Source organism: Uloborus diversus, chromosome 5 (assembly GCF_026930045.1).
Source record: "Uloborus diversus isolate 005 chromosome 5, Udiv.v.3.1, whole genome shotgun sequence".
NCBI lineage: Eukaryota > Metazoa > Arthropoda > Arachnida > Araneae > Uloboridae > Uloborus > Uloborus diversus.
The window spans coordinates 23,147,444-23,248,476 of NC_072735.1; the positions used below are offsets into that span (position 1 = coordinate 23,147,444).

Below are 101,033 nucleotides of genomic sequence, written 5' to 3' on the forward strand. Positions count from 1 at the left end.
AATACAACGTTGTGATAATTTGATCATCGCTCCCCTTTTGGTTGTACGTATTTTCAATGCAAATATAAATATCATTGAAAGTGTGGTTGAGTGACACGTGAAAAAACAGTAATTTTGCATGTGAAAAAACAGGTTGTGGCAAATACAGTCCTGCCCATGTGAGCATCTGACGGAAAAAAAAGAAACATTAAAGAGATATTTAGTGGCATGGATTCGAACTGGCGCCATTGTGATTAACAGTACGACGCTCCAACAAACCTAGCAACTGCGCCTTCTTTTTCGAATGCTATTCATTAAAGGAATGCGTAATAAAACACAGTAAAAAAGCTTTTTACCGAAAAAAATATAATAAGATCATGCGTCTATGTTTTGTCATTAGCCAGTATGATACGATTTAAAATTATCCGTAAACCATGGAATTTGATTAAAGAATGAGGAAGATCTCACGTAGCGATTGAAACTAACATTCTAGAGAAGTAATAAATTCGATTGAAAAAATAGGTGTTTTTATTTTTGAATATTCAACAATTTCCCATAGCAGGCTTCTTTAACCTGTACGGCTTAAATGCCCGCACTTGTTTTTCTTTTAATCGAACACTTAAGATTCAAAACCAAAACCAGTTGAACTGAGTCCGTTTTTTAAGCATAATTTTTCGAGCGTAGACGAAATGTTTTTTTTTTTTTTTTTTCAGCCCAAAGCAGAGGAGTAGAAAATGATTCCTTACTAATGAAGTTGATAATAATTTTAATGTTTTATATCGTATTCGAATAAATAATTAAAGATTTACTGGGTGAAACTCGTAGTTTTAATTTGGCATAGTATTTTTTCATTTGTACAAAAGTTCGAACACTGCTATTAGAAAAATCCACATTTCAGCATACAATGAAAATGTTTTTCTGCACAAAAAGGATTCCCTTGAGGTATATCTAATACTTTTTTTTATGCTTACATTATGCTCAGTGGTCTGGACGGAGTCAAAGCTTTAAAGAAAAGGGAAGAACACCCTTCGATTAGCAGTCAATTTATCTGACTGATAACTGTAGCCTGCATAAAAGGAGTCGAAACACCAAATAGCATTCCCACTGCATTTATTTTATTACGTGTGTTATCTGTTGTATGTTATGAGTACATGTAATGCGTAATAGTAATGTAGATTTGCTATTATGTCGGACAGCCCGAACTGGCCCGAAGTTCAGAGTTCAGACAGTTTATAGCCGAACGCTCTACCAAAAAAAAAAAAAAAGAAAAAAAAACCCCACAGGTTCATTTAAAATTTTTTTTTTCTTGCCGAGAAGTGTTTTTATTTTTGAAAATTTTTACAATTTGTTATCGCAGGCTGTTTGAACCGTTATGGCTTAGATGGCAGCACGTGATCATCATTTAACAGCACGGTTAAAATACAAAATAATTTGAACTAAGTTCTTTTTTAAGCGTAGCTTTACAAATATAGTAAAAATGTGATACGCTATTTGATTTTTTTCAAAAAGAAGAAAAATATATATATTACCCTTTAAATTGAGGTAGTAATTTTTTTATTTGTACAAAGAGTCAAAAACTCATTAGAAGAATCTATATTTCAACATACGATTTATTATATTTTACTGAGCAAAAAACAATTCCATTGTAGTCTGAAATCTTAAACCTGATACTTATATTTTCGCTTACATTATGCTTTAATTTTCTTACCGGAGCCAAAGCTTTAAAAGAAAAAAAAAAAAAAAAACCTTACAATTAAGTATTAATTTAGCTCCGTGTTGCATCAAGTTTTCATAACAGCTAGGAACGTTTCTATCTCATGTATTCCCTCATATTTGTTATTCATTGTTCATGTAATGCGCGATAGTTTTCTAATTTCTTGATGCAGATTGTCCGGACGTGGGCCAGAACACTCATTCTCCTGGTTACCAGTCAAACGCTCTGCCGATCAAGCTATTCAGCTCTGTCGGTAACAGTGCAAGTTACAGTTATAAATTTAACCGAAAACCTCATTGTGGTTCTTTAAAACAGGTTTTTTTTGCCCGAAAAAACAATGTTTATACCGTGGGTCTATTTTTCGTCAGTAGTCTTATTTTAAAGCTTATCGTGCAATAGCCTGCACGATAAGCTTTAAAATAAGGTGTAAATCAAAGAAATCGATCAAGAATTGAGGAAAAACTCGCGTAGAAACCAAAAACAGGCTACAGAAACAATATATAAGGATACTAATTCAATGCTATTCTTACTTAACTTTTAAGGGACTAATTTGACGTTTAAAGAGAATTTTTTTTAAAAAAATTTCTTGGTATCTCCCAGCAGTCTCCATTGGAGTCCTGGGGTTCCTCGTAAAACAATTAGGGAAATGTTGGTCTCTAAAGTGAAGAATAAGGGATTCGCTATTTGAAACTATGTATTTGTCACCATGTTTGGTCTACGTTTGAAAGAAATTACTTATTCCGCGATACTCCACATTAGGGGAGAGTGTTGTACCTTGGGACACTGCTAATTTCTAAGAATCTTTTTTTAGCAGCCATGTTTTTGTAATCTCTAATAGTAACCTTCATCGATAATATTGTTCCATAGTAAAAATCTAGCATCAAATGAGTAACATTGACGATTCTGTGAGATAAAGAGTAGTTCATGACTCTAAAGTAAATATTTTCTTCTTTTTTGTTTCATTTTCTGTCTTTATATTTGTAAAACTAATCAACTGAATTTTATTTTGCAATAAAAGAGCAGTACTTTAGATATTTTGGTTATAAGAAAATAATGATAGTGCATCTAGATTGACCACCGTTTTAATTTTTCTTAAACCACGTAATAATGGGGTCGTTTTCAAAATTTTAAAAGTATTTTTATCTGAAAGAGCATGCTTAAAAATATAGGATCTGGCCATTCTTTAAATGATTTGTTCAAGTTTAATATTTAAAAAAAAAATACTTAAATCGGTGCGCTTTCATTGCTTACGTTTCTGTCGTGTGACATCACAAATGATGAAATGCCATTCGGTGTTGCCATTCACGGAGAAAAATATTTGATTCGCATCTTTACTCACGTATATTGGCAACGATATGGTTGATAGCAAGCGTAGAGCGCAATATTTAATTCGCTTCTTGATTATCATAACGTGGAAACGTGGTAGAAAGATGCGCCAAATTCTATCATTTGTGACATTTATAAAGACCACGCCTTGTTTTCAAAATCAGACATTTTAAAAAATTAATTAAAAAATAGCTGTTGGGAAAATGAAAGTATTTTCTGGGTCCATGTTATTTTTTTACTCATTATATGAATTTCAGTGACTAAAAGTAGTACTTTTGACTGAAGGAAACAATCCCATTGTGCCTTGGGACAGCCAAACGTATTGTAAGTTAGAACACGTTCCAAGGAACAACGTATGCATGATTCTTAATAATTAAGATATATTTAGGAACATGGAACAATGTTCTTTTCTTATGTAATCTTTTAAACACATTTGATAGTGGATAATAATTACAATTCATTACTTGTAATTTAATTCATTACCATGAAAAATTTTGACTTTTGTTTTTAATTTTTGGTGCTAAATTGATTTAAGCATATGGCTGTTTCCTGAACCATGAAGACTTTCCCATAGTACAGCAGAATGTGTCCCAAGGTACAATACGATGTTGTACTTTGGGACAGCTAGGGACTCGAACTTTAAATGGCTGGCAATATTTTATTTTCAAAATGTCTGATTTTTAAAAAATATATTGCATAGAAATATGGTGGGGAATTTTAATGTGACGTTTAGATTTTAAATTTGATTCAAACATACGTTAAAAATCAAAACATGAAAAGTGTCCCTAGGTACAACACTCTCCCCTACACTCTTAAATGGATTCTAAAGATATTTTTTTCTCAATTGGTACAGTATTCTGAATCAATATATTTAGGGCTGGGACTAAGTTACATAACAGCAAATCTACTGTATGGATGACTTTTTGAAGAGATATTTTGCACTCCATATAAGATATTCCAGTTTTGGTCTGTTACTTAAAATTTTTCTTTATGTAACTTTATGTCTAATACTACTCCAGTGCAGCGGACGTCGGTTAATTGAATCAGTGGAAAATTGAATAAATCACTTTAATGTTTCAAATCGTCAAAAACAGAACAAAATCCAGCTTTATTGAATCAGCCGCTTTATGGAATCTTGTTTCTGTTTAGAGCAAAAACGATTCATATAAGCGAAGGCTAATAAGCGTATTTGCTATTTTTTGCACTCAACGATTTCAGTGAAACGCTTAATTTTAATTAGTGTTTTCCTGTCATCTTTTATGTGCTCTAAAATCTTCCTTTTCATTTCTGTGTGAAAAAAAAAGTATGGTTTTAAAACTTCCTTTTGCCCCGATTTCTGCCTCCTTCAATGCAGTCTTTAACAAAGGAAAGGCCATAGGCGTCGGAACCGGGGGAGCTGGGGGAGCTTGAGCTCCCCCTGGAATATTTCAAACCGGCTCAGCTCCCATGGAAAATTCTAGCACTGCAGCTTATTGCCGTACATTAATTTCCTCAAACATGATTTCAAAAATGTGATCTGCCTTTTCTAGGAATTTCGGAATTTCCACCCAATAAGCAACAAAAGCAGGGGACAGACGGAGTGGTCAGTGCATTTGAATTCACCTTCACCCTTTTTTTACTGTTAAAACATCTCTTGATTCCAGAAATGCGGAAAAGTGAGCTCTACTCCGCGACCTGCGAAAATCAGTACCCAGTACCAATATGGATTTGCTCCCCACCTTGAGATCGTATTTCGGCTTTCGAGAGCGGTATTGCAGTTCAGTTCATATTCTTATTAGTTTTGCATGCGGTTTTTTTGTCCAATGCGGTGGCGAATTCAGAATTTTGTTCTGGGGGCGGCTGAGGTAGTTAAAATTCTTGCTGAGGTCTCCTTGTCATTACCAAAGTTTATCGATGTAAACGAAAGTGTTCTGTATAATTATCTGCTATCTAGGGGTGTTAATGACTAATGAATCTTTCTGAGTTACATTGGAAATTATCTAAAATTTTGTATTCAGTGTTAAAATTCTAAATTTTAAATGTATATTCAAAGTTTTTTCATTCGCTTAGACATATTTGTTATGCAATTTGAAATCAAAATTTTCAATTCTTGTTAAGGATGCAAAACAATTACGCTGACAAGGTGATGTAAATGAAATAGAAGAAAGAAAAGCTGAAAGATGTTAAACAAATAGTGAAAAACAGCGAGAAAGAAGACAAAATTTTAAGAATTGATATTAAACACGAAAATTAAAGAGAGGGAAAGAAAGAAAAACAAGTAGCTATTATATCTACACTTTTTTCTCCTTTCCTTCTTTCAGTGAGTAAATGTATAAATATTTGGAACAGGTAGGGAAGAAGTTCAGAAATTTGAAGGGAAATTTCGGAAAACTAACACTTCTGTTACTATCGCAAATTTGTATATCAACCTTATGAAGAGCGAAAACAAATTAATTGATAAAGATAGAATGGATGTAGGAAATTATATATATATATATATATTTTTTTTTTATCATTAAAATGCATAGACAGAGGGTGAAAGAATTTATTTCTGGTATGGGGGTGGCTTCAGCCTCATATCCGTCCCCCCCCCTGGATTCGCCATTAGTCCAATGATCACAAAAAGAGATAATAATGAGCCAGTTTGGCATTTAAATATGAATAACATGGAAGGTGCTCCAGACATGACTGAAAAAAGGTTACTAAGGTTGTTTGTACTTGTTCAAATAATGTTGAACTTGTTCAAATAATTTCAACTTTCCAAAAACTTACAGTGGCTCCCAAAAGTATTCGTACACTTACGATTTTCAATGAAATACGCCATTATCGATTCGTTAAAATTAATATTTTGGAACGGATATTTAATTATAAGATCTATGATTTATTTTTTAACAAAACTACATGAAAATTGTTAATAACATAATAAAACTTGATTTTTAAAGAAATCAATAATCAAAAAGTGCCAGAAACTTAACCTCACAAAACTCTTCGTACACTTTGAAAAAATGTCAAAAAACTAGTAAATAATCTACCTTTTTACTAAGTTATTATTTAGTAGAATATCATGCAGTATCAGCAACAGCTTTTAAACGTCTGGGAATAGATTTCATTGATTTTTTTTTTTTTTTTGAGCAATTTCTGAGTAAGTGTTCAGCCGCACTTCGAGTCTTACTGTTTCTAATTCGTTTTCCGTTTCAATAGCGTATTTTCGTAATATATCCACCAGATATCTCCAAATATGTTCTATTAAGTTTAAATCTGGCGATTGAGGAGATATTTCTAAGCTTAATGACACTATTTGAGGCACCAAACGCAAACGTGTGCTTCTTATCGTTATCTTGATTTAAAAAAACGAAGTTGTTTCCGATTGCCAAATTTTGGGCTAATAATTTTAAAAAAAATTTAAAAATATTTCACTGAACAGCATGATTCATTGAAATATTTCAAACTTCCAAGTCCTGCACCCTCACACAAGAACACCTTCACCGTCCTGATTAACTGATCCCAACTAAGTTCTTAAGATTTAATTTCTCATTATTTTTCTATTTACAATTATGCAACAATTTAACCCAAATGTTGAATTTATTTTTATTTTTAAATAAGACGTTGTTCCAAAATCTTTTGAGCTTATTTATCATTGATTTTACGGCGGAAAACGTAAGCTTTCTGTTTTTCGCACGAACAAGAAAATTTCTGCAGGAAGAGGTCCCATTTAATCCAGGTAATCAGAGAACTTGGCGAATAATTTTAGGGGAAAATTAAACGAAAATGTTTCATTCAATTCTGCAGAAATTTTTTCATCACTCAAAGGTGTATTTTTCATTATTTTTTTAACTGTAAATCTCCAATCACGCTTTGTTAACTCAATTTACTGCTACTGAGAGAGAAAAAAGATCAAATTTAGAATAGTGTTTTTGGTTTATGCGCATAGCTGCCATTTTAAAATAATAATCAGAATATTAGGGCATAAATAAACAAAAAATTAAAGCCAAATTACTTTACAGTGTGTCATCACAATGTAAAAATAATAAAAAAAAAACAACTTATAATTTTAATCATGAATTTATTCGAAAATATTTCAGTGTGCGATGACTTTTGTGGCGTATTTTTTTCTCTGACCCTTCGTCTTTTGACAAATTTCAAAAATAAAATCTGGCAATATTTTGAAAAAAACTACTGGGTTTTATTCAGAATGGCATAGGAATGGTGTGAAAAAAAATGGGCTTCATATTCGAATTCAGTTTTGCGTTATTTTGATTTTACTACAAAATTTCAAGGTGTACGCACACTTTTGGGAGCCACTGTATCTCCTTTTAAGTTATCTGACCCCTCAGATTATACTTTACGAAGTTACAGTTATTCTTGTTTTTTGAGCAATCACGATTGCTTATTGCTTTCATTTGACTGTTTTGATGTGCTATCATTTTATTTTCCCGCCAGCCGCCAGCACCCTCTGCAGCACCATCGTCGACCGGCCTCACGATACTGCTTCTCTAACGAAAACCATCTCCAGGTAGCGTCAATATACTACACTTACACGCACATACACAAACACATACACACACACGCATACAAACGGACATAAACACAACACACAACTACCCACACACTCATGCCTGCGCACAGATACAAACACATATGCCTACACACACATACACATTCCCCCCCCCCCCTACCACAAACACTCATACACACAACTACCCACACACAGACACAACACATATTCCTACATTCCTACACACACATACAGATTCCCCCCCCCCTCTACCACACTCATACACACAACTACCCACACACTCATACCTGTACACAGACACACACGCCTACATACACACACACACTCGTGATTGCGAAAAACATAATTTGAATTCCAGATGTCAAAATTCAATTTTTTTTTTTTTTTTTTTTTTTTTTTTTTTGCTTTCTCAAAATTACGATTTTTTTCATCACTTAGAGATATATTTTTATGCCAAATTTGTTACCTTTCATCTATTATTGCAGAAAAAAAGCCAACAACATTTTATAGTTTCTATCAAAGACTCAAAGACTTTAAACTAAAAATTTATCTGAACAATATAATATATAGTGAACAATTCATTTTAACACATATCCAACGTTCTGTTTTTCCGCCCTCCTGTTTCATCTATTCCCCTTTTTCTAGTTCTCAGAAAATAAGAAAGTCTTCTAAATGCTACGCTGTCGAAGTCTCCCCTTTCCTCCAAAATTATTACAGAGCGCCTCAAATCAGTTCCCTGAAAATTTCTGGAAGAGAGTACTTTGAATGCCTTGCCTTCCAACAACATGGGAGATTATGTAATATTTCGTTTTTGGGACTTCAATTTCAAAAAAATTGCTGGACCCCTAACGCCAACAAATATCATCCACAGTCGTGTTTTTCAGCAACTACAATTTCGAAAAAAATAAGGAGAAGAAACCTCTGAACCTTTTCTGATTACATCATTGAAAAACGTTCTCTATTAGGACTTCAATTTTGAAAAATTTCCCAAGTAGAGCCCTAGTACAGCCTTTTCCCCTGCCATCATTGAAGGTTGTCTACAATTACGTTTTTAGGACTTCCAATTCGAAATATTGGGATGGAGATGTAAATCGCTCGAAAAATCGATCGAGGACAATCCTTCGAGTCATATTTTCACTGAAGGCAACAATATGGTATATAATCGCGTTTTAAGACATTAATTTCGAAAATTTTTCAGGGGGGTATTCGAACCTTTTCTCCCCTTAACATTATCAAAGATCACCTATAAGTTCGATTTTAGAACAAGAATTTCGAAAATTTTCCGGGAGAGACCCCGAAACACCTCTATTTCTACGTGCTCATCTTCGAGTACTAACCGACTCCTTTTCAAAACCAGAAGTTTAATCATCTCATTTTCTCCATAAACAATTGTATATATACAATATTCAATAAGAGATGGAAGCTTCGAAGCCAATTTTTTATGGGGAAAAACGTTTAAAAGCCTGCCCCCCTTACCCCCCCCCCCAAAAAAAATTATTTTCTGGTTGCGTCTCTGCTTCTGCCCCTTAGATTCCAGACACTTCTTATACTGTGTCCCAGCTCCCCCTAATTCTACAAAGTTCCTACGCCTCTGGGAAAGGCAATGGAACGTCTGAAAGCTGTGGTAGCGATGTCTGATAACATCCGTTTACTTTGCAACCTGCAGTTGAGAAATATCATTTTCAACTGTTCGCTTTTCTCCTTATAGAGTTGGTCGAAAATCACACCTGCAGTGATTTGCCTTTTATTTATAATTTTTCTTTATAGAGGCTTGAAAACAGTGCTATCTCCATTGCGTCAGCATGTCGCCAGATAGATCAGATTCTCAATAAAAATTTTCTATAAACATAATATATTTACACTCTCAATTATGAGAGTCGAAGATTCGTGAAAATTCATTGTATATAATAAATGTAAATTAGAAGAGCGATTATTATTCTTTGTGTAAAAAATGTTATTTGTTTCGTAGCCGCGCAACACGAATAATATTAGACCGTCCTTTGTTGGAATTTGCGCCCTCCCCCCTCCCCCGTATTTTCCCCCGTACACACAAACCAATTGATGTATTCAGTCGGCAAAACTAGTGATAATATACTGTAATTATGAAGCTGAAAACTCTGTTGATTTTTTAGGAGCAGTCTCAAAGGTCTTTGTGTTACATATACGAAGATGAATGATTATTAGTTGTTATGCTAGAATTAATATCAATTATAACGGAATCATTAACAAAATAAAAATTTATCACGCTTGGAAATTGACTAATTTTTGGCTGCCCTACTTTAGTAATCAAAATTAAAGAATATGCAGTCGAAAATATTGTTGTTTCGTAAATTTTTGATTTTGAAATGCGACTGTGGTATGACAATTTTACTTACCATTAGAATAAGCAGGAATAATTTCTTTATTTTCGCCACTTTGTCGAAATGGGAGAGAATGCCTCGTGAAAACAAATTATGACGCAATTATCTATTTACAGGAATAATATTTTTTAAAATGTGAATTCAGTCTGAAATCTCAAAGATGTACTGTAGCAAGAATGAATTTCAAACGCAAAAATGTTATTTGTTTGAATAAACTATTGTTGTGGTTGATTGCACTGAACGCTATTATTGGCACTGTTGGAAGTTTCATTGTTTGAAACAGAATTAACAATAGAATGTACAGGGAAAAACCCTTGTTAAACACTAATCGAAAATTACTTCAAAGTACATCCATGAGGTGAGGTGGCCAAACGATGCCTCTTTTTTTGGAAATAAAAAGCATTATTTAATTAAAAAGTAAACCAATGTTATAGTTTATTATAGCACAAATGGCAGAAAATTTGTCATGTCTTTATTTTGGTATAACAGAGAATATACTGTGGGCATAAATTGTGGGTTACAAAATTGGTTTAATAATTGATTTATTTTAGAGCAATTAAACAACAATGAGCAGCAGCGTTGAAAAGTCAAAACTATTTCTGTGTTGGGATTACTTTGCAACTAAGGGAAAATATAGGATTCCTTGTGATACCGAAGTTCATGCAGCACTGTTGTAAAGTTGTGCTTTGACAAAATTTTATTTTAACATTTATTGACAGTGAAGTTAGTATTTGAATTGTAATCAAATCAACAATAACCACGGATTGCCAATGAATCATAGCACCAGAAGTTGGCGACATATTTCAGCCTTTGTTCTACTTTCCTTGAGAGAAGGAAAGGAAATATTGTACGAACGACTTTTAATTAAATTTCAGCCTAAGTCCTCATTTTAGTCAACCTTGAACGAATATTAGCAATAGTCTCTTCAGTACATCCCCAAGCGCATATGCACGTACGTCGTAAGGGACAAGGGCCGTAGCCAGGAGGGGGGGGGGCGTCACAGAGATCCCAACAAATATCCAAACATTCAGCTCTAATATTAGTAAAGAACACAAAGAGATGAATAGTTCTTATGAATTGTAATCTGAATAGATTATTCTCAGTTTTTGTGCTTCCAAACATGTAATTGCACCATGAAATTCGCAAAAACCTATGGCTTTGGCGGTTCAAGAACAACAAAGGAAAATATGATTTCTTGAAGACTTCCGATGTTTTTCTAAGTTAAAATGAAGTTATGATTATCTTTTACATTTTATCATTCCATTCCCATTTCCTCATCTTTTAATGCACTATATTTAATGTTACTTAATTATTTTCAATGCATTAAATGTTATTTTACCCTCACATGTGCTTTATTATTATAACTATTTTTTTTCAAATCTTGTGGTTTATAATCGCTTTTATGTATTTTGTGTGCTACTTTGTGCCTAAACTTGTATTTAAGAGTACTGATATCGCTACCGCCCAGCAAGGAAAGTGACACAACTCAAACGAACAGCAATGGAGGAAATAAAGGTTTAACGCAATAATAGTGTAACGGATCCGGTGCGACTTCCACTTTCTTGAAAGGACGACACAGTTCTTGAGAGAAACACAGGAGATTTATTTTTATGTACAGGAAAGATCGTTGACAACTGCTAAATTAATCATCAGCAATTAAGCAAATAACAATCAAAACCGTAAACTCAACGGGTTACACACGTATTTATATCCAGATAAGCAAAAATACAGCTCAAAAGGCTTCACAAAACAGAGCAATACATGCTCTCCAGCGTACTGCTGCAACGATTCACAAGCAAAACTAACTTGAGACTGACTTTTTATCATGCGGCGGCTATTTATAAACATCGAAAAGTTTCCACAATATTCCAAATGCTTCTCGAAAATCGTAGACCGTTATCTTATTTCTTTCCATTCCCAATTTTTATCATTCAGAAATGAGGGGACCGTATACTTCAGCCGAATGTACGGGGGCTGTATATTCATTACAAGAAAATATTTACAGGCTACGTTACTACAGTAATTTTAGATGAAAGATGAGTTAATAAACGCCAAATTTATGTAGATTACGACAAATTAATCATAAAAACAATAACTATTTACAGAATTTATAACAATAGTTTTAAGCGAGTTAGTCTCGAATATGACAATACTCGCAAACAATTTATAATGAGATTTTACTAGATATTTTTTCGGTTTCTAAATTAATAAATGCATACTTTAAGTTCGATTTTTTTTTCTAAATTATGAAATTTAAATGATGTGTCACTATTGACGATATCGTTTTTATGCAGCACCAGTTTGGCACGAAAGAGGATTAGATTTAGATTTTAAATGAATAGCTAGTTCCAAATTTTGAGCGATGTCACTTTCTTTGCTGGGGTGCGATATGTTGGCATAATAGCCGTGGGTGCCCATCCGCCCCAAGAGCAAGGGGGTGCCCTCCTAAATACCACCAATAACCTCCTGATTCGGAAGATCCCCCCTCCCCCCAAAAAAGAGAAAGAAAAATCCTTATTCCCCCCTTCCCCGGGCACTTTGACATATCTGACTTTTGTGAGTACCCCACGTGGGGACAACTTGAGAGCCTTCCAAAAATCAATTTCTTTTAAAGAAATATAAGGGGAAAAAATACATTAACAGCTATAATCATGTTCTGCAAGTAAGATTTCTTCAAAACTAAAATTAAAGAAATTGTATAGCAAAAGAAAAGAAAACTCCCACGCTGTGTTCCGTTTCCCCCTACCTACATCTGAGGGACGTCACTTCACCAAGAAACAGGAGGGGGGGGGGGGCTTCGAATCTAATCTCTTCATTTTACTTCACGAAAGTAGCCTGAGTTTTTTAAACTTTGATTTAAAAAGAATTTCAGAGCGTTCCGATAATTTCAATTTCGAAAAATTGCTAACCCTCCGAACCCTCTCCACTTCCTTCCTCAGTGCCTTAGCATCACCAAAAATGGCTGAAAACTGCATTTAGAACTAAATTTCGAACTGAGAACGCAGAACGCCATACCCCCATTTAGAGTTGCGGATCTTCGGGCAATTTCTCGTCCCAATGAACTCCACGTTCCCATAATTCTTGGAAAAGTAATTTTACACGAACTGTGTAAGGGAAGATAAATCCGAGAGGATCAAAGATTCTGCAGCTCTAATTAACGTTCGTTTAGTGCTATCCGATTCCTTAATAAATTGTATCAAACTAGAAGTATCGAATTTAAAATTATCGTTTTGTGAATCCCATAAATGTCTTAACACCTTTAAGGAGACATCAGATTGTTCACAAGTACCCGTATCAAATCCTAAATTATTCCATTTACTTTCTAGGATTAATGAATTACTCTTCCACTTTCTCAATCTCATACCTGCATCTTCCATTATAAATTTCGATTCTGTAGAGCCTTTTCCACATTTGAAGCACCAGGGGCCGATCCTAGGATGTCGGCTGCGCGCGTGCAAAGACTAATTTGCCGCCCCTCAATAGCAATTTGCATATTTTGTTTAACGTCCATATTAATATTTTTTCACATTTCTGTATCAAATTTGAATTTAAAAAACAGAAGATAGACGAACTTATAAAAAGATTAAAAAAAATTTTTTTGGTAAAATCTCCTTCTGTACAATATATATCTTTAGGAAAGTAGTAGATACTAAAATTTACTAGTCGTAAAAATGCATAGCCTGTCTCCGGTGACATCAGAGGAAGCACGGGGGAAGGAGGGGGGGGGGGGGAATCGCTTCCAGAAAATTTTCGAAATTGGCGTACAAAAATATTTTGAGTTAATCATTGTCTGTGCTTGGCTGCATGGACAAAAGAGTCAGGTTATATTCAAGGTCCATGGAGACATTTTCGAAATTGAAGTCAAAAATCGCACTTTTAGGAACTTTTTCGTGACTATAGAGGAAAGAAATTCTTTCAAAATTGAAATCAATTTGAAGCTATTTTTTGTGACCTTAGCTTAGGAAGATTGGCGCTCTTCCCGAAACTGAAGTTTTACACACGCAATTTTGGGTTATCTTTGTTGACGTTGCTTGACGGTACGGGATTTGGCGCCGGTGTAATTTCTCGGCACTATTGTTTCAAAAACACATTTTGGCTACATTTGGAAACGATAAGAAAAATATGAAAATATTCAGAACCGAAATATTTCTCGGAACTAAAATCAATTTTAGGCAATTTTTGGGTAGGGAATGTTTTGAAGCTCCCAAGCGGATATTTCTAAAAGCGCAATTTTATACTATCTTTGGTGACGTTAAGGAAACTGGAAAGCTTCGGCGGATCTTTCTGGATATTTTTCGATAATAATATCTGAAAAATACAACAAATTTAGTGATTACGTTGGAGAAAAGGGGGATTCGGGGTTCTTCCCCGAAAGTTTTTCAAAAGTGATGTTTGAAATTCAATTTTAGTTTGTTTTTGAATACTTTAAGTGAGAGGGGGTGGGATTAGAGGCCTCTCTAAAGACGCTAATTCAGACTATCTTTGGTAGTAACGTTAGGGAATGAATTTCGGAGCCCTCCATTGCAAAAATTTCGAAAAGAAATCCGAAAAATGCCATTAAGCATTTTTTGATGACATTAAGGGCTGTTCCCAGACACATTTTGGAGTCATCATTTTTAGGCTATGTTTGATTAAAATAAGGTAGGAGGGGTGAATAAGAGACTTAGTTGGGTTTAAGATCGCTGGTTACACCAGCGTGTTAAAAAAAAAGTAAAAGGCACCTTTTCATGCTTCAGGAGGGGGCCATTTTTTCTTCATTGCCCCTCACTTGTATCCATACCTGATTACCGGTTCTGTAACAAATTTTGCAACCAAATGAATGTGTGTAAAGAAATGGATCAACGCAATGTGCTTTAACATTCTATTTTTCTGACCCTACATTGGTTTTATTCATCTCTTCTAATTCCTTTTTTCAACCCCTCCCCCCCATAAACTCGCAAGATTGTGTGTGTATAGAGGGAGGGAGTAGATTTACACCCAAACTTTTTAAGAGTCAGTTTGGTGGAATCACCTAGGCCGTTTTAGCGGCCCTGCTTGGCAGCATTGTGAGAATAGGCAGATCATAATCACACCTTTACAAATGCTGCCAGATTAGGTCTGCCTCAACTATAGACTATTTAATAGCCAAGTTGCTGCTAAAACTGAAAAAAAAAAAAAAAAAAAAAAAAAACCCCACAAGTTTTAATACAGATCACATTGTTTTTTTATGTATTATTAATTTCCAATCTGTTTATTTTGAAAAATGTAACTTACCTATTTAACTTTGCCCCACATCCCTGTACTAAGGCACTTCTTATCTTCTACGCTTTTAAGATGTTTAGCTACAGTTTTTTTACCATTAACGCGGGGTTTCAAAAAGGAAGGTAACAAGAGCTATGACGGGTGTGCAGATTCTCTGTGCGATGCATTTTACTGACACGGAAGTAGAATTTTTTCGTACCCAGAACTGTAGGTTCATTCGGGGAGGGTTCATTCTTCAACATGACCCCCCCATAAAAAGGCAGTCTGTATTCGCCTCTGGGATGGAGCTAGGTGTCCACTAGCAGGACTAAATGTCAGTTAGAAGTGGCTGCATTGATGCAAACATGTCCAGCCAAAGAAACAAGAAATGTGATAAAGTTTTTGCGTTGGGAGGTATTGGACCACAATGTTTACAGACCCGACATCGCAGCAAGTGATTTCCATCTCTTTGGACCTTAAAAGAATCACTTGGGAGGTTATCAGTTGAGAAGCGATGCTGCGATTCAGCAAGCCAGGATGGCTTGCTGAACTGCTCTTCACAAGGATCACCAAGATCATCTTCGTTAAATTCGTCATTTTTATTCTTACAGAAAATCTGTAACCCGTCAGAGCTCTTGCTACTTTACTTTTTAAAAACCCCTACGTACTAACACAAAAAAGCAAACTAATGATGTAGGGATTGAATGCTTAGTAATTTCTTAACTCCATCATGCCCCACTTAAAACTCATAGGTCATACGCGGCCTGTTAAGCAGACTCTGGAACTTCTCAAAACAACCATCATAGACAATCTGGCAGCCACCTCTGCACACAGAACCATTGTCAATCATATCACTTCTCTAAGTAACTACCACTGAAAATTTTCGCTCTCAGTTACTTGCAATTTGACAAAATGTTAAATTTTCTGCTAAATATTCAGAAATCGGTTTCTAGAAAACAGATACAAACTTCTCCTTAATAAAACAATCATCAAGTAATGATGACAGCAATCCATGTTATCTGAAGTACACCTAAAATTTTATATGTGTTCTGGCTCACAAGATTTATCTGAATACGAGGAGCGAGTGGCTCACACACACAAAAAAAAAAGGTAGGGCACCACTGTCCTAAGTTAATGATTCATATCACAGGCATAATGCTTGTGTGTTTCACAGGCCCAGCGACAAGATTCTCCGGCCCCTGGGCAATTTAGAAGACCGGGCCCCTAGCAGTACAAAAACTGAAAAAATTAGTTAATAAAAGTTATCAGTCAAATTAATCTTATAAAAACAACACAGAATTGTTCAAAACCAATCACACAGGAGTATAAAAACAATGAAATGCGAGCTTGAAAGAAACATAAGCTTAGTATCCTGTTATTCATTGTTCAGTCAGGTTTCAACCTGTAGTAAGGAAGGGGAAGGGATGGGTGTGAACAGGAGCAGATCTAGAGGGGGGTCATAGCCCCTCTTAAAACCTTGTATTGTCGGAATTTTTTTCAAGAAAAAAAAGAGAAAATATTATGAGAAGATAAAATTTAACACATGTGTTTTACTTTAAAAGAAATTTAGGTTTTAATTGGGAGAGAATTTATGTCCCTCGCCTCAAAACAGAACTGTTATTTCCAAAAATTTGCTCCATCGTTTACCTCTTTTCTTGATTCTATCTTTAGACACTTGGGTGATCTCTAAATACTGCTGTCCTAAGAGTACACCTATTGTTCACGAGACCAAAGAGAGCCTAAATTTGCGTTTTTATGGCATTAACTTCAAAACATTTTCTGGGGGGGGGGGGGAGGGGGGAGAGCTCCCTTTCACATGCTCCTCCACAAATACCATGAAAGGTAACCAAAAATGCATTAAAAGTACTTTATTTTGGAAAAATTTTTTGAGGGCTTCAATTGTAAACGATTTCCTGTAGGACCTTTACCCCCCCCCCCTCGGTTAATATTGTGATGATAGCTTTCAAAAGAGCTCTTTTTTTTTGGGGGGGGGGGGGGGGAGCTCACGCATGTTTCATTACTTTGTCTAATACATCAAAAAAAAAAAAAAAAAGAAGCTTAATATTGGATTTTAGAGCCTCAATGGCAAAGTATTTCCAGGAACGGGCAACTCCAAGCCCTCTCACTTTCCCTTTAATGTCGGTAAACATTGCCTAAAGGTGCCTTTTTAGGCTCCACAGCAGAAAAGTACTCACTTCCTCTTCTACTTTCTCAACACATAACAGAAGAATGTTTCAGTTTTTAAGCTTCACTACCAAAAAAGTATTTTAGAGTCAGCAAACGAACCTTGCCCTATCTTCTTAAAGAGACCAAAATAGCCTAAAATGTTTGTTCAAAAATTTCGGATGGTCCCTCCCAAAATGATCGGCTAGATCTGCCACTGGGTGAGAAGGGGTAGAGACGCTGCAGCAGCTCGTGTGTGGCACGGAGCCCGTAAGAGACCAGTCCCAAGCAGACACCACGGTTCTTAGAAAGTTCTCACAGCACCGCCACCACCCTCAGTGTTTACAATTGGTTTAGAATGAAGTGAAACTAATCATTATCTACACATTAAGTTGTCACATTAAATTATTTTGATAAAAAGAGCAGCTATGTAAAGCATTTGAACTAAATCTGTCATTCTAATTTTTAACAATGAGTGTATGTTCTAAGCGCTGGAATGTTTTTAATTTCGTCGGACTCTGAGCCCGGGTCCTTGTGCATTTGTCCCCCCCCCCTGCCCCCCTTGTCGCCGGCCCTGGTGTTTCAACAAGATAAATGCTTTTCCGCAGCCATTGGAGAAAGATATTGTTGCCCATTTCATTCTAAAAATCAATTTCTACCGAGTAATTGCTGTTTGGAATCTTATCTACTAAATTTTAGATATTTGTAGATGAGGAAAAAATTGAATTATCTTTTCTGCGAATAAATAACAGGTGTACAATGCACATGTGAACATGATTTTTATTTGCAAATTTTACCAAGCAGTAAAGAATTTCAACTTTAATTAATAATTATAATTAAAACATATCATTTTTGTCAAACAGGTCCCTAATGATAAGGTTTTCCCCCCCTGAAACATCGAGTTTTACGAAGTTTTTAATCATCATATGCACGGAGTACTTTGCCCATTACTTTTTATAGCTCAATTGTTGGTTGTTAGTAGGAAGTGTTGAACAGGAAACTATTTAAACGTGAGCTCATTTCAAATCTTGGATCATTTTTAAAAAGCATTGTATCTATTCCCAACTTTTAAAGCATAAACATTGATAAGTTTAGAGAGGTAAAAATTTTTTATTAAAAAAGAGACTGAAATAAAAATATATTTATTCTAAATCAACATTCAAAAACCAATACACTTTCTTTAAAAGTCAAAATTTTGTGTAAAAAAAGGAAGCTAATGTCATTACAGTTCCAATTATTGAAGCTATCAGAGGATGAGAAAATTATTTTCTTTTTAGTTTTTCATAATTATGATTAAAATAACTTACAAGATAAACAAAATTTTTAATGAAACTTTGAAATGAAGTGAAGTGATAAATGAGAAGCAACTTCTCACAACAGTCAACTTCGAAGCGTTCTTCTCTCCACACCAATCTTGCATAAAAGGGAATATTTTCTATAAAAAATGATTTGTTGCACTAATGAAGAATTGTTCGCCTGCTTCACCCATAGTCTTATTGATTAACAGTACTCTCATACAATTTTTGAAGACTTGTTTGATAGCTTATGCAGAACTAGAAACGGCAAGTTTTTTCAAATGATCCATAAAAACTTGAAGACTCACATCATCTGTTAGTACAGGAGCACCAGATCCATCCTAAAAATAAAATAATACGAAATTCTAACATGCTTGAAACATAAAACTGGTTAAAGCAACATAAAAATTAAAAGACTTTTTTTTTTATAAATAAGCACAATCGTAATGCTTGATGTTAGAAAAATAAGATTAAATATTTTAAAGGGTTAATATGTATAGGCACTTTGCACAGCAAATGAGAAAAATATCTTCTTCCATTAAAATATAAAAAAAAATAAATAAATAAAAATTAAATAACATAAAGCAAAAGTGCATCAAAAAATAATTCAGCTTAATTGGTATCAAACACAGGAAACAATAGAAGTCCTTTTGAACTCCAAACACTGAAAAATTTAGCAATAGATTGAGCTATAATAAGCAATTATCAATACCAAAAAAAATTGTTTATTTAAAGTTAAAAGCCAAAATTGTGAGATATTGATGATCATTTGAAGAAATAATTAGATCTGTTATCTATTTCACCAGATATTTTGCAAACCATAGCGAATTATTATGACCATGGTAAAAAATAACACATTGAACATTCATTGACTATGGTAAAAACTTAGCAAAAATCGAGAAATTCTTTTCCGAAAAAATACTGAAACAAAGCTAAATATTTTTTTTCCAGGAAAAAAGATTCAACAATGAATTTTTCATACTGAAACCTAAAACTTACAAACTTTTTTTCTACCGTTAACATTAGTTAACTAATATCAAATGTTAAGTTTCTTAAGATAAGTCCTATTCTTTACATTGGGCCTATGCTATTTAGTAGTTGAAATTATTCACTATATTTGTATTCAGTTCAAACAAAGATTCCTAATAAACTTACAGGAAGGACATACACATTCTATTTCATTAAAACAAATCCTAAGCACATAGCAGACAACTTATTAACAACTTCAAGTGTTCTATTAGATAATGATATATTTCATAAATGGACATATATATACACATGCTAATATTACGCAAAATTCTATGCATACATCAATTAATAGTAAACATCATTAAATAATAAATTAAATATTTGCTAAAAATAGGTATAAATATGTAATGTATGCAAATTTAAGGAAACAATATTAAAAGCAGCAATAAAACAAAGTAAACCACCACCAAAACCAAATAAAAAATGAAAAATACCGTTGCATTTGATGGCATCTGTAGGCAGGAGGGGATAATGGAAAAAGAAAGGCATAAAATTTAGTACACATGCTAAATACTAATAATTCAAAAATATTAAAAGCCATAATTAGAAAATTCATTATTAATAATTCATTGCTAAACAAACATGAGAAATAATTTTAAATGTTCTGATAAAATACATCAAATTAACAGAGATACATTCATTCTCACAAATGAAATTTTTACTTCTGTGTGACAAGTTGAAAACATTACTACCTTGAACAAAATTGCAAAATTAGCAATAAGAATTGCTATCATCCGTTTTGGGGTGTCTTTTTTTTTTCTCAATGCAAAAAAATGTGCTTATGAATGAAAAGACACATGACAAACATGGTTTTGTTGGATGAGATAAGACACCAAAGGACGTTTTTACTTTCTTTAAGCTCATATCTTTTTGGATGGAATAATCTTGAAAGGTGCGTATCAAAGTTTTTGCAAATATTTGCTTTTTGAACAGTTGTTTATTTTTTTGCTTTTTAAGATAAATGCATCTATTTAGTTCTTACTTAATCCTTTCAGAACTGTATAATAGTATTTTTCAAACATTTTTTTTTGAAATTATTTTAAAAAGAAAAGAAAACAAAAAGACATTTTTTTCATTCTCACATTAAAACACTGTAAACTACTTGCTTAACTGGACATTAACTGACTGATTTTCTCTAGTAGTATAATTTCTAATTATATTCAGTGGTGTTCCCATAGGGAATACTCCATATACGCTGTATACTTTCAGACATTTTTTAGACACATAACATATACCCTCAAGTTTCAAAAATTTTCATATAATGACATATTATGCATATGACCGCATAGACATATTGTGCTTAGTGGATTACTGGGAGTGCACCCTCAGAAAAATTGACGGGAACATCAGATTGTATGCTTATACATAATTTGTTATTCACCTAACTTGGAACTGTGATCAAGCATGTGACTTAACATGCATTGGTTACAAAAGGCTCAAAACAACTCTACCATAAATGAGAGAAAAGCTTTGAATATCCCGGTTGCTAAAACACAACTCAAATTTCTCACACTTCATTCTCTGAGATGTAATTTATAAAGGTTCCTATATTGTTTCAATATACTGCTTGAAGTACTTTTTTTTCAATGTGTCTACTTTTTTCAAATCTAAACAGCTAATCAGTATATATACATGAACTCCTTAAAACAGGTCCTAAATTTTAATGAAATAATTTGTAACACATTTTCTAATTAACAGAAGTGTACCTAATAATAATAGCTAAAATAAACTACTGTAGCGGTGCAACTGCCAGACTTATTTTAGAACAGTTTAGAAGGGGCAGGAAATTTTCAATTTGGAGCAAATCATCTTGGTTTTGGAACTGTAAAACTTCTATTTCAGAAGAAGAAATCATAGTTTGGAAAACAAATATTCTGTAGCCATAATTAATGGTTTATTTCAGAAAAAAATGTTGAAAAAGTAATGCATACAAGAAAATCAAGGAGTGAATGATTCAAATATGAGTGTCAGTTCTATCAATCTAGTAAATTATCTGATGATTTCATGGTTCAATCCAAGGGAAATTTTAACTAATGCCGAGATCAATAGAGGCGTGAAGGCCAGAAATTTTCAAAAACAAACATTTGAGTCAGTAAATATTTTAAAAAGGCAATGCCATGGCTGATTGCAAACCCAAGTAAACAACAGGTTTTCAGAAGCAGAAAATGAAGTTAAGTCTTGCCAGCAGAAACTGGAAATAAATAGGATGGGGAGATACAGGAAGTGAAGTACAGCAAGTTCTTTTTGATGAAATATTAAGCCAAATATTATAATTGTCTTGAAGGATGTTAGAAAAGAAGATCAACAGAATCTAAAATCGATGGGACTGGTACAAATTTAGCAAAAATTGCCCTCCCCCCTTTTTTTGTTGTAAGAAATGCATTTTAGCACTGGGTGGCATAATTGACATATCAGCTGCACCTTTGACTGCCTTTTCCTTATTGGATGTGATTTCAAACAGGAAACTTTCTAAATCAAGACCAGTGCATCAGTAAAAAATATTAGAAATAAAGAACTAAGCCCTGATGATTTTTCCACTTGAAAAACCTAAGCAAGAAGTTTTACATTTAAATAACTGATTAAACACCTTTCTCACACTAAATTTAATTTTTTAGTAAATTTCCGAGACAACATTTTACTTTTCACTCAGCTAAATAAGTTCCTCAACTAAATAAAAACATTTTTTAACGACAAAAATTTCAAAAAGGCATTGTAGTTTACTTTTCTCCCAAAATACCTCTTAGATACAAAATACACTGAATATTGCAGTAAAAATAACAGTAACAAGTTTGGTCTTTTCGGACCTTGTTTATGCCATGAAACAACAATGTTACTGTATTACACTAACAAGGAGAATTAAAATTTAATTATAAACCACTCTAGAGTAAGATAGATAGGAGAAACTGGAATTAAAACAACATTTACTGAAAGATTTCGCTTTTAATTAGTTTCAATGCCCTTAAGCTAATTAGTGTCTTTAAATAGTTTTAATTTTCAGTATTTGTTTTAGATGAGCATAGTAAATTGAGAAATATCACAATGCATGATTTGTTTATACACTGCTTAAAAAAATTAGTCGAGCAAGCAAAAAAGTGAAGAAACCATTGTACAATAGCCATACAGGGGCTCCATAAGTATTTGGGTAATTTTGTTAACACCATGTACTCATCTAAGTTTTTTAAGCAGAGTAGTTTGGACATAAACAAAAAATATGAAAACATTTCTTTGTATATAAGATAATGCATATAAACATTCAGTAACTTAAAAAATTTAAAAACACTGAAAATTAGAAATGGAAACATACCTGTCCCCAACTGTACATATTATTGTGGGTTATAGAAGGATTAACTTTTGAAAGCAAAAATCGAGCCTAAGGACAGAAAACAATAAATTAAGTAGAAAGTAAACATAGTGGCTGCTATATAATGTTAAATATTGAACAATTTTATTCAACAAATACAAAACTCTGAAAAATAAATACATTAGGATGACGAACATAACAAATGAAAGTTCATCTTAAATAACACGATTTGAATCAAAAGCAATCTTTAGCAATACACTAAAGAACATTTCTTTTCCACTGTCTGATTGCAACAAGCAATCAGGGCTGCTAAGAGCCAAGGCGGCCCTTTGTCAGTTTTAAAATGTATACCTGCAGATAGCTTATGAGCAAACAGCTTAAGTATTTTTCCATTTTGTACCCCAATCTTAAAAACATTAAACATTTTATTTGGAGCAAAAATTGGGTGCACTAATAGAAAGCTACAATAGACAAGGTTCAAATGTATTTAGTACTACAGGTATGGGTAATGTCACAGATGAGAATAAATAATAGGATATAGGCCTGAAACATAATGTGAAATAACCAGTTCTCGAGATTTGACCGTTTCAAGAATTTGATAATTTATTTTTTACGATTTTATAAAGAATTTATTTTAAAATTTCAGTGATAAATCTAAAACAATCTTTCATTGATACTAACCCTTAACAGGGGAGGTGCGGTCTCACAGACCACTCGAATGTTTACCCCACCACCCCTTAACTCATATTTGGTCAGATCGAATGGTTTCTCCCAATAGCTTATCGTTTTGTGACCTTGAACACCCTCCTAGCTTCTTTGTATTTTTTGGCACGTGCATCTGGTAGAAATTCCGCTACATTCTTCAGTAGCGGTCTGAGAGACCGCACCTCGCCAGCTGTGTAACTATTTTCAGCCCTACTACTCATGGCTCTCAAGTTAGGTCCGCAGAGATATATTCAAGAAAAGGAAAACATCATACTTATGTTTATCATGTAAATACCCTGTTTGCTTAGAATGCACACAAAAGCTTTATAATAATTGTTTAAGGGAAGATGAGGACTGAATCACTGTAGGAAACATGATGCAAAACTGTCCAAATTCAGGTACTGTCAAAATTTTTTTGTAATGTGCAATGTCGAAATTTCTGGTACTGAAATATTCTTTACATATTAAATAGCCAAGGTACATTCATTAATAAATACTATATTCGTTTCTATTACAAGTTTTAAATAATTTATTTCAACTTACCATTTTTTTCGAAAAATCTTAATGCTCCGGAAAAATTTCCTCAAAGAGCGTAAATTTATTTTTAAACGCAAAAATGATTTTTTCCCTTATCAGAAAATGGTTCAGTGAACATTTATGCCAAATTACACGAAATTAGTTCAATTACACGATTTTTAAAAAATTTAAAAGTAGCGCGGTCTGTGTGACCGCACCTCCCCTGTTATGTCCCATTTTTTCACCTCCCCTGTTACGGGTTAAATCCAATCAACATCCCTCACTCTAACAAAAAAAAAACTGTCAAAGTTTTAGATTTCAAACATTATTTGCCAAATTAAATTTAGGGGAGGGATTCCCAAAGTTGGTGTTGCGGGGGAGAGGCGAGGGGTGCCGCCAAATAACCTTGGTTATCAATATTTATATTAACACATATATACTGGAAATAGACTGTAGCGGCGTGAGAAAATTCTAATAGTTCAAAGGGTGTTGCGAGTCTGAAAAGTTTGAGAAACCCTGATTTAAGGAATTTAACTTTCTAATGATGCATTTTATCAAATTATGTTTTTGAGAAATTGAGGACCTTCCAAAGGTTTTTTTGGTTTTTATCAATTTGCTTTTAAAAAAAAAATTGCACACAAAAATTGCATTACCAACTGAAATCATTAAATATCTAGTGAAAAAAAAACACAAATAATATCCTAAATGCAATCCTAGTAGAATGTCCTGCATAACGAAACACTAACCTGTGAACCTCCTTGGTCACAGTCAATGTAGCGAGGCATTGGGAATCTAGTTTGAAGAATTTCTTGAGCATCATCTACTGGTGCCTGTAAGAGCTGCCTAAAGTTTTCATGCTCTGGTGAGTTCTGGAAACCAGCTTTCCTCCACTGCGCAATAGTCTAAAAAGTAAATGAGACAGCTTTTTATGTAAAAAAATAAATAAAATATTACATATAGACAACTGACACTTCATTCAGTGATACTGTAAAATGTTGATTACATAGTCCACAGGTTTGTCATTTAGAGGGTCATAAAATGGAATCTCTAAATGGACTAACAAATCCAGCAGCATAATGTTTTTCAGCTGTCTGATTAAAAATAAAAGAATAGTCTGCAAACCAACATTAAATTAATCAAATTAAAAAAATAGCACCGATAAACTATTAAAAGTAAAATGTTATTACATGTACATGCTATTGCGGATTATATTAGAGAAAATCTTCACCTAACTGTGACTTTCAGTAGTCTTCATTTAATGATTTCCTTTTCTTTAAACTAACCCCCCTCCCAGTCCGTCATTTGGGCGATTGTGGGAGGGGGGGGGGGGCATCCCCTGGACTTTAGAAGCATTATGAATTTTTTAAAAAGCATTTTGCTGTTTTTCCCTATAAAATGCATTGAATACAAGCCCTTGGCTACCCTCGCTCCTTGGGAAATTTTGAAATGATAGGCTTGCTCCTCTTCAACTAAGGAATAGTCTTCCGGCTTTCTCAAAAATTTACGGTTTATGCCGGCTTTTTCTGCTACCAGGCTAAGATCATTCAGTTTTTTTGCTTTAAATTTCTAACAGATGTAGGTTTTTACTACATATAGTAAACTGATGCCACAGGAATACATGAGAATACTTTTACAAGCAGCTTTTTTTATATGTTGTTGTTGTTACTTATGTCACTCAAGAACCCGAGCCCGAGCAGCGATGCTACTCGATTTTAAGGCAGAGGGTTTACGGCTTCCGTTTTAAATGAGTGCCTATTTCTAGGTGGAAGTTCGATTTGGCTCAGACAGCACAATAGATGGCAGCACTATCTACGGACAGTTCGATAATTTAGAACCAGACCAGAGGCCGAATAACTTTCTGGTCAAGTACCCCCAGAGGTATCGTTTCACTTGGAGTACATTGTGACTTCGAGCATATTTAACGTCGCCCAGTCACCATTAATGACGACGGTGGATCTTCGACCAGCGAGGATCAAACCCGAGACCCTCCGGTCACAAGTCTGATGCCTTACCGATCAAGCCACCACCTTTCTTATATACATACTAGAGTGTAGCACCGTTTATAGGTTTTTGAAGGGACTGTATGAAAAAAGCTTTTAAATGAAAAAACATAAGTTTATGTTGAATGCATTAGGCTCTGCAGGGACCGTAGATAAAAACGTATAAAAGAGAAACTTATAAATGGTGCTTCACTGTATTTATTTTAAAATCAGGTCAAAAGAACAGTATTCAATGGTATCACAAAAACTTATTTCTTTAACTTTGAAAAAGATAAAATGATTCCATTTTGAAAATCAACTCCATAGCATCTCTATATTTTTCTGTTTTTCACAAATTTGAAAAGTAAAAGCAGTTAATTTTAGTTACAGCGCCACTACATAAGCTGGGAAAAAATATAGAAAGTTTAAAGCAACATTTGTACTATACTTATGTTCTATTTCGAATTATGTGAGAATACAGTACAACTTTGATTTAACAATTCCCTCAATTTAATGATACATTTCACTGGTCCCGATTTGACAACATTGAATATCAATGCTCCTTGATTTAACAATAACTTTTTTAGTCCCTTTACAATCGTTAAATCGATGTTATAATTATAATGTTTCAGAAACCAGAAAGACATTCTTTAAAGTACTTAGATAATAAAGACTTACTTCACCATGAAATATCACGATATGGAAGAAAGTATCCATTAGAAGAATGCGATCAGATTGGATGCTACTTGTATCTAAGAGAACAGGCTACAAAAAAAAAAAAAAAAAGATGAGTCATCAACTTTTCTTAAAATATGTAACAGAACTAAAATGACCACTTTTTAAATTAGAACAAAAATACACAGCTTACCTCAGGAGGGCCATTAAAAGAATATGCATAAACGATGGGCTGAATCATAATTAAAGAATTTGTTAAATCTTCTCTATTTAACATATGCCTGAAAAATCATAACACGACATTAATAACAAAATAATTGCATAATATTTAGCTTACTATATACTAGATAATGAAAATAAAATTTACACAACAACAATCAGAGCAATCGCAACCTTGAAGCAATACCCTTTCTTCTTGATCCGGCTACTAGTCATGTAAATATCCCCCCCCCCCCAAACACTAGTAAAAAATTCTTCCAGTATCAGACAAATTACATAACCACGAATACATGTCAGTTTTATATTCTAGGGTTTTTCGTCATTCCCAGAATTTAATATTGTTTTCTGTTGCTCTTCACAATTAATATGAGAACAAGGTCACGAAAATGATTATGTGCTTGTTCTGTAGGCTCTTCATTATTTCATCTTAGAAAATTCTGTACCTCAGAGTCAGAAGAATGTAAATCAAATTATGATAATTTTACAGCAGAGTGGAAAAAACTTTTTCGTAGAGCATTCAAAGGATGGGACGCATGCTTTTTTTTTTAACCCAATTAAATTAGTGAAAAGATTTCTTTTTTAAGAATTATGTTCACATGGCTCGATGTGGAATTTGGGGGCACGGCAGTGCCCCCGCCAAGTCGAGCGTGAAGCAAACACTGTCGTACCATCCTTTACTGGAACCATTTCGCCGCATTTTCAGGCCCCTATTTGAGAACCTTCTGATGAGACTAGAACGCAGAAATTTTCGTCATCTAGTAAGCTATAATCACATACTTAAAATCCGAAATTTCAAGTCTGTAGGTCATTTAGTTCCGAAGTTAAGCGAAAGCAAAGTTTCGCATTTATGACACTCACTCACTCATGATCATCAAAATAGAACTAGTACTTCCCATAAACTCAGAGAGGTGAAATTTGGTACAGAGTTAGGATTTGATGGCTACATAAAGGGAAAACTATAAAACTAGGCTAATTGAAGATCTGGAGTGACCCTGATTAGAAAACACAAGAGCCCGACCAAACTATTAGAGATCGACATAACGCATTTACAAAAAAAATTCAACTTGGCGGGCCGCTTCATTTGATGTCAAAAATCGAAAGCTGAAGTATCTAATGAAGAACCCTCAGCTGTATTAGAGATATGGTAATGCCCCCTTCTACTATTGGTACATAAAAAAATCGACTGTCATTGCAAAAGTCCAGCGTATTGGGACACATCTTCTAATTTAATCCAGCCTAACTTTAGTCTACTCGAACATTACACAAATTAAATGTTTCTACAAAAAGAAGTGAAATCCCACCAAAAACATTCTGTAAAAAACTAGCCAAGTCTCGATGGAGCTGCTTGTTTATCTCTGAAAAGTAGTGAAATCTAGACAAAGTCATGACAAGTCTAAGGTTCCTTACTGCGATTTCTTTATTATTATAGTTAATGTTGTGTGACTTGACCGTTAAAGCGTACACAAGGGTACAAAACCAGGTGCTCCATGACACCAGTGCACCAATCTTTCGCCAGAACCGCTACCCATTGACGATGGAAAATTGCCACTTGGAAAACGTGTAAACAAAATTGACCTGTACCCACTAAGGTTAACGGCCAAGTCACACAACATTAACTATAATAATAAAGAAATCGCAGTAAGGAACCTTAGACTTGTCATGACTTTGTCTAGATTTCACTACTTTTCAGAGATAAACAAGCAGCTCCATCGAGACTTGGCTAGTTTTTTACAGAATGTTTTTGGTGGGATAGGCTTCTACATATAATGCACTAGTCAGTCTGGCTCTGAGGTACAGAATTATGGATTGCTCTATTTTGCACAGAGAGGGTGGTTACAGAATTTGAATCTGAGACTTTTCCCTGATCTGCAGAACACATTCAAAAAAAGTTCCCGATTATACACAACTAGAGCATTCTCCTGAAGATGTGACAAAGTCATTGGGGATATAATAGGCATCTAGAGGGACACAAAATCTGATGGAACATTGTGTCCAGAATCCCATCTACAAGATATTTTAATGAAGGGTGCGATGGTGATGACAAAAAAAAAAAAGCAAGATCATCAATAAGACAAGGGGAAAAAAAATCATAAGATCACCTTGATAACAGTATAATTACAGCTGGCAAATTTTCACTAGAAATTTCTTAAAGCCAGCTTACTCATTTTTTTACACAACTGACAAGTGGTATAGCAAATCAGCTGCGAACTATGAAACAGTCAGGAAAAAACTTGATGCTAACCATGAAGAGGGAAACAATGTTACAGTGTTGAGCATATGGACTTGAACGTCACCTTCGACAATTATGCATCAACTAGCTGCATTGCTTAGCTTTGCGCGGTATACCTCAAATATAAGTGTCAAGCGATGTTGACCAATCATGCTTCAATTATAGAAAAAAAAAAATAACATTTCCCGTCAAAATAATCATTTTCAAAGAAAGAAAACAGCAAATAAAAAAATTCCCAAATAAATTAAATGCAACCCTCTATAAATGCAACTAAAATCCTAAAAAAAAAAGAAAGATACATCTCCAAATAATAATCAAAAGGGGAAATTTTTACCTCAAAACAAAATTTTATTTAGTCACAGCTGAGAAAAAATGTGGCAACCTTCTGAAAGCTAATTTAAAATGAGATAACGCAAACGATAGTTTTCGGATATGAAAATAGAGTTCTATTAGGTTTATAAGTGCTTTTTAATTTTTTCCCGGTGATTTTACAGCCTTTTTTTTTGGAATTCATAGAAACTGAGGGAACTGTATCGGTATTTTTCACGGGTTTTCGAATGGCGCTAAATTTGAACTGGTCGGATAATTATTTCGGGTAGCAAGATTTTCGGGCCCTAACATTAAAATTTTAACGGTTCAGTACTTTTTTGGCATTTGAAAACCCCCCTACATTTTTTCTCAGGTGTCTAAGTACCTCCCTGCCAAATTTTATCGAGATCTGATGTAAACTGTGGATTTGTATAGGACACATACACACATTCTTTGTTTTATTTATATGGATTGAAGAAGAGTAGTGACATACAGCTGGACTAAGTTCAAGAAATGATCAGAAAACAGATGGTGACGAAGATGAAAAAGTCAGTGCAGAATGTCGAAGAACTTAAAGTTTGTCAAACATGAACTTAGATTTGCATGAATTAAGAGAGAAAATGTTACCCCACATTAGAAATGTGCTACAAAATGACAGTAAGAAAAACGATGTTACAAATGCAAATTCTCAACAACTTTCAGACATGTGTTTCAGCTTAAAAATCAAATGAAAGTCAAGGCAAAAAAAAAAAAAAAAAAAAAAAAATCAATGAGCTTCCAAGAAAATTAAAAAATGGTGTAAACGCACAATTATCAATGCAACATTTCAATAATGAACTATTTTTCATAATGCATAGAGAAGTTCTTTTCTGCTTATTAGAGGAAAGGGATACAAATAGGTTATGAATTAAAATTTAAATAAATACTACTGTGTAATAAAAAAATCTGATTACAATATTTTAAAAAATCATTTGGTAAAAAATAATTTAATTTGTGGGTATTTTACCTATAATAAGAAGTTTCATCAGGACTGTTGTTGAAGACTTGTAAAAATTGAGACCTCCTAAGATGAAACATAAATTGAGGATACAAGGAAAAGTTCTCAGAAAATCTAAATGAGGATGGGTCATCTTTATTGAATTCTCCAAACTTTTGGCACTGCAAGAAAAGTCCCACATAAATAACTAAATTGCAAAAATATTAGGGAACAATAAATTTTTTTTATTAAAACTGTAAAATTAAAATAATTACTTTCTTCTATTTAAGGAACACAAAAGAAACAAAAGTTTATTATTTTTAAATCAACTTATTTTTTTATTTATTTTAAGTAGTTGCCTCAGTTAAACACTGTTTGCCTCAGTTAAAGAAGCAATTTACTGAACTGAATATATTATAATATGATCATGTTATGCTGTGGGTGAAAAAGTATTTTATAAATTGAAATATGAACATTAATACACAGATTATCTACGTGAACTAAATTCAGAGCTATTTAAGCTACTATAATACAGTAAGTTGAGATGAATCAAATTTGGAACAGATTAATATCTTTTACAATTATTATTTTTAAAAAAATATTAGGAGTAGCAATTAGGCTTGTTGATCATTGATAGTAACAAACTTTGCTTCCTCAAACTATAACTGCAAACCCTAATTAAACAAAATTTCAATTCATATTTAAGCAATAATTTTTTTTAAATAAATCAATCATTTTACAGCTTGAATAAAATTAAAGATACATTTGCTTCTGAAATGAGTACGAACAAATACAACACATTGTATTTTAAAAATGATATGTGCCTGTGGCAGGCTTGACCTTACCATCATGATATCTTAGCTTTTAACTGTTGTGACAAGTTTTTATATTCACTACACTTTACTAAATTAGGTAAATCACATTTTATTACCAATCTTATCAAAGTTCTATCCAGCCATCTAAGAACATCTGCCCCATCATCTCCTTCTGCTCTAAAACAAGCAAGTCTCGCCATAAGAACTGCAGCAGCTTCTTGATCAAATCCAGCAGAAATATGATGAATATTAGAGGAGGCATCAGCCCAGCTAAAATGTTGAAAAAAAATTTCAGATTTAGGCATATAAAGGTGTAGATTCACATTTATCTTACAATTTTTTACCTTTCATGGAGGTAAATTAACTCACTTTCTTGCTATAGTAGTTACTCGTATTTTTCTTTGACCACTAGAATGTTGATATTGTGTTATAAGTTGTATGCATCCTCTTCCTCCTTGAGGGATTGGAGCGTTGTGCTAAAAAATAATAATAAACAAAATTAAAAAAAAATGATAGTAACAAAAAACATTAAAAGAAAGTTTCTAATAAAAAGATTACTTGTATTTTTAATATTCAGATCTGCCATTGCATTTTTTTTTCAACAAAGCCATGAGCAAATCTTGCTCTATTTTTTTACATAATAATGCCTACAACACTATTAGGGTATTAAAATCCAAGTTTCAGCCTGAAATCCTTTTTCATGAAACTACATGTTATACAATGCATCATTCATTTGCACATCTTGTTCAGAAAAGGTTTGCATACTTGAAAATTTTTTGATAAATCTTGCATACAATATTAAAGCATAAAATTTTAACAATTTAAAAGGATTTGAAATACAGATAATCTTATAAAAGAATGAAATACTAAAAACTTAATCATATCTCATTGATCAAGAAGCTATTCATAATTTTCAAACAACTGTAAGTTCAGTGTAAAAATATCTCTAAACTTTATTTTCTGCTTTAATACATAAAAATTAAGTAATTTTCAGTTTAGTAGTATTTATTTTGTTCATTTATAAGAGAAAATACATGATCATGTAGAAATAACTTTAACTCTAAATTCAATACACAGTTTATTTGCTATTCCACCCGTCGTAATATCAGTTACTAACGTGTTAATAAATTTTGTTAAGAAACTGCTTGGGATACAACAAGTATGTGTATGTGTAATAAAATTAATATGAACTTTTGGTTACATTATTTAATTTCATTCAAAGATGTGAAAATGATGAGCTGCACCTTGAAGATTTTTTTTCAGACTAAGCATTGTTTTCAAAAGAAAGATTACATATAACATAAATAGTTTTGTTATGTATTTATTTTTTGCATTTAGTAAAGATGTTTATCAGTTTTCTACCAGCTAACAGTCTTCAGAATTATCGGAAAGATCGGCTAAGTTTTCTTGCCTCTCTCTGAAGATGCCTATGAACAAAAGTGCTACACGTATCATTGCTGTTTACTTGAAGAAAAGGAGATATGATATTTAAAAATCCACTCACCTGATTAACAATTTCAAAAAAAATTCCAACCGTATTTCCAGGATTTAATCCACAAAATTTCCACTGACTAGTGCCACCAATTCCAACTTCAGTATCAGATACACTATTGCTTTTACTATTCAATGACACACAAGATCCTATTGCACCTGACACTTTTAACTCACGGGATGTCTAAAATAGAAAGAAAAAAAATGTGTATCAAATAATTTAAAAAAATGATTTTATTAGTTTAGAGTTAATACAAAACGCTAAGAGTATTATTATGCTGTTTCAAAATATAAATATGGAATCAATTACTAAAACACAGCTTACTTTTACTTCCAAAGAAGCTCCGAACGCCATCTTAAATTCTCCCTTTGGATCTTTAGAAAACACACGTTGAAAAGTTTGCTTAAAAAGTGATGAATTAAATGAATCCCCCATGACAATATGGCCTCTAAAAATGGATAAAAATGTGAAAAAGACATGAGAGTTTGACATTAAAAAGCAAAGTTATAAAAAGTAAAACATTTAACTTTTGAGAGGAAACAACAAACCAGAAATAAGGTAGTTAAAGCTTAAATTAGGAAATATGTTTTGAATTAGTGCTTGACTAATATTAATTTTTCAACTTTAAAGTATGGTTACGGCTTTTGAATTATACAGTGTAAAACTGTTTACACAGAGAAAAATAATGAAATTTTTTGCAACATATAAAATTTTAATCTCAGAAGCAAAAACAAAATCTGTAGTTAGACAATGTTAAAAAGATTAGTGATGTAACACTTATAATGATATATAATACTTTTGCAAATATTCTCTGAACCTATATAACTTAAAATGCATCTTCTTGGATTGAAAAGTACTGTTCTAATACATTGAGAACAAAAATAGTTGCAAGCATCGAAGATAAAACACCTAATACTTTTTTTTTTTAAATAATGCTTCTAAGCACAAATAAATATAACTAAAGGGACATTTTCAGCAAAAACATGATTTCTGATAAATCATGCAATACTTACCCAGTGAAATTAGGACAATATTTCATTTCATGAAGGCCAGTCTGATCAAGAGCACAAGAATAAATATCAACAATGTGACCATTAGCAGCAGCTCTTCCAGCTAAATTTTCATAATGCTGCAAAGTGAAAAACAGTTAAATTAAATGGTAAGCATTTTTAAAAGTTAATTACGCAACACCTTAACTAAAAAAAAAAAAACTATACAAAATGATAAGTTAACTACGTATTTTTGATCAGAATGTCAAGAATTTTTCTTCCATTTGTAAAACCCGTAAAAATTGCCAGCTAAAATTGTCTCTTATTCTTGTACTTAAAGTGTTTGAAAATAAAATTCATTGGTTAAAAATCTGAAATGATCAGAAACATATAAGAATTTGAAGAAAGAAAACTATTAAAAAAATATGTAACACCTTGATTGCTTTCTTCATATGCTTTGCATTATCTTTCTCGATGTCATGATGAGATCGAATAGTTGATTTTAATTCATCACCAACTACAGCTCCAGGCCCTTGAGTACAAGGTCCTCCAACAAAAAGCATGATGCGGGCTCCTGTTGTTGGATATGTACACTGCAAGGGAACAATATGAGTTGAATTTACAAAAAAAAAAAAATCTAAATTTAATTAAAAGAATATGTTTCTTAAAAGGAAAAATAAATACTTCTAGAAGTCCAACAGCGATTGAAAGAGCAACACCAGTGGATCTTAATGGTCTTTTCCCTTGCGATACTGGCCAAGGATCTCTTTGCAATTCCTCTAATAAATCAGTCAAACTCATATCACATTTGTGAACAGGTTGCAAAAATCTGGAAATTTTTTTTTTAAATTAAAACATTATGACATTTAATGATGGATTTTTTAAATGTATCCTATTTTAAAATACCCCCCCCCCCCCCCCGCCTTTGAGCAATCAAGATAGCTTATTGCTTCAACAGTATAGTTGACATTGACTAGAGACTAGGTACGCATGTTCCATTGTCAGTGCTTGAAACAGAAGGCTTTACTGCAGCTTCAGCAAATAATTTTTATCATTCAATGAAGGAAATTCAAGAAAGCTAAATTGTTGAGGGGGGAGAAATTCTGTCTGCATTCCTTTAAATAAATATTACATCTGCTTTTTCCATGTGTAAAAATACAGTTTATATTCAATATAAAGAGACTAATATAATTCAAAAAAAGAAACAATATTATTGTTTCTTTTTTGTAAAAGGAGAGAGTGATCTGTTTTGGATTTGGTATATATTTTTATCTATTGTTACTTAGTATTTATGGAACATTATTTAACTTTACACGCTCAGATACAGTGATTGTAAGTGAACTATTCCTTAACTCATATATAACTTAAGTATTTATCTCACCAAATATGTTTAAATGACTCAATTTAGAGTGTTTTTCATTAAAAAAAGTATTACAATTTTAAAACAGCATCTTGCTTTTAATATTACATTTGCACAAATTTCTTATTGCATAGATAATTCAGGGCCGTAACCAAAAAATCATTTCGGAGAGAGTTTAAAAACTTTCATGCGGAGCTTTGCGCTATTTGTGCTAATATTCAAGTCGTCGGGTTATTTATTATGAAAGCGTTTTATTTAATTTATATACATATGAAAGACATTTGAGTTCTGGAACAATATTTTTTGGAAATTTTTAAATATAAACAAACATTTCAATGTCAAACCGAACTTTTCAGGGGGGGGGGGGGCTCTTTGTATACAGCCCTGAGATAGTTCATTTTAAAACGACTGTATCATATACTGTGGCATAATTTTTTTAAACATTACAAATTATTACTTAACTTTTTGTATCATCTTCAGTATGAATTTAAAGTCTAATCAGATTGACTGAACTTTATACAATGCAGCAACTTTTAGAAACTCTGAGTTTGATATAATAATACACAAAAGTTGAAAAACAATAGGGAATAGAAATTATAAAAAAAAAGTAAAAATAAAATAAAACCTGGTTGAAATTTTTCAAAGCAAAAACCTTATTTACTAGGGGTTTTTTTCTTTCCAATTTTGAATTTAAAGAAAACAATTCTGCAACCACACCCATTTGAAATACATTAAAAAAAAAAAAAAACAGACACACACGAAAGTTTACATTTAAATCAAATAATGTTGATTTCAGAATTGTTAAAGTGAACAAAATTTTTTTACCTGTTGGCTGGAGGGACTGTTTGACCAGGAGGTCCTCGGGCTTGCTGAGGTACACCTGGCTGTTGCATTTGAGAGAATTTTCCAATTCCCAACATGTCCTAAACAATAATAAAACATCAAAATCAGTAATACATGACAAATAACTACATTGATGCAAATAAATATAAAAAATAAGGAAAGGGGCACAATATAGATCCTAGTTTTAGTCTTGCGAAACCTAAAATAAAATCAATAAAAAAATTTTTTTACAATTATGTTCAACTTTGGAGGGGAAAAAGCAACCCACACGAAGAAAAAAGTTCTAGAATAAACAAAGCAAGGCAATTTGCTTATGGACTGCATGATCATTGTCTCATTTTTTTTTTGCTAATAGTGTTTTGCAATTAATAAAAATGCACAATATACAAGATCTTTTAAACTTTTTTTTTTTTTTTTCATTTTTAAATTCTTGATCAGATGTTGTAATCTTCATTGACTATTCACCAGTAAATTGTGTATGGCTTTAAAATCAATTTCTTTTTACTTGATCATCGCTTGGTTTCATTGATAAAATTAATAATATAATGGTTTAAAAATAGACTTTCTTGGGTCAAACTTTAATTTCAATTAAAATTAATAACTCTTTGAAAGGCAAGAATTTTTAAATATTTGAGTAATTACATTTATCACCAGAAAGAATACTAGAAGAAATTAATTATATTTATAACTAGATGGCTTGTCATTTTCTGCAATTTGCTTTTTATGCTATTCACCTTTAGTGGCAGCACAAATAAATTTGGGCACAGTATAAAAATTATTTCAATCACTATATACATCTGTGTACATCTGTTTATATCAATCTATCCCTGTATCCATTTATCTCTATATTTATCAATCTATATCTTCTATTAATTATAAAAGAAACATTTTTATATCTATCAATCTATAATGAAAAAATAGCATGTTTTAGTTGCACCAGTAGATATATTAATTACATTAGATACACTGGAAAAATTTCCTTGTTACAGACTTAAAATTAAAAGGCAGATAAATTGAATTTCCCTATTTGAAATAATGCAGTGGAATCTCGATAACTCAAAGTTTATAACTCTCATATTTCTTTATCTTGAAGTTTTCATCGGGTCCCAAACTCTTGAGCCTGCTGCCATAACTCGAACTACCAATAACTAAAACATTTTAGCCTGTCCCTTGGGACTTCCGAGTTATTGAGAGTGAACTGTACATAAATACAGCAGGTTCAGGCTCTATTGAAAAAATAAAAAGTGCTAAGAATCCAAATAAAACATGAAACCCCCTTTTTTTTTTGTAACCAATTAATCAAATCAGGTTTCAGCAAAAACTACATTTGTATGCAAATTTCATGTTTTAGATCTTATTGATTTCCTGAGTGGTATGTGTATTACAAACATACCAGCGTCTTCATTTACGAAATTTATGAAGATTGTTTTAAGAAATAATTAATTTACAATTTCAACTGATAAGTGCAATATTATTTACGTTGCAAGTACTGACAACAGTTCATGATTTTTAATGTGTTAACCATTATAAATTGCTTCAAACAAACTGCATATTAAAAAGGTAATAACAAAAATTAAATTGCAAACAGCAGTAAGAATTGCAGACACATTTTCTTGGTTACAAGGAACGGCATATGCAATGCAAAAAAAAAAAGAGTTTAAGATGAAAAGACATAAATAGAAGTCTTTTTTTACTGTCTTTTCGATGTAAACTTTTTTTTCATTGAAAATTGGATTCCGAGTAACTTTGCAACAGGTGTTTGCAATTCTTATTGCTTTTTGTGCAATTTTAAGAATGATATTATGCTTTAAAATTATTACATAATTGTACACACCAGAGGTTCCCAACCGGTGGTTCGCGAACCCCCAGGGGTTCGCGAGGTGCAGGAAGGGGGTTCGCGAAAATTTCGGTGCAATGGCGGATTTTTCCTAGTTTGGTAAAAAATTATAAAATATTAAATTTGCGCACATAGTTACTAAATTTTTTTTTTTTAAATTTGAAAACGCGCTAGACTCTTGTATTAAGCTCAAAAAAAAAAAAAAAAATCTTTCAGCGGTTTTATAATCTTGGTTAAAAAGAAATTTTCTCATTTTTTTTTTCGATAGACAACAAAAAGAGATATCCTTCCTTCTTTATTGCGAGGCGCCATGCAGAAACGTTGTATTAAGCTGTGGCGGGGATCACGATGACCTTAAAAAGGCGCCATCGCGTGGAGTCAATCAAACAATATACATAATATACATATGTCGAAAAAAATAAAGAATTCTCAAACAATGCATCATAGGGGTATTGTTTCTAATCTGGTTTAAATATAACTCGGGAATTTCCGTCGAATTCAGTCATCAAATAGCAGACATGACAGCAAAAGCATGGGCGGATTTATGGGGGTGCAGAGGGGGGCAATGCCCCCCCAGTTTTGGGAGGACTTTATATAGTAACAATACATCTTCCAAAATCTTAAAACAAAAAATCATGACTTTTTCTTTTTTGAATAGTTCATTGAAAATGAAGAGAAAAGCGAATGTTCTTTTCTAATGGGAGAAAAAAAGGGGGGGGGGACGAACATTAAATACAAATAGTACAGTTGTCACTGGGGTGCTGAAAATGTGTCTAAATTCACTATTTTGGACTGAAAACCATTTGGGCAAGTATATGAATGAAAATATAGGCTAAACGAGCTATACATTAAGCTGCAACACTTATAATAATTGACGATTATTTTAGCAAATTAGAACCAAAAAACAAAGGGGAACCCTCCCCCCCCCCATTCACGCTAACAGAACGATCTACTAGTTATGATTTGTGTCCACATTTCAAGTACTTATTTGTGAATAATATTTATGTTCTTAATAGATTAGTTGGCCTTTTGAGAAATTCTAAAAAACATAGTTTTTTTTCCTTCTCTCTCTCTCTCTCTTAAAAAGAGAGAGAGAGAAAAAAAATAAATACTATCGCAAACTGAATAAATTTCAGTTATCTGAGTGTTCTGATTAAATGAATCTTTTTACTTAGAAGGAGAGTACAATTTTACTTACTTTATAAATACTGTTTAAAAAGTAAGTTAAGTCATAATCATCTAAGTCTAAGTGAGTCAGTCTTTGTCATTATTGAAATCTAAATAACTGAGTCATCAAAAGTAAATGTTTTGGAAAAATTTGCTGAAATTTTATAAAAGTCTATAAAAACCTAACAAAGATTCGTAAAATCGTAAAAATCCTTTAACCATAAAAACTGACGAATTTTCGTAAAAATTACAAAAAAAACAAAAAAAAAAAAAAAAAAACAAGCAAAAATTTGCAGGTAAGAGTGAATTACAAACAGGGCCGAATTTGCCTATAAGATAAACAAGCTATTGCTTAGGGCCCCTGCTTTGAAGTGGGTCCCTAACTCCCAAAAAAAAATCATGATTTGTTCCTTAAAATATGGAAGTTGCTTGAAAAACCTAATTTCATTTTTAAGTGCTTGAAAACCTTGAATAATTGGAAACGTGTGGCTACAAACCTTAAATTTTAAAATTTCTAACAAATGGTAGAGGGGGAGGAATGCCAAAATACATCAAATTCAGCTCCTTGCCACATCTTTTATTAAAAAGGTAAAACGTTTGTAACAAATTATTTGAAATAAGTTTTTGTGACTTACATGTTTCATATCTTGCTATTTATTCAATCCCGAATGCAGTATTTTGGAAAATCTTTTGTATTGATTGCTTTTATCTTACTTCTTCTGCATATTGTCTATCTGTTTAGCACGAAAAAAAATACACACTACTTCTATTTCTTTTCGTTTTCAGCCCCACTTGCAACTGAAGAAAAGTTGTGATCAGAAATCTATGGTTTCTTTTTTTTCTTAAATTTAAAATAGTTATTTCTCACAAAGTTAGAACAGAACTATAAAAGTTTACAATCAAGTACTAAAATATACAAGACTGGAAAGTGCAAATGAAGTGCGTTAAATAATTTTATTTATTCTAGAGTCCTTGAAAATAATTAGATAAGTCTTTGAAAATCCTAAGCAAAGTGGGCTCCAATTACTTCTACTGCATATTGTTAATCTGTTTAGCCAGGAGAAAAAAAATGATACACTACCTCTATTCCTTTTCGTTTTCTGCACTACTTATAATTAAAAAAAGGTTGTTGTAAGGAGAAATCTATAGTTTATTTTTCCTTTCAAATGACTGTTTCTTACAAAGTTTGAACAATACTGTACTATATCTCGTTATCAATTTCTATGTCTATCCAATTAACTTTTATAAGGCTTCAAAATGCAGAATTTTATCCGACTCCCTAAAATTGGAGATATTCTATTTCCCGCTTAAAAGGGAGCCCTCTGCGTCACTCTCTTGATACCAGCTCCTTCTCTTAAGGTCAATTAAAAAAGGACAGCATTAAAACACACATTAGTGAAAATGACGCACAAAAATAAAAGTATGGACTTAAGCATCACAAGAAACAGACAAAAAAATTGGGAGTGGGGGGGGGGTGGCAATAAAAATGTTGCTAAAAAAAATCCTGCCCCCCCCCCCCCAGGAACTCAGTCTTAAATCCGCCTATGAGCAAAAGACTCCAAACTTAAAATTTATTACTGGATTTTACCCATCTGTTCGTTTTCAAAAATATATAACATCAGCATGCTCATAGTTCTGGGGAAATAGTTGTTAACAGACGTATTTAGAGATACTTTAGAGATGCTTGAAAACAAGTGATTTTGTTTGCAATTGGTTTTGCTACGTGAACTTGCTACTCTGTTTGTGAAGTTATAATCGTGTTGGTAATTTTTATGATTTAATAGCTTTCTGCTGTTATGGATCGATGGTTGAAAACTGGTAGTTTGGTAGAGCGACAAATGGACAAGCAGTCAATCGATCAACCCTCAACATCAGCAGTAACTTTCGAATCAACACAGGATATTGAAATAGATAGCTGTAATGAACTGCCGCCTCCCCCGACTAAACAGAAAAGTGAACTAGGGGAGAAAAAAGGAAAAAAGCGAAAATATGACAGTGACTATTTACAAATGGGCTTTTATTTTACTGGAGAAGAGTCTGAACCTAGACCGCTTTGACTTCTCTGCAACGAAGTTCTAGCGAACAGCAGTTTGAAATCGTCACTTCTGAGAAGACACCTCGAAACAAAGCATCCGACACGCAAGGACAAACCTATCGAATATTTTAAAAGAAAATTGGAATATAATAAAAAGTGTAGCGTCTCTACGTTCCTGTTAGAATCCAACGAAGATAGTAAAATGGCCCTTGAAGCTTCATATCGAGTCAGTTATAGAATTGCAAGATCTGGATAGCCACATACAATTGCAGAAAATTTAATTGGACCGTGTGCTAAAGATATTGCTAAGTGTATGCTGGGAGAAAAGTCAGCAAAAAAAATTGACCTGGTTCCGCTATCAAACAACACAGTATCACGCAGAATTACTGATTTGGCAAGTAATGTGGAGAAAGAACTTGTGAATAGAATAAAAGAGAATAATTTTGCGATCCAGCTTGATGAGTCGACTGATGTAGCAAACGCTGCAATATTACTTGTCTATGTTAGGTATATTTTTAACGATACAATTAAAGAAGATGTACTATTTGCAAAACCTTTGAAAACCAACACAACTGGAGAAGCAATTTTCGAACTGGTCAACAGTTACTTTGAAGAAAATGGAATAGATTGGTCTTTGTGTGTGGGTGTGTGCACGGATGGTGCAAAATCAATGACAGGAAAATTTGTTGGCTTTGTGGTGCGAGTAAAGAAGATCAACGAGAAAATTGAATGGACTCATTGCTGCATTCATAGACAAGCATTAGCATGTAAGCGTATTCCCGCAGAATTATCCGCTACTTTGAATGATGCGGTAAAAATTGTAAATTTCATAAAATCACGTGCCACAAACTGCCGTCTATTTCACGCGCTTTGTGAGGAATTGAGAAGCCTTCATGTTACTTTACTTCTTCACACAGAAGTTAGATGGCTTTCCCGTGGCAAATTTTTGACACGCTTGTTTGAATTGAAGTCAGAAGTCCAAGCATTTTTTGTTGATCATCCATTTCACTTGTCCACTTGCATATTCGATCCTCTTTGGATGCAAAGGCTTGCATATTTAGCTGACTTCTCAAAAGCTCTTTTCAAAATTAAATGAATTAAATCTATCCTTGCAAGGTGCAGTTGTTAATATTTTCGTTGTATATGATAAAATTGAAGCTATGGTAAAAAAATTGAATTTCTGGATCCAATGCCTGGAAATGAGTGAGTTTTCTTGTTTCACTTCTCTTAGTAGTTTTTTATCAGAAAACTCAATGAAACTTGATGAAAGCGTTAAAAGAAATGTATGTGAACATCTGCAACATCTTGAACTAACTTTTGACGAGTATTTTCCTAATAGGCGCAACGTCCCTCTCTCAAACAACTGGATACGCAATCCTTTTGAAGGAAATCCATGCTTAGAGAACACCCTGACATTACCTGAAAAGGAAATGCTCATCGAGTTATCCTGTGATAATTCATTGAAAACTACCTTTAAAGAGCTCTCGTTAATTGACTTCTGGCTCAGTGTAAGAAATGACTATACCGTTTTGTCCAAAAAAGCAATTCGAATTTTATTACCATTTTGTACAACATATCTGTGCGAGAAAGGATTTTCCTCCTATACTTATCTCAAAGATAAATACCGAAGCAGATTGAATGCAGAGCCTGATTTAAGACTCAAACTGTCAGACATTGAACCAAACTTTCAGTTTCTTTGTTCCGTCAAACAGCCACAAATATCGCATTAAGGATTTTTTCCCCAATTTAAAGTATGCTTCAAAAAAATAGTTGGTTTATAAAACTTCTTGTTTATAATTTTTCTTGTAGATGTAGTTTTAACTTTTTATTAATGTTTGCACTTAATGATATTTTACAATTATATTTTTGTTTATTGCAATCAAATGCTGCAAAAAATGGAAAGCAAACATGCTGTTTTTTTATTGTTTCTTACATGTTACTAATTTCAACACCAGGGGGTTCGCGAACTTTTTTGCCTGTTCCAAGGGGTTCGCAAAGAGAAAAAGGTTGGGAACCGCTGGTATACACTATTAACTATTAAATATTCATATTTTTAGCTCAGTTTGATTTCTAAAATTATTAACTTAAGGAAGTATTAGTAATTTTAAAACATCTGAATTCGGTATATGACTAACTGCCATTATGAATACAAAATTACAATAATTAACCCATACAAAAATTGTATTTGCAGTAATCTTCCCACAAAACTAAAAATGAGTTTAATACAAGAATCGATTTTTGCTGAGCTAAGATGAAAAAGTTATCTTAATTTTTCCCGAAAAAGACAAAAAAAAAAAAAAAAAAAATGTTACCATAATTTTTAGATAAATACATGAAAGAAAAAGAATCTTCATCATTCAAAAAACGAAAAAAAAAATCATTTACCTGTATTTGCTTTCCACTCAAATCTTTGGTACCTCGGAAAACATAGCTTTTAGATATACCTTCACAACCCAGCTCATGAACTTGGACCATGCGTCCAAAAGTGATAAGGCCTATTAATGTATTAGGGGGCAGTAATGAAAGTGACATTTGTAAAGATTCCTAAAAAAATATTTAAAAACAAAAATAAATTATACAGAAATAATAAAGAAAAACACAATTAAAGTAGGAAAGGGCTCAAGAGTTGCAAACAGACATTTGATGCACGCACTCAATCAATCCTATTAAAAAGTAGTCTAAAAGTGTAAATTGCAATTAGATTTTTTATTTATTTATTTTTATTTCTGAAAAATATCTCCTTTACTGCTTTAAATTTTATGACTCATTAGCACATAAAAAAACTCTTCAAAAGAAAAAGGTTAGAAAATATTCTTTTATTTATTTATTTATTTTTCACTACATATAGAAAAACACACAAACAAGTAATTATTTACAAACCTTTAATTCAACTAATTCTTCCTCGTCAACACAAGTATCAACAACGTAAAGAAATATTGGTGGTAAACAAGGCTGTCTCTAAAAAGAAAATAAAGTAAAAACAACTATATTAAATGCATACCTTATAAACCAAAATAAAATCGTTAAACACATAACTAAAGCACACAATACTGAATTAAATAACAGATAGTGAAAATTATTCACTTACAGTAATAGTGTATTCTATGGTAGAAAACTGAGGTATGAGCTCTGCTGGCTGGTGATGTTCTGATATCGAAGCATACTGAGGTGGAAACTACAAGGACAAAAGCATTTTGTCATGAGCATAAGAATATACACGTGAAAGAGAAAGAAACATGAATTTGTAATAAGAAATAAATAAATATCTTTGTAATAAAATATAAAAGTTATGGTTAAAATGCTAATAAGCAAAAAAAAAAAAGCAACATATGTCTTGGAGTTGTACTAAATCCCTTTTTCAATGTTGTTAAAAAAATGTAAAAAAGTAGAGAGAGCTTGCTGCTGAAAAGATGTCCAACAATAGCAGTGAGGCGGAAAAATAATTTAAATAGTAAAAACAAGGATAATCCAAACAACCAATGAGAAAATTAAAAACCAATAAGCAATTCAAACAATGTTCTGAAGTTTTCTCATAGGTACAAAACTAAGCACAAAAGACTTAGATTGGTGGAAAGAAAACACCCAAAGCTAAAGCAGTTTCAGTAACCGTAAATGTATTAAATGAAGGAAAAACATCAGAAAATGAAGAACTCACAATTATTCAAAAAAAAAGAAACAGCAAAAAGAGATAAGAACAAAAAAGGTACCAGTTACACCACTAAAAACCTTACATGTTTAAAATAAAAGAACATAAAATACAAATAGGGAGTGAGAAGAAAGAAACATAAGGGGGGAAAAGGTAAAACTGAACTACTTATTAAAATCGAAGTCAAACAGGAGAAAAATATGGAATTGCTTTAATTTTGTCAACTAAGCTGAATAATTCCTCAGAGTATGAAAATATTCCTAAAAATCAAGACTTGATAAATAGGGCAGGAAAAGAGAACCATTTTTTTGTTGCTCAAGAATTGAATCTTAATCTTTACAATGCTTTTATACTGCTATTTTCATTGAGAAATAAATTGGTTTACAAAATCAACTAGTATGTTGTGGCCATCACGAAACTTTCTTCTATATTTTTATTTTTATTTTCTGATCCCTCCCCATGCTTGACGAGGAAGCAATATTCCCAACAAAAACAAAATTACACATGCAAAAACTTGACTACCATCCCAATGTCTGAATTATTTTAAAAGCAAAGCAAAGAGCGAAAATTGAAAGTTATTTTAAAAGCCTTGCTTGAATTAATTACAAATATTTTATTTGTTAACAAACATAAGATGGCAACAGTTAAAAATTTTAAATCATTGAGATAATATTTCCGATCATTTCCATTCAATTAAAATCACGAGAAATACGCAGACGACAATCTATTACGATTTATCTTTCTTATTGTTGCATTAATAAAGCTATTTTTATTCAAAAAAAAAATCAACACCTCTTGGAGCGATTGGCGTCAAAATTGAACCAATGCCTGTTTACATATGGATTCACATATATTCCAAATTTCAACCAGAACGCAGCATTACTTCTTGAGATAGGGCACTCACAATGGAAAAAAAGAACGGGCTATTGCGCTACCCCCTTTTTAGCTGTTGACACCAAAATAAAATCAGCTCTTATACCCACTAAGGACTACTTGCCGATAAATTTTTCTTTCATTCTGTTCATTATTTCTTGAGATACAGCAGTCACAATCGACGACAAAAAACGTTCTATAGCTCAACCCCCGTTTGAGTTATTGACACCAAAATTGAATCAGCACCTGTTCCTGTTAATGACAACATATGGACCAAATTTTGTCTGATTCCGCCAGTTACTTCCTGAGGAATAGCAAGCACGCGTAACTCAAAAAACGTCCCATTGCTCCACCCCCCTTGGAGGAATTCGCGCCAAAAACCAATGGGCACAAGTTCACATAGGGGCACATATGTGTACCAAATTTCGTTCGATTTCATGCGGTAGTTTTTGCTGTAGAGCGGCCACAAAAAACTGGTCACACACAGACGTGACACACACACATACACACACACATACATACACACATACATACACACACACATACACACACACAGACAGACAGACATTTTCCAAAAATAGTCGAAATGGACTCAGCACACCTCAAAACGTTCGAATCCGTCAAAATTCGAAATTCGAAAATTTGCACGAATCCAATACTTTCTTCTATGTATTAGATATAGAAGAAAGTAAAAATGCATATTGGCAAACTGAAAGAAAGGAGAATTCTGTAGGATTTGTATTCTACATTATGAATAATAGTTTGGGATCCCAATTTTGGCAATCCTAAAGACTCGAAGTCCAGTAATTTTTTTGCCTTACATTGATATATATATATATATATATATATATATATATATATATATATATATATATATATATATATATAAAATAAAGTCTTTAAAAATAAATAAATAAAATAAAAATTGCTTTAAAAACAAAAAATCACGTTTAAGCAAACAAAGCACAAGCCTAAAAAATAAAAAAATACATTGGTAACCTTTCTGACGCTGTGCTCAACTTCTGCCACATTTGCCTGTAAAACTGCTTATTAGTAAAGTAAGGAAAAACGTTAAAAAAGCACAAACGTTGTTTTTTCTTACTTTACTGTTCAGCACAAAGGTATTTATTTATCTTGTTTATTAGTATTTTGAGCAGATATTGGTGTGATTGAATAAGAGGGCGGCAAATGGCTTAGAGCAGAGATGTGTGCAGTACCTTAAATATGGGCCAGTTTTTTTTTTTTTTTTTAATTATCTCTCTTCAATACCACATGTCATGCATAATCTTAGCAAATTGCTGTAATTGTGAAGCAATCTTTTAACCAAAGGCGCCAATATGGGGGGGGGGGCAAGTGAGGGCTGAAGCTCCCCTTTTGAGATGTTTACTTCCTTGTTTTTAGTGCTTTTTTCTTTGCAAAAATGTAAAAATATTCCTTTTCTATCCATTAATGAATAAGTTATTAAAAATGTCAAATTTTAATATCTATATACTGAAATCGGTTTCATGGAGAAAATGTTCTGCTAAACCATTGGGAAAATTTCTGAGTCCCCCCCCCCCCTTTAGAATTTTGCATATGGGCGCCCATGCTTTTAACAACCGCATTTGGTGTCAGATACTTCTTTTTCTTTTCTCACTAATTCACAGTACTGAGCACATTGAGAGATAAAAAAAAGAAAAAACGAAGCTAGTTTTAAGTATAAATGAGATTTATGCACTGTATCAATTAGCCTATTATATGTATTTTGCATTTAATAAAAAATAGCATCTGAGGATCACATAGTATTTCCTTTTTTTTTGCATACCAAGTATGTTTTTATTAATATTGATTTTATTAAAGGGGGGGGGGGGGGTATTTAGCACAAAAGTTAGTAAAATTTTTGAAAACATGCTAAATATCACATAAGAGGAGTAGTTTTTGATATTTTTTGAGTCTGGGTTCAAAATCCAGAAAGGTCATGGTCCTGAGTGTTCTGAGTCTGAGGTCCCACACAATACATGAAAGGAGCAATAAGCCAAGTAGTTTCTTACAGCATACACTTTTGTGAAAAACACATTTTAAGAGATTTTAAGGGTTACAAAATATTCACAATTAAAATGTAACATATAAAATTATAAAAAACATTCATGATAGATTTATACATGCCTGATTTCGTTGGAAACAAAAATTGCAGACCCATAACTTTGCTCTGTAATCTACTTGGCTGAAAAATAAAATGAGTATTTTCACTTAAATAATCACATTAAAAACATTTGTTACACACAAAAACTTGCAAGAACACTAAATATCTAAACAAGTTAAGTGTGGGAGAGGAAAAGAATCATACGTAATCGCGCATAAAAATTCAACCGAATGATTTACGTATAATAGAGATGAACAATGAACTTTTTATGTTACCAACCATCAGGAACGTGCGACTTAGTTTAGTTAAAAAGGTAACTTAGTTTTAATCTAATAATATTGCACCATATTACTCGCATTAGCCCGCATGCCAGAAAAAAAGTGAGGTTAATCAGCAGACCAGAAAATTTGAGGTTCATCTTGCAACAAAGCAAAAGTGAATTTCCTTGCTCAGTTCCAATCACAAAGCAAACTATTGTTGGGGGGGGGGGGGGGGAGGGTAAACAATAAATCCCAAAAGTCATTTTTTCTTCAAAAACAAACCAATACATTTCAGGTCAATTAATGAATAAAATAACCACAGTTCTGAGAAACAGAAGTAAACCCTCTGTTTCAAGAATACACAAAAATTATGTGATTCATTGGCAGTATTTAATTGCAGTCAGATCGGCTACAGAATGACTTCCTGTTCTATTGAATTGTTCACATGTTTTCTATTTGTGCAAAGATCAACAATTTAGATTTTAAAGGAGAGAGAATTGGGAGAAAGATTTTACGGTTATACATTATTATGCAAAATGAGAATGACCAATATTGCTCACCCAAAAATTAACATAGCCAGAAAGGGGGAAAGATCATGAGTTTAATAAAAGCAAGTAAATTACTAACATATTAGTTCCATGGTCGTATTTAAGGGGTGGATTTTTAGAGTTTAAGCCCCATCCAAATTTTTTGAAAATTATCCCAAAACATGTTTTTAATACATGTTTTTTTTTCTGAAAAACTCATTATTGCCGTTTTATTTTTTCTTAATTTGTATTTTTTTTCCAAATTCATTTAAAAATGAAATTATTATTATTGATGAATTATACTAACTCAGTGCTTTCTCTGCAGTAGTAATTTTCATTGTATTATAGTTATTGTGAACAACATTTCTTACAAAACAGTACAGCGTTTTTCTTTAGATTTTGAATACAGCTACAAACACAGCAATCTTCTTTAAAATTGAAAAAGTGCCTAACTCTACATTTTATGTATTTTTAATATCAAAAGGCATGAAATTAAGAATATTACTTCAAATGGACACATACAAGTGCGCATATTTTTTTTTTTTTTTTAGTTTTTTAAAAAAAGATAACAGAGGTGAAGTAACATAATGATCACATCTTTTTTTACTTCCTTTTACAAAAAAGGAAGTATTGTATTCGCGAAAAAATTTTCACTCAAAAATCGGCCTTAATTTCCATTTTTCTCACCCTTGAATGAATGTTGAGTTTTTTTTCAACCCGACCACACGTGGATATATGCCTAGGAAACTACAGACACCCGAAATATCCATTTTGACGACCCCCGAATTAATTACAACGAATTTTCTCGTGATGTTCGTATGTACCTCGCATAACTCAAAAACAGTATGTCCTAGAAAGTCGAAATTTAGTACGTAGGCTCATGTGGGGCCTAGTTGTGCACCTTCCCTTTTGGTTGCATTCGGATGTTCCTAAGGGGGTCTTTTGCCCCTTTTTGGGGGGAAATCATTGTTAATTTCGATATAAATTGAAGTGGTGTTATGATTTGTCGGACACTTGGCGATATATCGGCAATCTTTTGGTCGCCAAATTTTGCCGCCACCTTGCTGACAAATTTGGCGATTTTTTTTTCTTTTTTTTAAAAAATGGTTTTAATTTGTCCACTGTTGGTGATATTTAGCAGAGTAAACAATTGAATCGCATTAAAATTGCCAATAATGGGGAAATGACAATAAATTGGAGTAAAAGGAAGTCATGTGATCAGGGTTCATACTCTATTTGGATAAAAAAAATTCCATGACTTTTCCAGGACTTTATCATGACTTCATGAAAATTTTCATGACCTTGTTACATGAAGAGAATAGTACTATTTAATATTAAACTTGCCCTTTTTTTTGGAGATGAGCATTAGCAAAACTTCTATGTGAATGCCACTACCTGATTGAAAAAATATCAGTGTACACCTAAAAAACTGAATAATTCTTACCTGTTTTCATCATATAAGTTTAAGTTAAGTAAAACTACAGTGAATGATGCTTAAATGTCGACTATTTTTTTTATAAACAGGCAGAATGATAATGATTGGGGAAAAAGGTTGAATGAAACATAGTTTTATTAAACTAAGGTTCAATAAATTTGCTTCAAAAGTTGCCTTTTAGTGTCAACTTGACAATTTTTTTTCTTTAAAATAAAGCCACATTCTTTAGTAAATTCATGTTTCTTAAGCAGATATTTATTTTTAAAAAAATATTAAAAAAAAAATTCATAGTAAATAAATCTTTTGATTTAAATGTACTTGTTTACTGATTTGTATATTTTAAAATGCATATAAATTAATAGGTTCAGAAATTCAAGAACATGTTTGAATAATGACACTGAACGTACCAGTGGGTTGCATGGATTAGTTTTCCGGGTCGTATTTTGGGCACTACTGTTTTTGAGCATTAGAATTTCCCTATTTCTATGTTTTATCGCATGACTAAAGATTGTCCAAAATCTTCAACAAATTGAGATAAACTCTGATAAATTTTAAAATAAAGATTTAGGAGTGATGGAAACGAACTGGAATGCAATGTTTTTTGAGATATTTCATTTTTCTAGTTTAAATAGCTTTCATGGTGCAATTAGTGATGTAAAATACCCGGGTATTTATTTTTAGGGGTAAAAACCCAAAATGGGTATTTATCCGGTTATTTATTTCAAAAATTTATATTTAACTAAAATACTTTTCTGTATGTATTCCACTATGTATATCTATATATATAAAAATCTCGTGTCACGATGTTTGTTCGGGGTAAACTCCGAAACTACTAAAGCGATTTTAATCAAATCTCACAACTATATGTAATTTGGCACAGCTTAAAAGATAGGCTACTTTTTATTATTTTTTATTGCAAATTAAATGCTAATTATGCAATTATCGTGTGTATTAATTGTTTAGTTGTATGAATTCTTAATAGATGGCGCTCTAGGTTAATTCATCCTCAAAACATTTTATTCTTAAGTTAATTAAAATGTACAAAAGATAATATGTTACGGATATCGATAGTTATCAATTGTATCGGCGTAGAAACGAGGAGGATGGTGGCCACACTTTCCAATGTAAATGTTAAATTCTGCAAATCAAGTTGAAATTGATAAGCGGCGGGTAGTTGCATTCTCACCACTGCTTTTAAAAACGTATTGGGCTTATATCAATGTCGAGTTTTGCAGCTCCGCGTAATCCGTCAAGGTCTTTTGCAACGGTTATGAAGGTCCTTATTAGGTCGCATTTGACGGACGAAAACGACGAAATAACACGATGAGGAGATATATAAGCAACAACGAAGCTATCTGGCAGAATTTAGTTTCTCCATATACGTAAAAGGCCCTTCTGGCCGGCGTCTTTCAGGTCGAAAACGATCAACGAGTATATTTTACGAAAGATATTTTGTACGAAGAACACTTAAACCACCAAAAACGACGTTTTTTTTTTTTTTTTTTTTTTTAACCGTGTGTTAAACCCTAATGTGTTCGGCCGATTCTCAGAAATAAAACTATTTACCAGTGTTCCACGCTTTTTTATATGCACTGTAAAAAAAAATCACACGAAATGTCAGTAATTTTTTCCTTTTGGGATCATAAAATGTCAGGATTGTATAGGTCCTTAACAATTTCCTTTGAAAATCAAGTATCTGCGTCAAAACGTTTCTTGAATTTCTACAAAAGTCATAAAGGCAGACTTATCACTGTTGCGTAAAATATATTTAATTCCCAGTTTAAAGACTAACTGAGTGTATTTATTAAGTGTATCGAATTCATTTTGGCTACGTTCAGCCTATATTAAGCTTCCAATGATAGTGAATGATCCTCTGAATTCCGTAGCATTGTTGGTTTTTGGACTCATGGTTCTTGACTGCAATTATGCTTGCAGTAATACTTTTGGAGCATTCTTGGAAAAGCAGGAATGTGTCAAGCTTTTGTATTACACATACCTAAGTTTTCTCTGAAGGTCCAGATACATAACTGGCTTTTAGCAAGGGAGATTAATGAATTCTTCAGGAAGATTTCTGGATAATTTCAAGAAGGTAAATGAATTTTAGCGATGAATTGACTTCACTGCCATCGTATTGGCCCCTCCAGATTGACGTAATTCAGTTTCACTTGCTTCCCAATGGGGGCAAGTGAATCTCAGGATTCCGTAACTTTCCAAAAGTAACAAGCAAGTAGAATTCTTTGTGCATGCTTTCAAGTCCTTCTTAGCAGTGGCTATACTTGCGATAATAATTTTGGCACTTTCTTGGTGAGTCGAAAAATGTGCCAAGCTATTACTTTTGATCTTACTTCGGTTCTCTCTCAAGGTTTCAGTGAAATGATTGTTTTGAATCAGAGAGGTTTCTGAATTCTTCAGTAAGACTTCAGGATAATTTTAGGAATGTGTCTGACTTTTAGTGGAAAACGTTCCTATTTTTTGCAAGATAAGTTACTGGCAGAAATTGTGCGTATTTGCTGCTCATTATTTTTCAGAACGTTTATTAATTTTTTTTGTGTAGTGTTGAATAAAATCAGAAAACCATGGAAGCCATGTAAACAAAGAACACAATATTATCTATCTCGAGCCAAATTAAAGTCAAGACATTTGTACCAAAACTTCAACTGTGCAACAAAATAAAACTGTGCATCCAAAACAAAGTGAATATGTTTTTTTGCTTTTGTTTTCGGAAAACATTCCTGTACAGACAGGAATATTGGCGGACCGTTAGTGGTCGAGAGTTTAATACATATCACGATGCATGTCGCGAATTGTAATTATTGGTGGCACACAACACACAATCATTGGAAGTTGATACTTTCTAATGCAGGTTTGAAATAACGAGAAACAGTATTCGTCAACTGTTTAAAATAATTTTGACGACAAACTTTTCCAACTCAATCATAATTTCTGTGGGGACACTATATAAATTTTACGCTTGAAGATGTACTCCATAGAGTTAAACAAGCACACCGATGTCCAAATCTAGATTTTACTCCAGAAATGTATAGTGAAGTCTTAGTATTGATTGAAGATTTATGCATCTCAATTTCAAATTCGTTATTTAGCCATTAAGGTGTGCTATCACCTGATCGATTGGTCACCGATTTAGTTAACACTGATATGCAACAAGAAAAAACAGTGCAATGACGCTGTCTTAGCTACAATTGTTGAGAATAATGAGCCATTGCTGACAGCTGAAAAAAATAATTCATAACCAGATTGTGCTGATCGTTGATGCTGAACAAGGCTACACAACAATGATAACAAAGCCGTAAACATTTCAATTGAATTTTTAAATTATCTGAATACACCAGGAATGCCACTACATGATTCCTAGTTGAAAACTGGTTCACCAATTATTCTTTTTAAACACACCTAGACTATGCAACGGTACACGTTTATTCATCAAAAGTGAACAATTTTGACAGGAAAGTTTAAAAGAAAAATTTTCGTGTTGCTAAGTAATCCATTAATACGTCATAATTTTCAAACACATTTGAAAGACTTCATTTTCCGATTCGTTTAGCTTTTGAAAAGACCATAAATAGATTTCAAGAACAAGCAATGTCTTCTTTCGGTTTGGACTAGAAACATAAATATTTCTCTTATGGGCAACCATATATCGCCTGCTCACACCTGGAAAGTTATCATACTTTTCGTATTAGCAAAAGACTGATTAAGCTAGAACATTGTGCACAACTTAGTGCTTAGACAGTTTTCAGTTTTCAAATAATAGAAACAATAGTTCGAAGTCAATGTTATCTACTTCATTGAAAAAATTTAATTTTTATATGTTTTTTATTTAGTTAGTGTATTTTGTAAAGAAGTTATTGATTACAAACTATAGAGAAAGCTGAGGTGAATAAAATGTAGTGCAGAATCTAAAAGTGTATGTTGGTTCATGCTTAATTTCTAAATTCCGATATTTTGCAAAAAGATTTAATATTTACTATCACTTTCAAATATTTTTTTTTAAAACCAATGTCATTCTTGCAAAATTTACTAAGCTTAAATATAGTGCATTTACAGTTGAGAATTTAGTTAGTACTTACTAAATTTAATATGTACTTACTTCAGCCTAACACGCCCATTATCAATCTCATATGTTTTAAAATCGGCTGCACTAGTTAAAGTTTTATTAAAAGTATTAATTTGATTCTATCAAAATAGTAAATAAACGATTATTTTAATTCAACTACTTTGCCACAGCAACGCGTGGCTGGGTCCGCTAGTATATATATATATATATATATATATATATATAACCAACCATAGACAAAACAATAAATTTTTGCCCAAAAATTGTATTTTGATCACATATTTAAAGAATTATTATGTAAAACAACTTAGCAATCTAATATGATATTCACATTAAATGTGTTGGATATGCTTAATCAATGTTGATAACCAAGTTTCAGATATAAAAAGCCATTCTACAAAAGGTAAAAGCTTAACTGGTTACAAAAAAAAAGCAAACATCAATTTTTTAAGGTCCTAGTCTTTTATAACCCAGTAAAATGTCCCTCCATGACATCAAAATGTAACAAAATGTCGCTATTTATTATTACTATTTATTTACGTATATCTTTTGCAGAAATTTCCTCCAAACCTAGTTCAAGTGTTCAGGCCTATTCTGCATCTCATATATATATATATATATAATTATTAAAACTTGAAGTATAATATTCTACATTTAGATAGCGTAAATGCAGCTTAAGTGTTAAATGTATACCACATACATTATACAATTTAATATCACACTCGTAAGTCGTAGGTAGCACCGTGGCAAGTGTACTAAACAACAACAAGAAACCTAAAAGAATATTAACAATGTAAATTGAAAACCATGTAAATAGGAAAAGTTGAACAGTATGAACATTAAAAAAAATTAATGGAATGGACAGTAACTGCTACGTTTTCAAAGAGCTGGAGCAGTTGGCATATTATAATAATTTGCAGGTTTCTATAGAGGTCGGTACCGCACAAGTCAACTAGTAATTACATTTTTATCAAATTCTCAAGAATTTGCTTGCTTATTTCGACTGCATGGTAATCTTTGTATTGGTCGACATTATACGAGTATATATTAGAAAAGGGGACAAGTTTTTTGATAATGCTGAGATGTACTATCCAACCCCCTGGGGGGCTGGATAATTTCTCAGTTTATTCTTCCAAACATCCCTAATGCTTCCTTTTTTTTTCACTTTGGATATGACTTACCAAGATTAAGATCTTGAAATCCTGAAATTAATCGATTTACTTATACTTCTCCAATTACGACATTGAAAAGAAAGATTCTTTGGTTTACACGAAATGCTTCTTTTATAATTTCATCAAGAAAATGAAAAATAATAAAAAAATTATAATATATACAGTAAAAAATATTATAAATTGTGTAATGCATATGTATATATCAGTTTTACCAATTATTTCATATTTAGATTTAGAAAAAAAAAAGTTATCATTCATTTTTTGCATTTTCTTGTAAAATACCCAGTTTTTGGGTATTTACCCAGGCCTTGGGTAAATACCCAAAAAATATTTACTTACCCGCTGGGTATTTACCCGATCCACATCACTAGGTGCAATACTAAATCACTCAAGATTTCTAATATTCTTTTTAGCTACTGTTACTTTTTTCCAGAACATTTTTCCATGACTGAAAATAAATTTCCATGACTTAGATTGAAAATTTCAATTTTCCATGACTTTTCCAGGTCTGAAATATGCTTATTTTCTTTCCATGACTTTCCAGGATTTCCATGACCCGTACGAACCCTGTGTGATGCACACATCAGCTCGTTTCTTTTCATTTAATAGATATGTCACTTTTTATATTTTCTCATATATTAATGTCCTTAAAGTAACATCCTCTCATTCAAACAACTTACTCTAATGAAAAGAAGTAGAATATACGTATAAAATAGAAATTTTATTGAGCATGTAGATTGCCCGATAATTGCGTTGGTAAAAACCTCTCCAAAACATAAGTCTGGTTATGCCCTGCTTAGTTTCTGAATCTTATTATGCAATAAAAATAACATAGGTAATATGGAAAGAAAATAAGCTGCATGAAATTATTTCAATTTCTTTAAACTAATTTATGCTTATTTCACACAAACAATTTTACAGCTGGCAACATTTAAAAACTGTATGGCAACAATCAGGCAATGATAGTATTTGCTGCCATGACTTCTATCTAAGCAATAGGGCTGGGCGATGTATGAATTTCTACATTGTGATGCATGGCGAACCTTACATCGGGATGTAGCTATGCATGACGATGTAAGGTTTTCTTAAAATATTCTTTTTTAACCTTGTTTTACAAAATGTATTTAAGGTATAAAAATTATATATCATGGCAGATACAAATTTAGATTTCAGCACCAGAAAGAAATTCATTATATCATAAAGCAGTGCTAAAAGCGTAAGTTAGTAAAAAATATGGAAGACAAGTTTTGAGATTACAATTAGCCTGTTTTTTCAATGCAAAAAAAAGTAAATGGATGCAAAGTCATGCATTCCATTCAAAAGCTCACACATTCTTGCTTAAAAAAAGGTTCCTAATCATCACTAGCGGGAGAGGAGGGCCGCACCGGATGACACACTCAAACAGGATTTCATAGTTTATAAAAAATATAAATACTTTAACTCTGAAAATGTCCACCAATATATCGTAAATTATATTTAACCTAACAGATTTAACAAAGTAGTGCAGGGGGAGGGGGGTAGTTACATATACATCATCTAGGACAAATTTTGCATAAAATGGATTCACAGTTTCTATTTGTCTTTAAAGCTTTTGTTGTGCCAAAAAAAAAAAAAAAAAGAGCTAGTTACTTCTAAAATTATGTAAAATTCATATTTGCACAAAAAATTCATGAACTTATTTTCGGTGGTGGGGGGTGGGAGGTGACACTACGAGTTACTAACTCGAGTGACATCTGTGCTAGGAACTCCACTTTTTGTAACACCAAAATACAAGTTGCATTTTTTGTTGCTATTTTGCTTTTTAGATTTTGCTTATTTACTTGGCAAGTGACTAGATGATAAACTTACTAGTTCATCAACATACATTTCGTCTATAATTAACACAGGGTTGTATACAGGGCAGGGGGGGGGGGGGGAGGTCTTAGGGTCTCCCCCTTGAAAAGTTTCTTGTGACATTTAAATGTTTGTTTTGTTTTTTTAATTTCCAAAAAATATTGTTCCAAAACTCAAATGTCTTTCATATGTATATTAATTGCATAAAATGCTTTCATAATAGATAACCCGATGTCTTGAACATTAGCACAAATAGCGCAAATCTCCGCAGGCAAGTTTTTAAACCCTCCCCGAAATTATTTTCTGGTTACAGCCCTGAACTAACAACACAAGTGCAATTCTTACATGCTTTGGATTGATACACTGTTAACCAACATTAGTGTGAAAAAATTAGAGATTAAAACGACAGCAACCCTGGACCAATGTCTGTACATCGGAGCAGTATTGGTGAATCGGTTTAGAGAAAAATTCTAAACCAGTTTAATGATGTAGGATGCACACCGATTTTTGGCAATGCATCGCTCAGCCCTACTAAGAAAGGGTAAAAGTAAACAAATTGCCAAGTGTCTCTAATCGAAAGTAGCGTTTTGAAATTGTTAAATCTAAAAAGCCAAAACTTAGCCAGTTTTATTATTAGCATAAGGACTTATAAGCTTTCACTTGTTTAAAACCATAATGACATAAGCAAAAACTATAGAACTATAAGAAAAAAAGTAAGTCTGTGTACAAACATGTGTGTTTGCAAGCAAATATTACAATATATCTTCCCTCTTTTTTTTTTTTTTTTTGCCCATATCAGTTAAAGTCACTTCTCTGATCTTTCACTTTAAGTCAGCCTCTAGTCACTTATAGATGTATGAGACATGATGACACAGATACAATTAACGATTACACAGATTTTACTTACCATAGAGGATTTAACACTGCACGGCAGGTTTGTCTACTGCAGACTACTGGTTCATACTGAATGAAAGGAAGATCTGGTCGTTCCTTCAGTGGAGTATATAAACAAGCTAATGGTACCACAAGCCTGGTAGCCTCTAATCTGCTAGAAGGCCACACGTTCCAAGTAAAACGAATGCCATCCCTATCTTCATTTTGCTGGATGAAATCTTGATATGTTTGATAAGTAGCCATCTGAAAAATGGCCTTCAATGAAGCAACTTTTTTTAAATAGTAACAAATGCAACAAATTAATGAGACTTATGAAAGTCAACCTATGTTCTTGACTACGAGAGAGAATAATCATTTTTTTAAATGCTAACAAGGATACTGCCGACGCACTATAGCGTGTAAAAAATGAGAGATGCGTAAAAAGAGCCGAGTTTTTGAACATAACGTGTTTCAAAGGACACGCTATTTTCCCTCCTGCTTTTTATTTTTTAAAATTCGCTCAAATCAATTGCCATTATTTGAGGGGGGGGGGGGGTAGGGAAACGCTTTTTAAACTACTTTTAAAGAATGATATTAAAATTAAACTATAAGTATTAGACATGAAAAGTTATTGCTTTAGTATTGATGTAATAATATTCTAATGCAGCGTTTCTCAAATTGTGTTCCGCGGAACCCCAGGGTTCCATGGAGCTCTGTCAGGGGTTCCATGAGATTTGTATATTTTCTTTTCACACATTTAAAATTTGTCCCATAAAAAATCGACAAAAGCAACGCCTTTACAAAAATACATTTACTCTCACTTTTAAACCTTCTTACTCATCTGGAATAGCAACTATGCAAACAATTTTTATTTCTCGCCTAAAACAACACGAATTTTCGACTATCAAAAATGGTGCCTTTAAGGTTTTAACTTCGAAATTTTTTCCAGATCAATCCCAAAATGCCTATTTCTCACCTAATGTCTCCAAAGATAACATTAAATTGGGTTTTAAAATCTTCAATTTTGAAAAAGTTTCGGAAGAAGCTATTGATTCCCTAATATCGCCAAAAATAGTTGAAAAATGTCTTCAATGTTGAACAAATTTCATGAAAGCACCCCCAATCCCTCTTCTACAACATTACCAAATACTGCCATAAATTGCGATTGTTGACTGTGGTGGCCTGATCGGTAAGGCATCAGTCTTGTGACCGGAGGACCCCAAGTTCGACCTAGCCGGTCGAAGATCCACCATCTTCATTAATAGTGACTGGGGGACATTAAATATGCTCGTGGTCTAAGTCCTCCAAGTGAAAAGATACCTCTGGGGGTGCTGAACCAGGGATTGCTCGGTTACTGGTCTCATTCCAAAAAATCAGAGCTGTCTTAAGGGTTCCGTTTAACTATTTAAGTCACAAATAGCAGCAGGTACGGGGGACTCTGGAGTGAAAAGTGAAAAATATCTTTGGCAGCACTTGAAAGGACAATTTAAGCATTTAATGAGTGATGACCAATTTAAGGAGCAGTACTGATCATGAGGGTCTAAATGGTTTAGTTCTGTCTAAGGCCCTTACACATACAGCGATTTTAGTTCTGTCTGAGGGAACACACAGTGACATCAAAAACTCTGATTTGTAAATAAAAAAATAAGAGATATTTTAAAGTTTTTAATTTTAAGGTTTAAAAACTTTTTTTACATAAATTTAAGTGAATTATTAACACTTTTGTAGGTAAATAAAATCAGTATTTCTTTTCCTAATTAAGAAGATATTTTAATCATATAACTCATGCATAAATTCTAAGGTTATTTATCCCTTTTAAAAATTCTGAGTACTTCACAGAATCACAAATAATAGTAGTGTACTGGTATTTTACAATAAGAAATAATAATTAGCAATCATCAATAATTAAAATAATCTATTATTATGTGTATTTAATTAGCGATTTAATGGTAAATAGTTGATGTAATAGCCTCTTTGAGGTTAGAATCTGGGTATTCTCCAAAACAGAATACTGGCTATGCCACTGCAAACTATTGAAACACCAGGGGTTCCACGAAAAAAGTGAGCATTCAAATTCAAAAGGGTTCCACTAATCAAAGAAATTAGGAAACGCTGTTCTAATGGCTCTAAAATTTATAAATGTTCCATTGAATTCTTCATATGCATGCAAATATTTATTAAGAGATTTACTTATTTGAGTAGACAGAGGTCGATCCAGGTTTTATTTTTTGGGTCCCCATTTTGTGAAAAGGCAAAATATTTTTGTGAAATTTCGTTATTTTTGTGAAAAAGCAAAATATTTTTGTGAATTTTCTTTATTTTTGTAAAAAGGACCTTCTCGTGATTTTTTCTTGGAAAAGATTATATTAAAGCATTTTTAGCTGTCGTATCGTTATGGAAAAGCCCTAGACAGGTTTCAGGGGTGATTGCAAGTTCTTGAAGAATACCTGAAAGCTGTCAAGAGAAAATGCGCTGGGGGAGGGGGGAAGTAAGACCCTTAACATTTTATTCGTAATTTGACACATACATTACATTTATTGCTTTTTACAAATATACATATGCAAGGCACACTTTCTTAAGGTGAAAGTCTCACAACAGATTTCCTGTTTGCCCCTCTCAAACACTTTAAGAGCAATGAAAATTGCACATGCTGCTGAACGTAATGATAACTCCTAATAAATACAATATGAACAGACTCAAAGACATCACATATTTCTTAACACAGAAGTGAAATACTCATTAAAGATTCCATGTATGTGTTTGAAAAACTTAAAAGTAATTAAAACCCAAAATACTGCACCAGCATTCAGCGTTTAATTTTTTGATTTTTGACGTTCTTACAGAGTAGGTATTTTGTTTAAAACTTTGCAATTTAATGATGTTAATAAATATATAAGAAATTTTATTTGTTTGCCTCTTAACAAGGTACACAGTAAACATCAAAAATGCGAAACATTCGTTTACCATGGCCGATGTAAGGAAATTAAGATTTTCAAAACAAATAAAAATATAAAAGCAGCATGTAAAATAATTTTGTTTTAAGTAAAGTTATTTTAGAATTGGATTTTGAAACTCAACACAAATTAATACTAAATATATATTGCGTAATCAAAGTAAAATTTAAGATTTTCCTGAAAACAAGCTACCAATCACAAGTGTCCCTCTCCCGTCCCCCCTCTGACGCTCTCAAGCAAAAACACCTCACGCAGCAAGCAAAAAGATAAGATGGGGGAAGGTGGAAGAGGCTCCCGCGTAGATGCGCACACATATGCGGTTAAAAAATATTGTGAAAAGGCTGCCTTTTTATAAATTTTTGTGAAGGGGCTGCTTTTACGACGCGGAATTTTGTGAATGGGGCCGCTTTTGCCACGCGGAATTTTGTGAAGGGGCTGCAAAGCGGCCCCAATTTGGCGCTGGATCGACCCCTGGTAGACAATATAATCCCTTTTATGGTTTACTTGAAATTAAGAAAAAAGGATAAAAAATACAACAGGGACCTATGATTGGGCAGTTCTCAAAAGGTGGGAACAAAAAAGTTAACTTTGAGCAATTTCAAAAATTTTCAAATTTAATATCAATTTCACTTTTATTCTATAGTATGCATACCTAGAACACAATATATGAACATGAAAAGACAGCAGGTATTTGTAAAAATTGTTAATTAGCAAATTAAATCACCAGTCTGTAGGTAACAGATTTTGGACATTGTTGTCCTGTAGGTAACGGATTTTGGACATCATCATAATGTAAGTTCCACCATTTTTGACAGTTGTTAATCTTATCTTTTACTTTTCCAATGAAAATTTTATTTACTACTTTTTGAATTTTGCAATTTTATAATAAAGAGTATATTAATGAAGTACTTGGATGGCAATATACATACTACTCTTTACATAAGTACCTGGACGACCGAGCCTCGCTCGGCTTTAAAAGAATTATTTTTTTGTCAACTTGTGTTTAAGGTACAATATTTTTTCAAATATACTTGAAAAGCTTCATGTTAACGAAATATTAAGCACTCGACCTTCTTATAACATTAAAATACCAAACAAAGAAGATTCTGAATGTAATTAAATCAACATTTTGCTTTAAACTATCTGTTACATTTATTTCCACTATACAATTTTCTTGTAAGTAATTAAAATATTTTGACCTTGGAGAAAGTTTTGCTATGGTGAAATCGGTTTTTAACCGAATACTTCCTTTTACACAATGATGCGTTTCACGATTTTATCCCAATCGAGATTTTGTTTTTGAATAAGTACTTTTGGTGTAGTTGGTCTTTTTACGCCAGAAAATGCTACATACAGCATGATATCCATCCAAACTGATGATCCACAAAACATTCCAACAAATGATAACAACTGTCTTAACAAAACATAAACAGTCTCAAGACATACTTTCTTCGAAATAAAATTTAGATGCGCACTTTAAAAAACATGTTGCACTATTTGAAGTGTAAAAAGAAAATAAATAAATAAAATAAAATAGGACGGTCAAGCAATAGTTTCACTTAAAAAAGAAAAAGCGGAACTGATGTGATATACCCCACCCTTGGCGACTTTTTCCTGTTGGCGCCAAGAAAGCGTCGCCAAGAAAACGATGTATGACGACATTTGTCATACATCGTTCTTAGCAATGCTTTTTTAGCGCCAACAGGAAAAAATCAGATAAAAAAACATGATCAAAGCACTTCAGAACACAATATATATAAAAACAACATAAAAGCACAACAAAAAACATCACGAATATATGCTTCAAAAATGTACAGGGCCGGGGTTTTTTGTAAACATATTAAAATACAATGAAATAAATTATTGTATTAATTACAAGTCGAAATTAATGCATTAATTTTTTTTTCATCATTTCTCCGGGATACGAGCCCTCGGTCTCATAGTACTTTCGTAATGAGACCTCGGCTCGCCGGCCCTGCCTCGGTCTCATTACGAAAGTACTATGAGACCTCTGGCTCGCCAGGACCTTGCTCCGCTCGGTCCGTTATCCCTCCAACTGTTAATATACATTACAGTCGGAGTATGGTCACAGTTATGTATATTTTCATGACACCCAAGGGTCGCTCCTTCCGTTCAGTGTACAATAATGACACAGTTTTAAGTGTGAAATATGCACCATTATTGTGCAGATTTATTAATAAAATTCAGCATTTTTAAGAGTACAACCGATAGAACTTTCAATTGTTAACATAAAATTCAGTACCTAAAGGAGGCACGTTAATAGAATGTCTAAATAATTCGTGGCATCGATAAGAATTAACTTTTAGAACAAAATAACCGTACTATTTCTGTAAAATTAATTTACATACAGTAAAAATAAAGTTAAAAACTACAAGAACCATTCAAGGATTTGTAAAAACAAAGAATTTTGGAAGTGAGAGGTTTTTTTTGAATTCTAAAATAAAGAACTTACCTTTTTATATGGTATAAATATTCACACTCAGTCTAAAACAATACATCATATGACAATGGCACGTTACAGATACACACCACGTTGGAGTTAACTTTTAATTAACCTTCAAATTTGAAGAAACTAGCATTTTCTAATGTTTTTACTTCAAAACACAACTACTGAATTTAAACTAACACAAAATAAGCATTCCTGTAAGGTATATTGCACGAAACAACACCACGTATCTCTCCTGCGTGAAACCCAAACAACCCAAGTAAACAAGTTTGAACAGATCTGTAAGATTGCCTTCGGGTTGCTAAACACAGGTTAGTTTGGCCAGGGATGCCATGCATAAAAAATTATCGCCTCATTGGCGAGAAAAATATTTTAATTTTGTGCAAAAAAATCGAATGTCGCCAAATGGGGGGGTATATCACATCTGTACCGAAAAAGCCTTATATCGACTTACATAATGCTTTTGAATTTGTTTTCAGCCAAGTGTGTTTGAAATTAGCCAAAGTGGCCAATATATGCCAAGCCTGGCAACCCTAAGCAAGATTAAAATTTTAAAGCGAGTAGAGATAAACTTTCATTGTTATGGTTGCAAATCATCTGCCTGATGCGTCAATTCAGTTTACTTCAAGGCTTAACTTAATTAGACTTTATATTAAAAAACTGTTTTATTGTAAAAAAATTGCGTTTTTACTGAAAAAACACTGACGTAGATGAACTTAGAATGCAAAGCTACAATTAAATACAAAATTTCATCCAAATCGTTAGAGCTGTTTTCGAGATACGAAATATATACATACCCACAAGAATTGCTTGTTTAAAGATATAAGATAAAGCTTTGGAATGATTTTGAAGAAGTTGATGAAAAGCTTCATGGAAATAACTATACAAACAATTCTAAAATAATAAAAGCAGGGGGGAAAAATGCTAGCGCAGGTGATAAAGTCGCCAAAACTGGTGCAGCTGACGCTTAACTACATATGTCAAACTGGAATTCCCCTCTGGTAACCTTTAGTTTATCGCATACTGTGTTGTCGCCAACAGAGGTTTGCTTGATGATTTTAGCGCAAAATGGCTTTCGTTACGATCATAACCAGCCATGTTTTTACTGTAATTTATGTATTGTTCAATGTGTAACGTATTAATTATGTAAAATACCAATGGATTAAAGATAACATTATAATAAACTTTTTTATTGAGGTTAGAAGACAGTGGATTAGCAAAAATTATGAATAAACGAACAGAATTATCGGCGTCAAGATTGTAACGCCATTTGGACATCTCACATGTATGTTTAAGAAAAATTATTTTTCTTCAAAGATACTGCATAAAAGCTTATGAAAACACTTTTAAACAATTAAAAATTGATTCTGAGGATCAATAAATACCTTCAAAACGACAACATCATATACTTAGTTCTCAAATAATAGCATTGTAAAGATCGTAACTTTTGGACATGCATCAAATTTCAAACTTACATTTTTCTAAAATTGTTTACAAAGTAAATAATCTGTCTTTACTTTTGTTATTTGTGTAAAATTTTAACAAAAAATCATTCAGTGTAAGATTCATACCTTTATTTTTTTTATTTTTTTTGAAACGTATGGAAATAATTTTTAAAAATTTTTTTAAATGGTACATTTGCTCAGTTAACATTTGGTATGTCCAAAATTGTGCCTTTTAGCAAAGAAAATATTTTTTTAAGGGCATTTTTTCCATAATTTATGTCAATTCTTGTCTCTATACAGTATTAAAATTTAACTCAAAAATTTTAGAGTTAATTAAAATAAAAGTTATTTGGTGTTGAAGCTTCAAAGTTGAGGTCTGTATTTGCTCCCACCTTTTGAGAACTACCCGATTAAAAATGAATCTACTTTTGAAAAGCATGAGCCTTTGGGACCTGGTTTCATAAGTCGTCAGCGGTACCCCTGGTTAACGGTTTTTTAAATTCAATGAATGTTTTTTCATTTTGTAATACACATTGGCTCATCAAATATTTTAACAGATAGCTTCTACAACTCAGTATTATTTCCATTTGAGCAAAGGGGTGGATAGCTTTAAAAGGGCCATTGATCTTCATTGGAGACTAATAAACTGACTAGGATTAGCGTAGCTCAGCCCAGAGCCTATTGCTGGTCATCACATTTATATTTTTATAGATTAGACCCTCGTTTTATGCAGAGGTTACGTTCCACGTAAATGCCGTGTAAATCGAAACTGCGTAAATTGAGATCTAATTCTATGGGTTTGGTTCCGTACATAACAAAATACTTCATTCTAGTGATGACTAATTGTACAATAAGTTTAATGTGTACTTATATCGACTTTTATGCACAACATGCACAAAGAAAACATTAATTAATTTCGTGTCCTGTTTATAAAGAGGAGCTGGCTAGGATAGTCTATCAACAGTCATTAAGAATTTTTCTCTGTAATTCTTTGCAGAGCATTAACGCATCCATGATCAATTGCGTCATTTCCATGATAGAATCTTCCTTCACTAACAAATCAGAAAGATCATTTCTATTGTATAAGAATGGCTCAAAATTTTCTATGTGAACGTTTTTGGTTGTGGCCTCCTCTTTGGTTTTGGCCTCCTTTGTCACCCCTAAAAGCTCTTCTTCCAGTGAGTTCTGAACTGTGTGAGTTTAATAACTTGATTTCTGGAAAGGGCTCTGAAAACAATCGCATAAAATGTCTCCAGTGGCCCAAGTTATATTATTAGCAGGCCAAAATGCAGTGTTTTATGCGTAATCTGCAATCTTTAGGAGTTCAGATTTTGAAAGGGGGAAGAATTTTATCTGCTTGCATTGCTGCATACAAGTAAAATAAAATAAAGGTGTCTATTCTTAAATCGCGTATAATCGAAACCGCACGAGGGTCTACTGTATTTGTATTTCTTCTCACTAGTCAACTGTTTTTACAGAAATGACAATGGTAATAGTGAAATACACCGCCAGCTCAGTCATTTCCAGTCGAGGACTGTAGTTTCGTGCTTATTAGCACTCATCAGCCCGGCATAGGAAAGTGACTGAGCTGGAGATAGAAAACCTCTTAAGGAAGCCAAGAGTGCGAAACTTTATTAGCTACCAGTTTGTTTCGCACTCTTGGCTTCCTTAAGAGGTTTTCCATCTCCAGCTCAGTCAGTTTCCTATGCCGGGCTGATGAGTGCTAATAAGCACGAAACTACAGTCCTCGGCTGGAAATGGCTGAGCTGGCGGTGTATTTCACGTATTTCTGCTTTAGCCCTGGCTAATGGGCGGTAATTTACTGAATAAATGGTAATATTACATTTAGTAACACCATATAAACAACTAAACATGAGGAATTTTCAAATAAATAAATAAAAAATCAGAATTATACATTTTCATTAAAAAATGTTTGACTGTTAATGAACAAAGTTGTATTACTAAGTTTTTTTTAATTTTAAAAAAGCAATTTAACAGGCTTTCAAAAAACATGATGTTGTTCTGGGAAGTACAGAATGAAGGTTTGGTTTTATAAGCATCACTGTTTCATTTAAGGGAAAAGCGTTGTAATATTCACAAGAGTAACAAATTGCTTTATCAAAAACATATACTTCCAAATTTGGCTGGAAATATCTGTGTATAATACATCTGTTCTAAATACTTTTGAAATTCTTACATAAGTTACAATCTTTTCAATAAACTTCAAAAATAGTTGTAAGAAATTAATGTAAAAAAAATCCGTAAGTTAAAAAGTGCAGTCGATATTTAAAGATACGCATGAATCACTGAACTCATTTGTATGAAGTTTCGTTCACGAAAAAGCTCAAAAAACAGGCACGGTCGACAAAAATTGAACTAAAATGACTATTCATTTTTTTTTTTTTTTTGGAATGTCACTGCAAAAGGGTACAACACGAATGGAAAATAATTCAGTTAAGAAAAAAAAAAGATTCCCAAGCTCTATTTTAAGGAGCTCGATTTATACTATTTGGTTTCGGAACATACTTTTAAAGGGTAACTCAAAAAATATAACAGTACTATTGGGCGAAAGACACCCATGAAAAGTGTTACATGAAAAAAACCATGATTAACATCGTTCGAAGAGAAATATAGTGAAGTTGATACCTGTTTTGCACTTATAACATCAGTATTTGTTCATGAAATTTACATTAAATATCTTTATACCACCGGAACAGATGATCTCGGCCACGTCTCTTAAGGAAACGTCAACATTGGGATCCACTGGACTGTCAAAGTGACAGTTGTAGTGTTTCGGAAGAGCTCACAGAAATGATGTGGCTTAGCTCTATTGACGTTTTCAGCAGTGACGTCACGGGATAGCCAGAAACACGTGACGTCAGCACACGTTGCTATGCGTTAAAAGACGTATAAAGCTTCGGTGAAAGTAAAACGTGTTAGATGTCTTTTGACGATCATGCTCTAGATGTGTTATGAATGCATTGAAATTCTTTAACTGTGCATTTTTGCTCAATTGTCTGACAAGTTGTGAATCGCAACAAAAAAAAAAAAATCTTTTGTTTTAAGCAGAGTTTTCGAACTACAATTTTTGGGAGGAGAGAATTCCTAATTTACCCGAACGCAATACCAAATGTTACTGAATCATAAAATAGGAGCATCGATGAACAGTCGATGGGAACATCGATAGGAGCAGTCTGGCCTCTGCCAGCCCATCGACTTGCGGGCCGATGCAAGGGCGCCCATATGCAAAATTTTAAGAGGGGGGTGGAGCTCAAAAATTTCTCCCATGGATTAGCAGAATATTTTCCCCATAGAAACCGATTTCAGTAGAGACATTAAAGTTTGACATTTTTAATAACTTATTCATTAATGGCTGGAAAAGAAATTTTTATACATTTTTGCCAAGAAAAAAAGCACTAAAAGCAATGAGGAAGTTCTCGAAGGGGGTAGGGGCTTGAGCTCCCCTTGTCTCCTATATGGGCGCCCTCAGGCCGATGCACCCTCCCGCCTGTGCGCCCTCGAACGCCCTCAAATCTGTGCGACTTCTTTTTTCTTTCATTCTTCCCTTTTATTTTGCGCTCTTGAAAACTTGTGCCGGTTTTTTTTTCGTCCTTGAACTTGCTGAGCACCTTCTGTTATTTTATTCGATCCTTTTTTCATTTTTTAAAAATTTGCGATCTCAACATTGCGTATTCTTTTTTTTTTTTTTACCCTCAAACTTGTGGGTCTTCGTTTCTTTTTCTTTTTCTCGAAGTTTTCACTCGGCCCCAAAATAATTTAGTGTTTTTAATACTAAGTTGTCTCTATATATCTCGAATTTACTCCTTTTAAGTCAAAGTTTTTACAAGAGTTTCTTTCCATTTTATGCATAAAAATGCAGCCTAAATAAGAAAGAAAAAAGTTTTTTCTCCCTTTAACATATTATGCTTTGCTTATCAGCTAATGTGAGTATAAAACTAAGGGATAATTTATTTACAACAGTAATCCTTTATGCACATTGCACATAGTGTTGCATGATCGCGTGAAAAGTTGCTGGCTAATCTTTGAAAGACCTAAAATTATGGCAAAAATTGAAAAAAGTAGACTTTATTTCCTGGAAGACTCAAACAATCTGCTTTTTGGATAAACAGATTCTTAAAACAGTATGAACTGAAATCAAGAGATAAGAAATTGACATGCAAACTTAATGGCGTTTTAAAATGTGATAAAAAAAAAGTAAAGCAGTCCAAAATAACTTCCCTTTTAGAAGTACCTTTATAAAATTTATTCTCGGTTCTGTAAGGATATTTTTTCGTAGTACTAATAATTAATTTTATCCAAGTTACAAGTATTAGTCTACTCATTTTTCTCTGTTTCTGAAGAAAAATTATCCTTGAAACGGCTAAGAAAGGAATTTCCTAAAACTCGAACTACTGATTACTCAAAAATTTTAGTCGGTCCCTTTGGGACTTCGAGTTATCGAGAGTCGACTGTATTTTGACATTGTGAGTCCGATAATTTGTTAGATTCCCGATTCAGAAAGAGATTTATTCCGGATTCTTGAGATTTATCAATCATTTGTTAACACTTAAATCGCGTGAAAAGCTTCCTAGAGCAGACGATATTTTAGCTTTCACAATGTTGTAAAGGTATTAATAAGCTATTAAAGTAGTTTTATTCGAGCAAACAATGAATCAGCGTCTGCTTCCATGTAGGTTCCCATTCCAAATTTTATCTAAAACGTAGCATTACTTTTTGAGAAAAAGCACACGCAAATGAACAAGAACGAACGTTTCATTTCACCACCCTTTTTTGAGCTATTGGCGTCTAAATCGAATAAGCTTTTGTACCTTCTAAGGTCTACCTGTCGATGTTAATCAATTTTTGTTGGAATTCGTTCATTACTTCTCGAGATATAGCAGTCACAAATAACAAGAAAAAAACGTTCGAATGCTCAACCCTCTTTAAAGCTATTTGCAGCAAAACTGAAACAGTACCTAAACCCTTTAGGGTCAATAGATGACCAAATTATGTTTGATTCCGCCGGTTACTTCTTGAGATGCAGCAGACGACACGCATACCAGATAAAACGTTTGATTGCTCCACCTCTAGGAGAAATTGGCCCTAAAAACTAGTAGGCACCATTTCATATGGGGTACATAGGTGTACCGAATTTCGTACGATTTCATGCAACAGTTTTCGCTCTAAAGTGGCCACGAAAAAAAAAGAAAGAGAAGAAAAAAAGTGTCACGCACATACAGACACATGGAGAGGTACACACACAGACAGATGTTTTCCAAAAATGTTCAAAATAAACTCGGCACACCTCAAAACGTGCAAATCCATAGAAATTCGAAATTGGAAAACTTTCACCAATCCTAGAAGAAAGTAAAAAAATAATTAAAGTACGCATAGCAATAAGAAAATATAACAATGCCCACCTCCCCACTCGAAGAAGAAATATTTTGTTTGAAACACGATTTACAATTCGAAAAAACAGAAATCCCTGCTGCCATGGGGGCCAAAAAAAAAAAAAAAAAACGAAGAAAAAAATAATGTAATTAAAGCACTCATTACAATTTCAACAAATATTATTCCCATACTCCGAAAAAAAAAAGGAAATATTTAAATCAAAATGTACCGAAATTATCCTTTCCCCGAGCTTGTGCTTTTAAAACGACTATTAAACAACTAGAAAATCGCCCGTCATGGTATGACGGATGAAAATTGTTTCTACATTTGAACGAAGCAATTGCCTGTTTGAAGATATTTTGATAGTTGAAATTTTAACCCTTACACCAGTGGATTAACCCTAAGTTCCAGTCGATAGCGTTAATTGTTTTCGTTTCTTCGCTTTCCTAAAATGAAAGTCTTACCAATAAAACAGTTAAGTTACCGGATCGAGTTCAGCCTTGTCACAATAAAACTTATCTCTGCATGCTAAACATTACGAAAAAATATTATCGAATTATCATGCCGTGGCGCCAGTTTCATTGTTGAAACAAGCGGGTTACTCGATCATCGGCTATTATTTATATGAAGATAAATGTTGCAGATGTTAATTTTCACAGCAAATAGTATTAGATGTTGCACATGCGATTGTGCAGGGTCAATGTTTAGATTGGTTTACCCCACTTTCCAACAACATTTGAAATCCCCCCCCCCTAAATATATCAAAAGGCAAGACTGAAACTGAAAAACAGGGGGGAAGGAAATTTCGTGCCGGCGAAAAGTAGGGGATGCCGTTAGGATTAGCTCACGTTGGTAAAATACTAACTTATCAATAAGATTTCATATGCTGTGCTGATGCATGGGCATTATGTGTTTCGATGTATTTGCGGATTGCTACATACTTCTAGTTACTAAAATGAATGTGTAGAGTTTCTTTGTACCACATTATGAACGACGGTACATGAAAATAATGTAGACACTATAACAACTAAAAAACGTATTATTCACCCATATCACTGGGTAATGCACGAAGCATACTTTATGAGTTTATGTTAGCCAAATAGTCACACGTTGTATTTTTTAAAAACATTGTTGAAAAAAAAATGAATTTTTAGGAAGGATACTTTGATGCCAGGTATTCTTTAAAAGGGGCCGCATGAACTAATTCTAATGCATTTCATAAATCACGTAATTGAATTATTTAAAATAACTTATGTTTATTAAAACAAATCCTCAACAAGATTTAAAAAAAATTGAATGTGAAATCGTACGGGGTCTCATATTTTCAACTGTAAATTACGTTTTAAACTAATTTCATGAAATGTCAATAAAAACAAAATTGGAAGCTTAAAAAAAAGGAATAAATGGGATAAATAGCAAAAAAGTTATCAATACTACAGATTGGAATAAAGCATAAAGTGATATTGCTAACTAAATGGAAAGCAGTGGTTTATCTAATGGGGTCGTTTCTAAAACTTTAAAAGTATTTTTTTTCTGTAAGAGCATGATTAAAAACATAGGATCTGACCATTTTTTAAATAATTTGTTTAAGTTTAATATTTAAAAAAATACTTAAATCGGAGTGCTTTCACTGTTTACGGCTTCTTCCGATGATATTACAAATGATGAAAAGCCTTTCAGTGTTGCCATTGACAGTGCAAAATATTTAATTCACATCTTTACTCACGTGTATTGGCAACGATATGGTTGATAGCAAGCATACAGCGCAATATTTAATTCGCTTCTTGATTATCCTAACGTGGAAACGTGATAGAAAGATTCGCAACAATGCATCATTTGTAAGGTCATCAAGAGCACGCCTTTTTGAAAAATGAGACACTTAAAAAATTTATTTAAAAAAACTATTTGGAAAATGAAAGTATTTTCTGGGTCCATGTTATTTATTTATTTATTTATTTTGCTCATTCTATTCATTTCAATGACTAAAAGTAGTACTTTTGACTGAAGGAAACCACCCCATTTAGAATTACCTAACGTTACACAAAAACCTTAGTAGTATTGTTATTAACAGAATTAATGAAAATTCCGACATAGTTCAGCATAATGATAACGAGCAATATCTCAGTGTGTTCCAAATGCTATTAGGTGGACTTTTTGTCTTGATAATAATAGCACTCATATTAGTACATATTAAATTTTGGAATGCATAAACGTAATATTAAGGATTAACTATAGATTTGCAGCAATATTGAAGACGCAGTTAATTATGCCAGATGCTGAAATTTTCGAGACAAACTCTAGTAAAAATCTTAAATAGTTCTCTGAAAGAGGGAAAAATGTAAACGTCATCAAAATACGTGGCACAGTAATTATGATCATCTAAGAAAAGAGAACGTTAAAATCCGTTGTACAAAGCTGACTCTACCTTTAATTTTATAATGCATTTAATTTTGAAAACAACCCTAAGAGAGCGAAATATTTTTGAGCAATCACGATTGCTTTTTGCTTTCATTTGACAGTTTTGAATTCCTATCATTTTATTTTCCCGCCAGCACCCTCTGCAGCATCACCGTCGACCGGCTCCTCACGATGCTGCTCCTCTAGAGAAAACCGTCTCCAGGTTGCGTCAATATCCTACACACACGCGCATACATACACTACACACACGCACACATCCCATGCCTACACACACACACACAAACACATACACACATACACACATACACACACGCATACATATAAACACCTACACATACACACATACACACACGCATACATACAAACACCTACACATACACACAAACAAACACATACACACAACTAAACACACGTTCATGCCTGCACACAGACACAAACACATATGCCTACACTACACACATATACAGATATTCTGCCCCCCACGCACACAAACACTCATAAACACAACAACCCACACACTAATGCCTGCACACACACACAAACACAAACACACATGCCTACACACACATACACATACCCTCTACACACAAACACATATACCCCCCACACACAAACACACATGCCTGCACACAAACACAAACACACATGCCTACACACACATACACATACCCTCTACACACAAACACACATACCCTCCCCACACACAAACACACACGCCTACATACACACAAATACACTCGTGATTGCGAAAAACATAATTTGAATTCCAGATGTCAAAATTCAAATTAATTTTTAATTTTTAAAAACTTAATTCGGAGTTTTGGTTACAAAAAAATGTTTTCCTCTATTATAAGGGTCTTAAAGAGGGTCGACCACATGTATATAATTTTGCTGATAAATAATGATAATAATAATAATAATGTTACAAATTCTGTAAATAGTAATTATTGTAGTAAAGTAACCTGTAAATAGTTTCCCGTAATGAATATACAACCCCTATACATTCGGCTAAAGTTTACGAGCCCCCTATTTTTTTTTTTTTTTTGTTCATTGATAAAAATTTGATAACGGTCTACTATTTTCCAGAAGCGTTTGGAATCTTGTGGAATACAGCGTCCCGCGTGATAAAAAGTTAGTTTCGATTGAGAATTTGTTCTGAGAGTGTATTAGCTCTGTTTATTGCGAGGCATTTCGCTGTGTTGTTTTCGTATTTGGAAGTAAATACGTGTGTAAACGTTGAGTTTACGGTGTTGTGTGATAATTGCTTAATTGCTGATGAATAATTTAGCAGTTGTTGACGATCTTTCCTGTACATAGTGTAAATAAATTTCCTGTATTTTTCTCAAGAACTGTGTCGTCCTTTCAAGAAAGTTGGAAGTCGCAGCGGATCCGTTACAATAATAATTAGTAATGATAATCATTATCATCATCGTCGTCGTCATCATCACTATTATTATTATTATTGTTAATCATCATCGTCATCATCATGATCATCACCGCAGTCGCCCTCATCATCACCATTATTATTATTATTATTATTGCCATCATTATCATGATCATGATCATCACCGTAGTCATCCTTATCATCACCATTATCATCACCATCATCATTATTAAAAAAATATTATTAATATTTTTGCCATCATCGTCGTCATTATTCAACTTATTTTATTTATTTATTTATTTTATTTATTTTTTTTAGTTTCGGCATCTAACAAATTTTAAAAACATTTTTTTTCTTTAAAATCGGCTCCGAACTGAAAAATGTCTTGTGAATGTATAAAAGGCAAAATAAATTGCTTGCAGATAATTTTCTCGTTAAAAAAATTTTAGCGGAAGACATGCTCTTACTTACTTTTTCAACGACAAAGTTAATATTATCGATTGCTCAGATTCTTATTTGCGTTACATACCAACAAATGTTTCCGTCAGTAGTTGTGAAAGCAAAGATATAAAAATAATTAATGATGTTTCGTGAAAATGTCTTTGTCCGCGATGGGGGGAAAAACGGTAATTGCTTATTGATTGCAGAAACTTTTTTCGATTCGACACATGATGTTTGCAAAATGATGACTTATTTCAACATATCACGCTGAATAACTAATGCGCACTTGAAGAACTATGTTTTCTGATTTACTGTAGGAAAGAAAGACTTTGACAAGTTTTAGCTCTTGGCTGTGTTCAGCTATTAACAAAAGTTGAAAAAAAAAAAAAAAAATGTCTTTTTTTTTTAATTCATTAAATAACACTTTATTAGACAAGACTATTTCAAGAAGCTTGATTCGCATTAAAAAGTAAAATAAAATAAGCATATGATTTCTTGATTACAACACTCAAAAATTGCAGTTAATCTTAATATCCTTATGTTTAGGTTAATTCTAAAGCAGCCAATAGAATTAAAGTCAAAAATTGAGAGAAGAAATAACAGCGGTAGAGAAAAGCTATTCGTCCAAAGCTGTATGCTACGTAATTCATTTCTCAAATTTTTAACGTAAACTTTATTTGTAATATTGCCTTAGAATTAACTGAAAAAAATATATTAGGATTAACTGCAATTTTTGAGTATATGATCAAGAAATCATTTACTTATTTTAGTTCATACTTTTTAGGGCGTACCAAGTTCGCACTAAAGACTATAGAAATAGTCTTTAGTGCAAAATAAATCCGGGTATTCTAAAGACCATAGAAGTAGTCTTCAGAGTTAAAAAAAATATTTCATATTTTATTTGAAAGTCTTTTTGTTTTGAAAGTTGTTTGAGGAGAAACGTTTAGAAACTTAAAACATGTTTACCTGTTACCTATCCTTATTTTAAAAAACAAACAAACAAACAAACAGGTTTGTATGCTCGAATTTAAAAGCAATTTTCATGAAGCGTATAGTAAAAAAAATATTTATATGTGTTTTAAAGCTCTTTTAAACAGATGAATCAAAGTTTTAACTTGAATCAAAGAAAGCTTCGAAAACGGCATTATTTGAAACGTTTAAGATGCCAAAATCCACAAATGTATCTGCTTGCTTAAATTCATCCTTGAAATTAGTTTGTTAAATTTATTAACAAAATTAACTTACCACTATGTTTCATTAAAAAGCGGAAGTAAATCGGCAAGCATGATTACTATTATTTTTCATTGTTTTTGGTATCAATATCAATGAAAGAGCGGAAGTAATTGACAGGCATTATGGTAGAGAAAGTAACTTAAGAAACAACCTTTAAATAAAATAAAATTGACTCACCAACTAAACTTTCCTTTAAACCAATAATACGTCACTTTTCCTTTATAGTTAAAAGCGCATCAGGGCCCAAATTTTGGTCACTAAAGAAACAAGTGAAGTTCTCGTCATTATGCTCACTCGTAATATTGAAGGACTTGGGGACTGACTGATCGGTGAATTTTTTATACGAATAGCTTTAGCGGGCTTGTGATCTTCTTTTAGGTGGTTAACTTTCTCAGGGGGTTGAGTTCCGAAGCATTTGGCGGGGCGCATCATCGTCCTGGAGAGATGAGTACCCCAGAGAACACTAAAAAATGTTATATAACCTTAGTCCATAAAATCGGCAGCAGCATAGCATTCTCCACTGCTCTGGAGAAACTTAACTGATGTAACTGGTGTAAAGTTACCCATCGCTTGTGAAACGTTACACCATGGTAATGTAACCATAGTGTAACGTCTCACTCATTTCTGCGTAAGGTTATACCAGAACTTTTTGTATGCTTACAGAGAAAATGCTTGGAAGGTTACACATTAGCAAAAATTAAGCTTTCATCTGACTTTCTTGAACGTGTAGGGGAGAGTGTTGTACCTTGGGACACCTTTCATATTCCTTAAAAAATATTGTTCCTTAAAAACACAAAACAGCGTTGTTTCAATTGAATGTTTTCTGACTTGAAGTTCTCAATTGTAAAAATACAGCCAAAGTAATAATATCAATGCAAAAAGATGTGATATCTCATCAAAAACAACCCTGTTGTAAAAATTTCCCCGCCAAGAAAATCTTTAACTTTTCCGCTCAAAAAAGATGGCCTTCATCCTAAACCCAAAAATCCTCAGCCATAAAAAGTTATATCAAGTTTGCCCGCCTAGTATCTGCCAAACTACCATCTTCCCTGTTCTCCTCTTTCATCACACCTACTTCCGCTAGAACCTCCTCCCACCTTCAACTCCTCAGAAATATGGACAGATATTTTGAATTGTTTATCCTGTTTGGCGGGATGCCTTTTGCTCACCAAGCAATCACTTAACTTTGAAAAGCTTACCGCCAAACAGAATAAACAATTTAAAGGATCAATCCTTATTTCTGAGGAGTTGAAGGTGGGAGGCGGTTCTAACGGAAGTAGGTGTGATGAAAGAGGAGAATAGGGAGGATGATATTTTGGCAGATACTTGGCGGGCAAACTTGATATCATAACTTTTTAAGGCTGAGGATTTTCGGGTTTAGGATGAAGGCTATCTTTTTTGAGCGGAAAAGTTAAAGATTTTCTTGGCGGGGAAATTTTTACAACAGGGTTATTTTTGATGATTATTACCATTTTTAATTACTATTTATTTAAGCCAATGTTACCCTTACGTTTGGGTTACTTGGTCCAAAGTAGTTTTCGCTATTTAAAATCATAGTAGAAACCTGAGTCCATTCCATTCTGTAACAACAAAATTCCGTAAACTTTCCAACAAATTTAACAAAATTTGTTAGAAGTGGAGGCAACTGGGTCAATTTCTTCTAAACCTCCTACAACTTTCAGTTTCTCTTCATCTTCCATAATAAAAGCCATGTAACTGAGCCCTGATGAATTGGGTCTGTAATAGAGATGAGTTTGGGCTCATTTTTGGAAGCCCGAGCCCGAAAATTTGAAAACCGAGCCCGCCCGAACCCGGGGATATTTTCTCGTGTCAAAATCCGAGCCCGTCCAAGCCCGAGACAAAAACTCTCAAAACCGAACGCACTAGAGTCTGACATGGTTCTATTGTAGTTTCATTTTAAGTCAACCAAAAATGGGTTCTTATATTTCAACAGCGATTGGTTCAAAACATTTTTTAAAAATCTGTCTATTAATAAAGATTATTTTATTAAAACTTTTCTCAAAATGCTCTATTTCAGACGAATTAGTATATTATGTCTTGTAATAGTAATCGCAAACAAACATATTATATCTAACTGCTAATTAATTTTTTTGTCTTTTTTTTTAATTTTGATGTGAGGCAAATATTAATTCAAATATCTTTTTTTTTTTTTTGAAAAAAATAATAATAGTCGTTAATCGCCCAAAAAAGAGATTTTAAAATTTAAATTGAATATTTTATCCCATGGTTTAAGTTTCATGCATGTTTACACTTGAGCAAAGTAAAATTTAAAAAAAAAAGAATCCATTTTCAATAGAAAAAGTATTTGCATGGAAATCGAAGGATAAAAATCTTATCATGAGCCCAAGACAGCCCGAGCCCGAAACCTATTTCAAGTTCTAGAGCCCGAGCCCGCTTCATGCCCGGGCTCGGGCTCTCGGGCCCGGACTGAACCTGTCTCATTCGCTCTCTTCGTCCGTTGCTGAGTATTCCAGGTTTTCTTCTTTTGTTTCTCTTGTTTACAGTTTTATTTTAAGCTTTTCTTTTTTTTTTCCAAATCTGTCTGATGGATTTTTTCAAGTTTTTATACTGGGCCAAAGCAGGTGTTGTAATTTTAATGTTAGGAGATATGTTGTTATTGTGAATTTTTTAAATAAAATCCCTAACAGAAATGAGAAGTACGACTATACAATAACATAAAATTTTAACTAGTGTTCATAAATAGGTACTTAACAAAATCTTATCTTATGTAGAACTGTTTCTACATGTAAAAGTTTGAGGGGTTATAAAGACACATGCTAGCACAAGGAACGCAAAACCACTCGTGTTGCTTCTTGAGCAGAGCTATCGAACTGCTTGAACATTACTGAGTGCTTGAGACTGCTCTCCAGTGGCATTTGTCAAAATATGTTGAAAAATTGCGTCCTGAAGGTTGCTAGAGACCGTTGTAATTTTTTCTGAACTTGGACCAAGGAAGGATCCTAGGGCCAAAGTAGCCCGCGTTTACGGTACTCTAAAAGCGTGTTATAAAAAATAAATAAATAAATAAATAAATAAACAAATAAATAAATAAATATAGAAAACAAATACTGTTTATGATGTAAATAAGCTGTTAAAAATGAGCGTACTGAAATAATACTTTTGAAAATTAGTGCCTGTTTTTTTTAGACTTCATTTTATCCCCCCCCCACACACACAGCTGACCATATCTCATTTAGGCCTTCAAAAATAGTTTGACATAGCCTGACAAACCCATATTACTCCACAAAGTCAATAGAATCAACCAAACACTTCAAAACAATTTATCTTTAAACATTCCTTTATATTTATTTGACTGCGTGTCGCATTGTAAGGAAATTGAAAACGAGTCTCATTTAACCACAAAGCCAGAAAATTTACCAGCTAATAAGATACAACTTGTGTTTCAAAGACAGTTCCCAATGATTGATTGTTTTTCTTATTAAGGAACCCATTATATCTGTATTCTCAAGGCAACTAAATAATGTAAAGAAACATGAACTGTTTAACTAGAAGGTGGAAAGGGTTAAATTTATTAAAAACAATGCCACAATGAGATACGTGAAAGGTACTCATTTATTCCATCAATTGTAATTTCAGCAGGTCTGACAACAATCCTTTTAACCCTTTTTTATACAATTTAGAGACCGACAGCAGCTGTTGTTTCCCATCTAAACAGATGGATTGTGCACGCATCCCCCAGAAACCTATAAAAAGCGAAATGAAAATCAATTTCGTCCTGCTACTTGAAAAATTACATCTTCATGCGAAATGTGGCTCAGAATTCTTTTAAGATGGTGGTTGGTGTGGATTTAGAGTGTTATTGAAATAGTTTGACTTTCATGAATTGAAAAAAAGCACGGGACAAGGTAAAGTTTAGTATTCACCAATAATTCATCGCAAAAGATTCTTGCATAGTTTTAGAACAGTAAAATTTGAATTCTTCCTTTTTTAAGGTGATTACAGTGGATTTACAGTGTTATTGAATTAGTTTGACTTTCATGAATTGAAGGAAAGCCAGGCACAAGGTAAAGTTTAATACTCACCACTTGTTCATCGCAGAGGTTTCTTACATAGTTTTAGTTTTGGAACAGTAAAATTTGAATTCTTCCTTTTTGATGGTGATTAAAGGGAATTTAGAGTGTTATTGAATTAGTTTGAATTTCATGAATTGAAGGAAAGCCCGGCACAAGGTTTTAAATTTAATATTCACCACTTGTTCATCGCAGAGGTTTCTTACATAGTTTTAATTTTAGAACAGTAAAATCTGAATTCTTCCTTTTTGGTGGTGGTTGGAAGGAGTGGATTTAGATTTGTTGAATTAGTTAGACTTTCATGAATTGCAGGAAAGCAAGACACAAGATAAAGTTTGGTACTCATCAATAATTCATCGCAAATAAATAAGTTTTGGCGTTCAACGTCTTTTTTTTTTTTTTTTTGAGTTTTAACATAATTTTTGAATAGCTAAATTTTCAAATTTGTTGATGAAAAATCGGTAATTTGTCCAAGTGCTGCAATAAAGTGCTGCAATTGAAGAAAACAAATTTTACTTTCTTACTTTTTCTTTGAGACACATTCACGGAGATTCATGCGCTGCTCATTTCTATGTGCAAATTCATGAACATTTCATAAAGTATTCTTAAAATGTTACTTTATTATATAGTAGTTAACTGACCCATGCTAAGCACTCTCACGTGACAGCGGATTTTCAAAAATTCGATATTTTTTAAGAGTAATTTTTTGAAAAACAGCTAAAATGTGATTTTTTTTTTTTTTTGTTTATTTTTTGCCTAAGGTGGAAGGGAAAACGCAAAAATAATAAAATAAACTGAAATAGATGCCCCCCTGTTTTTTGTTTTAAAATATTTTTTAAAAGTTAAATTGAAATTTCCCATGTTAAAATACGTTTTCTTTTCTGATTTTAATGCAAAACATAGCTGTGGTTCAGAATCTTTGAAAGAGTTTAGATCAAATCTGGATCAGAATTCGTAGGATAAAAATGAGGTATTCAAAGGTGACATTTTCTGCCCCATAAGAGATCGACTCCATGACCTTAGCGTTACACCCACGACGCTGTAACCTACTGAGCTGATACGGCCTCTCTCCATGTTATATATAAAAGTAATGCTAAAAAAAAAAAGTAATCGAATTTTTTGAAAAACTACCAAAATTTGATTTGTTTCTTTATTTTTCGCCGAAAGCGGTGGAAAAAATCTTTAAAATGGTGCCTTAATTGTGAAGTTTGATGAATTTTGAGGAAACTATGGCGTTCGCACAAAAAAAAAAAAGAGAGAGAAAACTTTGAAAAATATGATGATATGATCATGTACGGGAATGTTAGGGCAAAGTGACTTTGTTAAGATAACTTATTATTTTTTTTTCAAAATGAGCAAATCAGATATTTGTTTGAAAATTACAGGACATGAGGAAAGAACATTGTATTTTATAGTTATAAAATATTCATTGAAACATTATTTCTTTTTTTCGGCAGTTTTTTTTCTTATGAAATACTAGCAAAAATACCCGGCGTTGCCTGGGTCAGTAATAATTATTAGAAAAAATCGTTACTTGCTTTTGTTTTCTGTTTTAAGTGAAAGAATTTAAAACACATCTTTTTGACGTGATTAAAAATCGAGTTTCTTCCTTACCCATAAAACTAAAATAGCAATAAGTATAAAGAACAAAGTAGTATTGATTTAGAAACGAAAGCACTATATTTAAGCATATACACAAATTTAAAAAACATGAAATTAATCTTCTCATGTTTAAAAAGATTAATCTGTTGATACTTTTTTTTAACATGGAGTCTAAAACCTTCTCTGTATGGCTAATGAAGTACGAAGTGATTAAAAAAAAGTAGCTGCGCTTGTAATCCCCTTATACTTGCTTTAGTTATTTCGGGAAATTTCAATCATTGTGGCTCTTGATGCGATTTTACCGAATTTGCGAAAGTCGTTTCGGGATACCTTCGATGATGCTCCCCCATTCCTTCCTTACTTTGTAAAACGATATATTAATTTTCGTTACAGAGATATCGTCGCCAGATGCTGAGATATTTTTGGTCACCATAAAATGGCGCTAAACAGTTTCATCCGAAATGTTACCGAAATAAGTAATAAAATTTGGTGATTGTTTGAAATTGTGCAAAAAGGAAAATTAATGGATGTTTTTGTGCTGTTTATGGTTTTGCCTAATTTAGTTGCTGGATTATTTAATACAGTAAAAAAAGTCCTTTGAAAATTTTTTGATTGGCGATATTTTGTTTACATGGTGAAAGCTGAGAAACATTATGACGTAGTCTTCGGCTTCAAAAACAGCAACGTTGAAAAAACTGCCAAATGCATCAGCTACGGAAATCTTTCTGCAAATATTTTGGCGATCTGCTGGTTGTTTGGATAATGAGTAAGTGTTCAATCAGCATAAATAATAATAAAAACCATTAATTACATTAAAGTTCCGTTTAAATGGAAAATCATCAGCCAAATCATGTATTATTTGCCAATCTTGTGCAAAAATCTTACTTCAAGATTTGACTTGAGAAAAGCCTTGAACAATCACGAAAAGCAAAGAAAGTCAGCAATACAACAATTGTCGCTATCGACAGGGAGTTGAGATGATACACTAAATACTGTATTGAGTTGAGGAAAGCCTTCGAACATGGATCTAAAAAGCTCATAACTCGTTTTTTATTCTACTTAGAAATTTCGAACAGGTGCCATCTTCAGCAGAAAAATCAGAGCTTTCGATGGACATATAATGTAAATATGTGCAAGTATTTTTTCATCCCAATATTAGAGAATTTATACAAAAATTGTGTTTTATTGCCCCCCTAAGGGGGTTTTGCCCCCCATAACGGGACGAAAACTACCCTATGTGTTATTCTGATGCATAAGCTATATTATTGTAAAGTTTCATCAAAATCCGTTCAGTAGTTTTTGCGTGAAAGAGTAACAAACATCCATACATCCATCCATACATCCATACATCCATACAGACAAACTTTCGCATCTTACTAATATTATATATGCGAAAGTTTGTCTGTCCATGTTCGAAGGCTTTCCTCATCTCAATACAGTATTTAGTGTATCATCTCAACTCCCTGTCGATAGCGACAATTGTTGTATTGTTGACTTTCTTTGCTTTTCGTGATTGTTCAAGGCTTTTCTCAAGTCAAATCTTAAAGTAAGATTTTTGCACAAGATTGGCAAATAATACATGATTTGGCTGATGATTTTCCATTTAAACGGAACTTTAATGTAATTAATGGTTTTTATTATTATTTATGCTAATTGAACACTTACTCATTATCCAAACAACCAGCAGATCGCCAAAATTTTTGCAGAAAGATTTCCGTAGCTGATGCATTTGGCAGTTTTTTCAACGTTGCTGTTTTTGAAGCCGAAGACTACGTCATAATGTTTCTCAGCTTTCACCATGTAAACAAAATATCGCCAATCAAAGAATTTTCAAAAGACTTTTTTTACTGTGTTAAATAATCCAGCAACTAAATTAGGCAAATCCATAAACAGCACAAAAACTTCCATTCATTTTCCTTTTTGCACAATTTCAAACAATCACCAAATTTTATTACTTATTTTGGTAACATTTCGGATGAAACTGTTTAGCGCCATTTTATGGTGACCAAAAATATCTCAGCATCTGGCGACGATATCTCTGTAACGAAAATTAATATCATATCGCTTTACAAAGTAAGGAAAGAATGGGGGAGCATCATCGAAGGTACCTCGAAACGACTTTCGCAAATTCGGTAAAATCGCACCAAGAGCCACAATGATTGAAATTTCCCGAAATAACTAAAGCAAGTATAAGGGGATTACGAGCGCAGCTACTTTTATTTAATCACTTCGTACTTCATTAGCCATACAGAGAAGGTTTTAGACTCCATGTTAAAAAAAAGTATCAACAGATTAATCTTTTTAAACATGAGAAGATTAATTTCATGTTTTTTAAATTTGTATATGCTTAAATATAGTGCTTTCGTTTCTAAACCAATACTACTTTGTTCTTTATACTTATTGCTATTTTAGTTCTATGGGTAAGGAAGAAACTCGATTTTTAATCACGTCAAAAAGATGTGTTTTAAATTCTTTTACTTAAAACAGAAAACGAAAGCAAGTAACGATTTTTTCTAATAATTATTACTGACCCAGGCAACGCCGGGTATTTTTGCTAGTATATAATATTAGTAAGACTTTCTGCTTGACTGTTAAACATATTTTTGATCATATGAATGAGTAATTAAAAGAATGAATGAATAAATGAATACATAATAAAACAATAAGCGAAAAAAATGAACAAACTAATATCTGAGAAAAATAGATGAATGCATAAAATCGTGACTGAATAAGAAAATAAGCGAATTATGAAATGAAGTAATGTAAATAAATAAATTAATTACTGAATACGTAAATGCATGCAAAATGAATTCTTGAACAAGTAATGGAAATGAACTTTTTTTCTTTGCTCCGTGTGCACTTTACTAATGGGGTCGTTTCCGAAATTTTAGAAGTATTTTTTTTTTAAAGAGCATGCATGAAAACATGGGATCTGACCATTTTTTAAATAATTTGTTTAAGTTTAATATTTTTAAAAAATTACTTAAATCGGTGCGCTTTTATTGTTTATGTTTCAGCCCGATGACATCGCAAATGATAAAATGCCATTCAGTGTTGCCATTCACAGACCAAAATATGTAATTTGCATCTTTACTCACGTGTATTGGCAACGAAATGGTCGATAGCAAGCATAGAGCGCAATTTTAATTAGCTTGTTGATTATCATAACGTGGAACCGTGGTAGAAAGATGCGCCAAAATGCATCATTTGTGACGTCATCAAGGCCACGCCTTGTTTGAAAAATCGGACATTTTAAAAAAAATTAAAAAATAACTGTTGGAAAAATGAAAGTATTTTCTGGGTCAATGTAATTTTTTTTTGCTCATTCTATCCACTTCAATGATTAAAAGTAGTACTTTTGACCAAAGGAAGCAACCCCATTGTAAAAAAGATTCGAAATAAAAATAAGCAAAATATTAACTAAATAAGTAAACCTAATATTTCTTGGTCTCAATTAATGTTTAAATGTTAATAAATAGAACTTTATCATTTTATACTGCCAAAAATAGTAATTTTTATTTTACAACAAAATTTTACGATACGAGTATCAACTATTATCTACTGCCTGTAACATGTTTTGATCTTCAGAGAATAACGTTTTCCTGGCAGGAATCGACTACCTGTGTTACTACATTGTACGCCATCATATTTATACATTACCAGATAGGTAGTGCTAAAAACAGAGAAAAATATTTAACCATTTCACTTTGTCTCGCTAGTTCACGTTGCCTTACATCCCCCTCTACATAATGTTTCAAATTACATTTAATTTAGCATAATTAAGTTTTTAATGGTTTTAAATTAATTTTTAGATGATACTCGTTTTGTATAACAATATTACATCAGTATCTTGTGTGTCAATTCTGCTTACATTTCATTCCTCTAGCTTGTGTTTGAAAAGTGTGAGAGCTGGAAATGGTTTTGCACACTTGTCTAATGTTTCTATCAATGGCAACTTTTGTTCCTCTTTCAAGCGAGCTGAAAATCAGTAAGTTATCAACTTTAGGTAACTTATTTATGTTGACTTATATTGCAAAAATTTTGAAAAGGCTCAAGTACATTACAACAACAACCAAGAGTTAGGCGAAATATTTATTTTTTGCTTCAAAATATTTATAACGCAACATTTTAAAGGGTTATTTTAAAAGGCAGTCAGCATTTTACCCGGGAGTAAGTGGAGAGATTTATGGCAAAGCAATCCAAACAGAAAAAAAAATGTCCTATTGTTAATCCCTAGTGCTTAATGAATAAATTCAATATTTATCAACACACTGGGATTAGCAATATGGCTCATGGATTCTCGGAAGGGGCTTTTTTTTTTTACTATTTTTTTTTTTTTTTTTTTTTTGCCCCACACGGAGCGGCAACCTTTGCTATGACAACACGGCTACCGGCCAACTAATTATTTGGAAGTTATAGGCAAAATTCGCTTTGCCCGGGGTATCCACTTTAGCCGGGTTTCCCCCAACGTAATTCAAGTAAACAAGAAATCAGCTTTATCATTTTTGTTTACTTTTCTTTTTTGTAAGACGGGTGACATACAGGGAGGGTAAATACTAGTATATTCTGAACATCAAAACATCATGGCAGCCATCTTTATTTACTACAAGTGGTACCCGCACGTCTTTGCCTGTAATAGAAAAATTAAAAGGACTTTGGTTCGCCTGTGTATTTACAAATAATGTATGGTGAATTTTCTCACCAATTGGTTTGTACCTATGTTACGGTTCCACGTTATGATAATTTCGTATCTCGCGATTGGCTTGTGCCCATGTTACGGTTCCACATTATGATAATTTTGTAATTTACTCGTCCATCTCATGATAGTTTTGTTCTTAAAATTGGAACAGAAAAATAACCACATCGAATTTTTGAAAAATCGCTTCGAGGTGCACACCCTCATGCTACAAACTAACTGTGCGAAATTTCATGAAAATCGGCAGAACGGTCTAGGCGCTATTAGCGTCACAGAGATCCAGACATCCAGACATCCTCCGGTCATCCAGACAGAGCGACTTTCAGCTTTATTATTAGTAAAGTTTTTTCCCTTTGAGGTTCCCCGTGCCTATCGTTTGCACGGTGTATTGGTTTCAGGTGCTCAGGCAAGCTGAGTAGATTGGATCACGGAAGGGGCTTGGAGGCTACCCTAAAACCTTTATCTGGTTACCTCCCCTGACTGTTAATTTACTTTCAAAGCAATTCATAATGGCTAACACATTGTTATTATCTTTAAAATGAATTATTAGTTTTTGAACTCCTTAGTCAATTAAACAGCCGATCAAAATAAGAGTATGCGCAAATATTCTAAGACGAAGAAAGTAAAAATAAAAATTTCCCTTTCAAAATATGTCAGTTTGTTTCTTTTTATCATCTTTTATGCAGGGTAAAATGTGGTTCTTTAACTGTAACCATAATACGTAGAAATATCCATGATTTTTGTTGAAAAACAGTATATGATGAAAATTACAATTTCTACCAATTTCCATTCTCCTTTAAACATAAAACAGCTCTTACGTAGGAATTTATAACTTGAAAAGCACAATTATTTTGCAAATTATAATTTGGAATTCCCGAACTCCTTTTGATGAGAAGCATCGGTAAATACATTTTGGAATTCAAAAGCATTGGCCAATCTCTAAAAATAGTCTTTGAAAATTCGAAAATTTTCTGACATGTAGAAACTCAGAAACTTTTTATCAGTTAGAGTTTAAATTCAAATTTGTAACGGTTTTTTTTTATCAACTAAAATTACACTTCTCCGACAGCATTTACTGCGAAGTTAGAACTTGATTTTTTGAAAAAAGAATTCTCCAAAAAACTCTTCGATAATAACTTGAGCGAAAGAATCTAATCTACTCTAAGAATTTCCTGATTTGTAAACACATGTTCGATTTTAATTTAATTTAATTCTGTTCATAGTATGTTCATTGTGCAGTAATTCAGAGTAACTTTGAGCACCAATTTTTCAATTTTAAACTGCTTCACTGATATTTTGATAAATTTGTTGTATTTGCTGGTATGAAACGGAACAAACACTCATAAATTATTATATGGAAAGAGTAATTATTAAAGCTATTGAAAATGAATTATTGGTCTGGTTCAAATTTATATTGCCATTTAGGGTAACTTTGAGCCGCATCAGAAAAAGGGTAAAATAAGTTATCTTAATAAACGAAGTGCAACTTTAATGCAGCAAAATAAAAATTGTGCTTGTTTACAAATTCTCCCTTTGTACTTTAAATCAAGATCTATGCTCTTTAAAATAGTACACAGAATATAGGCAGAACACTTTCAACAACTTTAAAAATACGTGAAATAAGGCGGTAACTTACTGTGAACTTTAAAAATAGTTCCAAACCTCAGAATTATTGACTGATGCAATGATCTGTGAACATTGTTGCCAACGTTTTTTTCTTTTTTGTTCAATAAAAAGTAGAGAATTTAAGTCATAACCTTGCCGAGAGAGTGCAGTACTGTTTTTTTTAAATTATTTTTCCAAAGTCAAATGTATTGAAAAAACTCATTAGGCTCAGAGTTAACCGGCATGGCTCAAACTTATACTGAATGACTACACTTATTTCAACTCTCATCTTTTGCAATAATGTAGGGGAAGGTCGGGTAGTATCGGACACCTAAGCCATTTCAATCATAATATTTTTTGTTTTATTTATAAAGAATTAGTTTTTACAGTAAATTATGCTGTACTAAGTTACCTAACATAAATTGTAAACTTTGGTTTAAAAAAACAAGGATTCGTATTTTTTAAACAAATTTTTGTCAAACTCTATTTTTGACCAATTTTAAATTTTGGAGGGTTGTATCGGACAAAACATTAAAATGTTGAAATAAAAACAAATAGTTCAGAAATAACATTGTAATGTGCAAAAAAAAAAAAAAAAGAAAAGAAAAAGAAACGAACAAATTAGTTGGTTACTTAGAATATTATACACGTCTAAAAATGAAAAGCTTTGATCCTATCACCCAAAATACTTTTTGGGACTAAATATCTTTCACTAGCTTCTCTAATTGGCATTTTATTAAGTCCAACTTTTTCAATGGCTTCTTTCATATTTGTTTCTCATCCCATTTATGTCGTGATTTTTCCATTTCAACCTGTTGGACAAAGAAAAACACCGTCAGTATTTTATTTTGGTGCCAGTAACTTTGTCCGATACAACCCGAAATTGGTTTGTCCGATACAACACGACTGTAAAGCTACAGTTGTTTAACCACCACTAGGTTATTACTTAAGCTAGACACTTTTATAGCTCATAATACTTAGATTAATATACTATCAGTCTAAAGGTATAACAATGAAACAATATAACTTACTCTAAGTGTATTATATATATGCCCCAGAAGTTAAGTTCGTGCACTGCAACTCTCTCAACAAACAAACAACTAGCTTTGCACACCAGAACGAACGGTTGATTTGAACCTATGACTTTCTTCCCCAATACGGCACACTATGTTGAACCAGTAAGTGCTGCCCCTGGCGGCGGAATTAATAAGCAGCCCTTATCCGATACTACCCGCTGTCCGATACTAAACGACCTTCCCCTACCCCTGCCTTCTCTATCAGCTTTTGATAAACCTCTAGAATTCAAAATTTTTTGAAATCGTAAAACATTCAATGTTTTTTTGCCCTAGTCTAATCCAACTCTGCTTTTAAAAATAAATCTAGTTTTGATGTACGCTCCTTGCGATGATAGCCTAATTGACCTCCTTCATGTTATACATGTGAACACGAGGAAACACATTATGCACCAAGAGCATCATGACTTCGAGCTAAGCTTCAAGAAAACGGCGTCGTATCATTCAAGACATGATCTCAGCAATGGTAGGTAATTTATTACATCTATACTAATAATATCTACACTAATAATATAATGCTGAAGAGTTTGTTTGTTTGAACGCGCTAATCTCAGGAGCTACTGATTCGAATTGAAAAAAATCCTTTTGTGTTGAATAGTCCATTTATAGAGGAAAGTTATAGGAAAGTTTGTTTCTCAATACTGTTATTGACCCAGGCAACGCTGGGTATGTTTGCTAGTGTATATATATACAGGAGATAATGTTTGTTTGTTTGTGTGCGGTTTTATGTTGGCTACCAGATTCTTGATAGCTCTATTTTTCGAATTGATGCAATAAGTAAATAGAAAAAAAAGGATAAAATTGTTTTTACATTTTCATTGTCAAGCTAAATGAATAATCAGCCCTTCTTTGGAAGCCTTGAAGAAAAAAAAGCAAAGAGAAAGCGACACTAAGAAGTTTTTTCAAGAATCGATACGGATAAGACTTTCTCAGAGATTCCTTTTACAAGTTTTAACTTTGATTACGTGAAAATCCTCCAAATTGACTCCGGATTTGAAAATTAATTTTTGTCACCAACTTGAAGATACATGGCCAAATTAGCAGCAAAAACTTTGTATCAAAAGCTTGGCGATATCGCGCCAATTTGTCTCCAATTTGGGACATTACTTCACCTTGCAGTGAAGTTAATAGCGATTTACCACTAGAAACGTGTAAAATTCCAATTTGAATGATTTTCGGAAAGTTTTTTTAAACTTAAGCTGCTTTATTCCATAAGTTTAATCGAAACAAACCCATTAGAAAAACAGGTTGGATAGTATTTTAAAAATTGCTTAATACTTTAGCATTTTTGAGCAATCACGATTGCTTATTACTCTCATTTGACTGCTTTTGATGTTAGCTGATTTTATTTTCCCACCGCCACACTCCGCACCATCACCGTCGACGGGCTCCGCACGATGCTGCACCAATAGCGAAAGCCGTCTCCAGGTTGTGTCCATGTCCTACACACACGCGCATACATACACGCACACACACACATACACACACACAAACACATACACACACACAAACACATACACACACATACACCTACACACAAACACATATGCCTACACACACATGCACATACCCCCCCACACACACATTCATACGCACAACTACCCACACACTTATGCCAGCACACAGACACAAACACACATGCCTACACACACATACCCCACACACAAACACACACGCCAACATACACACACTCGTGATTGCGAAAAACATGATTTGAATTCAAGATGTCAAAATTCAAATTAATTTTTTTTAGTATAATTATTTTGATTTTCTACGATACATTTAATGAAGCCTTAACTATCTAATTGATTCATGAATTCAAAATAAAGAAAGCTAAGAAAAAAGTCGCATAATTACTTTTTGTCAAGTTTACAAAGTTAACCCCCAATATCTCTAAAACAAATGAAAATGTTTTATGAACTTTTGTATTTCATTAACAAAAACCGTATGTTTGTTAAAAAAATATCAAACTGCATCCCTTGTAAAAAGTTGAAAAAATGAAAAGTTTGGGATGCAAAATAGTTCTTTCATGGAGAACAGCCCACTTACAGACGACACGAGAAAATTCACGATAATTAACTCGAGAATTTTAAAAATTAGATATCTAGGTTGTCGATACGTTCTATGGTACACATGCGCGGGCGAATGGGGGAAAAAAACTACTTACCCTTTATTTGAGGATCAGTAAATGGAAACTTAGATTGAAATTTGAGTGAAAAAATTCGCGAATACTTCCTGTACTTCGTGCAAGGGATATGAAAAGAGGTGAGAGGAAAAGCTAACTGTCATATGATAATTAACGTTCAAAATTTTTCGAAACAGGGTGGGGAAATTTCACCTCAGTTATTAGTATTTTTATTTAGTCATTCGGATGTATACTTTAGTTAGTGTTGGGATTTATCAAATTTATGTTTTTGTTTTTACGTTGCTCCCCTCATATCTAGAACTCCCCGAGTGCCTGCAGTGACACCTCGATGTAACCTCCGAAAAATTTCTTATTCGGCAAATTTTTCTGTCGGTTCGGTAATTCGGAGGCAGTATTGCAACACTGCAATTGTTTGTAGCTTTTAAATTTCTTAAATTGCTTTTTACTTCCTTTTACAAAAAAAGAAGTATTGTATTCACGAAAAAAAATTCACTCAAAATTCTTCCTTAATTTCCATTTTGCTCACCCCCGAATGAATGTTGAGTTTTTTTTTCCAACCCGACCACACGCGGATAAGTGCCTAAGAACGTATAAACACCCAAAATATCCATTTTGACATTCCCCGAGTTAATTACAACGACTTTTCTCGTGACGTCCGTATGTAAGTATTTATGTATGTGCGGATGTGCGTATATATGCCGCAAATCAAGAACGGTATGTCTTAGAAAGTTCAAATTTGGTACGTAGACTCCTAGTTGTGCACCTCCCCTTTTGATTGCATTCGGGTATTTTTAAAGGGGCCTTTTCCCTCTTTTTGGGGGAAATCATTGTCAATTTCGATGTATACTCAAGTGGTGTTATAATTTGGCGAACACTTGGCGATATATCGCCAGTCTTTTGGTCGCGAAGTTTTGTCGCCAATTTGGCGACAAATTTGGCGTTTTTTTTAAAAATCTGGTTTCAATTTGGCCACTGGTGGTGATATTTAGAGAGTAAACCATTGAATCACATTAAAATTGCCAATAATGGGAAAATGACATTAAAATTGGAGTAAAAGGAAGTCATGTGATGCACACATCAGCTCGTTTAAATTATGCCTAGTGTCATTCTCATTAGATGCAATGTAGATATGAAATGTGTGCATGCTTGTATTTAATCATTCGGTAAATTCGGAATTTCATTCGGTAAATTGAGAAATTTCTCTCCTCCCAAAATTTTAGTTCGGGGCACCCTCGAATGCCTGCTTATTTATAAACTGGGCTTATTTACCGAAGTTATGTACTGTAATATTTCAGCAGTTTTTCGTTTGAACTGCATCGAGCGTCAGTTTAAATTTGTTATTTTCATGTCCGTCTTTCATTATTTTTAGCTTGCATTTGGGTTCTAGAAGATACAATAGGCGTTGTGGCCATTTCCGACAGTGCGACGGATGTTTGGTCAGGCATCGACCAATCAGCTGATCTCTACAACTTACCTCACCTGGTGATTCCACAGCCATGTTCATGCCAAGGCGCAAGATCTGAACCTCTGCAAAAATCTCATCTTCTTGAGGTGGCGATTTTCCAATATTTAAAACAAGATTTTTTGAAAGATGTTTTTATGCTTCACGATGAAGAACACACTAGTAAGTTATCATTTTCTGTTTAAAAAAAATCATAATCCCAAAACATTCCTGTTGGAATATTAAATTTTAAAGAAATACACTTGATGCATATGTTTAAATCTAAATAAAAATTGATAATACCTTACTTAAAAAAAAGATTGATTTTGAGTTGGTCATCAGTGTTGCATGTAAATGTGAATACTATCCTTGAGCCCTAACGTTTTTAAAATAGGGGGGCCCCCAAGCAAGCTCTTTTGTGCGCGCTCCAAGCATTGCAACAATAGATTAAAATTGCGTAAATTCTGGGACACAAAAACTCCTCTATTGCTTTGTATCGCTATTTTACGAAATACTGCACTCATAATGCCAACAGGTTAACAAAACTCTGACACTCTTTGAGTATGAAGTCTCTCTCTCGGCTTCATATACTTCTCATCGTTGTATATACTTGCAATACTGTTGAATGTATCCTGTTAGGAAAACGAAATGCAAAACCCTGTACATTAAACCAATTATTTATGTTTGTTAAAACTTAATAGTTTGTACAAAACCAAAGTACACTTTGTAAGACGCTATTAAAAAGTTATAGCTTAGAACGAAAACAAATTGTCTGTTCTTTCTTTTTGACAATACCTACCAATCTTTAAATTTGCATTTTAATCGAAGGATATTCCCTAATAGATTTTTTTTAAAGATTAACTTCTGTTGCAATGGAAGGAATAATCAAAGTAAGTGTTAAGCAAAAGCCCGTCATTTAGGGAGGGGGCAATTGCCCCATCTTTTTGGCTTTGAGAAATTAAAGCATTTACATATATGAGGGCGTGGTTTCTTGTTGTTAATCGATATAATACCAATTGAGTTTGTATCCATTGCCCCCCTCCCCTCACACACACACACACACACACACACACATGGAAAAATTTGAGATAACGGGCCTGGTTTTTAGACACAATTGGATCAGGGAAATTCATTTGCCTCGTAAAACCTGTTACTAAGTTGATAAGGTAATCTAAGAAAGTAAGAACTATATATTTTTAATGAGACGTAATATCTTTATGTATTTTATGAAATTAATGCTGTATATTTGCAGCAGGAGCATTTCTGACTTCTTTACTCAGCTGGCACAGCGTCAGAGTATCGCACTTGAGGGCCACAGACCGTCCAGGCTTCCTGCGAAGAATGGAACGTTACTTTGAAGTCTGGAATTTGATGGATTTGAGTGACAGCGGAAGGCTACTCGTCTACTTAGGTAATGGCACAAACGCAGATGAACTACTGAAAAAAGTAAGTTAAACATACCTGATTTGTGTATCTATACATAGTGTGAAATGATTTTAGAGCACACATTTGTTGAATGTTTTTCTAACTTCACACTTGGATAAGTTTATAATCGTAAAAGTTTTTTGTTATCGTGGATATTAAGCAAACAATAGTTTCAGGATCATTGGGACAGTTTTATTTTAACAGACGTAACATTTGCTTCATGTTACCTGCAAAGACCTCTAATATGTTAGGTCATTTACTATCAGAAAATTATCGCTCGCTTTCGAGGTTAAGCAGCAAGAGAAATATCGTCATTTACGACGATTCTTTTCTCTCTGGGTGAGAAACTTAGTCTCCAATCTCATTGACTTTGAGTCAACTTAACGAAAGTTTTCACGGAGCATTTTTCACGAAGTCATTTTGTAAAATACGACAAAATTTTCCTGAAATTTAAACATAAGTTTTCCAGAGTTGTTTCATTGCCTTCATGAGATTTAGGAAGAACATGGAATCTATTTCTACATGATGCAAATAAAATTTTGAAGTTTTCTTGGAACAATATTAAATTATCATTGCTTTGTCCCAGTAACGGACGTATCTTTCTCATAAATATGTCACTCACTTTCGAGGATTTAGTCGGGGGGCTCCGGGGGAAGAAACTGCATTTTGTGATAAAATTTTGAAACTTGGCATGTTTGTAGACATTGTATATACAAATATTTTAGGAAGGGGAGGCATTCCAAAAGCCGCCCCAAAACCCCCTAGCGGCCATTTTTGGTCCGAAACAAAAAATGGCGATTAAAAGAAAAACATTATAATTTTTTAAATCATTGGTTGTATCACTCCATATATGTTAATTATATTTTTTACCGTTTAAAGCTCCATTAAACGTCTAATTTGAGAAATAACTTCACAAAAAGTGGTTTAAAAAAAATCGATATTTTTAAATTATAAATTGTCAGACCTGAATTTTCCACCCTCATCACATAATTACTGGTTTCTGAATTTAAAAATACATTTAATTAGGGTTGTTGAAAGTAGGGTTCCAGTTATCCGAACTCTAATTGCCCGAACTGTCCAATTATACGGCCATGATGCACCTCGTTTTTTATGACTGAGCACGCATAATTGAAACTATTTCCAAAGGGTATAAGAGAATGAGGACTTGAAGGAAAATGGGTGAAATTAATGTCAATCTTACTAATATTATATATGCGAAAGTTTGTCTGTATGGATGGATGTATGGATGTATGGATGGATGTATGGATGTTTGTTACTCTTTCACGCAAAAACTACTGAACGGATTTTGATGAAACTTTACAATAATATAGCTTATGCATCAGAATAACACATAGGGTAGTTTTCGTCCCGTTATGGGGGGCAAAACCCCCTTAGGGGGGCAATAAAACACAATTTTTGTTTAAATTCTCTAATATTGGGATGAATAAATACTTGCACATATTTACATTATATGTCCATCGAAAGCTCTGATTTTTCTGCTGAAGATGGCACCTGTTCGAAATTTCTAAGTAGAATAAAAAACGAGTTATGAGCTTTTTAGATCCATGTTCGAAGGCTTTCCTCAACTCAATACAGTATTTAGTGTATCATCTCAACTCCCTGTCGATAGCGACAATTGTTGTATTGTTGACTTTCTTTGCTTTTCGTGATTGTTCAAGGCTTTTCTCAAGTCAAATCTTGAAGTAAGATTTTTGCACAAGATTGGCAAATAATACATGATTTGGCTGATGATTTTCCATTTAAACGGAACTTTAAAGTAATTAATGGTTTTTATTATTATTTATGCTAATTGAACACTTACTCATTATCCAAACAACCAGCAGATCGCCAAAATTTTTGCAGAAAGATTTCCGTAGCTGATGCATTTGGCAGTTTTTTCAACGTTGCTGTTTTTGAAGCCGAAGACTACGTCATAATGTTTCTCAGCTTTCACCATGTAAACAAAATATCGCCAATCAAAGAATTTTCAAAAGACTTTTTTTACTGTGTTAAATAATCCAGCAACTAAATTAGGCAAATCCATAAACAGCACAAAAACTTCCATTAATTTTCCTTTTTGCACAATTTCAAACAATCACCACATTTTATTACTTATTTTGGTAACATTTCGGATGAAACTGTTTAGCGCCATTTTATGGTGACCAAAAATATCTCAGCATCTGGCGACGATATCTCTGTAACGAAAATTAATATCATATCGTTTTACAAAGTAAGGAAAGAATGGGGGAGCATCATCGAAGGTACCTCGAAACGACTTTCGCAAATTCGGTAAAATCGCACCAAGAGCCACAATGATTGAAATTTCCCGAAATAACTAAAGCAAGTATAAGGGGATTACGAGCGCAGCTACTTTTTTTTAATCACTTCGTACTTCATTAGCCATACAGAGAAGGTTTTAGACTCCATGTTAAAAAAAAAAGTATCAACAGATTAATCTTTTTAAACATGAGAAGATTAATTTCATGTTTTTTAAATTTGTATATGCTTAAATATAGTGCTTTCGTTTCTAAATCAATACTACTTTGTTTTTATACTTATTGCTATTTTAGTTTTATGGGTAAGGAAGAAACTCTATTTTTAATCACGTCAAAAAGATGTGTTTTAAATTCTTTTACTTAAAACAGAAAACAAAAGCAAGTAACGATTTTTTCTAATAATTATTACTGACCCAGGCAACGCCGGGTATTTTTGCTAGTACAACATATTTCTAATAGAAAAAAATTTAAAGTTTGAATTTTAAATTTCTTCTTTTTATTACTATTATTACTATTGTTGTTGTTGTTTATTCTCCGTTACCCGATTGATCACTAATAAGCTTTTACTCATTTTATGAGAAAAAAACATACCTGAAGTGTATAATAAAATGTCTCTACTAACTACTTCTTTCAAAAAGATTCGCATCGATGCAATGTTGACACTTTTGACAGGAAGTTTTTATAACTTGAAAATCTGAGAAAGAAAGCATCATCCCCCAATATTCAAATTTTGGAGCACCGTATTAAAGCTGGGGCTTTTAGTGTTAATGTTGAATAGATCACAGCTTTCAACGAACTTTATTACTGAAACTTTGAAGGATTTGATTCTGTGTTCTTTTCGCATTTTATCGCTATACTAAACGATGTACATATACTTTTTAGTAACTATGCACATATACGTTTTAGTAACTATGCTCGATGGTAACCAGTTTTCGTAAAAGATCTTCTTTAATCCACTAACTTTCGAGGCGTACACAAACGCATCGAAAAAAGGAATGTTTGCTGTAAAAAAGACAATGAACGTGTCTTCTGTAATTAAATTGGACCATGCTTACAAGCAAAACAATGCAGTGGTGAAAGGAAACGGGGGTGTAATTGGTCTATCACAGACCCAACTACGTTAAGAAGATGAACGTCGGTTGGTCTTAAAGTTATCGATTTAGTTAAACATTTTGAAAAAGTTACACCTCGACTCGTTTAAAGAAACGCTGTATATGCGCAGTGAAGAAATGTTAAGTTTCCAAAGCCTGTTGTCAAGAAAGGTCTTGATGAGTCAGGCTTTGAAGAGAAATAGCTGAACATAGAAATCCTTTTTTAGAAACATCGAAAGAATTGTTCTCATTAGAGACGAATATAGTCAAAAAATATGTCAATTGTCAAAAAATATGTAGAGCAACCGATGAAGATTGGGCAAGTTGGGAAAAAAAAAACAGTTACAACAAATTCATAGAGAAAAGAATTGTAACTCAAAAGTCACTTCATATTCACGGGTAGAAAAAAAAACCTTTTTAGTCTTTCATTTTTACAGAAAAACCAGTAAGTAGGGGAGACCGGGGCAGGTTTTCGCGCGGGGCACGTTTTCGATTTGAGTTTAACTAGTTAGCGAGCCGGTAGAGCGAAGCACCGATCAGACTATTTGAAAGGCAGTGCCACTAGACGACAACTACGAGAGTTTCAGTTGGATGGCTGTTCACATCGATGCGTAACGTCAGTTTCACTTGTTTTTATACAGGTAAGTAAATTTTGATGACCTCATTTAAACTAAAAATAAACATATACGTCTTAAGTTAAGTTTTTGTCTGCTGTAATATTTCGAAAGAGCACATTTAGGAGCTACCAGTGATGTGATAGTTTGTCCATAAAATTCTTTTTTTGACCGTCTGCGTGAAGTTAAAGGAAAAACATGGCGACGGGGCACGTTTTCGAACACCATGCGGGGCATATTTTCGCATCGAAAACGTGCCCCGTCGCATCGAAAATATGCCCTGCCCCCTTCGATCGCTACTATTTATCGATGTTTATTATATTATTTATTCTTAAGTGAAGCATAAATAGTTAAATACACATGAAAAAGGTAAGCTTCTTATTTGACAACTTATATTTTTAAATAAAAAACAGACAAAGAATAAATCACAATCTCAATCATTCATGAGAGATACATGTTAAAACAAAATAGGCCTTAATGTTTATAAAAATAGCATTAAACTGATACGTTCATAGAATGACTTTAATACTGTGATTTGATATTGATCTGTGTGTTGGGTTTTCAGATTTGTCATGGTACGACACTACAAAAAGAAGTCTGAAAGAGGCAAGCACACCATAGAGACTATGGTAGAAGCTGTCAACAAAGTAAAAGAAGGAAGAAGTATGAAAAGTGTAGCGACGAAGTTCGGATTTTGCGACAGGACTTTGGCAAATTATTGTAGAAAGTTAACCTCTGAAAAGGTAACTGAAACTCCCAGTCTGTGCTCCTGACCGGCAAAGGAAGAAAGAAGAGAAAGTCGGTCATTTTGACCGACACTCCGGTCAAAGAGCAGCTTAGACTAGAGCAGCAACAAGCTAAGCAGAGAAAACGAATGAAAAATGAAAATGAAAAGAAAGATAAGAAAAATGTTAAAAAGAGTTTATTTTAGAGACAAATTGGAAAACCTAACAAGCCCGAAGAAAATGAAGAATCAAGTGATGAAGAGAAAGAAGACTGTGCTTGCATTTACTGCTTAGAATTGTAAAGTAAGTCTAAGGCTAAAGAGATATGGGTAAAGTGCACTCGTTGCAAAAGATGGGCCCACGAGTCTTGCATCAAAGGAAACATTATGTTTTTTGTATGCAGTAATTGTGACAGTGACGTTGACGTTTAGTTTTTTTAACAGTCCTACATGTATTGAAATTATTAAGTAGCCAAGTTGGTGATGAGTTTTTTTGAAATGTATATTTACTGAAAATCTATAAATAACCTACCTTGAAAATATTTTGTTTGATTTCCTAAATTATATTGATATAAGTGCATACGAAAACTTGCCCCTGTCTATTGATAAGGTATGCGAAAACTTGCCCCTGTCTATTGATAAGGTATGCGAAAATTTGCCCCGGTCACGGGGCACATTTTCGCACGTGACATAACGACACTTAAAACTATTTTTCTGTAAAACAAAGCTTAATTAATTGATGTAAGTAATTCCACGTTTTAGCCAAGGTTTCTCTGAATGGTGTAGTACAGTTTTTTCAAACTTAAGTAAATAAATAAAAAATAAAAAATAATTTAAAAAAAGCGCGAAAACCTGCCCCGGTTCTCCCCTATGTTTAATGAAAAGATTAAAATTCGATGCAGATTCATTTTCAAAGCTTTTCATTATTTGCAATATTGTACATTTAAACCTGGAGAAACTTCTCCTCTATGAAAATCAATCTCACCCTCCAGCGATTTCAATAAATGGAGCTCTTTGAACGGGAAATAAGTTTAGTCATTAACATTCCTGCTCAATGAATTAAGTAATAGTATTCTTACTGATGAAGACTACTCGAGAGAAGACGAAAATGAGTTGAGAAGGGTTGTTGAAGATGAAAATGATGAATGCCAAGTTTTTAGAATAAGTGCAGAGATACATTGTGATGCTATTGTCTATGATGGTCCTTTCATTGTTCACATGAAACAACCTAGGACCGAAATTTTTTTGATTTTAGTATCTGAAGTCTGTTTGGGATACAGATGCAAGACATATAAGAGGAATAGGAGAAAAATATCATTTTGGAGAAAATGGTTTGCCTGCAGAGAACTGGATCAGTTTCTTCCGGAATGCAGATAAGAAGACAGAATTGTTTTTCGTGATTGCACTGCCTATACAATCTTGATTTGCTCTTAAAGATTCGACGGGGATTTTCATTGAATACGGCGCCTCTAGCTCCATCAAATCACGAGGAAGCTGATTGTAGGATCTTCGTACATGTTGCAGAAAGAGGATACAGAAGCATATGAGTAAGAACTTTTGGCCCCCGCTGTCATTTTAGGCATATCATACTTCCATGAGCGGTACAAAAAAGGGAGAAAGAAGATGGAGCTTAAATTTGTAGCTGGAAAACACTTTTGACTAATACTAGTCCAAGATTTTGCTCACAAATTCGGTCAGCAAAAAACAGTTTGCTCAAAGAAGGTTCCACTCATTCTCAGGATGTGACACGACCTCTTTTTTTCAGGTTGGGGAAAAGTGACGATGTGGAAAAGATGGAAAGACTATCTTGATTGGGTGCATTTTTATACCTATCCCAACCTAAAAAAAAAGCACACCTGATTAAAAATTTCAAATATCTGAGCAAATCTTTGCTACTCGTCTTCATGTAACTTCCGTCCGTAAATGAAGCTAGAAAATGTTTTTCCACCAGCAAACAAAGATGAATGATGAAGTTATCACCCACAGCTGAAGCCCTTAGGCAACTTATATTTAGTGCTTATCAAGGTAGATATCAATGAGGCAGTTTGCTTAAAAATTAAGCCTGAACTTAAATTCATGATTGGGGTTTACAGTAATTGATGAGAAGCACGTTCTTGTTTGTTTGAGTTTGCCCGCAGTTTCAAGTGCTTAAAGCGAATTTATGTCATGCAAGTGTAAAAAAACAACTGCTCTCAAATAACTTGTGGGTGCTTCAAAAATAAACTTATCTGCACATCGATGTGTAAATACTGCAATGGAAAATGCTATGTATCTGTGTAAATTACTAGTAAATTCAATCGTTTTAAATTACCTTCTGTATAATCATTGTACGTATCACTTACTCAGATTTTTTTGTAGTTTTAGTTGTAATTTTTGTAATAGTGAGTTATATTTCAATAAATAATAATTTTATTAATAATAACAATATTGTTAGCTTTATTAACATAGCACTTAACTTCTTAATGCAGTAATTAATGTTAGTCCTCTTACATCGTTTAAAACATAGAACAAATGTTTCAAATTGTCTAATGAAAAAAGAAAAAAACTTAAAGTTTGTTTTAAAGCTTTTAATAAGTAAGTTTTGGAGTTCTATGAACAAAATATCCGTGCCCGCCTCCCCTAATGTTTCTAGTGCAAATATGATTTATTGAACAGTAGAATGTAAGTAGTCCAGTCAATAGATACATTTTACCTTGCAAAAAATGGGGTC

General features: G+C 33.0%; 1 protein-coding gene across 2 annotated transcripts; it reads right to left on the reverse strand.

Moving 5' to 3' along the window:
- Nucleotides 1-18,383: 18,383 nt before the first annotated feature.
- On the reverse strand, nt 18,384-67,488 carry LOC129222711 (protein transport protein Sec23A-like). Of its 2 annotated transcripts, XM_054857242.1 has the most exons (21): nt 67,358-67,488; nt 57,880-58,109; nt 47,694-47,751; nt 44,118-44,204; nt 43,910-43,987; nt 43,415-43,573; nt 35,973-36,070; nt 34,472-34,616; nt 34,222-34,380; nt 33,812-33,927; nt 33,123-33,246; nt 32,811-32,981; nt 31,676-31,782; nt 31,423-31,576; nt 30,522-30,673; nt 26,951-27,038; nt 26,761-26,847; nt 24,850-25,005; nt 22,886-22,951; nt 20,016-20,033; nt 18,384-18,893 (listed from the first exon to the last, which is right to left on the reverse strand). In XM_054857242.1, exons 2-21 carry the CDS (start codon nt 58,107-58,109, stop codon nt 18,801-18,803), a joined length of 2,346 nt encoding a protein of 781 aa, XP_054713217.1. In that variant the 5' UTR covers nt 67,358-67,488; the 3' UTR covers nt 18,384-18,800. The 2 variants fall into 2 exon arrangements, with proteins under 2 accessions (XP_054713217.1, XP_054713218.1); XM_054857243.1 differs by lacking the exon at nt 20,016-20,033.
- Between the last annotated feature and the right edge of the window lie 33,545 nt (nt 67,489-101,033).

Coding starts and splice junctions, on each gene's coding strand:
- LOC129222711 (XM_054857242.1), bottom strand. CDS start 58,109: ATGGCTACTTATCAAACATATCAAGATTTCATCCAGCAAAATGAAGAT. Junction 34,617..35,972: donor ACAGTCCCTCCAGCCAACAG/GTAAAAAAATTT, acceptor AAAAATTTCCAG/ATTTTTGCAACCTGTTCACA. Junction 25,006..26,760: donor TCGTGATATTTCATGGTGAA/GTAAGTCTTTAT, acceptor TTTACTTTTTAG/ACTATTGCGCAGTGGAGGAA.